This window comes from Leiobunum rupestre, chromosome 4 (genome assembly GCF_980474605.1).
Source record: "Leiobunum rupestre chromosome 4, qqLeiRupe1.1.hap1, whole genome shotgun sequence".
Taxonomy (NCBI): domain Eukaryota; kingdom Metazoa; phylum Arthropoda; class Arachnida; order Opiliones; family Sclerosomatidae; genus Leiobunum; species Leiobunum rupestre.
Window position 1 is genome coordinate 22,088,307 of NC_143387.1, and position 144,179 is coordinate 22,232,485.

General features: G+C 35.3%; 5 protein-coding genes and 2 long non-coding RNA genes across 10 annotated transcripts; 3 read left to right on the forward strand and 4 right to left on the reverse strand.

Annotated features, from left to right (window-relative positions):
- Nucleotides 1-48,511: 48,511 nt before the first annotated feature.
- Nucleotides 48,512-73,725, forward strand: Vha100-1 (V-type ATPase subunit a family protein Vha100-1). 4 transcript variants are annotated; one of them, XM_090171240.1, is made up of 19 exons: nt 48,512-48,596; nt 48,658-48,794; nt 50,050-50,128; nt 50,299-50,396; nt 50,511-50,639; nt 55,468-55,574; nt 63,447-63,573; nt 64,084-64,166; nt 64,560-64,653; nt 64,716-64,928; nt 65,035-65,185; nt 66,751-66,890; nt 67,726-67,947; nt 68,011-68,129; nt 68,403-68,625; nt 71,178-71,285; nt 71,363-71,576; nt 71,761-71,932; nt 73,470-73,725. In XM_090171240.1, the coding sequence occupies exons 2-19, from the start codon at nt 48,678-48,680 to the stop codon at nt 73,567-73,569; spliced, it is 2,496 nt and encodes an 831-aa protein (XP_090027366.1). In that variant the 5' UTR covers nt 48,512-48,596; nt 48,658-48,677; the 3' UTR covers nt 73,570-73,725. The 4 variants fall into 4 exon arrangements, with proteins under 4 accessions (XP_090027366.1, XP_090027367.1, XP_090027368.1 ...); XM_090171241.1 differs by having other exon boundaries at nt 55,489-55,574; XM_090171242.1 differs by lacking the exon at nt 55,468-55,574 and adding an exon at nt 61,994-62,076.
- Nucleotides 73,726-78,876: 5,151 nt separating this feature from the next.
- On the reverse strand, nt 78,877-85,025 carry LOC149947146 (uncharacterized). Its single transcript, XM_090172029.1, has 5 exons — nt 84,940-85,025; nt 84,077-84,263; nt 82,356-82,658; nt 81,539-81,910; nt 78,877-81,083 (listed from the first exon to the last, which is right to left on the reverse strand). Exons 2-5 carry the CDS (start codon nt 84,256-84,258, stop codon nt 80,837-80,839), a joined length of 1,104 nt encoding a protein of 367 aa, XP_090028155.1. The 5' UTR covers nt 84,259-84,263; nt 84,940-85,025; the 3' UTR covers nt 78,877-80,836.
- A 3,520-nt stretch (nt 85,026-88,545) lies between these two features.
- On the forward strand, nt 88,546-106,795 carry LOC149947147 (uncharacterized). The gene is made up of 2 exons (XM_090171590.1): nt 88,546-88,641; nt 102,956-106,795. The coding sequence occupies exon 2, from the start codon at nt 102,977-102,979 to the stop codon at nt 106,697-106,699; it is 3,723 nt and encodes a 1,240-aa protein (XP_090027716.1). The 5' UTR covers nt 88,546-88,641; nt 102,956-102,976; the 3' UTR covers nt 106,700-106,795.
- LOC149947148 (uncharacterized) lies at nt 90,233-90,877 on the reverse strand. The gene is made up of 3 exons (XR_016480637.1): nt 90,691-90,877; nt 90,476-90,573; nt 90,233-90,422 (listed from the first exon to the last, which is right to left on the reverse strand). It is a non-coding gene; the product is annotated as an uncharacterized LOC149947148 (long non-coding RNA).
- Nucleotides 106,796-108,759: 1,964 nt separating the features above from the next.
- Nucleotides 108,760-111,054, reverse strand: LOC149947149 (uncharacterized). The gene is made up of 2 exons (XR_016480278.1): nt 110,966-111,054; nt 108,760-109,033 (listed from the first exon to the last, which is right to left on the reverse strand). It is a non-coding gene; the product is annotated as an uncharacterized LOC149947149 (long non-coding RNA).
- Nucleotides 110,456-111,519, forward strand: LOC149947150 (uncharacterized). Its single transcript, XM_090171323.1, has 2 exons — nt 110,456-110,831; nt 110,979-111,519. The coding sequence occupies exons 1-2, from the start codon at nt 110,823-110,825 to the stop codon at nt 111,465-111,467; spliced, it is 498 nt and encodes a 165-aa protein (XP_090027449.1). The 5' UTR covers nt 110,456-110,822; the 3' UTR covers nt 111,468-111,519.
- Nucleotides 111,520-115,854: 4,335 nt separating this feature from the next.
- Nucleotides 115,855-135,924, reverse strand: LOC149947151 (uncharacterized). The gene is made up of 2 exons (XM_090171322.1): nt 135,774-135,924; nt 115,855-120,444 (listed from the first exon to the last, which is right to left on the reverse strand). Exon 2 carries the CDS (start codon nt 120,414-120,416, stop codon nt 115,947-115,949), a length of 4,470 nt encoding a protein of 1,489 aa, XP_090027448.1. The 5' UTR covers nt 120,417-120,444; nt 135,774-135,924; the 3' UTR covers nt 115,855-115,946.
- Between the last annotated feature and the right edge of the window lie 8,255 nt (nt 135,925-144,179).

The window sequence follows — 144,179 nt, forward strand, 5'->3', positions numbered from 1 at the left end:
TATTCGGTAAAATTAATAATGTTGAACTATATAATTTAGAGTAAAGATAGGTAATTTTTGTGATAATATATTTTTACAAATTAAAACTAAGTCAGTTTTAGAAATATCCTATTTTAAAAGTAATTTTTGTAAAAATTAAAGTTTAAATAAAGACCTCATTTTTTATTAAAATGGTCCCTATTTGGTTCCTACTTTTCAAATTTGGTTCCTATTTCACCCTATTTCTAGCCTGAAAATTCCCCTATTTCCCTATTTTTTCTAAAATATCCTTAATTGAAAAATAAGGGCGGAAAGGAATTTTGTCTAAATGTCTATTTAGTCCTAATGGGTTATTGGAACCTTTTTGGTGTAGGAATACAATGTGAATAAAAATTAGTGCGATTAGAATAAAAGGGAGTAGAAAATGTAAGGTAAAGAATCGAGTTAAGGTGGCGTTGTCAATAGAAAATCCTACTCAAATTCAAATTACTAGATTAGGCCCAATATAAGGGATTGCTGAGAATAGGTTAGTAATAACTGTTGCTCCCCAAAAAGATATTTGTCCCAATGGTAATACGTAACCGAGGAATGCTGCTATTAGTAAAAGAAGAATTACAACTCCTGTAATTCATGTAGTTCAGTTTTTATAGGAAGCATAGTAGATCCCTCGTGCAATATGTATATAAATACATACAAAAAATAGTCTCGCGCCGTTGGCGTGTGAAAAACGGAAAAGTCATCTATAATTAACATCCCGTATAATGTGAGAGATAGAATTGAAAGCTATATTAGTATCAGGAGTATAATGTATTGTAAGGAAAATACCTGTGGTTACTTGAATGATTAGGCAAAGGATAAGGAGTGACCCAAAATTTCTTCAATAAGAAATGTTAGAGGGAGCTGGTAAATCAATCAATGCGGAATTTAAAATTTTTAGAATAGGGTGTGTTTTTCGTATTGGTGATGTATCTAAAATTAGTGAAGAATCTAGGATTATGTCTGCCTTATCAAAGCAGCCCTTTAAGTTTTAAGGTACTTCCCTTTAAAATTTTGCATACGGGTTAATAATTCTTTAGTAGGTTGAGAGTAGGGGACCTTGCGTTTGTGGGCTATAGTTATTTGTATTATATTAATTGTAATTTTGATTTAATTATATTTCCTTTAATTTTCTTTGCTTTTTTAGTCAAATTACCTGCGTATATGGTGCATTTGTGGCTTCCAAAGGCTCATGTGGAAGTACCTGTTTTTGGGTCTATAGTATTATACTGAAATTAGGGGGTTATGGTCTTATTCGATTTTTACCTTTTTTGTGAATGTCCTTAAAAGTTGATTAGATTTAGTAGTAAGTTTCTCTGTTTTGGGGGGTGTCTTGGCTAGAGTTATTTGTTTGTCACAGGGAGATTTAAAGTCTCTTGTAGGATATTCTTCTGTTGGTCATACAATAATGTTTTTAGGGGGAATTTTTAGTTTGAGAGCATACGGCTATAATGGGGGAGTGATTATGATATCGCCCACGGGTTTATGAACGGCTTCACTCGCGTAGCCTTATATTAATTCGGGGGATGTTATTGGTGAATCCCTTTATGGGGCTATTTTGGTTTCTTTTAAGTGCAAGAAATATAGCTGCCCCTCCATTTTTGAATTTGGCAGGGGAGTTGATTTTGTACTTTGGAATTTTGGGTTTTGAAAGATTATATATGGTTCCTTTGGGGTTAATGTTTTTTTTAGGGCCGGCATATTCTTTATATTTTTTTTCTTTGGTCCAGCATGGACCTTTATTGTGTAGTTATAGTTTTATTAACTGTCTTAATTTGCGAGAAAGCTTTATTATTTTATTACATATTATTCCTCTTTTATACTTAATTTTGAAGTTAGATGTTTTTTAGCCTTAAATAGTTTAAGAAAAATATCAATTTGTGGTATTGGAGATAATATGTAGTTTTTAGGGAGTGAATATTTTTAAATTTTGATTTATGTTATTGATAGTGTGTTGTTTGGGTGCTTTGTTTTTTAGCCTTAAATAGTTTAAGAAAAATATCAATTTGTGGTATTGGAGATAATATGTAGTTTTTAGGGAGTGAATATTTTTAAATTTTGATTTATGTTATTGAAAGTGTGTTGTTTGGGTGCTTTGTTTTTTGGACTAAATTTATTAATAAGCGGTCAAAGTTTCGTTTTAGAGTATCCTCTATATGAGGGTAGTGTTGGGGTGAGTTTTATGCTCCTGTTTGATTGATTAGGTTTATTTTTCTTTCTGTCGTGCTGATTATTAGAAGATTTGTGCTTCTTTATAGAAGAAGATATATAGAGGCTGACTTAAATTTTAGGCGATTTTCTTATTTGGTAATTCTATTTGTTTTGAGAATGGGTCTGTTTGTTCTAAGCCCTAACTTAGTGTCTTTGTTGCTAGGGTGGGATGGGCTTGGTTTGATTTCTTATTGCTTAGTAATTTTCTACCCAAACATGAAATCTTATAATTCCGGGATAATTACGGTTCTAATGAACCGTATTGGGGATGTATGTATTTTATTAGGTATTTCTTTTTTGGCCTCAAGAGGGAGATGGATTTTTATTTGGCTTTTCAAGGGGGATTTGGGGAGCAATTTAAATGTTGTGGGGGCTCTAATTATTTTAGGCGCGATAACTAAGAGAGCGTAGCTACCTTTTTCTTGTTGGTTGCTCGCAGCTATAGCTGCTCCCACGCCTGTTTCTGCTTTAGTACATTCTTCTACTTTAGTACATTCTTCTACTTTAGTGACTGCGGGTGTATTTGTATTAATTCGTTCTGAGGGGGTCCTCAGTTTGGAGCTAAGGGAGTTTTTAATGGTGATTTCTTTATTAACTCTTATTATAGGGGGTGTGGGTACTTGTGTGGAAATAGATTTTAGGAAAGTAATTGCTTTGTCTACTTTGAGCCAGTTGGGGTTGATAGTATTTACGCTCTCTTTAGGCCTTTGAGAAATAGCTTATTTTCATCTTTTGAATCATGCTATTTTTAAGGCTTTATTATTTTTGTGTGCAGGCTTTGTTATCCATAGTATATTCGGTTATCAGGATATTCGACTTTTGTGAGGGTTGATACAGAGCCCCCCTCTTGTCGGTCTAGGGTTATTAGTAAGCTTTTTAAGATTATGTGGGATTCCTTTTTCGTGTGGGTTTTACTCTAAAGATTTAATTATTGAGTTGTATCTTATAGGGTCTAAAAATGTTTTAATTGTTTTTGGGTTTTTTTCGGTGTTTTTATAACTATTATTTACAGATTGCGTTTGGTTTATTATTTATGTATAAGAGCTTACCAAGGGGGATGTTTAATTAGCTATAAGGAGGATGGGGCTATAAATTTCTCAATTGGGAGTATAAGAATAGTAGGTGTGATTTTGGGGGGGGGGGCAGTTTAATGACTTACATTAGATTATGCCCCCAGTGTTTATTTATCTTTTTGAGGGAAGATTTTTACTCTTACTTGTGTTTTCTTGGTGCTATCTTTAGTAGTATTAAATTTATTTTATAGGAGGTTTTTAATAAAATTTGTTAATTTGGCCATAATGTTTTTTGGGTATATGATTCTTAAGTTGGGCTAGTTCTTACCCTATAATGCTTATAGGGGATAAAATTGGGGGATTAATGGTTAGAGGGGATTTAGGTTGAAATGAATTAATAGGGGGTGTAGGCATATTTAGGGTATTAGGTGAAATAAGAGTAAAGATGCAAAATTACCAGTATAATTTTTTAGGGTCACAGCTAAATCTCATTTTATTAGTTATAGTTTGTTGTCTTTTCTATTACTTGTATAGTTTAATTAGAATATAGTTTTGAAGCAACTAGGGTAAGAATTTTGCAAGTATTTTTAACCGATGGTAGTTTGGGTCTGAAAATCCCACGTGTTTCTTACACTATAAAAATAAAGACTATGTTATTGGTTAACATTTCTAAAGTTAGCGGCTTTATTCATTTAGTCTCTTTAATAGGAGTGTTTTCAATTTTTTTATTAACAATAAGATACCTCTATTTGGTTTCTATTAAATTAATAGGGGTTGTCCTTTTTTCAGGCCGAAACTGAATGTAAGGGTTAAGGCTAGGTAGACTTACAATTTTTAATTGCAAATTAAATTTTATTTTTTAAATACTAACCTTAAGTTCAATTAAGTTCCCCTTGGTTTCATTCGTGTAATAGCCCCAGTATTAAGATAACTGTCAGAATAATAACAGATGTAACTATTGTTGTTGATAGAAAGTCTCTAATAGGAATAGGGATTATAATGACAATTTCGATGTCAAATACGATGAAAATTAATGCAATCAAAAAGAATTGGAGAGAGAACGGGACTCGGTTCTTATATAAGGGGTTGAATCCGCATTCAAAGGGAGAAATGTTCTCTAGTGCATTGTGGGGGAAAAAGCTAAATTAGAGGTGATAAATATAAATAAGATTCTAATTATTAAAACTAGTGTAATAATGATTATCTAATTTATTTAAACCTTTTAGTTGGAAGCTAATTGTACTTTGATTATACTAAGTAGATAGCTGCCTCACCAGTAGATTATTGAGTATAGTAGCAATCAAACTACATCTACGAAATGTCAGTATCAAGCTGAAGCTTCAAATATGAAGTGATGAAGGCTTGAAAAATGAAAGCTGTTATGCCGTAGCAAAGAGACTAGTAAGAGGGTGGACCCAACGATTACATGTAACCCATGAAAACCTGTTGAGACAAAAAATGTGGTACCATAAATTGAATCCGTGATGGTAAAAGGGGCTTCAATATACTCTCAGGCTTGTAGAAGTATGAAGTATACTCCCAGTGCTAGAGTGATTGCTGATTTAGCTTGTGAAAAATTATTATGTAGTAGTCTATGATGTGCCCATGTAATTGAGATGCCTGAAGATAGAAGGATTGTTGTATTAAGTAGGGGGATTCGGAGGGGGTTAAAAGGTTCGATTCTTTGTGGGGGCCAGACTATCCCTACTTCGATGTAAAGAAAGAGATAAAGAAAAAAAATACCTCTGAGATAATAAATAGGATTATATCTCATTGGAGCCCCGTTACAACTTTGTTGGAATGTATTCCTTGAAATGTAGCCTCTCGAGTGATATCACGTCATCATTGGTAGGCTGATAGAGATAATATTATTAGTCTAATTAATAGTAAAAAGTTAACCTTTAGGTATATCCATCTAATAATACCTGAGGTTATAAAGAGGATACTAAATGATGTCGTTAAGGGCCATGGGCTTTGATCTACAATATGGTAGGGGTGAAAATTCTTCATAGTGAACTTCTGTCGAGTATAAAGAGATTAAAACAATGAAAATGTAAGCTTGGATTATGCCTACTGCCCATTCTAGGGTCAAGAGTAAGAATTGTGTTGAAATAATTGCTCTTCTTTTAGTCAAGGAATTAATTGTTCCTTGGTTACCGAGTAGCGTTAGAAGAAGATGCCCGGCAATTATATTAGCAGATAGTCGAATGGCGAGAGTAACAGGCCGAATTGTATTGCTAATTGTTTCAATTAGAATTATGAAGATTATTAAAGCAATGGGGGTGTTGTTAGGGAGTAAGTGTGCAAATATCCTATTTGTATTATTTAGTCATCCGAATAGTATAAATGTAATCCAGATTGGGAGGGCTAAGCTTAGTGTGATTACTATGTGACTTGTGGCGGTGAAGATAAATGGGAATAGTCCCATTAAATTATTAATTAGAATTATCCACATTAGAGCAATAATAATTAAAGGTATTCCTTGTGTTGAAGTTCTCCCTAAGAGAGCTGTAAGTTCTTTAGTTAAGGAGTTTACTATGCTACTTATTAAAGTATTGCTTCGAGTTGGTGAGAGTCAAAATTATAAGGGTATAATGAAGATAGGGCTAAAAGCGCTAATTCAGTTTAATGAGAAATTTTGCGAAGTGGATTGGTCAAAAGTGGGGAATAAATCAATTATCATTGTCAGTTTAAGTTTTTGTTTTGTTTGTTTGGGTGGTTATTTGCAGTTCTAGCATTGAATTTTTTGTAAAAACTTAGTATAATTAAAGTTAATCTTATTAAAATGATGGGATAAAAGAAAAGGCTTGTTCATATTATAGGGGCTATTTGTGGCAATAAAAGGGGCGACTGCGATTGTATCCTGACAAAATACTGTTATTTGTTAACTACCCTCTGCATTAAGGTTGGTTTAAGAGACCAATGCTTATAATTTCAGCCACTTAATGGTATTATTTATATATTTTCCCAACCTTCCATATGAATCCAGTTGATGTAATTTTGTGTAGGCATACTTTCTAGAACGATGGGTATAAAACTGTGCTCTGCCCCACAAATTTCTGAGCACTGGCCGTAGAAGACACCATTTCGTAGGGATAAAAGAGGGAGTTGGTTGATTCGCCCCGGGACAGCATCTGCTTTAATCCCTATTGAGGGTATAGCCCATGAATGGATTACATCAGTGGCTGAAATTAAAAGGCGGGCATTAATATCAGTTGGGATAACTACTCGGTTATCTACTTCTAGTAAGCGGAAGTTATTTCTTGAAAGGTCATTTGTTTGAACTATATAGGAGTAAAAAATAATGTCTTTGAAATCTGTGTATTCGTATGATCAGTACCATTGGTGCCCTATAGTCTTGATGGTTATATTTGGGTGGTTTGTTTCATCCATTATATAGAGTAATTGTAGTGATGGGAAGGCAATAGAAATAAGTATGAAAGCGGGGATGATTGTCCAGAAAGTTTCGATTTCTTGCCCCTCCAACAGAAGCCGATTTGAGTATTTATTAATTAATGAATTAACTATCATATAAAAGACTAGGATGGTGATTAAGATTAAAATAATTAAAGTATGATCGTGGAAAAAGATTATTTGTTCCATAATAGGTGAAGATAATTTTATTTCAAGTTGCCATAATTGAATACTAAATTTAATTGAGTGTTAGTATGACTTATCGGCGGATGTTGATGCGCCCATTCTACAGAAGTTGGTATATGGGAGGAGAATATTATAACTCGTTGGGCTACTATACTTTCTCAAATGATAAAAATTAAATAAATTATTGCAATTATGGATAGAGGACAGGACATTTCATGAGGTGTAAGCATCTGGGTAGTCAGAATAGCGTCGGGGTATCCCCCCAAACCAAGAAAGTGTTGAGGGAAAAAGGTTAGATTAACCCCCAAAAATAAGGATAAAGTGTGTTTTTAATCACTTAGGGTTTATTACTAGCCCTGTAAATAGGGGCATTCAGTGAACAATTCCCCCTATAATGGCAAAGACTGCCCCCATTGATAGAACATAATGAAAATGTGCGACTACGTAGTAGGTGTCATGGAGGATAATATCTAGTGAGGAGTTTGCTAAGATTACTCCTGTAAGCCCCCCTATAGTAAATAAAAAGACAAAGCCTAGACTTCAATAAAGAGAGGGATCTAAATTTAGCTTTGATCCGTGTATTGTCGCTAATCAGCTGAAAATTTTAATTCCTGTGGGTACAGCAATGATTATTGTAGCAGCGGTGAAGTAAGCCCGTGTGTCTACATCTATTCCTACAGTAAATATGTGATGGGCCCACACAACAAAGCCTAAAATACCCTAGTGTCCCAAATGGTTCTTTTTTTCCTGTTTGGTGACTAATAATGTGGGAAACTATCCCGAATCCTGGGAGAATTAAAATACATACTTCCGGATGACCAAAAAATCAGAATAGGTGTTGGTATAAAATTGGGTCTCCCCCTCCTGCTGGGTCAAAAAAAGAAGTATTAAAATTACGGTCAGTTAGGAGTATTGTGATAGCCCCTGCGAGAACTGGTAGTGAGAGAAGAAGGAGAATTGCTGTAATTTTGATTGATCAGACGAATAAAGGTACTCGTTCAAAAATTATCCCTGGGGTTCATATATTAATAACAGTTGTGATGAAATTTACAGCCCCCAAAATTGAGGAGATACCTGCTAAATGCAAAGAAAAAATAGTCAGGTCAACAGAGGGTCCTCTATGGGCTAAATTTCTTGATAGAGGGGGGTAAACTGTCCACCCGGTGCCGGCTCCACTTTCTACTATGGTTGATCTTAAAAGTAATAGGAAAAAGGGTGGTAATAACCAAAATCTTATATTGTTTAAACAGGGGAAAGCTATATCTGGGGCTCCTAGTATTAACGGGACTAACCAGTTCCTGAAACTTCCCATTATAATAGGTATAACTATAAAGAAAATTATGACAAAAGCGTGGGATGTAACAATTACGTTGTAAATCTGTTCATTTTCTATTATTGAACCCGGTTGCCCTAACTTAATTCGAATTAGGATACTTAAGGCAGAGCCAACCATTGCGGCTCAAACTCCAAAAATTATATATAGTGTCCCAATATCCTTACGGTTAGTTGAGCATAATCATCGCGGTAAAATGTCTGAAAATAGGAGGTAAATTGTATCTAAGACGAATACCGTGAACAATTGGTGGAAACCCTGCCATTGGACGTTTAGAGGTTGCCATAACACTCAGCACTCGGTCCGTCCTTAAAGTCAATAAGAAGGTGTTGAAGAGAAAACGCCCGTACAAACACAACACAACAGACACAAACACAACAGACTGAACACGCACAACCGTAAAACCAAAACACAACAAACTCAACACCCACAAGCGTCATAACACAAAATCAACATTCACACCCTTCACATAAACAATACAATAACGAAATATCTAATCAAACTGGGTTCAAACTGTCACGACGGTGAGCGTTAACGAAAAAAAACCAGCCAAACCAAACCCAACCGCCAATTAATCCGTTAACGCTCACTGTCGCACGGTGGTTTTGCCAACCGATCGACTTCGTTCCCTAATTCCTAGCAACTGCGAACGCAGATATTTAGAGAAACTGCGTACGCAGTGATTACGCTTTGCACCGAAAATGCGAACGCGTTCGCAGGACAAACACACAGACACACACACATACACTCACACAGATAGACACACACAGACAGACAGACACGGTGATTGGAAAACCACTCCTAGGGGACAGAGTCCCCTCGGAGAGGTAAAAATAGTCTACATATTTTTTTTATTTAATGTAAAGAAATTACATCCACTTGAAAGTAAAATAGAACAACACGTACAACGGTCAGAATACACACAATCCTTCAATTGTGTTAAGTTTCTTTGAGCTATTCACAGCAGCCTGCAACGCCGGTATCACAACCAATATATATCCACTTCCACACATAATTGTATTTACACTTATTTGTTACTTCTAGTCATACTTTGAAAGCATCGAAGATTCCTTCGATCAGTGTCTTTCTTATTTTTTACTTCTGATCAAACTTATTTGTTACTTCTGGTCATACGTTGCAAGCATCGCGTACTACTCCGATAAGTGTCACTTATTTGTTACTTCAGGTCATACGTTGTAAGCATCGCGTATTACTCCGATGAGTGTCACACTTCTTTGTTACTTCAGGTCATACGTTGTAAGCATCGCGTATTACTCCGATAAGTGTCACACTTATTTGTTACTTTGGGTCAAATTAGAACGGCCTTGAAAAATGCCAGAGATAAATTCGCGTATAGAGTAATGGCACTGTGACGTCCTAGTACGTCACCCATGCTCTTTCCTATAGATAAAAAATTTGCGACCAAAATGGCGGCCATGGCCAAAGCTACAGAGTGCTACTACTCTATAGTCTCAACGCTTTTTTTTTTCAAAAAATGCAGGGCGCTGCCAAATTATTTCTACCCCCGTTTCTTCCCCATACGGCCATGCTCTGGCGGACTTTTAGGCGGCGGGGGGGGAAATAATGGGGTGCAGCTTCGTTGATGATCTTCGCCAAGTTTTCTGAAACTGCGGTCTAAAAGTAAAACACGTGCAGTAAAGGCTTATCACTTAGGCCTTGTGCTTAAAGGTTGTGATAAACATTATGGGTGGCGGAAGAGTCACAATTTATTAAAAAAAAAGAGTGTCCATGTCTGCTGCCATTTAATTTGCATGTCTTTCCAAAAGACAATCGCATGTTATCAGTTTGGATTTCGTCTTTGGGAAGAAAAGATTATGTGCCATCAAAACATTCAAGGGTAATTTTAAATTAATCTTAACGCCTTTAACTCTTTGTTTTAATTAGATATTTTCATTTAGGTTTGTAGTATTCACTTTGAAGATGGGAAACCTACTCCAACGAATCCCAACCCTACTTTAAACCTAGGATTAATGGAAAATGTATATAAATTTGAAATATCATTTGTTACTGGCATTCTTAATTATTAATTTTCTGTGTACATTGCCAAAATTTCAAGGAGCGATCAATAAATAGTAATGACCAACATGAAAGTAAAATGGATAATTTAGGTTCAGTTCTAGGAGAGAAAACTGATGTGGGCCTAATTGAAAGTATTGAACTACTGGTACCATCAAATAATTCAGAAAGGGATTTGGTTAATTTACCGCTCGTTGTAACACCAAGGATTCACAATCATAGCCATCAAAAAATCGCACAATCTTCGGACGAAGAAGTACACTTGATTGTAATAATGAAACAAATGTCAACTCCTCATTACGTATTTTGGAAAATGATTTTGTTGAAAGTAGGATAGGCTTGAAAAGGATTTGAGTGATAGGCGAAATATCGTTACCCGTACACCCGCAACTTTTAAAGACAGCCATATTTCTACATTTTGTGGTATGTTTTCCAGTATTTCTTATGATAAGAATACGAATTTTGTAGATACAGAGATTTCGAAGGTAATGGACAAACCTTCAGCTTCATCAGTAAACCATATGGAAACTTCTAATCTGCAACCTCGTAAATTAGACCAAATTAGTCCCTTAAATTATGTTCCTACTAAAATTAATATTTTAAATGTGATGTTTCAACTCAGTGTGAAAAAGCAGCTTTTCTAACGTTCGTGATGCATCAACTCAATGCTATGACATTTCTATTAAAGACCATAACTACAGTAAAATGACCCATGAAACATGGGATACCAGTGAATACACCTCATATAACCTACGAACACATGACCAATTCCGATTGTTTATTTTACACTGGCATACAATTAGAGGTATTTCTCAAGTTGTTAACTACCGCCAAATTCATGGTAGGCATAGCTCCAAATGGCCATTTTATGTTTGTGACAAAATGTTATGGTGGTAGGGCAAGTGACAAATTTATTTTTAACGATTCCAAAATCATTGATTACACTGTGCCAGGTGACGAATTGATGGCTGACAGTGGATTTACAATTACCAATGATCTGTTAATCCGTCAAGTTAAATTAAATACTCCCGCTTCTGATAGAAATAAAAAACAACTAAGTGAAAGCGAGGTTGTGAGTACATGCCGTTTGGCAAATGTTAGAATCCATTTTGAACGGGCTATCAAACGACTAAAAGAGTACCGTATTTTCAAGTTTGAAATGAACATAACCTCTCTTTCTAGTCAACTTTATAATATGGTACTAGTTTGCGTTGCTTTGTGCAATTTGAAACCCCCCTGATAAGAAACAAAAATCAAAATATGTTAATTAATCTGGTTTTATTTTTAAAGTTTTTAAAATATATTGTTACAAAATGATTTATAGTCCTCATGAATATTCAGAAAATTAGCATGAAAATCTGTGAAAATAAGCCTTTCTATAAAGTTATAACGCTTGCCGAACTTGTTTTAATGTATCGCTTTTGTCACGAGATACGTAAGAGTTCAGTTCAGTTTTGAAGGTTAGATCTTTATAAAACGAGCGACCCGTCGAATTTTAATTAATGTCTTGTTCAACTTGTTAAAATGTTCCACGCGCTCTTTAATATTTTAGCGTAAAAGGCTCGAGCATTTTTTTTTAATTTTAGGGAGCACGCGCGCAATTTCTCGAGCCCATTTACGCTAAAATATCAAGACGCGCGTGGAACTTTTCAAACAAGCTGAATAAGACACGAGTTTTTTACTAGCGTCTATTAGCTATCATAGTGAAACGTCACGAGTGACGCGCCCGATACATCGAAACAAGAAGGCCAATGTCACTTTATAGAAAGGCCTATTTAGGCAACATGTGTGTGAAATAAAATAACCGTAACCTAGTAAGTATATCGTTAACTACATTTTCATCATACTCACACCCAGTTAAAAAAGATTTTTCAGGACAGTCCGACGTATAAACATAAAAGTGAGCATATTTCCTTCCCGAGAAATGCATTGCCAGTTGTACTTGTGAGTAATATCCTCTCTCACCTTTGGGATTTAACTGTGGGGCTCCATTTACAATTTTTAGATCCATTTTTTTAATTCCAAATGGTTTTCCATCAGGAAAAGGAGATTTCACTTCGATGATTTCATCTTCTCTCACCAAACCATTTGGACTAGCTGAGAGCCAAGGGTCAGATTTTGATGTGAAAGTTCCACATGGTTGCACAGCTAAATCTAGAATTTTTTCAAACTGTTTTATGGCTATGGGTTCGAATTTTTGGCCATGAGCTGTAAATTTGTTCCCTTCAAATCTCTTATACAGGTGGTAGTGGTAACTCGTTTTTGGAAATTATTAGCAGTTGATACAGTTAGTCGTACCTTTCGGCTTTCGATCCAAAGCTATGATTGCGATTGGTTAAGGGTCAAGTTCTGTAGTCCATCAATTTGGTCATTAGAAAGGCAAATAAATTTACGATAAAATTGTGCGCAAAAACCACAAGAATCAGGTAAATTTTCAAGATGATTATGATTGTGAATTGGCTTAATAATTCCAGAATCCTTAGAACTGTGTACAGGTCCTTTACGAGGTTTTGTTGGTTGAGATGAGATAGTGTTATTTAGAATAGTTCCAGGGGCTCGCATTAAATCTCCTATGCCTTCCTTTTCCAAGTTTTGAATCATGTCTTCGTGTGAGTCATAATACTTCAGTTTGAATGTCTTCTCCTTTTTATCCACATTTTCTGTATGTAGTGTCACTTGATCACCAACACTAGGTTTTTTAAAAACGATATCCTGCATAAGGATTGGTACAATGTTTCATTTCGAACCAATATTCCATTTCATAAGCTCATCTGTGCAAGATGAGCCAACTAAGCCTAAACTGTTGGCCAAATCAATTTTCCATAAGATTGCTCCTACGTGGCTGCACATAGCACAATACCGCATCTTTTAACGCACACACACGCTTGATGGCTGTTTGAGATGGATTGTGATGGTGTTACTCTAGCCTTTAAGTACAAGAGACCCTTTACAACTTCATACACATACACCGTTTCAATCCACCCACTTCCCAAATAATTATGGGATTGAAGGCTTGTAAAACAATTCATTTTCGCCAAATCACAAGCTTTCATTTCAACCAAATAGCAAACAATTTGAGGGCCTCTTGTTAAAGGCCACAGTTTAGTATCATCAATCCACATATTATCCACCACAGTAGAGGGATGTGGTAACGAGGTTCCATCGTCTAATGAAATTAAAACTTATGTTTAATAACTTGTTTATCATATTTTCTACATTTATAAAACTTACCAAGTTAGATTACATTCATTTCAATAAATACTTAAAATCATTCAAAAGGCTTTTATCATTTAGCCTTGGTGAAAGAAAAACGAGATGACGAAGAGAGCTCAGAGCAGACGAAGTCACGATTCCCACGAAGCTGTATCCGATTATTTAAACCCCCCCCCCCCCCCGCTTAAAAGTCAGCCAGAGCATGGCGCTCATATGGGGAGGAAATGGGGGTTGACAGAAACCCGTATTAGAGTTTTTCCAATGTTGGAAGTTGAGGGGGGTACGTATACGCTGTCCAAAAAACTTTACTTAGAATTAAAGTGTCTCCAAAGTTCGGTGGCAAATGTGTGTAAACTCCGTAAAGTGCGAAATTTACGGTTGACTCTGCCCGTCTCTGCCAAGGCCGAGTGAGGGGTTGGGGGGAATGAAAAGGATGCTCAATTTTCTTTTTTTTTTGCCACCGAACTTTGGAGCCCCTTTAAACTTAACCAACGTAATTGCAATTCTAGGTTATATGGAAACCACAGCTACTAAAAAATTTAACTTTCAAGAAAGTCGGACTTAAATTAAGGAACTTTATCAAATTACCCCAAAAACTATACTTAAATTTAATATTTACTAATATAACCGAAGTTGTAGGTCCGGACTTAATTTTTTACAAAATATCTACCACACAAAGCCAAACTAACGAAAACGTAAAATTGGGCAAATGCCCAACTTCTTTAGCTTCGATTTCAAAACTATATCAAAAGGCTATCAATGGCGAGATATGCCCTAACCGTTGAAGAGTTATGCGCGACACAGCGGCATCGGCATCGGCGGCAACGGCTACACTGAACGTGAGACCATGGATTACATGATCTGAGTGGGATGCGGTGCCTGAGTGGCTAAGGCGATGTACTGGTAATCAGTGGCGCCGCCAGGGGGTAGGCTGAGTAGGCTATAGCCTACGTGTAAATTTCATGAGGGCCCCCAATTTATCTAAATTAATAGGGCCCCATCCATTTGTCCAGCACTAGTATTTTATTTTTATATTCATTTCGACTATAACGAAACGATATTATTCATAGCCTTGATATGAACACAAACATGGGGTCGGGTTTTCCAACTATTTATTTGTTACAGTCCGCTTGGGGTCAATTTCGCCAGGCCATCTTATTTATTGTCTACTCTCACCCCCGAAAGCAAGCCGTTCTAGAACTGGGCCAGTAGCATTGTGGAAGGTAAAGCCATTGATGAGGATTTCCTAGAAGTGAGAAGGGGGGAATGGAGCGCTTCCCAATTCTAGGAAACTCATCAGTCAGAGGTCGCGCATCTCGAGTACATGGTAAAATCCAAAAAAAATCCATGACGATATGGTTAATCCGTAAACGCACGACTCGGACTGAGCCCGACTTTCTTCATTATTTGCAATATGACCGGCAGACGTTACTTGTCGGGAGCGCAAAAGCGTCTCAAGAGAAAAAAAATTAAACTAGTCAATGATGGACAAGAAGGTGCAGCGAATAAAATCGGCTCGTCAATTAGTACAGGAGGAACCGAATAAATTTACGGATGTAGGGTTGGAGTCCGGAGGAACAAAACAACAAAGTAATTTTGATTCAAGCAGTTCAAATAATTGTTCAAATGAAGAAAACCGGGATTTTCCAGAAACGGAAGCAATTTTTAAAGTTCGAGAACCGGATGGCAACGAAAAAATTAATTCTTCAGATTTAGAGCTAAAGCTCTGCCAGAAAAGCAAAAAGAACTTTTAATATCTAATTTATCAGCGCAAAAAAACCAAAACCCAAGTGAGGAGCAATCAAACCATGCCATGCGATTTAAGTTTCGACAAAGATAGTCTCCCAGTACAACCAAACATGGGGTTTCCCAAAACCATTATTGGTAATCAAAATCGCAGTTTCAACCAGTCGTGGTACAAAAAATACCCTATGATTGAATATTCAGTGCAAAAGGACAAAGTGTATTGTTTTTGCTGCAGGCATTTTTCGACCTTTATACTTAGTTCTTTTATTACCGGTTTTTGTGACTGGAAAAATTGTTATAAAAAATTTCAAGAACATTTTAATTCCGAGAAATCTTCTCATCAAATAGCGTACACAAAATATACGTCGTATTTAGAAAATAAATCGAAAGGATCAATTGTTTGCCAGATTAGCCAACAGCAAAAAATGATATTTTAAGAAATAGAGCCGTTTTATCAACTCATGTAGAAGTAGTATTATTATGTGCTCAACAAGATATTGCCTATCGAAGTCATAGACAAAATAGCGAAATGTTGAACAGATGAAATTTTGTTGAAATTTTGGAACTTATTAAGAGAAAATGTCCCAATTTTAAAGGAATTTCTGAAAGTATGCCCAATAATGGAAAATACTTCCATAGTACTGTACAAAACGAATTGATTGATATTGCTGGAAACTTAGTTCGAAAAATGATCGCGAACGAGATAAATGAATCTGGTGGATATTATAGCATTATCGCTAACGAATCCAAAGACAATGGAGGAGTTGAACAGATATACATGTGATGGTAATATTCAAGAAAGGTTTCTTGGCTTTGCAGACTTGCATAGCTTTGATTCGATTTCAATTTCATCAGCTATAATTAAACTTATAAGTGATAGTGGTCTAGTCATATCGAATTGTGTTGCGCAAAGTTACGATGGCGCAAGTGTAATGTCTGGTGATATCTCAGGGGTTCACGTTCGAATACAATCCACTGTCGGGGGAAATTGCCCTTATGTTCACTGTTACGCGCACCGACTTCATTTAGTGCTAGTTGATAGCTGTACCAACATTTCTGAAATAAGGGAATTGATTGGACTTCTTCAAGCAGTATATAACTTTCAAAGTAATTCAGTACTTCGATTCGAATATTTTCTTGAAGCTCAGAAAGAATTAGGCTACAAAAATGTTTTAAAAATGCCTCAAAGCTGTCAGACCAGATGGTCTAGTAAAAAAAAGGGATACACTATTTTAGAAGTAGAGTCGATGCGGTACTTTTGGCACTTGAAAATGTTGTTGAGAATGGGAAAGCTGAAGAAGCGGCAGAGTGTAAGGGATACATATATCAATTTAAAAATTTTGGCAATATTTTAATGTTAGTCGTCTTAGACGAAGTTCTTGAAATGACTAATTCACGCTCAGAGGTTCTGCAAAATCCACAGCTTTTTTATTCTAGAGCTAATTAATTATGTCAAGGAACTATAAAATCTTTAAAGGATATGAGAAATGAAGATAAATTTAACGAAATGTGGGCTGAGGCGTCTAAAGTGGCAAATATGATAGAATTCGAAGTAGCTGATCCCGACGCTTTAGCCAAAACAACAGGAAAAATAATAAAAACTCAGAACAAAAAATTTAAAAATATTTTTGTTTATGATACAATTGGTAGTAGAGCAACTGGTGAAAGAGTTACCATAGGTCAAAGGCACCGCATCACTTTCTATTCCATACTGGATACGTTTGTCAGTGAAATGCAAACGCGATTTACGGACAACAATAGGTTACTAAAAGGGATAACAGCAGCTGAACCTCAAAACGAAAACTTTTTAAATCCTGAAGAAGTAGTTCATTTTTGTAAATAATTTGAAAGATTCTAATCCATTGGGCATTGCCCGCGTGGATAAGAATCCCATCCCGGTCAGTTAGTATCAACTACCATTTTCGGCCAATTTAATTTCACTGTAACGATAGACGTTAGTAGACAGGACGGGGTGGTTAAGGCGATGGACTGCTAATCCATTATGCATTGCCTGCGTGGGTTCGAATCTTTTCCCCGTCGATTAGTCTCAACTAACATTTTCAGTAAATTTAATTTCACTAAAACGATAGACGGGAGTGGATAGGACGGGGTGGCCGAGTGGTTAAGGTGATGGACTGCTAATCAATTAAGCATTGCCCGCGTGGGTTTGATTTCCATCCCCGTCCGTTAGTCTCAACTACCGTTTAAGGTCGATTTAAATTCTCTGACACGATAGACGGGAGCTGAAAGAAACAGGGTGGTTAAGCCGATGGACTGCTAATCCATTGATTATTGCCCGCGTGGGTTCGAATCCTATCCCTGTCGGTTAGTTTCAACTACCATTTTAGGTCGATTTAAATTCACTGACACGATAGACGGGAGCTGACAGGGACGGGGTTTGCGAGTGGTTAAGGCGATAGACTGCTAATCCACTGAGCATTGCCCGCGTGGGTTCTAATCAAATCCACGTCAGTTACTCTTAACTGCCATTTTAGGTCAATTTAGTTTCACTGAAACGATCGACAGGAGCTGACAGGGACGGGGTGGCTGAGTGACTAACGCGATAGGCTGCTAATCCCTTGGGCTCTGCACGAGTGGGTTCGAATCCCATCCCCGTCGGGTAGTCTTAACTACCATTTTAGGTAAATTTAATTTCACTTAAACGATAGACGGTTAATGACAGGACGGGATGGCCGAGTGGTTAAGGCGATGGGCTGCTAATCCATTAGGCATTGCCCACGTGGACTCGAATCCCATCTCCGTCGGTTAGTTTCATTTCATGGACGGGGTGGCCGAGTAATGCAATCGGTCTGAATGGTTACGCTACCAGAAGTATCGGATTATTTTACGATTTTAGTTGATGAACGCAGCCCATGTTTACTTGTTTTAAAGTAGGTTTTTATTTAATTTATTTTCGGTTTTGAATATTACAAAATTATCGCCAGAAATGAAGTTTTAGTTTTAGTTTCGATTATGTTCAAATAATTTAGCCAAGACGACGTTTTTGATTAGGTTTTGTAGTGTTTTAGTTAGAAAATGCACAAATAATTGGGAATAATTTAGGGTAAGTCGTAGCAAAGTTAAAAAAATCCAATGGATTAAACATATGGTTAAGCCATGAACCAGTCAAACCTGATGGGTGCTGTTAGGAACGGGGTGTTGTTTAGATAATGAATGTAAAGGTATTGATTAAAACTAATGGTGGAGACAAAAACCATGAAAATCTAAACAAGCATTTAAAGGTTTATTCATATAATTTTCTTATGTGGAAGGTATCTTGCATCGTGGTTTAAATTTCATTCGTACTTCGTTGCTGCACTTGGCGACTATATCGGGGATGATGAGTACTTTGTCTCGATGATCCAGGGACTTCACTTCGAATTTTCGCAAGATATTTCCTATTATTACTTTCGCTTTCATTATTGAATAATTTCTTCCTATCGTGGGAAAAGTTTGGTTAAAAACCAGATTTTAATTAGATCGGTTATTGCAGTAAGTTAAATATTTAAAATTCTTGTTAATTCAATTTCCAATTTAAAAAATTGCAATATTGAAAGTCAAGATCACAATTTTCAAGGTTGAAGTCGCCTTATTCATAACAGTTCAGTATATTTTAGATTTTATAAATTTTAAATTAGTAGGTTTAATTCACCGTTTTGAAAGTCAAATTTGGACTCCCGTTCTCTAATTCATTATTTCGTCTAAAACGGCCAAATATAATTCGAGAGTAAATTAGCGTTATTTGATAATATTGCAAATCTTTGATTAGTAGATTTTTGAATGTGGTTAAAATTTTAACCAAGATATTTTCAGATCAATCTACACTTAATCACTTGGGTGCTTGCTCGTAGCGTCTTAGGCATACGTCATAGCTAAGCCCCGCCTTTGAAACGGCCGCCATGACAATTATTTCACGTCACAAATCACGAGGCAAAACGCCACATGATCTTGCGAAATAATAACGTGTCCGCCATGGACGTCTTAATGCCATGGCTGTCCTATACGCGTTACCATGGCAACGAACACAAGCCACACCTACGAGCAAGCTATGAATAAAAGGTATGATCGATTACTGACGGCTTTTTTACCATTATACCAAAAAAAAAACTTTTAGGGGGACTAAACTTTATTGAGAAAACAAACGCGGAAATAAATCACATGACACTGAATAAAGGGAGTATACCCTTCCCTGCTAAAGTTATACTCTCTTTAATTACGATTTAATTATTGCAAAAATTAACAAAGCTAGTGATACAGCGACAAAGTTAAGGTATGTTTAGGTTACCGTTAGTTTTAGGTTAAGTTAGTTTAAATTAGGTGGCTATATTAACTTCAAGGTTGAAAAATTATTCCTTGTAGCTAAAGAAGTTTTGACCAAGGGAAATTGGGAACCGTTGCTAAGTTTGATTGTTTCCCCAACTTAGTTTTCACCCCAAAAAGTTATCCTTTGTTACTTTTTCCACTTTATTAATTAGTATATCTCTCGTTTATCAGCAATTAACTTCATTCCATTTTATTTTTAAGAAACTGTTTACCAATGCAATTTCTTGGTCCTGCAGAAAACGCCACATAAGCCATTGGATGTCTTCCTGACGAGAACTCAGGCAAAAATCGGTCTGGGTTGAAAATTTCGGGATTCTCAAATATTTCGGGCCTTTTGTGTAAAGCGGTCACCAGCACATAAATATCCGTTCCTTTGGGAACCGTCTGATCGCCTGCTGTTTAAAAACGGAACATTAAATAAAAGCTATGTACTGGAAAGAAAAACAAGTCCACGACTTCGGGGCGAACGTTTATGGCAAAATACATAGTTTTGCTATAAACAACAAACAAATGAGTAAATAAGAAATGTGGAATGTACGCGATTCCCTCCTTCGACACTGTCGTCTTTATGTAAAAGTTGAAGGAAGAAACTTCGAACATTTATTGTAACTTCTACAAAATACACATTCTCCTACTTTGTTCTTCTGTCTTTAATTAAACTCAATGCACATTTCTTATTTATTCATTTGTTTTTTGTTATTTATCTCAATTCCCACGCATTCGCAAATTCATCGTATCCCTGAAATCACATTTCCCTTCTGCTTGGTTTTGTGCTTGTTGCAGCCTACTTCCAGGGGCTAGAAGGCCCCACTTTGAAGCTCTCTAGCGCTCTCTTATCTCATCGTAGGAAAATGGGAAAAAAACAGGCATACTTCTCAACTCACGCCCTACAAATCCTTAAAAATTTGGTATAACCTTTTGAAACACCCTGTAGATAAAAGTCATTAGACGATAAACAGTTTCAGCAACTTATGAATATGACTTAAGCGTGAAAGTCTATGGTGAAAGAGAGACATATGGTCAGAAATTTATATACCGGTGCTCCAAGCTAATCAAAAAGCCTACTACACCGGTGGTCTCATCAGAATGCCCTACGCCGGCGTCCACAAGCCCGGACAGGTGACAAACCCAGCATGGGTAAAAGTACCCCTCTACTGATGGTCGCACCCTCGACGCAAGCCGCTCACCCAGCAGAAGGTGCAGCAATGGGACGACCAGCCCGCCACTTCGCACACAGCAGTGGGATCGAGAGCGGATGCTCTAGCAACTCCGGCCGACACCCTACCTATGGAGGTAGAGAGTCAAACCCTTTGGAGAGAGCTCCTAAAGGGGAACGACGAGCACACAGCAGCCCGCATAAACCGGCACAGCTGGCACAGGAGATCCCGGTGGGACCCCAAAAGGCCGGGAAATAGGACCGCCGTGCCCTCATACGAAGGCACGCCGCCCCACAGCAGGCTACCCAACCCACCGAGGTGGCCAAGTTGGCTGGACCCTCTCCGTTAGCCTGAGCCGAAGCCCAGTATCCAGCACCTACCTGACCGAAGCCGGAGGTGGAGATAGGACCATTTGATCAGAGCTAACATCTCCCAGTGCGCCCCCGCCCTTACGTGTTACAAGAGCCGGAACCCGACTCCCCGGTAAAGCCACCCGTTATTGCACACCCTGACCCATTAAGGGCCGTGAAAGAGAGACATCATGAGTAGTAGAAACTGTTTTTTCTTTGGCTTCGTAAACTAATAGTCTTAATCGATAATTCAAAATAACGGTCGAAGAAGCCGCCGACCAATTTAGAAAAAAATTTCGGCGGCACATTTTCGGGAAAAAAAAAACAGCGCTGCCAGATAAAGTTTTATCTGCCAGATTAAAAAAAAGCTAGCAGTGTTGCTAGATTTCGTTTACTTTGTTTGAAACACCCCGAAATTCTTGGAATTTTAATTTTCCCTCCAAATCTTGAGGGCCGATAAAATAATTTTCGCCAAGGGCCGTTGAAGGCCTAAGCACAGCACTTGATGCTCAAGTACATCAGAAGCAGGTTCCTGTTAAATAGACACTTACTTATTATTAAATCATTCTTGAGCTTCCTTCCGATGACCGGAATTGAAGGGTAAAGTCTCTGAGTCTCCTATAGTTGCCAAATGAAAACCATACATGTAGTCGTTAAAACAAGAACCCATAGACGTACTAAGAACACGTAATCATAGCTTTAGCCCGTCGTGGAGCCTCCTAATCTATATTTTCAAAATAAGCCCCGCCTTTTTATATTTTCCGCCTGTAGTAACTTAAGTAACCAAAAAAATAAGAGGTTTAAGAACTACTTAAACTAACTAAAAACCTACTTAAAAACCACTTTAAACCAACTCTAATATCGCTTAATGGAGGACACTTAAAGCCAACTTAGAGCCAACTTGAAACTTAATAACGACAACTTAAAGGCAACCTGAAACCAACTTAAAAATAATATGTAATTTTCTGTATCTGTAAGGGTTCGCGCCTTCTTCTTAGAAGTAGCAATAGTGGAAGAAGACCCAATAGCTCCGCCTCTTTAAAAAAAAATCATTTAGGATGCGATCCAGCAAAATTTCCTTTCCTATGTTCTTGGTACGTCTATGGGTTCTTGGTTAAAACTATTACTCGACGAGACGACATTAGGATGTGTTGGTGGCATGTGAGCCCCCTAAATTTTTCTAAAGCTCTTCCTAAAATTTCCCAAGAGCCCCTGCTATAGTTGTACATTCGAAAAGTCGTGCGTAAAGTGGTATGTCTAAATTCAAATTATTAAATTTTATAAATACTGTATGTATCGGGTATCTTATGGATAGTTAAACGATTTGGAAGTAAAACATGATTTCTGTTCTTAAAATGTATATAGCGTTATATATATCTTTAATTATTGGTCCATTAGAAACTCCCTTTCTAAGCTTAAGGCAGGGCCGTAGCTAGGGATGGGCGCCCGGGGTGGCCACCCCGGGCGCCGTGCGCGCGATAGGGTATAGGGGTGCCAAAATTGCAGCTCGCACCTGGCGCCATTTTCTCTAGCTACGGCCCTGGCTTAAGGACATAATTATTTTTTTTTCGAAACCGGGATGCCCTAGTGAAAGGGCTTGTGGTTTAACCTGCCCCATACTTAAAAGCATAGAGATGCTGGCCACTGACCAATGCTACACTTTCAGCTAGTGTTGCAAGATACAAAACTACTGGCGCAAAAGTGTTGCGCAAAATTACCTAAATTGGAAAACATATTGGGTCATGGCTAACCCTAGCTACTCGAAAACTGCCGGGTAAATCAACACTGACCCGTTTCTATGACGAAAATGACGATTTTCAAACGATTGATTCAGCACTTCAGAAAGTGCATTTTAACCGATTTATACCATAAAGCTTGGTTGATTAGTGAACCACTAAAGCTAAATTAGGTTCCATTTCTAATCAAATAAAGTGTGGAATACACTTTCCTATACAATGAACAGCACGACTATAGGCAATAGTTTCACTTTAAATGAAACGACATGGTTTTTTTTTAAGTTTTAAAGGCTAGCACTTTAAGGGAGTCATACCATATTAAAAGTACTTTAAAAAAATTAAGAGCTCCCTTTGTAGGAATACTCTCATAATCCACGTTTTACTACACTCTAAAATAAGTCATTTTCATTGACGCGAATGCCATATCTATTTTAGAAATTCGTATGAGCAAAAACATTATGAAACTGGCTTAAATCCAAACTAACGGGTTTTTTTTAAATTGAAATTGCTGCGAAAGGGTGAACGCAGTCAAAAATAACGAAAGTAGAATGTATTTACCTTTAACACACACTCCAGGTATTTTAAGGACTTGAGTTTTTCCATTGAAAGTTGTTGCGAATCGGAGTCTTCGTCGAACATGTGGTCGATTTCTGTTAAAACCTTTTCTTGGACCTCTGGATACAAGCCGATCAAATAGAGTGCCATTATCATTCCAATTGCTGTTGTATCGTAGCCCTGTAAATAATGTTTGGCCTATAACTTTCAAATTGATCCTTAATATAGGTCCAAAATACAATAATCAATCTTGTAAAACGACATATGCTAAGGTGTTAGAGATTAGATTAAAACTTGGGCCTAGCTACCATATTGTTACGATATCAAATATTAAAACAACATCAGTGACGTCATATGACATATTTTTAAAGGAAAAAATTGCCACGAAAAAGAACATATTTTCTAAAACTTTTGCTAGACATCTGGAGTAACTTACGGCTCCAACGAATGTTACCAACTGATCTCTGAGTTCTTTGTTGGAAAGCACATCTTTGGAGTTTTCCATCTCAACTGACACAAGGTAATCAGCGAACGTAAATTTCTTCGATTCTCTGGAGAGTTCGTCTGAAGAATTGTTATTTGATACAATACCCTTTTCTTTGAGAATTCTCAACTTTCTTATATTTTTCTATAAATACAAAAAAAAACTTTTTTAATATGTCTATGAATAAATTCGGATAAACAGAAGCCCTACTATAGTTCCAAGAGAAAATTACCAGGGTTGGCTGATTTAAATAAAATTTAATTAAATAAAGTGTTTCTTTAAATATCATTGATTAAAATCAATTAATATTTTTCAATTTCGTTAAATTAAGATAATATAACCAATAGAAGCCAATTATCGTCCCATAAGAATGGAAAATATGCATTCATTATTTAAAATAAATAAATTAAAAAACCCGATTCCTACAAATTTTTTTCTAAAAAAATGACCCCAACGAAACAGACACTTACATTAAAGACATCATTGATCGCTATGTCTGCTCTTTTGCTTTTTTTACCAATTTTCGTGTTATGGAAAATCAGAGGTACACGCAACCAGGGAAACGACGCTTTGAGCATCCAGGTACTTAAACTCCTAAAAGCAAAATAAAGTTTTAAAGTTCCCATTTCAATTTCAGTTTGAATTTTGCTGGCTTTTCCCGCGTACCGGAATGTAATTAACATCGTGGTATTCGATACCAGAGACTATTTTATAGTGGACTAGTACCAACGTAAAACTTACGTGTTAACGGCGTCAATAATTTCACTGTCTTCTTCCATTTGGGTATTCAATACAACTCCAGATGATACTTCTGCAAAAATTCCAAAAACATTTACATTTTCTATTGGTTATCTATGAAACGAAAAGCTAAAACTTTGTGGCAATTGTTTAAGGTAGTAGAAGGCAGCTTTTAGCTTCATGTTGAAATCAGTCGTGTTTAAACGGAAAAGTACAGAGATACGGTGATATATTATGATTGATATCCCAGGTACACCGGTATATACATTCTGGTCCAATATTTTAATGTACCCCTAAATCGTTAATAGAGGCACCCATAAAAATTTTCATCATTATTTCCAAAATATATTCCGCCAATTTATTAAAAATACTAAATGACTTGTATTTTGAATTTATTATATTTTTCCGAACTTCGAAATTCTACGGATGTCCGAGCATAACGATATTTAAAAAGTGCACAAGAACAGATTTTATTTAAAAAGATGAAAATGTAATAACCCGACTAGTTCAACCCCTGATGACGGAGCGATAATGCTGCCGAAACAAGTCGGGTTATAAATTTTATCTTTTTAAATAAAATCTGTTCTTGTGCACTTTTTACCTCTCCGAGGATAGTTCTCTAGGAGGGGCTATACAATCACCGGATTTATTTGCGGTTGGGTTTGAATATCTTTTGTCGTTAACGCTTACCGTCGCAACAGTTTTAACTCAATTTGATTGGACATTTCTTTATTGTAATGTCGTTATTTTCAGTTCGTGTTATGACAGTTGTGAGTGTTGGGTGTGTTCTGTTTGTGTTTGTGTGTGTACGGGCGTTTTCTCTTCATCTTCACTTTTGGGACGGACCGAGTGCTGAGTGTTATAGCAACCTTTTAACTTCCAATGGCAGGGTTTCCACCAATTGTTCACGGCATTCGTCTTATATTTAATGAAATATTTATAAATTATATTAATCTTATATTTAATGAAATATTTATAAATTATATTAATCTTATATTTAATTACATATTTATAAATTATATTAATCTCATATTTAATTACATATTTATAAATTATATTAATCTTATATTTAATTACATATTTATAAATTATATTAATATTATATTTATAAATTATATTAATATTATATTTATAAATTATATTAATATTATATTTATAAATTATATTAATATTATATTTATAAATTATATTAATATTATATTTATAAATTATATTAATATTATATTTATAAATTATATTAATATTATATTTATAAATTATATTAATATTATATTTATAAATTATATTAATATTATATTAATATTATATTTATAAATTATATTAATATTATATTTATAAATTATATTAATATTATATTTATAAATTATATTAATATTATATTTAAAATTATATTAATATTATATTTATAAATTATATTAATATTATATTTATAAATTATATTAACATTATATTTATAAATTATATTAATATTATATTTATAAATTATATTAATATTATATTTATAAATTATATTAATATTATATTTATAAATTATATTAATATTATATTTAATTAAATATCTGAGAATTTTACTTTATTTGATCGTGTTCAGGAATTGAACTCGGGTCACATCTTTACAATGCAGATAGTTTACCGCCGAGCCATTGACTTCCTTTAGGAATGTAAAAAGTAAAGAAACCATTATGATAAGGCGGGTTTTTTACCTTTTAATAACGCTTAGAAAAAGGATAATTATTCAAAACTCCCGCGGAAACTATATCAAAGTAATAATATAGCGCCACCGTGTGGAGAATTATCAATCCAACCGGGTAAAAAATATAACCTCTTAAATCTTTCGAACTTTAGTCAAACCTCGGCGGGTTAAAAACACAAAATAAACGTATATAAGGCCGTTGCGGTCAATTTATACGATATAGTCTTTCTTAGTTCTTGGCTGTCAGACGAACTGCTACAGGACGGGGTCCTGGTGTCGGTCAAAAGTTATGAGGTAACTTTGCGGTTTTAATTAGTATGTTCGGTCTTCGGTCAAGAAAAGAGTTAAATTGTGTTTCGCGTTTGGAACGTGAGTGAATGGACTTAAGTGTATGAACAGTGCGTGTTTAAGACTGAAAGTGATAAAGTAATTGTGAACCAACTCAAGTCAGCTGTAAGATAAAATTGATTGTTATTATTTTTTGTATTGGAATAACCTAATTATACCCTAGAAATTATCAACTCAACCTGTGAGGCTAATTAAGTAGATTGGAAGTAATTAGTAGCGAACAGCTCTCAGCTGTTAATTAAGACAGAGTTTATAGTTAGTAATTTTAACTAAATTCAAAGTACCTCAGTATAATTTATGATATTTACTTAAGTGTGTGTTTTGGTTTATTTTTCAATCACGATGAACTAAGACAAATCTAGTCTTAGACACTTGAGTACCAGTTCTGTACAATTACGTAGGAGGGATATATATTGTTGGGTTATTGATGAAAGTGAAATCTAGAACGTTCCATAGACTGTTCTGAATAAAAATAAACATTTATAATTTTGCATAATTCTGGTTGCCATTTTATTTTCTGATCACTCGCCCACAACATTAGAGTTCTGGCAATCCCGAATCAAATGAATTTTCAATTTAACGGCGACGGGAAATTATTCTCGTAAATTTATCGCGCGACCTTAGGGAATATTCTTTTCACCAAATTTCGATAATATATCGTTTAATTAAAATCGGCCCGATTCCGTTAAAATTATAAACTAAAAAGCGAACGGTCGTTATAATACTCTCTGTAGATATTTTTTCATTAAAATTTGCTTTGTGTTATATTCAACTGATAAGCTTGTACTGTAAAAAGGGTTTAATTCAATTGTGCATTGTTATAGTACGTCTAACTCACTGCTGTAACTACTTAACTTATGATATTCTGAATAAATTAAAATTGGTCGTTTCGTCTCAATTATTTTAATTATAATTAAAATTCTTTACCGGGCGGGATAGAACTGGGATAACATTTTTAACAAATAACTCTAAATTTCGGAGATATATCTTTAAGGGTTATCTCGAGAAATTAATACCACTAGGGACAATTCTTCCGAGGAAAGGTATATTGTGGCTTGCCAACTTGTCTTTTCTAAAAACAAATTTATCGCTGTTGTAACAGTTTTGATTAATCGTAGTCGTAGTGTTGTAAGCCGAATAAATCCACTCCGAGGGGAGGTAATATTACGGTCTTGACAGACTTGTTAAATATCGTTGTCTTTTATTCCTTATTTAAATTAGACGTTTGCTCTTATGACAAATTTTCATAGAACCTCTGCTGGAGGAAATTAACTGACCTTTATTTTTGAAATAACTTTAAAACGAACACCGACCGAGCAAAAACCATTTTTGGGAGCCTTTTAACTTGCATGCAAAATTCAGCCCGTTTGTAATTTTTCGGAACAAGCAGTTTCGAACTTTTGCTACAACGTTCCTCTATTTCAGCTTCCCTGCATCAAATTTTAGTCCAGACGATTACTTAATTACCAATTATACAATCGAATGCGCATCTGGTTATTGGTCCCCGAATATCGATGCAACCTTCTCTGGCGGATGACTCTATTACAGACACCAAAGATTTCGCCCTTCGTTCCAAGATTGGAATGTAGTCGTCAAGTCTTCGGAAGTTGAATGCTGGCTGACATATTTTACGTTGTCGTTTCCACTCGTCTCCGTCACTGCAACCATTAATTTAAAATTAGTGACAATTTTTGCTGCTATGAGTTAGTACGTTTCCCCTAAGCTCTTAGTTTTTCCCTTTACTTGCCGAGGCTAGCGGTAATAGTAAGTGTAGAGAACTGTTCGATAGCCGGACAGTAACCAGGCCACAAGGAATAATGTAATTGCGAGTCGTTCGACGACCTAGGCATTTAGTAGTGCCTTGGATATGATCTAGCTGATTATTATTATTACGTTACTCAATATATAATAATGCCGAAAGTTACGAAGAAATAGGCATATAAATCGTATAAGTAACCCATAATCCTTCTTGATCCAACATGGAAAGTAAGTGTAAGAAATTAAGAAAACCTCAACTAACATTTTAGTACAGTCGTTCTAGGGTTTGACCCGGAACTCTTTGCAACAGAAACTATATTTGGTTTTTTCGGTAGATATAGTATAGTTAGTTAACACATAAATTATTTACGTGCGTAACTTTATGCACATTTTTTTTACGCGCGAAAAACGATTCGCTGTTTTCCCTCTTTTTAGGCATATCTGGAATTGCGGTTTTTCAACTATTACGGTGAATCTACTTGCCGTATTGACGAAATATTTTGAACTGACATAGAAAACAGTATGTTGGACATGAATAACATGCAACACGCGTAAAAATATAAGGACGACGTCATAGATCCAAGATGGCGGACCACAAAACTACCAATTTCATGTTTTTCTGCTAATTTTCATGTTTATTGTTTATAGAATATAAATAAATAGAAACTAAATATATTTTTTTATAGAACAGCATAAACCGTTTTTCAAAAACCGTGGTGTTATTCCAAGTTGAATAACATCCCACCTATCGGGTTTTTAACTTGCATGATAAATTACAAAATTGTTATTCTAATTTTTTACAGTCGAAACTATTACTATTTAGGCTGTTAATTATATATTTTTAAATACTTTTATATATTATATACTTTAAAATACGAGCATTATTAAGATAACCTTACAAATGCATTGTAATTACCTTCTGCTACATTAGTACTGCTGGAGATGGACAGCTGTTGCCTTTGTTCAAACGTTTTAGAGTCAGCAAACACCTGGGTAAATTTCACAGACAAAGGCTTAAAAAAATCTTAAAGGTTAGTCATGTCCGAGGAGACAAACTATATGAGGTGCTTGGTCAACAAGCTGAAAGAAAAAAGTGCATATAATAATAATCAGCTAGGCTAATACCCAAGGCACCACCTTAGGCCTAAGTCATCATGCGACTTTTGAAGCCATTAATTCAGGTGGCCGGGTTATAATGCGTAGGAGGGTGGTGGCAAGCCTTGCATGCCACGAGATCGAGCCAACAGCTCCCTACACTAACTATTACCGTTAACCTAGACAAGTTTTTATGGAAGGGGATACCCCTTAAACCAGTGGGGAGAGAACTTGCAAACTCAACGCAGAAGGAGTTGTTCCGAGTTTTCACCCAGTGCCAGAAGCTGGGATCGAACCCGGCTCCTCTTGCTGCGAGACGAAAGTGCTAACCACTCCGCCACCCCACTTCATATTTCCTGTCGCGCTAAATACGTGAACAAAAATCGTATCAAGGAAGCTCAACTGTCTTTGGAACCACCTAGCAGCAGAACTTTAAGCTCTGAAATACCCTTGTTTAATTTCAAAGACTGTTGTTTATTCTGCGGAAATTGCATTAGCGAAATATTTTACGTGCGAACTTTAAAATATCAAGAAAATGTTCTTAAATCATGCAAAACGAGAAACGATGATTGGCCGAAAAATGTTAAGGATCGAATAACTTCAGCTGCAGACCAACAGCCAAAATAAAGTCAACGTTGAAGAGTCCGAATTAATAGAGGTCGGGGACGGTTAATCATTATCCATGATTAAATTGATTTTGTTCGGGAAAAATATGTAAACAAAGAAATTTACCGGTTAATATTTCGGAAAATGGTTAAAAAACATGTATTATTCGTAAAATTAGAGCTCTTTATCGAAAAAAACGTCGTTTTTCCGATTAATTTTACAAATTTATCAAACAACTAAGCGGATAATACAGAAATATAAATTACTTGATCAAAAGGTTTTACGAATAATTTTGATAGCTTTATCTATTGAATTAAAGTTAACCATCTCCGACCTCTACGAATTAATAGGCAAGAAAATTCAAAATGGTCTAACAGGGAAATCGTTTAAAGATGTCGTGCTATCTAAGTCCAACCAAGCTATCACAATGAAAGTTCTTAAAAAAGGAATTGTCGTAGGTGGGGTAACTCACCATGTTGACCCCCGTCTAATGACGCAACGCGTGATAGCGTGTTTGTCCGTTGACACTAAGGTTTATGAATGTAAGGAGAGCTTTAAGTTCGAATTAAGTACTTGGCCTACTTCATTATTTGACCCATCAAGTCAATTTATGCGCAAAGCCGACAAGTCTACTTAGGCAAAAACATTGGATAATATTGCTGGAACTCAAAATTCGGAGACAAATGAATGTACTAAATACATTCTGGATGGCGGTGCTCTACTTCATAAAGTACCATGGCCAAAATGCTGTCGTTTCCAAAAATTTATTTAAACTCTACGTTATTTACGTAAAAAGGTATTACGGCAATGTCACAGTAGTTTCCGATGGGTATAGTCAGTCCAATACAACATTACAGAAGATCAAAACAGTCCTCTGTTACTGTTATTTTTAACGATAATTCTCAGTTACAAATTAGTAAAGCACCCTTTTCATCCAACAAAATCAACAAAGAAAGATTTCAGTACTATCTTGGTAACCATCTGAAAAACTTGGCCATACGGTAATACACGCTCCTTCTGACGCTGATACCGTTATTGTAAAAACGGCCTTAGAAATGGCTGAAACAATGAGTGTCACTGTTGTGGCCAATGACACAGATATTTTGGTTCTCCTTCTTTACCACACCATGGAAAACATATTTTTACAATCGTTTATAAGTCATGATAACGTTCGTGATATTAAATGCATGAAAAAAGAAGTAGGGGATAAATCGTGCCAATTACTTTTATTTGCCCATGCTTTGACCGGGTGCGATACAACTAGCGCTTTATATGGAAGAATTAAATCCGCGGTTTTTAAACTACTTGCTAAATCCGACCTGTTAGACGCTATTATATATACGAAAGCAGCGGCTTGGAAATATTGAAAAACCTCGGTCTGAAAGCTTTAATTTTGATTTACGGTAGTAATCACGAAACACAAAGTTTGAATACCTTACGTTACGAAATTTACATGAAGAAAATTGCAACTGCGAAAAACGAGTTGGACATGGCTCGGTTGCCGCCCACAGAAAACGCCGCCATTTTTCATTTACTACGTGTGCAATGGCAATGTGTCACGTGGATTACGCTAACTGAAGGAGTGCTTGACCCCATTTTGTGGGGTTGGACAAAAAACCACGAAGAACTGCTTCCTTTTGCCACAGATATTGGGCCAGCTCCTGAAAAATTATTAAATATGATAAGGTGCTTGTGCAAGGTAACTGTTGAAAAACCATGTGGATTAAGATGTTCTTGTAGAAAATTTGGAGTGTAATGTTCAACAATTTGTAAAAACTGTTCTGGTGTTGATTGTTTAAACAGTACCAAATGTGACGCGGTCGAAAGTGAAAACTTTTTAATTGGTGTGTAAAAAATTTAAATAAAAATATAAAAGGTTCCAAACTAATAATCATTGTAGTTTCAAATTTTTTTGTTAAAAAATATTTAGTTTTATATACGTATCGCAGTGTAACAGTAAACATGAAAATTAGCGGGGAAAACATGAAATTGGTACTTTTGTGGTCCACCATCTTCAATCTATGACGGTCATCGTTATATTTTTACGCGTGTTTCATGTCACGCATGTCCAATATACTGTATTCTATGTAAGTTCAAAATATTTCGTCAATACGGCAAGTAGATTAACCGCAATAGTTGAAAAACCGCAATCCCAGATATGCCTAAAAAGAGGGAAAACAGCGAATCGTTTTTCGCGCGTAAAAAAAATGTGCATAAAGTTACGCACGTAAATAATTTATGTGTTAACTAACTATACTATATCTACCTAAAAATCCAAATATAGTTTCTGTTGCAAAGAGTTCAGGGTACACCCCCTTTTTTTGCTAGAACGACTGTACTATTTATCTATCTATAATTATTACGAGACGCACCAGCCTATTTGTTTTAGTGCCATTTCTTCGAAGAACTGTCCTCCCAGTTCATATTCCTATAAATGATCTCACCTTGTTAGTAGTCCTGCTCCTAACAGAGAATCCGCGTAAATGTAATCAGAGGACTTGCCTATTTCCTTGCTGCTGAGCAATACCTAGATAAGCACATTCAACATTAGGTAACTATTCAGAATTTGATTAAAAGACTATTAAATAATAAAGGATGATAAAATTAGCAGATAAGTAGATTAGTCCTTAGACCAAGAAACACAGGGACGTCGCATGGTAGATATTTCGCGCCCGAAGCTTCGTTCCGGCTGCCAATTTCCTATTTATCTCCCGCGGTGTCGCTAATAGCGAAGGTGAGTCAATTTTTATTGGCTATTTGAGTCACGTGCACAGCCCTACAATCTGTCAGAACGTGGCCTGCAACAGCATGGCTCCAAAAAATGAAATTTCTTGTATGTTTTTTAATATTTGCGTCCCTAAAATATTAAAAATATATAAAATAATTTAAAAATATGTAACTCTAAGCTGATTATTTTTTTCAAGTTCTTTAAAAAACGTTTATTTTTATCTCTCATGGATGGCGCCTATTGACTATCTGTATCACCTAACCCCCCTCTCCCTACCGCAGCCGCAACAAAGCCCCGCCGAAAAATAAAGCGTTAGGTATGCTATGAGCGAGACATCCCTGTGTTTCTTGGTCTAAGATTAGTCCATTATGTAAATGGATAATAAAGCTATACCCTAAACAAATTTGAAGAAATTTAAAAACTTACTAATAGCTCGTACCGATAGATCTTCGAGCAAACAAAAAGACGCGAAACTCGGACCAAATAGATCTTCGAGTGAAAAACTAAATTAAATTAAATTAAATAGCCAGAAACTCTAACGGTAGACCGGTTTCGTCCTATTTGGGACTCTTCAGTACCTAGCGTGAAATCTGGCTTGCGACTATGACACCGAAAAGAGAAACTAATAGCGTTTTTCATTTGATTGCTCGAGATTCGCTCCGAATCTGTCTCTGATGTCGTTGATCTCGACCCAATCGACTAGAGTAAAACAGCAAATGGAACATAACATTAACATATTCCCGCGCTTTGTTGTTTTTCATATGCTAGTAATATTAATTTTCACGTCTTGGTCTGCCATTTTGCCAACAAAACTAAAAGGAACACGCAAAAATTTGCTCCGATCTCGATCTCGATCCGTTGATCTGTCGAAATCCGCAGATCGGTTTTGGGCGATCTCGGAGCACCCGAGAGCGGGAAATGGAACAAGCGAAACTTGATCGCAGCAGATCCGAGCACGCAAATGGAACATAAAATGTTGATCAGATCGATCTAGAGTGCTCGAGAGCAGTCAAATGGAAAACGCCATAAGCCTTAACATAAAAATTTCAAAACGAGTTGCATAGCAACGGAAGGCCGAATAGGAGGAGAGTGGGGGAGATAAGTATATACGCATAATAAGCTTTTACAGGTATTGTTATTTTAGCTTAAAGCTTCAAATGATATAATAATTATTATGAATTTTTGAACAGGTTAGGAAAACGTATAACGTTCCTATTGAATCCGTTCAGTAAAAAAAGGACAGATTAAATACGACAATGTTATAAGAAATAAAATAGAAAACTCAAAGTCGTGACAACCATATTCTAAATTGTGCAAATTTAATACCTCGGAAATCGATTTAAAAGCATATAGGTTAGCAAAATCGGAATTTCCTGCTAAAGTGAAAGTAAGTCAAAAATCCGCCTTGAACGCTATACTATTTGTGAAACCTCAAAATCTACGCGTTCAGGTACCTATGAATATGGGAGTATAACATTGGCAGTAACGTACAAACCTCTAGGTAGCACAAAAAGTCTCTACAAAAGTGTGCCACGAAACATCGAAAGCAGACGAACTTTATCTACAAAGTATGCGGGGACATCTGGGGTTTCAAATCTATCTTACCATTCTTAGGTACATTAATGCATTCTTGGTATATATTTAACTAGCCAAATCTTCTTGCTATAATTGTATAATTTTTAATTTAATTAATTTAGCTAGAAATATTGTATCATTATTGTTAATTAGGAAAATTTACTTTATTTGCATGTGCTACGAGTGTTAAAACCGAAAAGGATAATTTCACAGAGTTCCCAAGCGTAGGGGTGTATAACTGCTACAACACTGGTACTTACAAGGAGACTACCCGAGGTGCAACTCACCGATTTTGTTCAAACTCGGGGGTTAAGTAGGCCTTAATGAATCATGAAAATTCCCAAAGGAAAAAGTTTCGACGGGCATTAGTTTTGCCATGGCAACCAAAAATGTTTTCGACAACACAATTTCGAAAATTCCTTACCGAAAATAACATGGGATTTTGAAAAATTCTAAAAAAATCTTGAAAAAATTAAAAATTTTTAAAATGCCCAAAAGAGTAAATAAAACTAAATATTGATCAAAATTGACGAAAAAAATTAAAATTGGTCAAGTTTTGATCAATTTTGATCAAAATGGGAAAAAGTGGAAAGATGTCATGTAAAACTAATGTAAATCACTTGTATGGATAAAAAACTCAAATTTGATGGCAAATCAATCGGTCTATTTATCAAATTACTAGAACAAGATAAATTTGACCAAATTTGATTCTAATGTGAAATATTGCTTAATTTTGATCAAATTTAATAAAAATTAATAAAATATGAAATATTTATCAAAATAAATTATAAATTTAATGAAATAGATAAATTTTAACAATGTCTGATCAAACAAGATAAATTTGACCAAATTTGACCAACATCATAAATATTAATTAATTTTCATAAAATTTAATAAAAATTTAAAAAAAATTGAAATAATTAACAAAATTAAGGTATAGGTTTGATGAAATCGATATATTTGAATATTTTTTTAACAATATTGGTCAATTTGATCATGGAAATCTAATGAATATCGCTTTTACGGATTAAAACTAAAATTTTATAGCAATCATTTGGTGTAATTATAAAAGTAATAGATCAACATACATTTGACCAAATTTGATCAACATTTGAAATATTGCTTAATTTTGATCAAATTCAATTAAAATTAATAAAATAAAACATATTTTAAAAAATAAGGCATACATTTGATGAAATTGATATATTTCAACAATTTCCGATGAAACAAGATCAAGTTATAAATATTAATTTAGATAAATATATCAATTTCATCAAATGTATGCCTTATTTTTTAAAATATGTTTTATTTTATTAATTTTAATTGAATTTGATCAAAATTAAGCAATATTTCAAATGTTGATCAAATTTGGTCAAATTTATGTTGATCTATTACTTTTATAATTACACCAAATGATTGCTATAAAATTTGAGTTTTTATCCGTAAAAGTGATTTTCATTAGATTTCCATGACATCTTTGTTTTTTTTATCTATGTTGATCAAATTTACCAATATTGTTAAAAACATATTCAAATATATCGATTTCATCAAACCTATACCTTAATTTTGTTAATTATTTCAAAATTTTTTAAATTTTTATTAAATTTCATGAAAACCAATTAATATTTATGATGTTGGTCAAATTTGGTCAAATTTATCTTGTTTGATCAGACATTGTTAAAATTTATCTATTTCATTAAATTTATAAATTATTTTGATAAATATTTCATATTTTATTAATTTTTATTAAAATTGATCAAAATTAAGCAATATTTCACATTAGAATCAAATTTGGTCAAATTTATCTTGTTCTAGTAATTTTATAAATAGACCGTTTGATTTGCCACCAAATTTGAGTTTTTTATCCATACAAGTGATTTCCATTAGTTTTACATGACATCTTTCCACTTTTACCCATTTTGATCAAAATTGATCAAAACTTGACCAATTTTAATTTATTTTCGTCAATTTTGATCAATATTTACTCTTTTAGGCATTTTCGGTAAGGAATTTTCGAAATTGTGTTGTCGAAAACATTTTTGGTTGCCATAGCAAAACTTATGCCCGTCGAAACTTTTCCCTTTGGGAATTTTCATGATTCATTAAGGCCTACTTAACCCCCGAGTTTGAACAAAATCGGTGAGTTGCACCTCGGGTAGTCTCCTTGTTAGTGAATCTATTAAAATTTTATGTATCTGTTATTTATTTACCTCTACTGTTTCTGGAGAAAACACAAACAGCCTTTTATGCATTCCAAACTGAATCCAAAACATTCCTTGCTTCGAGTAAAATTGTGCTATGGCATTCAGTAGGTTAAAGTAATCTGAAAAATATTTATTTACATTGGCCAACGTTAACATATCCGATTTCCAAAACCGTTTCATAATCCTTGGTTTCTTGCCTTACTAAAGAGACCATTTCCTCCCATAAAAAAAATTGTTTTAAATGTTTTTTCCAATATCTAAATGAAGGATAGCATTTAAGTAAGTTGATTTTTAGCGTGGTTATTATTAATTATATTATAATGAATCGATTCTAACTAGTTTTCAATGTTCCGAACACTGAGTTTTATGAACATATAAATAAAAAATACACTGACTTGAAAACGTAAGAGGAACTCTTACAACAGTAAGTATGAACGAAAAGGTAAAACATGTCTAATTGGAGGCACTATTTCAATCCACTTGTTTAGATCTAGCTATGAAACAAAGTAAACGAGCGTGGGGTGTAGAATATCTGACCACATATAGTCTCCATATTCCTGGCACCTGATTTCATTATTGGTACGAAATGTACTGAAAAACCAGTTATTGAAAATTTGTGCATATAGTACGATCCTTATATGAACATTCAATATAGATTATATTTTTTAAATATCCAGCGGATACGTTTCTATGTTTAAATTTACTAATCTTAACAACCGCACTCCGAGTTCTTCGGTTTCTCCTTTTCTCTTTGCGGTTAGCGGTAATAGTGAGTGTAGGGAGCGCTTGGCTCGGGTGACATGAAGGGGTGGGTACCACGCTTCGACGCATCGTAACTAATTTAAAGACATTTAATGTCGTTAGCTGACTTGGGCCTAAGGTGGTGCCTTGGATATTAGTCTAGCTGATTTTTATTGTTATTGTTATACGAAAATTTTAGGTAAGAAATAAAATGAAAAAATATTTGGGAATTTCTGCAAACTTTATGCATTTGTATTAACAGAAAATATTTAATTTTTATATATTTATATCGACTAGTAGATCGTGGGTGAATATTATCTAAGGGGGTACAAATTTGAGATTTCAGAAGTGCGACTTTTTGATCTTTTTAAAAATTACCAATTTTCTATGAATGACCGATATGTGTATTTAGGGATGAGTTATTGAGTTTTGGAAATCGCTTTATGGAATTAAGAGGCACTTACAGTATACCAATGATGGGACGTTCGGAGATTTGATCTTCAAAAGATGAATGTGGCCTAAACTATTGATATATTTAGCTGGTCCAATGTTTTGGTAGTTGTTGCCCAAAAACCAGTCTACTGGGTAGAACACCAAAATCAATAAAAATCTGAACACCGAGTTTATAGCTATCGCTAAATATGACAAAACAATTTCTATGTTATTCATATCGGATAAATATATTTAACAAAGATGTAAATATTTTGGAGCTCTGACCAATACGTCTATTCACTTATCAATCTTAGAACTTAAAACACCCTCAAAGATAAAAAACCTTCCGTCTGTATATCGTTAACAATATGCTTATTAAAGTTTTAAAACATTTCCCCCTTTGCAAATATATATTGAGTTTAAGCTAAAAACTTTTTATCCGTATCGCCACTATTTTAAAATATCTAAAGGGCTCAATAGCGGTGGACCTAATTCATTTATTTTTCATGAAATTAAAATAATTATTACATTATGTCATCACAATTTATAGTATTAAAGATAATTCATAAATTATCTTCGGTTTGTTAAGTCCTAATAACGATATTGAGGGTCATTATGGCAAATCTGAGCATTATGAATGATTTTACGGTATTAGTAATTCATCTTACAGTACATGGTTAAAATAGTATTATATATATTTAACCTTGGTGAATTCACGCGTAACAAAACTTTAAACTTTAACCTCCGGACAATGAAGATATACCTATTAAATGTCTTTATGAAAAATTAACAATGATTCAATTTTTGTTCGGAGGAAGCTACAATCTTTCCTCAAGAGAGATTAAAATTAAATCGTTTCACAATTATAATAATTCGAGAAGGGAGTACAATTTCAATCAGCAAAGCGTTTTCGGTACTGTACCAAACCAGAGGTCACAGACAATTGCATACGCACATTCCCTGGCCTCAGTCGATTTTTAGCGTTGCTCTCAACCCGACTTTAATGATCGAGGATCGTCTCAATATTTTGGTGACCCTGATGATTCTCATAGAATCGGCCGTGGGCTACAGCGGACAACATTAAGCCTTGTCCCGAATAGAGGGCTCTTTTTTAACCATCGAAACTAGAATTTGAAAAATATGTTTATATTTAATTCTGTTAGTTGAGAATAAAGAAAGGAAGGGTTTATAAAGGATAAATCCAACAGCACCGTAGCCCAATTATGAGGGGCCCAAAGTCGGTGATTTCAAATAATGGTTAACTTAAATTTTGTAGTATGTTTAGAAGATTATTAAACTTAAACATTTAATCAAATAATTTTAAATAAAAATCTTTCAAGATAACATCGGATGAGCTATTAGCAAAATATAAATGTAGACAACACTATATAAAATTCCTGTAAAAAATACTGTCTCTTTTGCCAGGGTTTAAAGAAAAACTTTTTTTTTAAATACCCAGCCCAGTGGATTTTTTAGGGTTTGTTCGGGTTTTATTGGGTATTTATGGGTTTTATTGGGTTTTTTATTTTAAAAATATTAAATATATTATGTTTATTAAATTATTATTGTTTATTAAATATATTATGTTTATTAAATTATTATTGTTTATTAAATATATTATGTTTATTAAATTATTATTGTTTATTAAATATATTATGTTTATTAAATTATTATTGTTTATTAAATTTTTATTGTTTATTAAATTATTTTTGTTTATTAAATTATTATTATTTATTAAATATATTATGTTTATTATGTTGATTAAATATATTATGTTTATTATGTTGATTAAATATATTATGTTGATTAAATATATTATGTTGATTAAATATATTATTTTTATTAAATATATTATGTTTATTAAATATATTATGTTTATTAAATATATTATGTTTATTAAATTATTATTGTTTATTAAATATATTATGTTTATTAAATTATTATTGTTTATTAAATATATTATGTTTATTAAATATATTATGTTTATTAAATTATTATTGTTTATTAAATATATTATGTTTATTAAATATATTATGTTTATTAAATTATTATTGTTTATTAAATATATTATGTTTATTAAATTATTATTGTTTATTAAATATATTATGTTTATTAAATTATTATTGTTTATTAAATATATTATGTTTATTAAATTATTATTGTTTATTAAATTATTATTGTTTATTAAATATATTATGCTTATTAAATATATTGTTTCTTGAAAATATTATATTTTCAAGAAACAATTTACTTTTTCAATTTTACATGTGAAAAGGCAATGAAACTTGTGAAAGTCTATTGATATTTCCGCGCTGAACCAAAACACTGGTAATAGGCTAATAGTCTAATAGAGAAGTAGCACTCTGTAGCTTTGGCCATGGTCGCCATTTTGGTCGCAAATTTTTTATCTATAGGAAAGAGCATGGGTGACGTACTAGGACGTCACAGTGCCATTACTCTATAAAGATTTAGATATGAGGTTGTTTAAATGAAAAGAGACTTAAAACGGTTTTAATAAGGTTGTTAATAAGGTTGTTTAGATAATAAAAGTAATAATAAGCTTACTCTTAGTAAGTTAGTCTTTTTAAGTTCTTAACAAGTTGTAAGAATATTTTTAAATTTCTAAAATAATAAACATCTAAAAATTTTTCACTCGTGTTTTTTAAAATTAAAAACTTTGAATGTGGGTTTTTTAAGTGGGTTTTTAAGTGGTTTTTTTTAAGTGGGTAATACCCAAAAAAACCCATCCCTAGATAAATTACTATTAATCTATTAAATTATAGGTAATGCATTGAAAACCTTTTCGCGATTGTGATAAAACCGAGGATAAAACAGTTCAGAGAGAAAACTGAGATGCATACTCAAAAAGTTAAAAATACGAAAGATTGGTTGAAAAAACACTTTTTTTTACCAAGATAGAAAATAATTTGGTACTAGCATGAATCTATTTAACCCAGAATATCCAACACTATCATAAAACACGGTATACTCCAAGATAATGTGGGGCGGAACTTATTTTCACGCCATACGAGTGATTCTCTTTTTTAAGCCAATAAGAACGAATTCGGAAATGATGTCATTTTAGCGCAAGTTAGTTTACGAGAGCAGAGTAACCACGAAATGACTTCTCGCGGACGGGTCATTTTAAATATACTTTTATTCAAAAAGGAGACAACTAGTTCAGTGCTGCCAAATCGTGGGAAAATCCCATATCGTGGGATTTTTTAGAGCTATTTTTGAGAAATGGGATAAAGGGATTTTTTTTACAAATTCAAAGGTTTTCATGGGATTTTCCAGTTTTTGAGGAATTTTCGAAGGTCAATTGAACTTTTTCGACTTTAAACAACAGCCTCGGCATTTTCAATACCTCGAAAATAATGTTCAATAAAAAAATATTTTTAAAGGGGCTCCAAAGTTCGGTGGCAAAAAAAAAGAAAATTGAGCATGCTTTTCATTGCCCCCAACCCCTCACTCGGCCTTGGCAAAGGCGGGCAAAGTCAACCGTAAATTTCGCACTTTACTGACTTTACACACATTTAGCTACCGAACTTTGGAGCCCCTTTAAGTAAAATCTATATAAAAAAAATATTATTTCATTGGTCTCAAATCTTTGTGCCTATTTTCCGCGGAGTTTTCACGAAAGGAAGGGGTTGTGGCCGAGTTGTGGCTATTGGGCGGTTTTTGCCGGGAGCTGTGGGATTTTCTAGTCTTGAACATTGGCATTTGGCAACACTGAACTAGTTACGCCGTTCAGTTCGGGGGCATCATCACTGTGGAGTAACAGTGAGCATCAGATTATATGTATGTATATCGTATCCGCTAGGGTGCATCCCGGACGACCCTCACTGGACTGAAGTGAAGGTCGGTCGGGCACTGGTATCAGATATTAGAACGTACGGTCATGTCGCCTTCAAACTCTCATTTAATCTAATTGCATTGTCATTATTTTTAACTATATAACACATCGTTTGCTGCCTTTCCCTGGTTCATCTGCGTCGGTCCACCCCATATTTGTTGAGAGGAAATATAACGGTGATGTCCGTTAGGGTGGTCCAAAAAAGAGGCAAAAAATGATTTTCCTAAATTTATTTCTTACTCAAGCTTGACTTTGTTCCTATGACTGATGCCAAAAAAATCAACTGAAACTGAACATATTTTAGGGTCGCAACCCCATTCGAAATTTACTAGTACGTTTCAGTCGTTCACAGAACTAGTGTGGAAGCGTTTTTGAAATGGCGAACACCACGCGTCGTAGTTCCGCCAGTGTCTGGCTCATTGGGAAGCCTGATAGGTATTTATGTAGCTCACGGCTTCCATCATGCAAAAGGAGATGCATTGTCCAATTTTTTGTTCCACCACATGGAGGAGAAGCTTCCCATCAGCGAAAGCCTGAAGTTGTCCGTCTCAGCCATTATCGAGTTTTCGAACAAGGCGCGGATCCCAACACAGCGTCTTGACGATGCAGAGCAGAAGCGCCAGAAACTATTTGGGTTTAAACGAAACCACACACGTAAGTTCTCTTTTATTTCAACTAACGGCTTAGTATGTTGATTGCCGTGTCGGTTTTGTTTCGCTTGTCGAACTTTCAACTCCTCTGCCGCTTCTTTAGTGTTAAAATTCGGTTCCAGTCGAGCAGGGTGAGACGGTAGCAACGAGCGTAACCTTCGGCCCATTAATAGTTCAGCGGGAGATGCTAATCCATGTGTAGGAGTGATTCTATAGTCCAACAATCAGGGGCGGATTAACCATTTCGGCGCCCTTAGGCACAGAATAAATTTCGGCCCCTTTGCATTGTCTAACGGGTTGGTCAGCTAAGTAGGGGCAACCCACGTACTTCGACCGTGGGGCTTTATCACAGTTTTAGCGCCCCTAGAAAAATGGCGCCCTAGGCACGTGCCTATTAGGCCTAATGGTTAATACGCCCCTGCCAACAATACTAACAAGGAGACGACCCGAGGTGTTACGCACCGATTTTGTTCAAACTCGGGGGATTGGTAGACCTTCATGTAATTTGAAAAATCCTAAAGGGAATTTATTCAATGAGCAACGGATTTGCCATGGCAACGAAAAATGTTATTGACAACATAAAATTTAAATTTTCTCATTGAAAATAACATGGGATTTTTACCGATTCCTGTGAAAAATTTTAAAAAATTTAAAAACTTTAAAATACCAAAATTATAAAAAAATTATAAAAATTGACGAGAAAATCAAAATTGATCACATTTTGATCAATTTGAACCAAATGGGTGACAATGAACCGATATGGCTAAAATTGGAAAAAATGTGAGAAAAAAATACAAACATTGAAAAAATATTTCAAAATTGATTAAATTATTTTTTTTTTCAAAATTGAAAAAAATATATAAAATTGAAAAAATATTGATCAAAAACAGTAGTTTCGATCAAAATTCATAGGAATTGACGGAAATTTATAAGTTGTATAAAATTGGATTAATGTATAGGTAAATTGCGATTTTTTTTAAAAACAAAGTATTTATTTTGGTCATTTTGATCAAACATGACCAAAATATAAAATAATAGATCTAAATTAGCCCAATTTTAAAGTTTTGTAAAAAATATATAAAAATAAACTAAATTCGACCAACTATCTCAAAATTGTTTGAAATATTTTTTTTCAAAATTGAAAAATGTTAATAACACTAAAAAATTTATCAAAATCAATAGTTTCGATCCAAAACGATCAAAATTCATAGGAATTGACGGAAATTTATAATTTGTATAAAATTGGATTAATGTATAGGTAAATTGCGTTTTTTTAAAAACAAAGTATATATTTTGGTCATTTTGATCAAACTTGACCAAAATATAAAATAATAGATCTAAATTAGCCCAATTTTAAAGTTTTGTAAAAATTACATAAAAATAAACTAAATTCGACCAACTTTCTCAAAATTGTTCAAAAATTTTTTTTTTCAAAATTGGAAAATGTTACTAACACTAAAAAATTTATCAAAATCATTAGTTTCGATCCAAAACGATCAAAATTGATAGGAATTGATGGAAGTTTATCTATATAGATAAATTGCTTTTTTTTAATTATTTTCCAAATTTGGAAAATAATAGATCAAAACAAGCAAAGTCTTTAAATTTTGTAAAAAAAAAAGCATTAATTTACAATCTATATCCGTAGTTGTTTTGGTTCTAAAAGTTCGAAAATATTATTTACTTGATAAATAATAAATAAAAAAATAAATGAAATTCATTAAAAATTATTTATATCAAATAAAATTGGGAAAAAACCTTTTAAAAATTAAATATTTGGATTAAATTGGGTAAACCTTTGAAAATAAGTTATTTGTAATAAAATTGGGTGAAATTCATTAAAAATGAATTATATCAAATCAAATTGGGTTAAATTCATTAAATTGGGTGAAATAAAGAAATTACGCTAAAATTGATCCAAATTGGGAAAAAATACTTAAGAAAATTCACTAAAATTAGAGGTCGGTAACGGTTAATCATTATCCATGTTTAAATTGATTTTTTCGGGAAAAAAATGTAAACAAAGAAATTTACCGGTTAATATTTCGGAAAATGATGAAAAAACATGTATTATTCGTAAAAGTTTAGCTTTTTATCGAAAAAAACGTCATTTTTCCGATTAATTTTACAAATTTATCAAAAAATTTATCGGATAATACAGAAATATAGATTACTTGATCAAAACATTTTACGAATAATTTTGAGAGCTTTATCTATTGAATAAAAGTTAACCATCCCCGACCTCTAACTAAAATTTAACCAAATTGGGAGAAAAATAAAAAAAATACTAAAATTGGGTAAAATTAAGAGATTTCGCTAAAAATGACCCAAACTGGGTAAAATAAAGAATAGTCGCCAAATGACAGCGATTTCGACGATTTTTGGCTTTTATAGATAATTTTGCATGCCTACAATTAAATACGGATGAAAGCGAACAAATTTGGGTAAAACCAATAAATATTAATTATTTCAAATAAAATTGGGTAAACGCGTAAATATTTCCATTATACTTGAGTAAACCACCGAAAAAGTTACTTTTAATTAAATTCACAATTGTTAGTAAAAAAGCATGTTGGAACGGAAATGACGAACTAATTTCTTTCTTCCTATAGTACTGTATATAAATATGTTTGTGTAAATATAACGTACTTAAAAAGGTAAATATGAGAAAAAAATGATTAGAAAAACCGAGAAACGATTAATAACAACGAATAAAACAATTTTGTATTACACTTTTTCTTAAAATAATCAATAATAATAATAATAATTTAAAAAATTGACTAATTTTGATCTATTATTTTCCAAATTTAAAAAATAATAAATAAAAAAAGCAATTTATCTATATAAATAAATTTCCATCAATTCCTATCAATTTTGATCGTTTTGGATCCAAACTATTGATTTTGATAATTTTTTCAGTGTTATTAACATTTTTCAATTTTGGAAAAAAATATATTTAAAACAATTTGGAGATAGTTGGTCGAATTTAGTTTATTTTTATATAATTTTTACAAAACTTTAAAATTGGGCTAATTTAGATCTATTATTTTCCAATTTTGGTCAAGTTTGATCAAATTTTGTTCCTGTTTTTGATCAATATTTAACCATTTTTTTATATTTTTTTTTCAATTTTGAAAAAAAATTATTTTAATCAATTTTGAAATATTTTTTTCAATGTTTGTATTTTTTTCTCACATTTTTTTCAATTTTAGCCATATCGGTTCATTTTCACCCATTGGGTTCAAATTGATCAAAATGTGATCAATTTTGATTTTTTTCGTAAATTTTTTTAATGTTTTATAATTTTGGTATTTTAAAATTTTTTCAATTTTTAAAATCCCATGTTATTTTCAATGAGAAAATTTAAATTTTATGTTGTCAAAAACATTTTTCGTTGCCATGGCAAAACCGTTGCCCATTGAATAAAATCCCTTTAAGATTTTTCAAGTTACATGAAGGTCTACCAATCCCCCGAGTTTAAACTAATTAAAGGACTATAAAATAACGACACAAGCTCATACATGACTTGAACTAGAACTATCTTTATTAAGTTTATTTAGAAAGATCACAACTAAAGGATTGACAACTCGACCAGAGGGCCTTACATAAGATATACATAACAAGTATGTCCAACTGAAGAAAGTAAGGACAGTTCCAAAAGACAGCTGTCGAATGAAGGTGGACATGTTCAAAGGGGAACTAACAGAGCTCTTTTACATTGCTGCCGCGAACGCTTAGGAGACGATGGAATCTGAAAAGGACAAACGTTTTCTTGCTATGCAGAGAGAGGATTTATCCAGCGCTAGCTTTGGCAGCAAGGAAAAGAATTTATCTGAACAAGAGGCAAGAAAGAGGAAACGATCTATGGCAGAAGATATCAGAAAGAATAAATCAGAAGTAGAAAATCAACAATGATTTAAAGTTGCCTCATCGTAATGATTATTACTGGGAAGTTCCCAGCAAACATTTCGGCTATGATGAGCAAAGCTCTCATCTCTGTGGAATGCTGGTGTAGGGAGGTTTTTCCTACTGTCAGTCCTGACAAGATGAGCCTGATACCTTTCACTCGGAGGAAGGTACAGGACTTGTTTAACGATTTTTCTTTCTTTGGGACGATCTTGGTCAAGTCAACTGATGTAAAATACCTCGGAGTCATTCTCGACCGTAAGCTAACATGGAAGCCTTTTCTTCATATACGTATCAGGAAGGCTAACATGTTATTCTGGAAATAAGGGGTACCATAAGCAAGTCTTGGGGTATTAGCCCAAAGGTTGTATATTGGATCTATACCATGATAATCAGGCCTATTCTGACGTATGCAGCAGTAGTTTGGTGACCGAGGGTAGTCCTTAAATCAGTTCAGGCTGAAATACGCACTGTGCAAAGGCTGGCCTATTTCAGCATTACAGGAGCTATGAGAACAGCCCCAAGCGTTTCTCTGGAGGTGCTCGTGAATATTATACCGCTCCATTTTTATATAGCGGAGGTTGCAATTATGAGTGTCTATCGGTTACTACATAATGGTGTTGGTCTGCTAATTGGGAATGCAGCCACACCAAATTGTTTCGGCAATATTCTGGTCATTTACCAATCTTATTGATGGGTTCTGACAACACTTTGAAAAGCAGTTTAGTGTTTACTTTCCAAGTCACCTAGACTGGACTGGCGACACAGTTTTTGGAACCAAGGGTGAAATAGTTTGGTTCATGGATGGCTCCAAGACTCACTCAGGAGTGGGAGCTGGAGTTTACTGTCAGACTTAAGAAGTTTGGCTTCTATGAGAGCCTCGGCGTTTTTGCTACGGATTTTCAGGCTGAGATTTCGGCCATCTGCTTCTGTGTAGACTTCTATCTTAAGAAGAAGTATTGGGGCAAGACTGTTCAGTTTAGTATCACTTCTAAGCTAGTTCTTAGCTGTCTGTATCTCCTTTCAGAACTGGGCTCATGACTAATCCCCTCTCGCCCTTGACTCGGGATTTCTTCATACTGTCCTAGCCGGTCATTACACACAGCATGGATCTTGCTCTGTCTTCTCCTGCCTGTGTCGTCGGCGACGTCACGCACTGCCCGGTCTCGGGGATCACGAATTCCTTCTGTTTGACCTGCCGGACGTCCCCCCTCCGCCTCACCCTCCCCCCGCACCTGTTTGGCTATTGGGAAGGCGGACGTGGAGGCTATCGCCTCTGAAGTCGGCGTGATGGGTCTCAGTGCGCTCACTGCTATGATAGACAAGTGGGATGTCTTCAAGTCTACCCTTGCGGCGGCTGTCTCTCGCAATACGCCGTTGCGAACTATCTCGTCGCGGTTCAATGTTCCGTGGATGACCTCGGCGCTAAAGCACCTAATCCGCAAAGCCCAGCGTCGCTATGGGCGCAGAAAACGCTACCCGTCTCCGGCCAACACCGCTGCTTTCCGTAGTCACCGTGATTCGGTCCAATTTGCGCTTAGCGCGGGTCGCACGCGCGATCTCGACGCCGCTGCTCTTAACTCTGTGGATAATAAGAGTGCTTTTTATCATGCCATCAGCCGCAAAACCAAACACTCGCAAAGTACGTCCAATTCTATACACGAACAACAGGGTAGTTACCAAAAATCACGAGTTTTTTCCGCAATAGAGAAGTAACCATAGTAACCATGGAGTAAGAAAATTCGATAATATACAAATTAATAAAAAATGGTGTCAGCCAAAGACTATAGACACCAAAACAAAATAAGACTAAAACACACCATAAATCATGTCGAAATTCCAGTAAATTGTTTTACGATTCTGAAATGAATTTATGATTTCCATGCGATTCGGTAACTCATTTCATATTGGCGTGCGATTCTGAAATGGATTTCTGATTGCCGTGCAATTCTAAACGGTCTATAATTAAACATAGAATTAATCTAGATACCTTACGCAGTTAATCGACAAGCTAAGGACTGAGGGTCGTGTTATCTAAATTACCTGGCTCATGACTAATATAACCGAGTAGAAATCAACGTCGCACTACTTAGCATCGTCAAATGAGTTGAAAACAAGGATGAACTTTCCGTAACGGTGTTCCCAAAGTTCCAGCAGACTCAGAGAGCTTGTTAGACAAACCACTCTAGCCGTGTGAACTCAATCACGATTGCCTCATGGAAATCATAAATTCGTTTCAGAATCGTACAACAATTTACTGGAATTTGGACATGATTTATGGATTTATGGTGTTTTTTAGTCTTATTTGGTTTTGGTGTCTATGGTCTTTGGCAGACACCATTTTGTATTAATTAGTATATATCGAATTTTCTTACTCCATGGTTACTATGGTTACTTCTCTGTTGCGGAAAAAACTCGTGATTTTTGGTAACTGCCCTCTTGTTCGTGTATAGAATTGGACGTACTTTGAGGGGTGTAGAAGTCTAACTACCGGTATTAATTATTTAACTTTAATTTTATTTTATTATTAACAGTTATTTCGAATTTATTTCAGTCACCCAAAGATTAGTAGCTATGGGGTCGTTGTTCCGGAGTGAAGAAATGACTCTCAGTCAATTATTTTTGCAGTCAGAAGCTGCATATGCCTGTGTTTCAGAATTGGGTGAGCTGGGCCTTGTGCAATTCAGAGATGTAAGTAGTATACGGTACTCTTATTTTCATTACTGATAAGTTTTCCAAGATATATTCGACATTTTGTCTCTAGTTAATGTAGAAAACATTGGACTAATTTGTGCAGGGGCCATAGCATTACATAACTGTAAATACCAGGCTTCTGTCTGGAGCCCAATATTGAAAATGACTCAGTTAAAAAAATAAAGTTGAGTTTCAATGAAAATACCATTAAAAGAGTCAACTACATTTTGAGCCCTTTTTGGTTTATGAAATTTGTACTGTTTCCGACTTTTAGGTGGCTTCTGAATATTAGACGTTTCTCACAGTAGCTTTTTTTGTGGTTTTTAAATGTTTTTCTCTTACAGGCTAAGTTACATTTAAGTGATGAATGTACAATAGGATGAGCTATTGGTAGAAAATTATATCAACAATACAATAACTGCTCGCAGCCTTTTTAGGGGAAGGGAATACGGTAATCGCTGGCAGCCATTGACCCTTTCCAGAGCCCCCTTTTGTCTTGATTTAGAACCAAAATAGACAAAAGGTTTTCAGGACAGCTATATTGTCTAAAACGAGTCTTCTCAACGTATAACTTAATAGCACCACCTTTTAAAGAAAGAAATTCCAAACTCAAAATTGGTCAGTTTGGGTATAACTTAAGTCAGTCTTCTAAAGAATGTTTTACTGACAAATACCAACTGGAAAAACAAGCCGGGTATCATATAGGCAAGTTGGTAGTAATTCTACTGCAGGGTTGCCACACGTCAGGGAAATGTCAGGGATTTTTAAGAATTTGTAAAAATCCGGGGAAAAGTCAGGGAATTCAATTTTATTTGGGCACTTTTTAAAGGTAATGTAACTCTAGATGTATGACAAATTCCACGATTATAATTTATTTCCTTGAAAGTTTTCCTAATTTTTTCAACATTGCAATAACCTTTTTACTGAAATATAAGTCCATCTAAATTTATTAACTTCTGATAAAAGTAAAATATAAAAGAAAAATTTTGGCCTTAATAAGTCAGGGAAAATCTCTTAAAATGGTCAGGGAATAGTCAGGGAATTTGAATGAGAAAATTTTGGGGCAACCCTGTATTGCCAATGAAATAGTTGAGATATATTTTCTGTCTAATGCACATTAAAAAATATTTTTATGACAATTTTTATAAATACATTAAATTTTCACGTATATTTCAAGAATTGGGTACTAATTAATACAGGTTTTCATAAAATAACTAAACTCTTTCATTGTTGAATTCATGTTTATTTTTAGTTAAATCCGGATGTGAATGCATTCCAGAGGAAATTTGTAAATGAAGTTCGTAGATGCGATGAAATGGAAAGGAAATTACGTAAGTGGGATTGTGACTAGATTATAACGTAACGGTTGTTTCGCTAAAATAGAACTTTCAATACATTTTTATTATATATTTTGCCCAAATGTGTCAGAAAACATAAACAGCTACATGAAAATCATTATCTAATTTTAAATAGCAGTAATAATGTGTTTATTTCATATCAGGATACTTGGAGAAAGAAATTAAAAAGGATGCTATACCCATGTTTGATATTGGAGATAATCCAGAAGCTCCACAACCACGAGAAATGATAGACCTTGAGGTATGTGCATTAATTTTTATATAACCTGCGAATATCATGTCATCATTACTTAATGTATCCTACTTTAGTGTTTTTTTCTAGCACACTTTTATAATAAATATTTTTTGAGCTTAGGCCACATTTGAAAAACTTGAAAACGAGCTGAAAGAAGTCAATACTAATGCTGAAGCTTTAAAGAAGACCTTTTTGGAGTTGACAGAATTGAAGCATATTTTGCGAAAAACTCAAGCATTTTTCGATGAGGTAAGGATTTTTTTCATTTGGCATTTAATTTTTAAGTTCATGAGAGAGAATATGTTAAATAGTTGTTAGTAACAATTCTGTATATTTTTTTATTTATACTTTCAAATATTCCTTTTTGGGAGAATATCAACACACCAACTGATGCATGTCCGATTTTTTTATTTTTTATTTTTGGATACTTTAGACGAAACTGAACATTTTTGAGTCAAAATTATTTTGCGGAAATTTGTGGAGATATTAATTTTTGAAAATTAACCAAAATTAATGTTTTCTAGCGTTACTTCTCTGTTTGTGGTATAGTAAGGTACACAAAAAATTTCTATTTTTTCTTGGTAATATGTCCTATAGGTTGCTATGCCATCAGGCTCCAACACTTCGTTTATTATTTAATTTTTGTTTTTTTCCACGATACTATTTTACACTCGTATTGTGTTTGGAGATAGGTGCTTTACTATAATTTGCAGAGGGTATGCGGGCAGTTTAACAAAATTTTGCAGAAGAGCGTGGCCATGTAAAAAGTTTTACTAATATTTAATTTACGCTAGTTTATCCATTTCCACAAATAAAAATTGGACAATGCTTTACTTTTATTGCATATTTATTCCTGTTAAGCCCATCGCGCATCCTAGTTCACCTACAACAATGAAGCGGGCCAAACTTTGGCGAAAGGTAACTCTAAGAAACGTTAATTTTACAAAATTAATGTTTCCACAAATTTAAATTTCCGCAAAATAATTTTAACACAGAAATGTTCAGGATCGTTTAAAGTATCCAAAAAAATTAATAAAAATAATCAGACATGCGTTGGTGTGTTGATATTTTGCCTCCTTAATTTTTAATCAGCACAGTTTTAGAATTCCGCATTACATACATACTTGGTACTGGTGCAAAATTACAAAATAGCTGTTTATTTTAATAAGCTCTACTATTTTTTAAATGAATTTTAAGTCGGAAAAACATATATCTGTAAATGACAACGAATAATGGGTTTTTCAGTTAATGTTTGCCGGTATGTTGGTCTTATGGTTAAAATTGGTGTATATTAGTTGGAAATGTTAATTTTTTTGTTACTTAATGATTAATTGAACCAGTACCATATAGCTTTTAGTCTTAGGGTTTTTTAAAGGATTTTTGTGTATTTTATTCTAAGGAGTACACATGGAGGAAGAGTTTTGGTCAAAAATTATCTTTGACCTCTAAAGTTCTTCATAGACATAATAATTTAAACGAAACCTCCATTTAAACTTCCTTAAAAGTAATATACACATGATCAGAAGTTTATAATATATCCCTTACGAGAGAAGTGATAAATATGAAACGTACCTTCACAGATAATATATCCTTATGGGAGAAGTATCCATCTAGGTCATAAATATGAAATGTACCATCACAGGCTCGATGCGTATTTAATTGGGCATGAATTTCCCACCAACTGCATCACGACTCGAAATTTACAGCGCATATTACTTTTCTTAAGAGCCATTCCACGGCAGTTACCATGGGTCAAGCGATTTTTTTAAAATTTTGAACACTGTTTGGTCAGTATTAGGAATGACTAAGTCTGAGTTTTTAGCTAAAAATTCTTGGTAGTTATTGAAATACGCCCTTACATCCATTAGCCCCGGTTTTTCATGTGGCGCGTTTACGTAATTCGCCCCCCTTGAATAAAAGTTGAATATCTTTCTGTCTAACCATTAGAAATCAATGCGAAATCAGTTTCTAGGGTAAATTGGGGTACAGAACGCAGTAATCGTGTTAATATTTTTGTAGATAGAAAAGGTTATTAGTTAAAGTTGAAAAAGTAGAAAATATTGTGGTTTTCAGGGGTAACGTACAAAACACTATAAGCAAGCACGTAGATATAGAAAGTCTAAGGGGTGGGACGGGTTATAAGACAACCAGATTAAATCGCGAGCGCGAAATTTTTCGTTAGCAATAACGCATATTTAAAGTACTGGCTAGACTCGGGACGAGTGACAATGACATTTCCGAACGTGTATCAAACGAAGTTTTTTTAATACATTTAATGTTGCGCTCCTTTCGTAAGAAAGGAATCGACTCCTAAGGGGGGGGTTTGAACCCCCTAAACCCCCCCTTATATACGTGCTTGACTATAAGATGATGTGGAAATGTGATAAGTTAACATTTTAAGAAATACCTAGAGAGATTACGTGCGGAGCTTTCCATTGATACCCCTGAAAACCACAATATTGTCTACTTTTTCGCCTTTAACTCATAACCTTTTCTATCTACAAAACTATTAACACGATTACTGCGTTCTGTACCCCAATTTACCCTAGAAACTGAATTCGCATTGATTTCTAATGGTTAGACAGAAAGGTATTCAACTTTTATTCAAGGGGGGTGAATTACGTAAACGCGCCACATGAAAAACCGGGGCTAATGGTTGTAATGGCGTTTTTCAATAACTACTAAGAACTTTTAGCTAAAAACTCAGACTTAGTCATTCCTAAAACTGACCAAACAGTGTTCAAAATTTAAAAAAAATCGCTTGACCCATGGTTGTCATTGGGTGAATTGCCGTGAAATTGTTCTTAACCATGTAAAATGTTAAAATTACACTGCATAGGCATACATAATAATTAGTTAATAAATTCCTGATGTAATTGTTTTAAAAACTTGCTGTATGATGTTTTTGCCGTATTTCTTTGCAAAAAGCATTTCAAAAAATCATTAAGAGCTTGCGAAGGTACAGGTTTCAAGCGAATAACATTTGCAGGACGGTGAAATAATTACTTTACTCAATTAAAATATATTATACACTTCTGCCATCAGTATTTTATTTGTACTTAATTTCGTAATTAATGTTGATAAATGTTAGGCCTCTTATTTGCTTTACCATATTTCTCTCTCTAGTGTGTGAGATAAATGTTTTATTGTACATGTATGTATAATTGGCCCTTTTTATTTTTGAATTTTCAAGTTATAAGTTTTTTTGAAAATGTTGGTGTTTAACATTATTTTGAATTGAAAATTTTCCAGCTTTAAGTTTTGTAATTTCATCACTGTGTTTAACATAAACTATATGAGAAGAGGCATTTTATATAATATTTATAGATCTTTTTTCAAAAGACTGTTCATAAAAGCATGCTACATCATTTGGGCCATGTATATTCTCACTAGTATTGAGAAAGCCTATTCTGAGTGATCCCTTTGACCAGCAAAATGTTTCTAGAATGTGTGTGCATAAACAGAATTTGTTATATTATATTGGTATGGTTTTTCCCCTTAATTTCCTAAAAACAATGTTTTTTTTTAGCTCTAAGCTATAGCCTTAATTAGATTTAATTAGATATTTCAAAGGCAGTATAACCCCTCTTGTTTGGTAGGGTGCGCTTAGAGTATACTGAGTAGCTTCCACAAGCCTTCCTAGCAAGGGGCGGCAAGGACTAAGTTTAGTTAGGTTGTATAACCTTTTTTGGAATTTGGGGGTAAAACCTGATAAAACTAACTCCTTGCCACCCCTCGCTAGGAAGGCTGAGTGCCATTTGTCCACCCATGGTAAGATAGAATCGGTGCTGACTGGAGCCATTGTCAGCGCCCACTGAGAATGTTCCTACCCGTGAGTTTCTCTGTACACGTAATTTGCTAGGCCAGCGGTTCCCAATTTTTTTTTTTTTTTTGCTATGGAACCCTAAATTATCCACCTAATTCTGGCGGAACCCCAACTCATTTTTTTACTTATCTTAAAAGACTTGACAAAAACAAAGATGGCTGCGCTGCGAATTCTCGGAACCCCTGTGACCCTTCCATGGAACCCCAGGGGGGGGGAATATGAGACACTGAAATTCAGTGGGATGAATAGTTAAAATCCTGCAAAGCATTATGGTTAATACTATTCAAAAACATCGGTACATTAACCTATGTAAATTAAGTGTTCTTTATATGTATTGTGATTGGAGACCACAAATTGTGGTAAAAAGCAGGTTCTAAAATCTAAATTACTTTGAAAAATCGTCCCTAATTTCTAAAATGCCAAGCAGAATCATACCCTAAAATCATTAGTCCTCACAAAACCCTCCAAGTATCTTTGAATCGGTATCATATTTCAAAACTAAGAAAAATCAGACATACTACCATATTATATTTAAAGTAAATGTGGTTATTAATGGAAATTTAAGAGTAGTTGGGTTAAAAAATTATAATATAAACTATTATTTTATTTGTCTGCCTGTTAAAAAAAATACAGCTAAAAAAATTAACTGATGTTTGGCCCAAATTATTACCGTTTGCTAGCTACCAAAATATCCACGCTATGTAAGCTATTGTTGAAAATTAATTTATTCGTCCATTCTTGGGTACAGTGCTTAATGTTCATTTTATGTGTATACCTGCAAATATAATTAAATTGCTTATCCCCTGTGTTAATCCAACCATCTACAAATATTTCTACCAATATTCTTGTAGCCAAATATAGCTTAAATACTAAAAATAATCTCTTTTGTTAAAAAATACATTTGCAAGCCAAATCATTTTAGAAGAAATAATTTACTATTTTTTTCTTATGCGGTTAAAAATCTACTATAGTATTAATAGTACTAATATTAATAAATTATTAGTTCTTAATATTACAATTTAGAATTGTCAATTTCACGTTAATTAGTTTTAACGCCAAAATCTGATTAGCTGAAATCTTTATGAAATTGCTGTAGTGATTTTGAATTAGAGAGAGGTACTAGTACATATGCATAGTCTCTAGCACTAGATTTAGTTTTAGCATGCAATTATGTTCTGCCTGATGTTTTGCTATGAATCATTTTGGGCCTGCATGCTTTTTCTTTTTACGATGAGAAAATTTGTTTATCAGGCGGATTCTAATCGTGTTCAGATGCACGATCCGAGCGTTCAAGAAGAAAACATAACTCTGTTGGGAGAAGAAGGGCTTAAAGCCGGTGGACAAGCTCTCAAATTAGGGTGAGACTTTTATCCTTCCCTTTGTTACCTTAATTTCCTTTTGTCTTTTTCTCTAACGTTTGACTTCGGTCACTTTTACTACTTGCTTCAAACTTTCAGCGATACATTTTAACAGTATTTATAATTTTAGAAAAAGTACACATTATTGTAGTACTGTTTAGCAAGTGTTTAGAGAAATCACGCTTAAGCACTGCTGGTACTTGGTGTGTTTGCATTTTTGGTACTTATATTGGCATTTAGGTAAAATGTGTTACTCTTAAATTGGTTTGGTTTTTTCATCTGAAATTTCACATTTAGTTCTCATCCGTAATACTATTTTTTCTCTTTTGAAGCTGTTTGATTTAAACTTTATGAAATTAAAAAAAAAAATAATTTACCAGATGTCACTATAGTGATATTATAATTATAATAATCAGCTAGACATGTTCTTTTGCAAAATTATTTTGAGCCTTTTTAGGCCTTTTCATATCCACGAAAATATCAAAAATATGTTACAATAAAAATGTTGTGAAGGTGAAGGTCACTAATTTGTATTATTAATAGTTGGTCTTTTTAAACCATTGAGTTTCTGGTCGTAGTTAGATATTTCTTTGCCCAAAAGGGATTATTAGGAGTTAATGGTTGTAATAGTCATTCCCAGAGCCGGTGAACTGATTGTGAAAGTACCTAGTGTAACAGAGAATCAATAGCAAGATAATATTTCATTTCAGAGATCTGCTATTAGTTGTTGAGTTAAATTTCCTAGTGTACTTCAAATTATTCTTCCAAAACATTAGCTAGGTAGCCAATAAATTTAAAAATACATTGTAATGTCTTGTAATGTCTTACAATCAACCCCTGCTCATTTCTACGGAGCCTTAGTTTATCCATATATAACTTCTTGGTGCGTACCAATTGCGCAACTGATGAAGATTAATGCAAAGTATTGAATACAAAAGTTTTGTAAGCTCTGATAGGATGACCATTTTGGCGACAACACACACTTAGCTACACCACTACTGGTGGATAACCATATTTAAAAAATCCAAACTAAAGAATGAAGCATACCGAAGTTGTGTAATTGATTTCTCTTTGTGTACCACTAAACAATATTATATACTATGTACGCTTATGTGATCTGTGGAATTTTGTCTTTTCAAAATGTTCCTATTACCAGCAAAAGTAGTATGAGCTATTTGTTTTGTAATCAAGATTGTAAAGTTTTCCTTTGTCTGTTATAGCTAGCAGTAACTTTGCTTCATAAATATTGCAACCAAGCCAAATTTTTTCATAGACTTTCATTTTTTCCCAACACATTGTGTCCAAAATCCTCATAATTGGATTGTCTATGCATACTTTTGTATGGCAGGAAAAAGGAGCTAAAATATTTCGGTTAAAGGCCAGGCGTTTCCCTCAAAGTCCCATGACAAATTGTCATGAAATAATTATTAGTTTAATGAGGCGGAACATGTACATAAAATAAGTTAAAAACTAACTGAAACCGACTTATTCCGCAAAAAAACATTTTATTGTAGAAAAAGTGGTTTTTACTTAGTTTATCTTATACAAGCAATCTCAGTTTCAATATTTCACTTCTGAGAGCACTTGCTGTATTTTTGTTATTTCAAGTATAAACTATATGGCTAAAAAATAATTGCTTGTATGATAATTTTTCATATGACCTTTTTCATAGCAAATTGCTTGTCCCTTATTTTTGGAAAGATATTTAGCTCTAAATTTAATGCATTTAATACAAACTTATTTATTTGCATAAACAATTTAGTCCTTTATTTCTTGCCATAAAGATGTATGCTCTCAACCAAAGGGTGAGGACTTTTGACATTTACGTGTTAAGCTTAAAAAAATTTAATTAAAAAATTCATCGTTGTTGCAATTGTTCACAAGTTTGCAAATGTGTCTAAAGTTACTGGACTAACAAAGAAATATTGACATTCCATTATTGTAGATGTCACTCTGAATGTGGGCGATAGACCTCTTATACGTAGCGCTGGTAATTTGTTAGTTTCTAGTCCAAAATATTAAATGGAAGCAAGTGCTTTTCCTGATACCCATTTATTACTATAGTCTGAGGCAACTAAAGATTTTTGAAAAGACAAATCATCCCATTTTTTCATTTTAATCATGGCAGCACTAACTATAAATAACAGCACTTAACTTGTAGCATAGTATTTGCTTTCTTTTAAAAGAAAAATGTATTCTAGTTTGTAGTACTTTTTCCGAAACTAAGACAATCTCACCACCACACCGAAATTAGAATGTAAAAATATTAAAACAATAAGCGTGCTATTTTTTTTAACATTTCCGTAGATTTAAAGTATTGAGTGAAAATATGGCAGTTCTACCTGTGAACTGAGTTTCATATCCCTTACCAAAAAATAAGTTGGCTAAAAACCACTTACGACAACTTATTTTTCAACTTGGTTTTCAGTTTGTATTTGGGACAAATGCCTACTTAAAAATAACTTAAATCCTCTTAAATAATCAACTTATTTCCAACTAAACCAGAATCAACTTTTACATTTAACTACTTAAAAGCAACTTAAATCCTACTTGGGAAACATCTAAAATCCAACTTAAAAATATTATGTAACTTCCTGACTACTAAAAACCAATTAATTATAAACTTAGCAAAAGCAGTATTTTCCTACCAACTGAATAACAACTTATTACCCCTTTAATAGTAACTTGAAATATGCTGACAACTTGAGCCTACTTAATACCAACTCAATATCAACTAATAATGTGTATACAAACTAAATACAAACTGAAATCCAACTTATTTTTTGGTAAGGGATTTTACTTGGTTATGATATTTTCACTGCCCCAGTGGTATGGAACCTGAAGGTAGTATGTGCACTAGCCTAAAATGTCACCCGTCTGCCTTTTCTGAAATTCCGTATTACTGGTCATAATATTGCAAGATATCTTGCAGGATGCAAATTCAATATAAAAATTTCAGCTTTTCACAAAGCAAAGTACATATAATTCTATCTGATCAAAAATTTATATTGTTCATATGGGGACCCTAACTAGTAGAGTAGTAATTTGGGACTAGGAGGGGCGGGGGTGTGCCGGAACTGGTGGCAGTTTTCTGTATTTTGAAAGATTTGGCAAAACTTAACCCTTTGTTTCATTTGGAGTGAGTTTTTTTTAGGGTACATATTTTATCAACAGTTTACCCCTTTGCCTTGGTTAAGAATGCCTTTGTTAAAGAGTAAAAACAATGACGTGAGTATAGCATTTCTCGCATTGGAAGTGCTATGTGGTTGAGGCTAATGAGGCAAGAATGAAGTTGAGTATCTAGATATAAAATTGTAGCTTACTTGTTATTTTTTTAAATCTCTAAAAAATTAAAGTATGTAAATTGTAATTTGAAACTGGCAAAGGTATAAAATCTAAATGCTGTAAAAATATGAAATAATGTAGTAAACAAAATTTAGAAACCAAAAATTCCACACAATCTCTTAATCAAGGATAAATTCTGGCCTACTGGTGAGCCTACCTAAGAGATTGGAGCAAGAGTATAAAAGACTCTGCTACCACCATTACATCCTTCATAGTGAAAGTTTATCAGATTTTTAATAACAAAATGTAAACAAGGTTTAATTCTTATCAGTGTCATGATAAATAAAAAGCAGATGATGTATGATATATTGGTACCAGAGACTATATGCCATTTGCCTTGTATTCTTAGGTACCTGAAATTACTGAATATATTCTTGATTGAGAAGTTTCTGTGGCACACACCTGCTTATGAACAAAAAAAGGCTATTGCTTAAAAATTCTGTAAATGGATGCCCATTAGCGCTTTTACAAGAGTGTTTTTTTAAAAATGCTTGTGAGGCTGAGAAAAACTTTCTTATACTTAGACATTTTTCTTATTTTAATTTATGAAAACGCCTAATAAATCGATCTTTTAATTAGTCTACGAGGTTCAATGCAGGCGTGGTTCTAGAAAATTTTTCTTAGGTGGGCCCAAACTTCAGAAAAAAAATAGGGGGAGAGGGAGGGAATTGAATGGTAGTTTATATAAATCAGAAATTTTTGGGTGAGCACCTGCCCATTGGTCCACCCCCTATAACCATGCCTGGTTTAATGAGTCATAAAAAATTTTAAATCTTGGTATGATTTCAACATCCAGGACAACTGTATATTAGTAATTTTTGTGGAGCTTTTCAACCCTTATCTTTGAATTACCTTTGTTACATCTAAATGGGATAATTAATTTAGCTAATAATTTTTGATGAGTCACTTTTTCTTGCTGCTTAGTTTCTTTCACATTCTCAGTGAAACTTTCCAGAGTACAGGCTTGTAGGTTGCATACTCTATGCTACTTAATGTTGGAAAAACATTGTATTTAATCTAAAAATTGTTTTGAATCTGTAGAATCTAAAATCTTCAGAGATTGTCAATGTTTTTGTCTCTTCTAAGATCGCTATTAATTTACCAAGCTTTTTGATAGTTTGACCCTCTAATCAAAATCATTTTACCGTGAAACCTGCTTTATTAAATATTCTGAATACGATCTGTAACAGGAGCCGATGACCAGGTGTCCTCAAGCGGGTGCTTTTAAAAGGTCGCGTCAGCGACGATCTACGTGCCTTTTCTCTTTAAAAGTGTGCCCCCCCCCCCCCCCCAATTGCTGCCTCCGATTTTTGAGCCGAGCCAGATATAAAATATTTTGGTAGGGAACTAACGCAGAAAAGAAAACCAGTTTTTGAATGAGTTTCTTGGACTCTCTCCTGGCCCTATTCATGTAGAGCCCTACCTAGTAAGACCGGATATTGGTTGGAATGCCGGGTTTTTTCTATTTTTCTTTTTTATTGTCACTCGTTTGCTCCTGACCACACACGTGTATTTACTAACAGATCACGATAAATGTGCCTCTGAAAGTTTAAGATCTCGAATCTATAGTACAAAATTAATTGCATATTTTAATAATCCTAGCCATCTAGCTTGTCATAAATTTGTAATGAAAAGCTACGAGTTATTAAAAATATCGATTAAGTTAAACAAATCGCTTCCACCCGCGGCCGCCAGAGGGCGAAATCGGGAAACCAAGAGAACGACAGAGATAATTTTGAGGGGAAGGGAGGAGAAGTGAGAGCCGAGGGAAACAGGTTTTTACGTTGCTGATGCCGGGGACCATTCAACTCGGCAACTGCTTAGGACTCCTGGTCATTGGCTCCTGACTGTAGCTAGTTGCCTTGACCAGGACATGAAATAGTTGATGTCAACAGTGTATAATGTTTTTTATAGCTTTTGATATAATTATAATAATAATAATAAAAATAGTAATAATTACCTAGGCTAATGCCTGAGGCACCACGTTTGGCCCAAGTCAGCTAGCAACTTTAAATTCAGGTTTGTATAGGGTGGTAGCACCAAAGTGAAAATAACTGTGTTGAAGTATTTCAAGGAATGTCTGATTTTTTTTTTTTAAACTTCATTGATTTAAATCACCTATTCTACTTAACTGTATTTATGAAAACCTGCAAAACTAGGTTGTGTCGTATTGTCAATGAAGAGCAAACTAAATATTTTTAAATAGTATTTAAAATCCCTTACCAAAAAATAAGTTGTCTAGGAACTACTTAAAGTTGATTTTAAGTTTGTATTTGAGACAAATACCAACTAAATATTAACTAAAAACCAACTTAAAGAAAAAAGTATTTTCCCACCAACTTAATTACAAATTATTACCCCTTTAACTTGTTTATTGAAATATGCTGACAACTTGAGCCTACTAAAAACCAACTTAATATCAACTAAAATGGGTATACCAACTAAATACAAACTAAAAATCCAACTTATTTTTTGGTAAGGGATTAATTTTTATTTTTAATTTACATTACCGATCCACTCAAATTATTTATCAATTTATCAAGAAACTGGCATAGAACATCAATAAAATCAATGAATCTGAGTATTGCTAATTTGGGAAAAAATTTAACTAAACTTTGTTATGATGTGCCTATTTTTTCTTGTAGGGGTGTTACTCCAGTTATAAATTATAATATGCCATATATAAACATAATATATATTTTTTTAATATTTGTAATTACATAAAATGTTTACGAAGTTGTTATAAGTTTCCCTTTATGGGGAAACCATGGTTCTGCTCACAGCGCCATTTGTAATTTTATTTACATAATTGTCTCGCACTTAAAGTTAATAGTTCCAAAGACTAGAACTAGATGTAGCTATAGCATATTCCCTTTTTTCTTTGAAGTAGGTTGTATTCCATTTAATTTAGCTTAAATAAAACAGTAAAGGTTTTAAACAATGTTCTACTTCTGCGAAGAAATAAAAATAATAAGTTTATTTACTGCATACCAAACATACATGTACAATAAAAATCTGGAAATTAATCTGTGGGAAAATTAGTGCTGCCATGATTATTTGTTTATATTGTTTAGCAAGAGCATTCAGCAATGGAGACTGAGAATATCCAAAAGTCTTTGGTTGCTCATGAACTTCATTCAACTCCGGCTCAACTTGGGTAGGTTTTTAATGGTAGTGCTTTCAGTAAACTGAAATCACGGTGTAAAAGTTTATTTCTTACTATCATTTTAAATGTACGAAAAATAAGAAAATATTTGTATTGGAACAGTAATATGAATTATTTCTTTTATGGTACATATTTACGATCTTTCGTTTCTTTTTTATTATATTAGTCTAAAAAATAAAGCAATATGGTTCACAATGACCTTTTATTTGAGTTTTAAAAAAGAATTAGCATCTTTTTGCCCATGTTTTATTGAACAATTAAACTTTTCTGTCAATTTATTTCAGCCTATCACTACAAACTAAATTTGTTGCAAGTGCTTTATTCAGGGTCAAGAGTTTGATGTACGAATAAGCAGATTACAGACCCATATCAGCAATGTGAAAATCCATAATAACCCCTTTTCCATGAACAAGAGTTTTGCCAAATACTAGAGAATCAAAGCTCTGAAGATAGTGTTAGCATTCGAATACATACATAATAATACTTTAATAAGATTTAAAATTTTAAATCTTATTAAAGTTTTTACTGTGTAATTAAAGTTGTTTTTACTATTCTTTATTTAATTATTCGAATACATAGTCTTTTTAAAGCAGTGCTGGGCCTTCAGCGTAGTGGTCATAGCGTAGGTTATTCTCTAATGAAATGGCTCAAATCTTGATGAATATTTTTTACTATAGAAAGAGAATTTGTAAATCGAGAACAAAAAATTAAATAATTTATAAAAATAACCATGGTTTTGTCACAAAAATGTTATAGAACTTTTAAATATTTAAATACATTTTTAGCCTAGTTACAGCTGGGATTTGAACCAGTGACCTTCCCGCTCTACAAAATCTACACGATAGACTGTCACGCAAAATTATAGTTCATAAAAAAGCAATACTCGCCATCCACAGTTTTACGGATGGGGCTATTTTACTTTTGTCTGAAAGTAATTTTTCCATACAAAATAATTTTAGTTTCGCTTGGAAAATAAGAACAATAGCAAAGTTTTTATTTTTAGGAAACAAACTTTACAGTATCTGGAATTTTTTCTAGCATGAGCTATAGAATTCATGAATACCTAGACTCTCCCTCAAAATGGCGACAAATTGAAAAGTGTAGTGAAAGAAATTAAATCTTCATTTACTCAATTTACTGCTCTTTATTGCTTAGAGCTGCTCCTATACTTATTTTTTTGCATGCTTTATTACAGGTGTGGCTGCTGGGCAGCTTGGGTATACAAAAAGTAATATCTCATTGAAATTAAGTAATTTGTGAAAAACATGGACTAAAAGGGAATATAATGACCTATATTGTAGACAGTTTAATAAGGAAACTTAATTCTTTAAATTTATAAATTAATTAATTTATTTTTTTAGATTTGTATCTGGTGTTATCCTTCGTGAAAGACTCCCAGCGTTTGAGAGAATGCTGTGGCGTGTTTGTAGGGGTAATGCCTTTCTTCGTCAAGCGGAAATAGATGCACCATTGGAAGATCCAGTTACTGTAAGTTCAAAAATTTATAAAAATCCCTTTAGAAAAAAAATATGAATGATAAATCAATTAATTTAAATAGCACTGTAATAATTGAAGCATGAGAAATAATTTCAGTCATTGGATTCCACTGCACATGATTTCAGTACTCACAGAGATGCTGAAAAATTGCCCTCTTGGGCGTGAATTGGATTGGATTATCTAATCTTATTTAATTTTTGTTTATATCTTTCTAATTTCCCTTGGGCATAGCTTTATCCACTGGCATCTGTCATAATTAAATTACTTTAGTTAATAATTATATATTTAAATTTGAAATATTTTTAAATATTTAAAACACTACTGTTGATTTTTTTATTATCAAGATTCCTTGGCTTAAAAAATTATCCTCTTTAATTATTTGTGTTATGTAAATATCGCTCTTGTATACAGTCTTTTAAAAGACTCGTTCAAATCTAGTTGTCTTCAAAATGCAACGGCTTGTTCTTCAATTCCTATTAATTTTAAGTTATCTCTATTTAGGGAGATCAAGTTTTTAAGTCTGTGTTTATCATCTTTTTCCAAGGGGAGCAACTTAAGACTCGAGTAAAGAAAATTTGTGAGGGGTAAGTTATTGCGGGTTGAACATATCCAACTTTTAAAATTAGTATAGGAAAATGCTTGGCATACAATCACAACAATTAATATTTTATACTTTTTGGTGGGATGTTGGGAACACTTTGGTAAAGATCCCCCGATGCTGTGATTTCTGGCATGGAATATCTTTTATTTCCTCTGAATAAGTTATGGATATAGTAGTCCTTTTGACCAAGTTTAGTTTTATAGCTCTACTAGAAAATGAAACTAATAATGTTTTTATTATAAGTGAAATCACCAGTTGTTACTTTTTATTGAGAGGTAGAAGGGAGTAAAAAAAAATTGTTACGCAAGGAGATATTTAAGGAACGTCATTAGACAAAATATGACACAGGTGATTTAATAATTGAATAATTATTCAGATTCAGAGCTACACTGTACCCATGTCCAGAAACACCTGCAGACCGTCGAGAGATGTCTAATGGTGTCATGACTCGTATTGAAGATTTAAACATAGTAAGTTATTTGTTAGAGAAAGCAGACAGTTTTAATGTTTACCCATATTTATTTAATCATAGGTGTTGAAACAAACACAAGATCATCGCCATCGTGTATTAGTTGCAGCCGCAAAGAATATTAAAAACTGGTTTGTTAAAGTTAGGAAAATAAAGGCTATCTATCACACTCTGAACTTCTTCAATTTGGATGTTACTCAAAAATGTCTTATTGCTGAATGCTGGTGTGCTGTCTCTGATTTGGATAAAATACAACTTGCTTTACGTAGAGGAACTGTAAGCTCTAAAATGTTTTGTTTTAGATTAAGGATTTGAAAGCTGCTCTTGCACCTTCGTACATAAAGACTGGAAAACCATTTTAAAGCACAGTAATTAATTTTAGGAGAGAAGTGGAAGTAGTGTACCCTCTATTCTTAATCGCATGGATACTAAGGAAACTCCTCCTACTTATAATCGTACAAACAAGTTCACGCGAGGTTTCCAAAACATTGTTGATGCTTATGGAGTTGCTGCTTATCGTGAAGTGAATCCAGGTATGTTTTTTTTATTTAATATACAGGGTGTTTCGAAAAGGGTGGTATGAGCGAAGACCGGCTCTACATGTAATTTTGAGTCGAAAATGTTCTATGGCATTTTTTCGATTTTGGCCGCCGTTAAGAAGTTATGAAACACTTGATGTACGGATGACCCCTAATTTTACGATATTTTTAATAAAATAATCAACGTAAATAACACATTTAATTTATGGCTTTCAGCACGCGCTCAAAATAATATTTCGCTGTGAGTAGCGCGTAAACGTAAAGTTTTGAAAATGAATGTAAAATTCATGTGCTTCGAAAACTTTTGATGAGCGTGGGTCTCGGACTCTCGGCTGGCCAAGATGATAGAATTAAACACGTGCCAACTTTACTTTCACCGCAAAGTTATGTTGACTATGATTATTGAAACTGGTATATTGTTTTACTTTCTACTATCTTCTCCCGAAAACCACTAGTGCAATTGAAAGTTTGAAATAATTATGAAAAATCGTACAATTGTATTTTATACATTTAATGGTTTTTTGATTCTCAAAGCCAGATTTTGCAGAAAAATCGTATTAAATGAACAACGACATCACACAGTTTTTTTTCATCAACAAACACCTTTTAGCGAAATACTATTTTGGGCGCGTGCGGAGAGTCATGAATGAAACGATTTGATTACGTTGATTTTTTTATTAAAAATATCGTAAAATTAGGGGTCATCCGTACATCAAGTGTTTCGTAACTTCTAAACGGCAACCCAAATCAAAAAAATGTCATGTAATTTTGTGTAGAACCCGTAGGTCTTCGCTCATACCACCCTGTTCGAAACACCCTGTATATTCAGTTGGCTTACAATAATCAGCTAGGGTAATACCCAAGGCATGATCCTAGGCCCAATTCCTATGGCTACTTTTATTGCCTTTAATTTAGGTAGCCGGTTTGTACGGTGTAGGTGGAAACTAATTTATGCCATAAACCTCAAGTTTTTATGGAAAGGGAAACCGAAGAGGGTGGGGATTTCGTTCAACCAGTGGGAAGAGTATTTGCAAACTCTTCACAGGAGTTGTTCCATGTTTTATTCCAGTTCCGCAAGCTGGAATCGAACCTAGCTCCTCTTGCTGGGAGGCGAAAGTGCTAACCACTCCACCACCCCAACTTGCTTGCTTATAAATATGGGGATTTTATAGTCTGCTGAAGTTAAGTACCTTTCTTAACTGTCCCTCCATGATGTAATTAGGGCTTTTGTGGTCCACCTGCGAAACTAGTTTGGGGTCATTTTTTATGATTTCTTCCAGAATCCTGACTTTCTTGGGGGGGTAATGGCCTAGCTGGGAGGCTGTTTTTTACACCACTGTTAAAGGGGCTGATAGGTATTTCTGCAATTTATTCTTACCAGGGACTCACTGCATTAGACACCTTACTTAGTGTGCCCCTTTCACAAATCCAACCAGGCCTTACGCATCTTTCTTCGTTTTACTATTTCTTTTAATTAAATATTGAAGCCCAATTCTCACTTTTTTCTGTGGTAAAATACATTAATGTTATAAAATATATACTTTGGTTTTCAATTATAGCTCCTTACACGGTCATTACATTCCCATTTTTATTTGCTGTGATGTTTGGAGACTGCGGTCATGGACTTCTCATGGCTCTGTTTGCACTGTGGATGGTTTTAAAGGAAAAAGGACTTGCATCACAAAAAACTGACAATGAAGTAAAGTATCTCATTACAATACATGAAAATTAGCATTAGGGCTCAGCCATCCGCCATGACAGGTGAACTGTCAATAGCGTGAGTAAAAAAGTGGGCTCATTTTCTAATTTTGCGTTGCGGCCCAATTTTTCTAACTGCACCAGTTGACTTGATACAGGCCCATAATATACATTGACACCTTTTCTATTCGGTTTTAATTTTTTTTTCTTATTTAAGTAATAATTTGTTAGCTATTTTTGTTTGTACGTACTTGTGCTCTGTGAGGAGATGCCAAATAGTGCATAGACAGGGCCGTGCAGAGGTATCCTGGGGCCCGGGGCAAACTTACCCGTGGGCCCCTTCGATTTTCACCCCCCGCCTTGAGCCCTGAAAACTTCTACCAAGTTATCTTGATTTGCACCCCCCCCTTGAGCTTCTTCGATGGGCCCTACAGCTTTGGGCCCCCCTCGTGGGCCCTTTTCAAACGGGCCCCGGGGATTTTGCCACTCCTGCTCCCCCCCCCCCCCCTCTGCACAGCCCTGTGCATAGACAATAGTACCTTGGACCAACTACTTAACCCTCCCTTTGCCTTCCACAGTTGAGAAGTTTTTTTGAAAGTTGTTGGTGCACTAATCTTGCCACTTTGGCACCTTGAATTAACACAAATAAGACAATGCTAATAACATAGTGGGAATAAAGTTTAATTCTTCTCTTCATACACGAGAGATACATGACCAAAAACCCAGCAGTGTTGCATAGAATAAAGATTTAAATTTTTGGTGGCAAAACACCTCTATCCTCTTTAGCAATGCCGACCTTTTTCTTGGAATATTTCATAATATATACCTCTTTTTAGATCTGGAACACATTTTTTAATGGAAGATATATCATCTTGTTAATGGGAACATTTTCTATATATACTGGATTGATCTATAATGATATTTTCTCAAAATCTTTCAATGTATTTGGATCATCGTGGCAAATTAAATTTAAAGAAGGTGAAAAAATTGAAAAACTGATGTTACTTGATCCAAACGGTACTTACTACGGAAATCCATATCCTTTTGGAATTGACCCTGTAAGATTTTATAATGCGATGTTGGATTTTAGAATTATTTATATTTTGCTTATTTTTCTTAAGGTATGGCAACTAGCAGCTAACAAAATTTTATTTTTAAATTCCTACAAAATGAAAGTTTCCATTGTACTTGGTGTCACACAGATGCTCTTTGGAGTATCTTTAAGCTTTTGGAATCACACGTACGTTACTTTTTCTAAATATTTTGATTTTATTACACTGCCATGTTAGATGTTGCCTCGCTCAAAATGTGGTTTGCATTTTAGTGAGGCACTTAAAAGCTTATGCCTCTGCATTCTCTGCACAATTTAAAGTTGAAACTGTAAGGTTCCATGTAAAATAAATTTTTAATAGGGGATTTCCTTATTAAAAATTTATTTAATAAATAATAATAATTTAGTTTTTATTTTAAAAACATTCATTGATATTCATAAGACTAAATTAAATTATTTTAGATACTTTCGAAGACCTCTTAATATTTTCTGCGAGTTCATTCCACAAGTTATCTTTCTGGTTTTCATTTTTGGATATTTGGTGCTATTGATTTTCGCCAAATGGGTTCATACTGATGCCAGCGATGCAGGTTGTGCTAGAAGTCTACTGATTTTGCTCATAAACATGTTTCTCTTCAGCTATCCTGAAAAACCTTGCTATCTTGCTCCAATGTACTCCGGACAGGTATTAAATGCATTTACTGATTTCATGTGTAACACAAATACTCAATTATTCCCAGTGGTGTAGCTAGCATCCCTTACCAAAAAATTAGAGGTGTGCAAATACCATTTTTTGGGGATCAAATCTAATATCAAATATTTTTTTCAAAGCACGGCAAATACCAAATCGAATATTTATAACGTCAAATAATTTGGTCGAATATTTTTAGGGCAAAAATTTTGACCAGTTAACTGATCAAATACCAAATAGTATTTCGAATATCAAATTATTCGACGTATTTGGTTTTCAAATAGCCAAATAGTTTGCATATTTGTCAAAAAAAAGTAATTGAAATCACTTTGTTTTACTTGAAAATAGTAAAATATTAAAACAAATACAGTATAGCCTAAAACAAAGTTCCCTGGGCGAACTTGGTAAATCAGTGGTTTAAAGACGGGCCCGTCCTAATAGATGGTCTTTTAAATTTTTAATTTTACTTAGCTTTCTCTAAGGCTCTTAATAAAAAACACTGAAGGGGTCCATTGTCTCCGGCTGCAGGCGGGCCCAGAATTTTATATTACGCCACTGTGGTAAACTCTAACTTACCATTCAAATTAATTCTAATTGTTGTACAAAATGTCTTTATTTTCAACCTTCCTTCGAACAATTTTTTCGATTTGATCAAAATGAGTTAATCGTAACCTACAAAAATATAGTGCATATCAACTTATCAATTACCATACATATTTTAATGGGGTACCATGGCAAAATAATAATAATAGTTAACTAGGCTAATACCCTAGGTACCACTCTAGCGACTTTTAACCTTTAGTAACTACTAACTACAATTAAAATCAAAGGACAGGCCACATACTTCATAGTTTGTAAACACTTAATTAAAGTTTCAAGTTTTTAAATATATGTAAAACGCGAGGGAGCAAATCTTTTGTTACAAATTAAAAAATTGCATTTATATTAATTTTAATCAATAATTATTAATTTAGTTAACTCAAAAATTCTAAACAGAAAAATCACCCATAAAGTTACTTACTTCAACTTTCCTCCCGGTTTTTAGTTTTGTTTTGGATTTGGTTTACGTTTTAGACTCAATTTTAATTTTACTTTGCTCTTCTAGAAAATTCCATAACAAAAGAGAACACGCGAGTTATCTCTTTATATGGTCCTTGGCGCTGCGGCCTAAAGAGAGGTGCCAGAAATAAGGACTAGTTCGGAAATTTCACTACGCTCTCCTGGGAAGGCCTTGAACTTACACAAATTAGAAAAAAAACCCGCGGTTATTCGACCAGTTTGCAAACTATTTGAAAATACCAAATACTTTTTCCCTATCTTTTCGAATATTCGACTATTTGATCAAAAAATTCGATTATTCGCGAACTTTTCCAAGCGCTATTCGATTCAACGAATCGAATATTCGATTTGGTATTCGATCGAATTATTTGGTCTGACCAAATATTTTGCACACCCCTACAAAAAATAAATTGGCTTTTAGTTTGTATTTAGTTGGCATACACATTTAAGTTGGCATTAAGTTGGTTTTAAGTTGTCAGCATTTTTCAATAAACTAGTTAAAGGGGTAATAAGTTGATATTAAGTTGGCAGTATGGTTTTGTTGGTAATAAGTGGTTTTTAAGTATGCTTATAGTTAGTATTTAGTTAGTATTTGTCTCAAATACAAACTTAAAACCAAGTTCTTAGACCACTTAATTTTTGGTAAGGGATGGGTGACACCTGGGGCGGATATCATGGTGTGCTACTTACTAATCTCTAGTTTGTAAGTTTTTATTGTTTTCACGGTAGGGTGTCACCCCCAAATCACACCTAAAGGGTGGCATCCGGGGCGGACCGCCCCCCTAGCTACGCCACTGATTATTCCTCTATCTTTGCTTCATGTCAAACTCTATACTTTAAAGGTCTGCTTCACTAACTAACTAAAAAACATGTAATATATAAATCAAAAACTAAATTAGATTTTTAAAATGGCATATATTAATAAATAATTCTAAAACGGAACTAAAATGTTTTACACTTTATAATCATAAATAAATAAACAATTTTATAGCCATTTAATTAAATTAATTAAATTTTATTAAATATTGTTGAAATTTATTTTATCAGTATTTTCACCTTTTTATGGTTAAGTAGGTGTCTCAGGGGTAAATTACAGTGGGCATCCTGACTAAAGTCCAAAATATGTACTTATCGCTCTTTAAAACTTTTTCGGGCTTATAAGGTAGTCAGTTTCAGGTCCATGATCAAAAGCCTGTTTGAACACAGTCCGCCTCTAAAAGACACAAGTGTGGTACAGGGTTTGGATTTTAGTTTTAACTGAGATAGACTTTGTCATGCTGTGGGACATGCTTAATTCTCAAAACTCCTAGTAAATAGTGTATTTTATTTAAGTGCTTTCCTGCTTACTTACAACGCGATCTCAATGTCACCTGTTAATTGGAACTTGACATTGTATCACATGCCATTATGACCTAGTGTTGTGTGGTGCCATTTTCAACTTAGTGTAAAAATCATTTTCAATAATTTGTGGTTTTTTGTTTAAATAGAAAGGCCTCCAAGCCATTTTAGTAATCGGAGCAGTATTATGCATTCCTTGGATGTTATTTGTTAAGCCATTCATCCTCCGTCGACAGTGGTTGGCCCGCCCTACAATGGTTAGAATCAATTTGGATAAATTTTCTTTTCTATCAGCCTTATTAGTTTTGATAATTACTCGTGTATCCCTTTTTAGATGAATGCCAATGAAACCAACGCTGAAGAAGGAGAAGTTGTTCACAATCAAGATGGTGCTGCTTCTAAAGGCACGCATGGAGATGAACATGAAGAATTTGATTTTGGCGATATTTTTATCCACCAATCCATTCATACAATTGAATATTGCCTGGGTTCAATCTCTCACACTGCATCTTATTTGCGACTGTGGGCTCTCAGCTTAGCACATGCCCGTAAGTCTGACACCATTTCCACTACTAAAAGAGTAGCCAAGGTCCATTTAATTTCTACTGCCACAGAACTGTGCCAGACCTTTGTTTATGTGAACCTTATTATAGGCTTTTATGTTTCTTACTAAATTCATTATTTAAATAAGCTATTTGTCATTGATAAGTTTGATTATATTAATGTTTATAGAACTATCTGAAGTACTGTGGACAATGGTAATGGAAATTGGCCTGAAAAGCCAGGGATGGACTGGAGGCATTATTCTATTCATAATATTTTCTGCGTGGGCTGTCCTTACAATTGGAGTTTTGCTAATCATGGAAGGCTTGTCTGCTTTTCTCCATGCCTTACGTCTACATTGGTGAGTTTATTTATTTTTTGTTTAAAGGGACTTTCAAGGCAGATGTGTTGGTAGTCAATTCTAAAAACGTCACTGAAACTTCATCAGAGTGGAACTTTGAAAAAGTGACTGAATAACTTATTTTAAATGGACTTACACCCCCCCACAGCTCTCCGTTTGAAGTCCTTTGAAGTCTTTTCCATTTGACTGCTCTTGAGTACTCAAGATCGCCTTGATCAACTATTCAAGTTGCATTGGCATGCTTGAATCTACTCTTGATTAATTTTCACATGTTCTATTTATTCTCGAGCTCTCTAACTAGAAACCAATCTGCCAATTTCGACAGTTAAATGGTTCAAGATTGCTCTCGAAGCAGGCTTTATCATGTTCTAACAAGTTTGGTCCACTTGAAGCAATTATTTTTGGCATTCGGTTTTCAGCTCAAGAATAAAATAGCTTTATTTATTTATCATGTCAACTGCTTAAAGGGAATATAACCTCAGGTATTTGGTGTGGAACACCAACGTTTGCAGCTCTGGCCACTCTTGCCTTTGGTTTTAGAAATATTTGGCGCCACGGTAGAGGGTAATTTGAATATTGCTTTGCAGGTTATATTCCCTTTAAGAAACCTATAAGGCTTGTACATAAGCATCCAGAACATAGTACAAAAATAATGTCCAATAATACAATAACCAAAAAGAAAAAACATAAAAATAAAAACAATTAGGTTAAGAATTACAAAAGAAATATATACAGTGGGCCAGAAAGGATAATATAAGACACCCATGGGGTGACAGCGAGTAAAAAAGGAAGAGTGACTAGATAACTGCACGACATCTGAGGGAAGGGCATTCCAGTCGTTAATATCACTAAATGAAAACGAATGCTGACAAGTAGTGGTGTTAACACGCGGTTTGGCTAACATATAATTGTGACCTTGAGTTGTACTGGTATAGTTAATCGTAAAAATTCAAGAGAAGTTTACTTGAAGGCTGTTGGTAAAGAAGTGACGTAAAAGGCAAAATTTCTTGACCCAGTGCCTGCATGGTTTCAACATTATCAATATGGAGGGCTTTTAAACGGGAGGGAGCAAACAATGAATTGAAATTATGGGGTAGCTTCGAAAATGTATTTTGAACCTTCTGTAAGACTAATTAATCAGATTCAAGATGGGGGGGGTCCATATTTGGGAACAATAATCAATTAATGGGAGAACCTAGGTGTTATACAAGACAAATAAGACCAGCAGTATTTGATTTTTTAGCAACCTTATGGGAGTGACCCGAGAACTTGAGCGCTAGATCAATTATATCTTCCAAATCTGAAAACGTGGTGCGCAAGTTAGTACCTTTAATGTAAAAAGTTGAGTTAGAATTATGTCTACCCAAATGCAAAACAGCACATTTGTCTGTGTTTGGATCTAATCTCAGGTAGTCAAATGGAAAAAGCTATGAATGACTAAGCCAAAATTATCTATTTAAAAAGTTTTGCGGCTGCTTGGCAATATGTCAATTAGGTGTTCATGAGGAAGTATTAATAAATTTTTCTTGCTTTTCAGGGTGGAATTTCAAAGTAAATTTTACTCTGGCACTGGGTACATTTTCAGTCCATTTGCTTTTGAAACAATTCTTGAGGCTGCAGTTGCCGAATCTGATTAACTATTTGAATTTTAAACTAAGCAGGCAGTTTTTACTGCAATACTTAAAATCCAGAAATTGAGTGTCACAACCATGTAATTGTAGTTTGTAACGTGTTATATATATAGATAAAATATTATCATGGAAACACTAATAAAGTCTGAGTAATATATTGAATTACCCTTTTGTTTATTAAAAGAGGTTGTTACATATGGTGTGACTATACATGGGTCATTCCATGACAAATGGTCACAGGTTGTCAACCCTACCGCCTCAGATTTCTTTTGGAATTCGTCCTTGGGGTTCTTGTTTGCGAAAATTAGATTTCCAAAATATTTTTGTCATCCGATGAACAGTGTTTCTAAAATTATTTATGGAACGCGCAGAAAAATGTCTTTCAATCGGATAATCTTTTGGCAAAATTGAACTACAGCGGCCTCATGTTTTTTTTGTTTTTTTTTTGGCAGAGAATGTAGCACTTGACGCGTAGATTACGAAGTTATTTTTTTTTTTGGGCCGCAAATGATATTTTTTTTAATTTACTAATTTTAAAAAAGTAGTAATTTTAAGGGATTAGTGACGTTTTTCTTAAAAATAGTTCCGTCGTGTATCCGCCGACACCACTTTTTAGGCGCGCGCCAGCCCCATTCTGAGCATTGACGGTGTGCCTTCTGTAATCGTACCTAGTGGCATCGTAATTAGTGAAATCGTATCAACTTAAATAGTAACATAAATTAGAACAGGTTTGAAGCATTTAATATACAGGAAAGTAACACGGCCTCAAAACTAAGTCGAGTAACACTAACACGTGCGATAATTGAAACAAAGAGTGAAAACCGAAACAAACTGTTAGTAACAAGCCGCGGTGTAGGCGACAACCCGACGAAGATAATTACATCCAAAACACGTAAAAGACTTTACTAAATTCGAAGAATTTCCAAAACTTTAAAATTCCCCGTATTGGCGCCTGACGCACTTTAAAATTCCCCGTATTGGCGTCTGACGGCGCCGCGCACTCACTTCGCTCAAGCGCTGGGGGCGCGCGGCGCCTCGCCAACCCCATACTAAAAGAAGCAGACAGTACCCAAGGTTCGTCTAGAAAAATACACCATAAGGTTGGAGCATTCCCGCTTCGCTAAAATCGTCGAAAGACAGTTTTTGTAGCCGGGGGGAGAGAGACTTTGTGCCCTGATTTTGACGTCATACGTGGGCGATAAACGGGAGTCGCGGTTTTTTTCCGACGCTCGAAATTCGCAGTTCGCATCAGAGAGAATTCATATGAATTCTCTCTGCTCGCATCCTTCCTGAGATTTCTCGGAGTTGTTTTTGAAGTTGAACAACATTTAACTTTTCTTCTACATTCGTCAATAGTCCGTACATACATCTGGCCATTTATTTATATTTTTGGCTATTTTTTACGGTTTATATCTTAGTATAGTATATTGTAAGGTTTACATGATGTTTTAGTGCCTCTCTTAAGCCTTTACCCGGCATGAAAATGTTTATATCAGCTCAGCTGTTACCTAATAGTGTTGATAATTTTTCCTATCACTTTTCTTAAATTCACAAAGTAGATTTATTTATAACGTTAATTAATATATTTATTTTATTTCATTTCATTTAATATAATATTTGTATTTCTTTTAATGATTCTGTGATATAACTACAACATGCCCGGAATGTGTTGGGGTGTAAAAATGGTGTTGGGAAATCCAAAAATAAAGTCATATTACTGTTTTTGCAAGGATAAAAATTTAAAATCTCTTTGGCTTACAAGAACTTCAGCTTCAATTAGAAATGTGAAAACCGCAAGAATCTGTTCAGCTCATTTCACAGCTGATGAATACGAAAATAATCTAAAATCAGAACTACTCAACACAAAAAACCCGCAATTATTTGAAAAAAAAACATCAGTTCCTATTCTGAATCTGTTAGGTTGTGAAACGTTATTAGAAAATAATTCAGACAACAGGCTATCACGCGGGAAATTTAAAACAATAACGAATTATCTTAAAAATACAAAAAATGCCACGAAACTAAGAAATCTTCAATCAAATCCTACCAGATTTTTGAGAATTTTAAATTCTAGTTATATTACTGTAACTTAAGACGTTCCTGATATTGTGAATCTTATCAAAGTTCCTAGAATTTCAGAAACCAACAATGTTACATATGAAGTTCCTAGTATCACAGTTATCAGTCGGAAACATGCAAAGTTTCTAGTACTACTGAAAACAACCCGAATAATCGAACTTCCTCCAAGTTAAATAGTTAAACTTCTGCCGCTAGTTTTTTTTCCAATTTAAACAGTTCAAATATTGACTAGTTTTTCATTCAGTCAAAATAACTCGTCTAGCTTTTATCCAACCTGAGTGTTTCAACTATTGAATTCAACGGGTGATGGAGATAGTGAAAGATGGAAACAAATGAATGTTTTTACAAAAGCATCTCTGTAAAAACAAAGTTCTGATGCTTGGCAAAAAGTATGAAAACTATTACAGCAACGTAAGAAAACCACTAAATAAGTTAAAAAACAAAATTTTAATGACACGGCTATCACTCGAAAGAATCTCTAGTTCCAAATTAATAAAAGATGTGATACGACTTGGCCTAGGAAAAACTAAATTTGAGAAGCTGTATTATGGAAGCCGTTTTACACAAAGTTTTTTTGCCAAATAAAGCAGCTTATGGGGAAAAAGAAGGTTTACTGGAATAATACTTATGAGAAAAATGTACCTTAAAGTCAAGTATTATTAAAAATGACTGATAACTCAATCAAATGTTCTCAACTTTATCACATGTATTTTTAATTAAGAACTGTAATTGCGTAAATGATTGTAATTGGAAATTAGTACATTTTTAATCCTATAGGAAATGTTTTGTTAAGTCATTTTACCATCTTCTTTGATTGAAACGTACGCTTAAATTAGCAGTATTTTTAAAATTGTTAAAGATTTAATATTATGATTATTGTGATGAGCACAACCATTATGTTTTTATATTAAAATGTACTCTTGAAAAGTCTTGATTAAAAGGATATTAAACCAAAATATATTGAACTCAAGCTTCATATGTAAGTATGTAACCATACCATAAACTATCTAATAAAAACCATTAAATATTTTAAAATTATTTTGGACGGTATAGGAAAAATTAAACATAAAAATAAATAGTATATAATATATAATAAAAAGTAAATAATAAACATAAATAGTACATAGTATATAATATATAATAAAAAGTAAATAATATACATAAATAGTACATAGTATATAATATATAATAAAAAGTAAATAATATACATAAATAGTACATAGTATATATATAATTGTTTCGTGTGATTATGTTACATATGCTATTACAGATTTATATTAAATAATAATATAAATGCTAAGAATAACTATAATACATTTCATATTATATATTAGGTTAAAAATAAAAACGTAGTTATAATTTACAATAAATATAACAGTTGTTCCTAATAATAATGTGCTTGATCCTCTACCTTATTATTTGGCTTTTGACAGACTCTTATAAAAAAAATAGGCTACCCCATAAATGTGAGTCTCCCACGTGTGACGTCACTATCTCTCTCTCTGAGCCGTTTCGGAAAATCGTCCAAAACGCGTATATTGAATGCGCCCCCCTTCAATACCAACCCTTACGCATCAAGTATATAATTTTAAATTATCAACAACAACCAAAAACGTGAAAAAGCCCAAAAAAGTGCAAGCTTTTAAATTAAATTAAAACTTGAAATAAGCGTTTGTGGACCAATAATTCAAAACACCTCGAAAATGAACAAAAACTAATTGATTTTATAAACTACCGGAATATCAAGTGGAAATTATTAGGACACCGAAACAGACTGTGGTGTCGGCGAACACACGACGGAAATAAGTACAACGAAACATGTGAAAATGCCCAAAAATGTGAATTTTTTTAAATTAAACTAAAAAAATATTTAATCATTTGCGGCCAAAATAAATAATACCCTCAGCATCTACGTGAAAAGGTCTATCAGGCGCGAGCAAAATGAATATAAAATTCAATGAGGCCGCTGTAGTTCACTTCACCCAATCTGGCTACTTGCCTATTTCAGGGGTCAAGGCCATTTTGGCAATTGTGCAATGTCTAATATTTCAAACTATTCATCGGATGCCAAAAATATTCAGGAAATCAACTTTTTCGCAACATAGAACCCCCAAGGACAAATATTTTTTTAAATCTGAGGGGGTAGGGAATGACCCCATATATAGTCATGGTCCCCAATTTTCACTGGTTAAAAAGCCATCACAACCCACAAGTTTTTTTAAGAAAAGGACAGGTATATGATTTAAATTAAAACACCACAAAAAATGAGGCCTATCAATCTATTCCCAAATTTCAAAAAACAAGCAAAGCCAATGTGTATGTACGTGCTGCTGATGAAAGCATAAAAACTTGGATGAAACAAAATAACGGGCGAGGGACAGAGCACAATGGTAAGGAGGTGAACAGATTCAACAGAAGTTATAGTTACAAGGAAGGTTTTAATGGAATAGCTTATGACCTTTTTTACAGAAAGAACTGCATTGTTGTGGGGGAAATGCATTGGTAAAGGACCAGGTACTTTAGGAGCAAGTGTTTAAACAGAACCAGTGACAACAATTTTTTTACATTTAAAATCTCATAAAGTTAATTTCTTTATTACAGGTTTAGTATCTCTAAACATAATTCAAGACCATTGAATGCTTTTGCAAAATAAATAACTTTCGTGGTTAAATGGTTAATTAGTTATTAAAACTTAAAGTAAAAATAATGGATATGAAGCTGTTCTAACCCTGATTTCAGGGTATACAAAGCTTATCATTGGTTCGCAATATCACAAAATGAATCAAATGAAACCTACACGCATTAAAGGGAATATCACCTAAAGTATTTTCTATGCTGCTTAGTGATTTCTTGCAAAGGTAATCTCTTAAACGGTTGTAGTCTTAAAATATAAATTTCATAAATTTTTTGTGAAATCAACGTATTAAGTAGTAAAATAATTTTCCTATTATTGTGTATGTAAATAAGATAGTCAGATAATGAACACCAGGGGGCGCGACTATCAAAAGAAGGAGCTAGGCGAGGAAATGATAGGACGGCATTCGGTTGGTGGACATTACGTGGCTAGGCATATAGCTTAATTTAGAGTTTCATTATGCATATAACATATAATCAATAAATGTATAGGTGTTCTAAATGTGTATTTAATTATACAAGAAATATAACACCTATTATCAATGAAGATTTGTAAACTTCTTTATGGATAAATACTGTCTACGATTTCTTCAAGGAGAGGAAAAAAATATTTTTTTATTGAAAATACAGGCTAAGATAGATACAGAGAAAAGGGTTGTTTCCTCCACAAGCCTGTCCGATTAACATACAAAGGAATTATCGGTAGAACAATATTTTAATAATGTCAGCACTGCCATAATATAAAAGTTAACTAAATAATCTTTGAAGAGTTCAATTAAAAATAATAATAAGCTAGGCTAATACCGAAGACACCACCCAGATCATATAGCGACTTTTATAGCCTTGAATTGCTTAAGATGTTGTTGGAAAGCCCTTCATGCTCCTAGATGCCAGGCAAGCCAACAGCTCCCTACACCAACTATTCCCATAAGTGTATAATATTGTTACACTATAACAATATTATTGACAAATGAATGGGATGTTGGTCGGACATTAGAAATTTGTACGATGCGGTAAATGACACGGACTATTACTGTTAACCTCAAGTTTTTTGGAAGGAGAAACCGAAGAACTCGAGGGAAAACCCCTTGAACCAGTGGGGAGAGAACTTGCAAACTCAACGCAGAAGGAGTTGTTCTGAGTTTTCACCCAGTGCCACAATCTGGGATCGAATACGGCTCCTCTTGCTGCGAGGCGAAAGTGCTAACCACTCCGCCACCTCAATGCCAAGGGGCGCCAAATTTTTACGTGCCTAGACGCGTCAAAAGGGTTAATCCGCCCCTGTCGCCAGTCCATGCACGCCACACTGAGAATTACAGGAATTCTTCGCAATTTCGCGTTTTGTTTTTAGACTCCCTAAATTTTACATTAATTATGGTTTAAAAGTGCCTTTGAAATGTCCGTTTCTGCGAATATGACTAGGTAAAAAGTGAATCTTTTGAAAGCCATTCTTTCCACCACTTGTGATACTTTATAGAAGTTCATTTACGTTACTTATCGGACTTAGTCTTAGCATTATTTGAAGTAAAGCCCACCAATACGAGTGTACCAATTTCCTTCAAATTGCATGTTTGTTAGGTTGAATAATTTTTATAACTTTGGCTAAAGCTAGGAATTCTGTTTGATATACCATTTTCCATTTACTCCAATTTGATAAATATCACAGATTCACAGTTAAGATTGTGTTTCTCCTTATCTTCTGTTAACGAACCTAAACCAAAAACTAACGAACGACTGAAGAAGAGCCTCGGCTCGAAACGTCTTGTATAAAATAAGTTTTATCTTCTAATACCATGCCGTTTTCTCTGAATTAAACATAATTTCTACTAAACCAAAATGTTCTAGAAGTTTGAGCCGTTGAGGTTTTAAAATTCCTTCCTTCTTATATAGGGCTAGCCTAGCAAAAACCTTTCGGTTTAATTCTTCACTGGTCAATTCGCCGGACCTCATAGCCCGCGTACGCACTATTGTGATATTTGAATTTCGTACCAATTGATACAGGCGCCATCTAACTCCAAAAACATTTGCGTTTCGCTACCTTATTTCAAAAACCAGGTAACTCGAAAAATTTTGGTTTGTCTAAAAATTAATTTAAATTAAGGTGTTAGCGTTTCACTACCTTATTTCCAAAACCAGGTAACTCTAAAAATACATTTTTCGATAAAATGTATCTTAGGTTTGTTAAGTTAATGAACAAGATGATTGCCAATTTGTTCAAAATTAACTTTAAGTTTAATATTTAATACATCGGGGGGATTGTTTGTACTTAAATGTCCGTGACATCTCGTTCTTACCCATTGGCCCATTGCTCAAAATATTTATGGGTACGTAATTTATGGCAGACGACTATATCCGGGGACGCCACTGTGGGCGGGGTTTAATAGCTCAGCCTTATTTTGAAGAGATTCATGCTTAGATATTAAAGAATTCCTGTTAATATATATAAATGGTACACCCTATATTAATTTATTATTAATTCGATTACCTATATTCTTAAGTTTTATTTGGACTTTATTTAATTAGGCCCCTTATATTCTTTAGATCGGTTCACCTATATTATTCATTTTAAATTGGATCCCTTATATTCTTTCGTTTTGTGCAAAATTCCCCGTTCGATATAGCTATAAGCAGTGTCTATGAGAGTGGTCTTTAGATCCCTCGGCGCGAAGCCCAGTAGAGCGTTGCTTTTTGACCCGTCGAAGTGGAATTCTTTGTTGCACAATCGGAGCGCGTGCTTCATCTTCTTATCAAAAGCGCTTGCCAGCCAAAGAAGGGAATACGGCGCGATCGTCTGTGATATTTTATACCTTGAAAACGAAAATATAAACACTATAAGAGTGGATTCTGTAATGGCTTACTACTAGTGTTGTTAATTTTCCACAAATCGGAAAAATAAAAAATTGAAACATAAATTACTTTTTAAGGCTTATTAATGTTTTAAACTTTTTATCGATATAAAATGTCTAATATCAGTAAACATACTACAAAACATTAATAGTGTTACATTATTAATCAGTTTAAACTAGTCTAGAGGTTTAGTTTTACTTTAAGATTCGAAAAAATGAGGTGAAAATGCCGCTTTATTTCAATTTGCAAACATTATATTAGACTAATCATGGAATGAAAATTCTTTTAATTTTTTTTTCGGAAAAATGCGGAAATTTTTCCGAATAAAAAGGCCTCGGTCATTTTCCGGAAAATTTTCTGCGGAAAATCTTCCGACTTACAACACTAAAAAATACACTTGACAAGTTGACATTACCCTTGCGACGCAAACTCTTCTTGCAAAATTGCAGCGGCTTCTTTCACCCACAGTCGGCCAGAGACTATGAGTAGCCTTTCTCCGCACACTGCGTCTAGGAACAGCGACTTGATCGAGGCTTCAGCCAAGTCCCTCACGTCGCATAAGTTCAGCTGAATCTCTGGCAAAAGCGGCATCCGAAATCGATCCATAACCCTGTAGAGTATTTCCTGCGAAGTTCCTATTGTATTGTTGAATACTGGTCCCAAAGCGAACGCACCGACGACCACAGTGAAATCGAACTTCTCATCGGCCGTTAAACCCCTGACGAAATCCCAAGCCTTCCTTTCCGCCAGGGTCTTGCTTTTGGCCACCACGTCTATCAAAGGGGAGCTGAAAGAATGATAAGGTCAGTCAACTAATTCCCTGCGCTATATTTTTCGTACGCGTAGAAGGGCACCGAGGGGTAAGACAGTCTCAGACAATCTGTACACTGAGTTCGTGCATTTAGCACTGTTAAAGATACATATTTTCAAGAGTTCGCGAGTTCCATTTAGCACTGTCAAAGGTACGGCAATGTACACCGAGTTCGCAGAGTGTCTCACCCCTTGAAGGGCATTTGAGGCTTGGAAACCACCCAGAATATCACCGACCGGATCTGCTGTACCGAGGTACGAAAGGAAAGAACCTACTAGGCCTATATTTAAAAGCTGGTGTGATAATTTCATATTTTGAAGTAAAGCTTTATGAGATAAGGTGTGAAACCATAAGTAACCGCGCTGGGTGATATCAGTTTTCGAATTTAAGGCATTCTGAAAGCCTGCTTTTGAGCACTCACTTAGGGTCAGTCCAGTCGTCCTCGGTGATTTTCCGTCCATTTGTTTCGTCGGCCTCTCCGTGTATGGCGCCGATGTTGTTGATCATAACCACTCTTTTAAGAAAGCCCTTTTTGGCTTCCTTCGCGCAGGCCTTCAATACTCGAAGTGTTCCATCCACAGTAGGACGTAGAATTACGTCTTCATTCGATGGCTGGATTATAACCACAGGCGCCGCTATGTGAATGACGTACTGACAGTCAGCGACTGCCCTGTCCCAACCTTGGTCGTAAAGTAAATCCGCTTGTACCAGGTCCACTGGATTCCTGTAAGGAAGAAGTTTTGAAAAATCTTTACCGAACACGCCTAAAAAACAAATCCGGTAGTTAGTGTAGAATTAAACGGTAATAGTAAATGTAGGGAGCTGTTGGTTCGCGTAGCATAAAGGGCTTGCCACCACCCTCCTACGCATTGTAGCCCGGCCACCTGAATTCATGGCTTTAAAAGTCGCTTGATGACTTATAATTGTTAGGCCTAAGGTGGTGCCTTGGGTATTAGCCTAGCTGATTATTATTATAATTATTATTATTATTAAATACCGGCTAATAATATCAAATATCAAACCATTTTTGAACGCTTGAAAAATTTCAAAAATTATTGAAGAATACAATTGAATACATTTCTCCGGTCTCCATACATACTCTAAAAGAGGATGAAAGTACATTTCAGGCTTTAATTTTGAATTAGATTTTAACAAAATTTTACCCCAAACAAGTCAAACGTTAACATATTCGTTTGAAAAGTTCTGGTCGAATTTCGGGTTGAAAAGTCGAAATTTCAGCCAGAGATTCCAACAGTTTACCGCGGTTTCGCCCTTTTGGGGCTCATCATTACTGTGTAGGAACTATGGCTTTTCTCGGAAACTGCCGATATCAGCAAGAATGTATTGAGGTTACTAAGAATATTTGAGCATAGCATTAACCCCTGGTACCATCCTCGTAGCTTTTGTGGAGAAAGTTCGTCTGCATTTAGGGCACATTCAAGGTTATACCATATAGCAAACTTGAATGGGAAAGCAGACGAATTTAAGCTCTAAAGGCTGCGAGGATGGGAATCAGAATCCTGTAGTCCAATATTCTTAGTAACCTCAATACATTCTTGATATCAGTAAATCTAATATACATCCGGGTTGCCCTATATGTGAGCAGTCCATTGCAATTTATAGTGAATTTTTTCATCCAGTATTGCATAGCGGTCGCTATACAGCAGACATCTTTTAGACGACCGCCATGAAATAATTTTTGAAAATTTCACTATAAATTGCAATTAGTGACACTTGAATACCTTATAAATGTAAACGACTGAATTATTAATCAGGGTAATAAGTAAAACCGTAAGTCTATAATATTGTTCCATACGTTTGTCACGTAGAACTAGTAACTGAGACATCATCACCAGAAGAAAATCTCCTAGCGATTCGCTGTCAAAGGCTACGTGTGACCATGAAATTATTCATTTACCCAGGTGTGACGCAAAACGGCGACGAAGCCCGTAATGAAGTCTATCTTGTGAATAGCTCTCAGTAAAACTTTTGTATGAGAAGAATAGGAAGTGTTACACTTATGTAATAATATTACACTTATGGTAAAACAATACCACCGGGCCCCAAGACAGTCGTTGTTATTGGAGGCCTTTCACCCTCTCTTGTCCAGGCTGAAGTTAATGAATGTATGCATAGTCTTACTTGCCGTAGTCAGTGGAAAGATCTTTCAAATGAGCCAGTTTTGCCTTGTCCTTCAAGTCGCGCACCGTGCCTCGAACTTGGAATTTCTGATTCTCAAGCAGATCGTGTATCACGTGGGAAGCCACGTAACCCGTTGCCCCGGTGACTAGAACCACAGCTTTCCCCTTCAATTCGTCACTCATACTGCCTGCAAAGGCAAAATTGCAATATACCAAATAATTATTATGGTTTAAAAGATAATAGATAAAAACTATCATTGTAGATGATGTTTACAATTATCATTGGAAATATCAACCACATTGAAATTATGTACAAATACAACGAAGGCATTTTATCTATAATTACAATCAAATCATTCTGTATTAGCATAAGTTTATAATACATCTCTTACGAGATAAGGATCCATACATTTCTTTAAAATGAAATATGTACCGCCACATTCCGGTGACGGATTCCGTTGTGCCCAATTTCCCGCCAAATCGCGGATGTGTACACCGCATCACGGCTCCAAATTTACCAAGTCCATCAATTCGCTTAATGACGTAAAATGTAAAAATTACACTGCGTAGGGATATTTACCCATTAATAAACCATATTTTCCCGATTAAGTTTTATTAGAAAATCAATATATGGCGGTCTTCACTCCGCACTATTTTCCCTTCTCAAACGTGTTGTGAAAAATCAACGGGAGCCTGCGTCAGGCCAGTGGCGTAGCTGAGAGCTCATAGGCCCCCCGCAAAAATCTCAATGGTGGCCCCCCCTTTTAATTTTTTTATGGTGAGCGGGGCTCCCCAAAGCTCGCCCCCCCCCCCCACCGTCAGCTACCATACCATTAGTAAGATAGGTAGATTAATGTCACTTACCGTATAGTAATTATAAGCAATTTAGAAAAATAAATAACCAGTAAATTATCGGTTCTTCGTAAGGTGGTTAGCCCGAACTTCAGCGCCAGCAAACTAAGCGCTCGACTCGCAGAAGCAAGTGGATTATATCAGACCAGATTACGGGCGATGATAACCAAGAATAAATCCAGATTATTTTTCACTTGCTCTGAACTAGGAGGCGAAGAACAGTCCTTAGACTCGCCTTAGACATCCAATGAGAGATAAAAAAATGCATGCTTTAGAATATTGTGTTTCGTAACAAAAACGAAACCCTTAACAAAAATACTCAATTGAGAGTTGTTGCTTAGCAATTACTCCCGATTTCCTATTGAGTGTAAGGTTTCATATTTATATTGAATTAACCAATTTAACCTTTCTGCCACCAAGTTTGGTATAGACTCTTTTTTTTGGAATTTTGCTGGGCGCGTCCATGTTGAGTTTACCCCCCCCCCTTATCCATATCCTGGGACCAAAGACCCGAGCCTAGACCCCCCACCGGTGGTTCCAGGTAATGGCCGACTAGCGGGCGGCCAAAAAGAGGGGTCGAAAAGACCGCGAAAAAGAGTGTATAGCTGGCGCTAGTTACGTTGCAAACAAGTTGTTGCGCGTGTTACTAGATATCTTATAGCGATTTCCACTGGGAAGCTCCGAGAGCGCCCCGAAATGGATTTCGACGTCACAGCTCGTGTCGAGATTTCCAAGGATCGCGGTCGAGCGAGTCTCCCAGTGAAATACAACCTCGTTTTAAAAGAAAATCTTGGGGCGAGCATTTTCCAGTGAAATACACGGAAAGTAATGGCGGACAGTAATATTGTATTCGATAAACTTTATTTATCATCCATGGTTAAGCCTAAGCGTAAAGGAGAACTTACTTCATTTTCGGAGTACGAATATACCTCATCCTCTATATATCTTATTATTTTAGGACTTTATACAATTTCCGGCGTTTGCCTTAAAAGAATTGCCTCTATTTCTTCGTCGGAACTATCCGAAGACGATTCTATTAACAAATAAGCAGCCGGAATATTTATTGTCCTATCTAGTTCCGCCATTTTTAAAAATCACGAAAACCGCTCGAAATCTGTCGATCCGTCGAATTTCTCGGATCAAAATTTTCGCTCTCAGAGCGCTCGCTGTGAGAGCGAGATTGCCAGTGGAAGACACGGATCTCGTCACGAGCTGCTCTCGATTTCCCAGTGGAGGGCGAAATCTCATCACGAGCGCTCCCGGAGCGCCCGAAATCCCCCAGTGGAAATCGCTATTAAATATTTGATAAAAATTTTGTTAAAAGACGAATACTCATGGAGTTTGTTATTTCAAAATTTTAATAAAATTTTTTTTCTTAACAGGAGCTTTCGAGCTCGAGGCTCTTTATCAACAAAATTTTATTTCATATCATATTAAGCACCATGGACAATAATAAGTTTTATTTATATCTTAAATATTTACTTAAAAGCGTTTTTGGTTTTAACGCTTCAAATTGATCAAACAATTAGTCAAATATCCAGTAATTATTTTCGATAATTGTTGATTTACTTGAATTGATAAGAAAACACGTATAATAGTGGGAACTTTTGGTTGCGTGTAATATCGGTTTTTCATTAAATTGCTCATTCTGCGGTTTTGCTCCTAGGCATTCTTCAAAGATAAAATTATCACTCACCGACATTGAATAAGTTAAATAAACTTAGAGGTCGGGGATGGTTAACTTTTATTCAATAGATAAAGCTCTCAAAATTATTCGTAAAATGTTTTGATCAAGTAATTTATATTTCTGTATCATCCGATTAATTTTTTCGATAAATTTGTAAAATTAATCGGAAAAACGACGTTTTTTTCGATAAAAAGCTCAAAATTTACGAATAATACATGTTTTTTAATCATTTTCCGAAATATTAAACGGTAAATTTCTTTGTTTACATTTTTTCCCCAAAACAATCAATTTAATCATGGATAATGATTAACCGTTACCGACCTCTAAATAAACTAGATAATTCAGATTCCGATAAAAAAATTATATGACAATTCAACACGAACATCTCAAAATAATATCAAAGTTAAATAGTGTTAATTTAACACAGAAACATACGGACCGCAATTGTTATTTCCATGGGTGTGTTAAGTTAACCAGGTAGTTTTCCAGACATACCCGTTTAAAATGTGAAACGCTAAGCATATTTTTACATTATTTAATTTCATAAAAGTACAGTTATTGGCCTCGCGTGAAATTACAATGGTAACCAACTATTGATACAGTGGCGGATACAGAAAAAACTCAAGGGGGGGAGGGCAGTAGCGTAGCCAGGATTTGGTTTCGGGGAGGGCACACAATGAAAAAAAGTAAAACAAAAAATAAAAAAATTGTACATACAACCATACGTTTCGGGGGGGGGGGGCTGTCCCCCCTGGCTATGCCACTGGGTGGGGCACTAAAAGACATCTTAAGCTATTGGTGTAATAACAAATCATCAAGTCACATGCAAAGCTTAAGCGTCAAGGGGGGGGGGATTGCCCCCCATATGTATCGGCCACTGTGGACGAATAGCAACCGATTGTGGACTATTATGGGTAATCACTTCTTAGACAAAACCATCAATCGGAAAGCTCTGAATTAGAATCTACGGTACGAGGTCTAAATTATCATGGGTTTCATCTAGAAACGATTATGATCAGCAGTAACGTAAAGGTTTTAAAACCGCTGCCATCTTGAATTCTTCTTTTAAAGTACCTTCAAAACAATTTACTGTCAAAAGCTACTGCGGGAAAAGAGAGAGGCTTAGTTTGGAATTTATCTCTATCCCATTTCTACGAAACTTAAATAGTACCTGCTTCTGAAAACCTGCCGCAGATAGCACCAGATTAAATGTGGCGCATTTGCGAGACTACCACCAATCTTTTCATTTTTGCAAATCTTAACAACTTGACGGGTTTGACTATTTAAAATGTGACGTTGGTACTGTTTTACAAAATCCACACTAGCCTATAGCCTTGATTTCGAGTACAATAGGTTAAGGTAACATCGATTTCGAGTACAATAGGTTAAGGTAACATCGATTTCGAGTACAATAGGTTAAGGTAACATCGATTTCGAGTCTATAGTAAGTTAAGGTAACATTGATTTCGAGTATAGTGGGTTAAGGTAACATTGATTTCGAGTATACTCTCTGATTCTTACTATTTAAAGTCCAATTTGTGTTTTCAATTGTCTCACCATTTTATTTAAATGGCTACAACGACGCGAACAACATCCACAATTACGATAGCTTATCCGATCCTAAAAAAGGCTATGTTAAAAAATAGCGTTCTTCCGCTTTTTCGATAGAGAGAATCTCCTTTCTGGCCCACCTCGGCTCCAAAACGGCATTACTCGGTCATTGTAAATAACAGAACTGTGTTCAAGGTCACTCTGGAAAGAAGGGATCGCTGCGGTGCTGCCTCCTAGCCGCCCCTGAAATAAGGCAGTATGATATCTTTATAGCGAGAAGTCGACGACATCGGTCGAGCGCATGCGCGTTAATTCAAAACTAAAACTTTCGTCGGCTGCCGTCAGCAGTAATCTCCGAACTATAATTTCATACACATAGTAGAACTAACGCTACGAGTTTATCGGCAACTTCTTTTCAGTGTTTCATTTTATATACGAGTGTCTGCCGGTAGTACAATAACTACGATTCGTAAAAGGTAATTAAATTTTGTAATAATTTTTTCTGCTTCCGCAAAATGTATTGTTTGGGCTTAGAGTACCGCATGACCGGCGACGTTTTAGACAACTTAGACCCACGAATCCACGATAGAAAACTATTAGCGAGAAGTTCCGAGAACGTGCAAGGAAAATTGTCTGAGCACAGTAAGAATCACTAAGTTTTCCAGTTTTAGACCTTCTTACTAAGCGTTATTTTAGCGTGGGCTTATTCTATTAATACTAAATATCATGTGTAGATCAATATTTTTTTTCCAACTTTAAAATGAAAGCGTGTTAAATTGTTTAATGTTGCTCTTAACTTCATGAGAAAAAGCTTAATTATAAGGTTTTTGTCACGACCGATTTGCACATGCTCTATAAAGTGATGTTATATCGCTCTCGTTGATTGGCGGAAGTTGAGCTGTGAGTAACATGCCCCCCCCCCCCAGAAAATTAACTATTATTAAAAATATTTCATAGTTGTTTGACAAAGGCAATTAATACACGCAAGGTTAAGGGGAATCAGGGAATTTTAAGAATGTGTTGAAGGTAAGGCAATTTGAAAATAGACCTAAAAATTAAGGACATAATTTGAGCATTCTATCTATTTTGAAGCTTATAATTTATGAAGGTTATTTTACTGTAGCTATGTGTTAAATTCTGTGATTATGATAATTTTTGAAACGTTGCAATTAAATGTTTTTATTTCGTTAAAACATAACCTTTATTTTAAAATAAAAGTGGATTCTGTTATTGGTAAATAAAAAGTAAAAATATTGTCTTATTCGAGCCTTTAAAAAGGCCAGGGAAAATATCTAAAAATTATAAGGTGAAAGTAAGGAAATATTAATTTGTAAGTTAGAGACTAGTCGGGCCGCCTTTTTTTTATGCCCAACCCGACTCGACAAAAAATTAAATAAAATTTTCTCGATCCGAACCGAAAACGCGCCCTTTACTGATACCATAAGTGTTCAATATTGTTAAATAAGTGTGACACTTCCTATTCTTCACATGAAAAAGTTTTACTGAGAGTTATTCACAAGACAGACTGCATTACGGGCTTCGTCGCCGTTTTGCGTCCGCTCCAGCGTTGCCAACTCCCAAAATTGAAATTATAGTATCGAAGCCCAAAAATTATCGTACTTTCTAGAACATTACAGTACATAAGTACGGCCAACTTCGATTACAGGTTATAGCGTGGTAGCAATTGTTCATAGTTGGCCGTTATTTTGGCGCAAATTTTATATTTATATATTGCCATATTATAGGCCACATTCATGTTTTTTGTTTTTTAGAGCTATTACCAAGTTACTAGTTAGTAAAATAAGTTTTTATCTTTTGGAATATTTATTTACTCATATTTTCAGGTACATTACATATTTTTGTAAATATCACATTTGATTATTTTATCACTTTAAAGATTGAAGCTTTTTTTACACATCACCTAGCATAACTTCGCAATTGTCAACATTTTCGCCAATATTTTTAAATTTGTACATTTCAACTTTAAATTTCTGAAATTATCGCACAAATATCCGAAATATCGTTAAATTATCGCAAAAAGCGTACTATATAGTACGCGATTGAAATTATAGTACGTAAAAAATTGAAAGGAGAAATTATCGCAATGTACTATAATTATAGTACGGTTGGCAACGCTGGTCCGCTCGCTCCCGAATCACATGTAGCCTTTGACAGCGCCTCGCTAGAGGGAGATTTTCTTCTGGTGATGACGTCACTCCGTTACTAGCTCTCAGTAAAATATCCTCCAAAGTGAAAACTTATAGAATTATATTATAGATTTATGCTGATAAATCCTAAATCAAGAGTTACCATTTTTGGAAACTTTCAATGCGTAACTCAAATCTTTCTGGTCATTATCGACAATTTAAATCCACCCAAAAACCCATTCGGTTAAAAATGGCAAGGTCCTTTAAACAAAAACGTCACGTCCTATATTACTCTTGGCCATAAAAGTAGTGAAATCAAATAACGGGCAAGATCTGTAATTATTAAAGTAAACCGATAGGTTTACTGTTTATTCTTACCCTCGACTCCTGCCTTCCACTCCATCCCCGTTTAGCTGTTTATCCCGTACCCTATCGCAGAGATGGGCAAAAATTGCGAGCGCTCAAATTTGAAAATAACCTAGTAATGAACGAGCACTTAAAATTCGAAAGTCGGCTGATCTTGTTCAGAGAGAGAGATAAACTGAGCAAGCTCAGGGCGAACGCAGAATAGTTTTTTTCACTGGCTGATGAATCACGGCGCGGTGAGCGAGATCGGCCGATCAACGGGCTAATCTTTTCACTTTTGACCGATAATCCCTCTAGCGGCGCGGCAGTTTTTCAGTTGAAAGCGAATAGCGGAATTGGATGTTCAATTTTGAAAACTAGTAGAGGGCGAATCTTGATCACGCTGAGCAATGGGGTGGTTTTATCCTCGAATATCGTTCACCGGGAGGCGAACCTTCATTGAAAATATTCGGTTTTCTCATCGATTTGTCTATTATTTTTTAATAAGTGACCGTTCGAATAATTGTTTACACAACGATTTGTCTATTCTAAAATTGGAAATATCTAGGCGGTAATAGAAACATTACTGTTATACTTTAAATATTCCACACTTTATAATTATTAAACCTAGTTCACACTGTACAATTAATTGGGCCACTTAATTGTATCCAACTATTTGTAAGCCTGATAATTGGATAGTGTGAACGGAGAAAGTGGGATTGTATACAATTTTCTTCCTTACAGTTAGTTAATTAGTTTGATACAATTAAGTGGGCCAATTAATTGTATAGTGCGAACTGGGCTTAGAATACAGTGGCATTATTGGTTCTTTTTGTGATTGTTGTCATCCCCCCCCAATTCGTCCCGGAAACGTTACAATGGTTAACTTGTTCTTTATCATTGTTCGGAATGCATCGGAACCAAGCTTTAACAATGCAAAATATACGATAAAAAATTTCTGGAAACAAAAATGTAATGTACACAAAAAATAAAGTAGTCCATGGGCCGCGGACATAATTTTTAAAGTGCGTAACAACACACTAACTGCCTAACAAAATACACAAGGTTTGAAGAATTATAATACATTTGCGCAGGTCGCCTGCAAAGATGGAATTAAACTTATCCATATAAAATGTAATAATAAAGATTAAATGATATATATAACAAATATATATTAGTTGAAAAAATATATGTTTTATTATAAATATATTATTTATATTTATTATTACGCGTGTTCTAGCCATTCTTTGGACTAAACCCTCACTTGTCCAATGTTGTGTATCCCTCAACCCCTGGTAGACTCATACCCCTCATCAAAATGGTGCCACATGTTAAATTTAACGTAAGCCTAATTAAAATTAATGAGATTAACGTCGATTGGAAACGATTAATATTGATATCGCAATATATATATGCAAATTAAATTAAAACTTTCAACGCTCCAACGCTGCCACCGTTGACTCCGTTTCCTAGTTGTTGAAAGTACCCTAGGACTATGATATAGAATCGGGAACCAAGTTCATATCAATTCTTTATTCAACGAAATGAAAAAATCCGACAATTGAAGAAATAGCATTTTGCAACTAAAATTAATTAAACAACGCCAGTCTACATCTCTTAGGGAAACCACTATTTGTCCTGAAAGTTCGTGTTGTCCTAATGTGACCATGGTACCGTCACATACGGTTTTTGTTCTTTGCTATATAACTATATAATAGTACCGAAGTACTTTTATTCTGATTTTTTAGAGATGAGTGGGGTTGGCCACTCATTCAAATGATTTGTAGATAATAAAGCAAGGTTACTAGCCTTTAGAACACCATTATTCGTTAGGGTGTGCCTACAGTGCCTTGTATTGTAGTTTTTACTGTTTTATACGATTAAACGATGACACTTTTGGAAATTGGGAGGGTGGCAAATTCGTGATGCGCCCCGAGCGTCAAAGGGTCTAGGTACGCAACTGGTCGAGTGTGAGAACAGCTTTGAAAAATGCGAAAAGAAAACTCGCGTATAAACCTCTGTAAACTAGTGTTCGGAATTGTTTATTCATTATCCACAAATTTTACGATTTATTTAAAAAACGTTGGTAAAAAGAATATCATTTTAACTTATTTAATTATGTTTTTTACGCAACCAAGCATTTATTTGAATAAAAGTGGTATTTATTTAAATAATTGTTTGTTTTATTTAAATAATAGGCTTATTCACTTCCGATTATTTAAACATTTTACAATTTTTATTCAACTATTGGTTAGTTAAATAAATATTATTTAAATATAGCTGAGCTTATTTTATTCATGGACTGCCGACCTCTACTGTAAACACACGGATTAACAATGTTGGAAGTTGCGGGGGTTTGTATACTGCTCCAAAAAATTAGATTTATAATTAAGCAACGTAAATGCAAAACTAGGTTATATGGAAACCACAACTCTTCAAATATATGGGTAGCAGAACCCTACTACTGATGGTCTCACCTTTGACGCAAGCCACTCAACCCAGCAGAAGGTGCAGCAATGGGTGGACCAATCCCCACTTCGCACACAGCAGTGGGATTTAGAATGGATGCTATAGCAACTCCAGCCGACACCCTACCTACGTAGGTAAAGAGTCAAACCCATTGGAGAGAGCTCCTAAAGGGGAACGACGAGCACACAGCAGCCCGCATAACCCGGCACAGCTGGCACCGGAGATCCCGGTGGATCCGCCGTGCCCTCATACGGAGGCTCGCCGCCCCACAGCAGGCTACCCAATCCGCCGAGGCGACCAGTTTGCCTGGACCCTCTCCGTTAGCCTGAACCGAAGTTCAGTATCCAGCCCAAACCTGACCGAAGTCGGAGGTGGAGATAGGACCATTTGATCAGAGCTAACATCTCCCAGTGCGCCACCGCCCTTATGGGTTACAAGAGCCGGACCCCGACTCCCCGGTAAAGCCATCAGTTATTGCACACTCTATGCCATTTAGGGCCGGGACAAAGTAGAGTAGTGTAATTTTTTCCTCATCAAATTTTATGTCTAAATAAATTTGAAGTGACTTAATTTCATCAATTGGGAGCTTAAAAATTGAACGCCGAAAACAGGTTGGTTGGAATCTTTGTTATTTTTTAGCTTGATGACCACCCAGGTTTATTTCTTCGTTCAAAGCGTATTAGACGTAGAATGTGGTAGCGCACATTTTTCTTATTGGAACAAAATTTCAAAACACAATGGTTCTCGAGATAGAAGTGAAGAGAAGCACATTGTGAAAAACTAAATGAAAAGAGACTTAAAACGGTTTTAAAATTCACAATTTATTTATTTGAAAAATCCTACGTTTCGGAGGAACTGTTCCTCCTTCTTTTTTTTTTTTAGAAGCTCGTTATAAGCGATTGTAACGGGCGGGACAATTCAGTCCGCTCGTCCATTTGATTAATCAGGTGCGAGATATGTGTTACGGCCACGCCAACGGGGGGATACTTGGGGATAGGGTTGGGACACCCGTGGCGGAAGTATGACAACCACCCGTTGGGGGATTAGTGGTCGTCCTCACACGGCCATCCACAAACTCTGCCTCCCGGACGCCTGGGATTACAGGAGTGAGCCACTACTCCCGGCTGTTCCTCCTTCTTCAGGGATTTTTACAAGTCTCGAGATAGATTTTGAATGACCTTGAAATTATCATCGTCCAATGCCCCCTACGCCTGCTATGTGACCCGAAAAATTCAAAATCCTAGCTAAACCGATTTTGAGTTATTCGCCCTGGATCGTTTTTTAGTGGACTCCCTGTATCACTGAAACTGCTCGCGTGTACGAAGCACTTTAATTACTCTATGGTCACAATATAGAGCGATGTATACTTTGCTCATAAGAAATATATAATTCTGCTTTTGCTTATACTCCGCGCAGTAAAGCCATTTGACCACTTTGTATTTTGTACTTCCGTCTTCAGACGGTTCAAACGACACTTTATGTCTCCATATACGTCACTTCGCAGTTTAGAGGTGCCTGCCACGCTTCCGTTTGAAAATCCGTTTGTCCGGGAACTGAGTTTTCAAGTCACCTGTGAATTCTACCAAACTATGTAGCCTACCGGGTAACCGATAATCGGATAAAAAAATTAGATTAACCGATGCACTGTTCATTTGCGAAAACCTAGTATATTACGAAAACGAATGAGATAAAGGTTATGTTGTTTTTATCTGATAGAATGTCTACTTTATTTATTGGATAATTTACCCAATGAACAATTTTTTTTCAGATAGACCTACTAATTAGATAAACTTGATAATTGAATTTTGATCATACGCGACGGTTTATTTATACAGATAAGAGGGGTCAAAGGTGAAACGTATAAAATTAAATGTTCCGATTAAGCTTTCTTTATCTGAATTGGTAGATAATACGAAGGTCTATTTTCATGGATGATATCACCATTGATGACTTTTTATTGGATTATTTCTACCAATAGCGCTAAAGCCAATCATTACATCTTGGAGCGCAACTTGCTAAAGAAATGGTACAATCATTTTTTAAAACATATTACAGGTTATTAAACTCATAAGTTACATAAGTTATGATTTAAAAACGCTGTAAATATATTTTAAAAACTAATTATAGTATCGATTGTAATTAATTATATTCCACTATTTCATAAAAAAAATTGCCACACATCTTAACCGACAGAAGTGTTTACAAAGCATAATGCTTGTCCACTTCATCGGTGTGTACCACATTTTCGCAATATTGTATAATACGATACTAAAATGACGATTAGTTCCCGCCCCCTCCCGTAGATATTGAGTAACATGGAACTAAACCCTCGTAAAACTTTAAATTAAAATTGATTTTATCTATAAAATGTATGGTTGATTAGTTGGCAACGACCCTCCTACACAATTTTACACGGCTACCAGTCCTGTAAATAAGGCATTAAACGTCGCTAGCTGGCTTGGGACTATGGTGGCGCCTAGGGTTTTAGCCTAGCTAATTATTATTAAATAACCCAGCATAAAAGCATTACAAGCAGGGTCAGGGGCGGACTGGCGCCTTTTTCGTGAGGTGGGCACTGTTGACTTGCGGCCCCCAAATCGCTTTTCAAGCGGCCCCATGTCGAACAAAAAGGTAATTGTGGTCGCGGCCCCGTGGTATAGCGCCCACCTGCCTACCGGGTCAGTCCGCCCCTGAAAAGCGTACAGTTTATCCAAACGCTGAATAATCGGCGAAATGAAAAAAAAAAAACGGCTATCATTTAAGTAATGTTTGCATATTTGGAATAAAAATTAACAGAGATTAACAATTTGTCAGCTGTGCCTTCTAGCGGCAAAATTAGCTTCCTTTTGGGAGCTCGAGGTTTCCTTAGGTGGCATTTGATAGCCCGTAATGGCGTTATTAAGCACTTTCAAAATAATGTTATTTTTTGTGTACATCACATTTTTGTTTCCAGAAATTTTTTATCGTATATTTTACATTGTTAAAGCTTGGTTCCGATTCATTCCGAACAATGATAAAGAACAAGTTAACCATTGTAACGTTTCCGGGACGTATTGGGGGGGACGACGACAACAATCACAAAAAGAACCAATAATGCCACTTAATTGTATCAAACTAATTGAAAGGAAGAAAATTGTATACAATGAACAGGACAATTGTAACAATTGTTCCCACTTTCTCCGTTCACACTATACAATTATCAGGCTTACAAATAGTTGGATACAATTAAGTGGCCCAATTAATTGTACACTCTGTTCAAAAAGTCTTTGACCGTGGGAGATTTCGAACATTTTCGCCCGTCATTTCTTGTATAGTTGCATCAAGTCGAAGCGGACATCGCTAATAGATTAATAAAATGTTTAGCTACAAATTGGCCAAAATCATTTTCTGGATAGACGTATAATTTCGCCTATTTTGGCCTAAAAGAGGGGGTGTCAACTTCTTTATTTTTGATCTAAGGTCATTTTAAACCCGATTGTCATGTTCTCCGGGGTTGATTTATATTTAGAAAGTGTTGGAATTATTCAAATCGACGCATTGGTTCAAAAGATATTCACCAAAAAAGTTTTCACAGAAAATGAGAAATATCTAAACATCTCACTAAGCCATTTAAAATAATAAATGTTGACGGGTTTTGTCGTTGATTCGGGGCATTTTAAAGCCGAATCACTTACTTGAACTGCAAGGTTCGCGCTGAAATAATTTTATACCGAAAAATTACGACCAAGGTATATGCATTTAAAAGAGCTAGGATCGTGGCATATTGATTAAAGCAGGGTAAAAGTGTATTTAATTTAATTGACTTTTAAAATTACCAGTCTAACGCGATCTCAGCTTCAGCCTAGCAAATATCCATACGGTCCTATATTAGTACTAACGATAACGTATACGTATTAAACACATATGAAGTTCAGTGTTTACTAACATACGTAAATAAACTTTTGAAGTCGTCCGTAGGCCTCGTTAGGCGTAATTTTAAGATTTTGGTATTTGGTGTTTGCTAACTTTAGCTGATTTCCCGGGGCGGCACCAGGGGGGGGGGGGGAAACAATTGATATATACCACACGGAATTCTAGGTTTTTATTTCTTTACGTTTTTCAATTAAAAAACAATACGGTGCCCCCCATAAGTTAGTCTGGAGCTGCCCTGGCGATTTCTAGTTAACTTCGTGTAAATGCTCAAAGACTTATTCCAACGTGACGCCAAATCCAGTTTTCGTTAATCGGACTTACGCCTACGCGTAAAATTACTAGGGCGAAAATTGAATTCGTCACGAAACTAACAAAAGTAACCAAGTGGGAACTCGGCTCAACGAAAATGCTACCCAACTTTTATCTCGGGGCGTCGAAATTGCATAGCAGACGATACTACCTTCAATTATCTATTTCGGTTTTAACCTGTTACCTTAAGCGCCTCTCACTTTTCAGGGTGTGGCGCGGAGATTTGTTTTCGTCGTATTAAGATGCCTTCACCTGCTGCAGCGACATTACTTAAAGTTGTAAAAGTTTAAAAACCGCAACATTATAAATGTTTTTATAAAATTTCCCGACCTTTTAAATTTGTAACTTAAATAAACACTTTATTTAAAATTTATATTTTAAAGTTAGTTAACACTTGTAAAATAAATTTAAAATTTTTTCAATATATAAAAAAAAACTTATAAAAATTTAATTTGAGGAACAAGGAGCCCACTTTTAAAAAATCTTTGCCTTCACCTAAATATTTTCTGGCTTCACCCCTGTTCGTTTCTCAAATGAGCACATGAAAATATTTATGTTAACCTTCAATTTGTTACATATTTAGAATTAAACAAAAAATATTACTTCTAGGAACTATAGATGGCGACAAAAACTGTCAACATTTATTATTTTAAATGGCTTAGTGAGATGTTTAGATATTTCTCAATTTCTGTGAAAACTTCTTTGGTGAATATCTTTTGAACCAATGCGTCGATTTGAATAATTCCAACACTTTCTAAATATAAATCAACCCCGGAGAACATGAAAATCGGGTTTATAATGACCTTAGATCAAAAATAAAAAAGTTGACACCCCCTTTTTTAGGCCATAATATGCCAAATTATACGTCTATGCAGAAAATGATTTTGGCCAATTTGTAGCTAAACATTTTATTAATCTATTAGCGATGTCCGCTTCGACTTGATGCAAATATACAAGAAATGACGGACGAAAATGTTCCAAATCTCCCACGGGCAAAGACTTTTTGAACAGAGTGTACAGTGTGAACTAGGCTTAATAATTATAAAGTGTGGAATATTTAAAGTATAACAGTAATGTTTCTATTACCGCCTAGATATTTGCAATTTTAGAATAGGCAAATCGTTGTGTAAACAATTATTCGAACGGCCACTTATTAAAAAATAATAGACAAATCGATGAGAAAACCAAATATTTTCAATGAAGGTTCGCCACCCGGTGAACGATATTCGAGGAAAAAACCCCCCCATTGCTCAGCGTGATCAAGATTCGCCCTCTTCTAGTTTTCAAAATTGAACATCCAATTCCGTCAATCGAGAAGATATTTCTCGACGCCCCGCTATTCGCTTTCAACTGAAAAAATGCCGCGCCGCTAGAGGGATTATCGGTCAAAAGTGAAAAGATTAGCCCGTTGATCGGCCGATCTCGCTCACCGCGCCCTGATTTATCAGCCAGTGAAAAAAACTATTCTGCTTTCGCCCTGAACTTGCTCAGTTGAAAAATCGAGGTAAAAAATTATGAGCGTTCATGTTGGACAGCTGCTCACAATTTTTGCCCACCTCTGCCCTATCGTGTAGCATTGCGCTATATTGTAACATTTACAAGAATAAACACGATTTTTTCAGTTCAGAGAACTGTTTTTGTATATATTCCCTTAAACGTCTATTACCGCGCTGTAGGTCGACGCGGGATGAGAGGTCGGAGAGGTAATAAGGGGAAAGGAAGTAAATGGGGTAGTTGGCAGTGCATAGGAATCGTGACGAAATTCAAATAATAAAAAATACCTTTATTGACACTTTCCCTTTAAACAATGAATTAACAAAATAAAACAAGTTTTACTTACATAAATCAGGCTTTGAACCCTGCTTAATGGGAGACATTGGGATAACGAATTACTTGAATTTTAATTATTTAGGGGCTACTTGAGAGAGAGGGAGATAATATAATTTAAATTAAGAAATTTATTTTAAGGGGATAAAGGATAAAATCTTGACCGTCTGTCACTCTTATCCTAAAAGTTTGAAATATTGGGAGTTATGAGGAGTGTAGTATATCTACTTCTCGGTATGGGATCGAACGATTTATGAGCTCTATATTTCTGGAGGGTAACTTAAAATAACATTTTTTATCGGTCCAAAAAGGGGGGGGGGGGCTCTTTCTGGGATTTTCCATTTTACCGGAGCACAAATGGTAAAATACTTTTGGTCATCTACGAGGGGCTTCGAGAGAGAAAAAGAAAGGACGAGAACAGGATTTTAAGGGGTGAGGCTCAATGGCGACAGATTAGCGGGAGGATTATCGTTTTAGCTTGACGGGTGCTCCAAAGTGGGAGGAGGGAAAATAGGAAAATTTCAACGTTATGATAGATGAACGTCTTCTTTCTGGGGATAATCTTTCTTGATGTCTCGCAGTTCTGGGTGTTTGAAGATGACGAGGACGACTTTGTTTCTCGACAAAGAAGGGACGGAGCCAGGATTGTCTAATACAAACGGGTCGAACTTCGACGACGCGTGGATTGAAAGATTTCTCCTTCGGGAATTATGATTAACCGAAAATTGTTCCTACTAACTTTAAAAAGTCTCTATTTGGGGACGTTGTTGGGCTTGAAACGATATTCGTGCTAAATTTGCATCTTTGAGGGGATTTATTTGGGCATTTCGGCCTCTATTATTTTCACTTGGGGCTGTAGCGTAGAAAAAGGCCGGACTGGGGAAACTCTTCTGTCATAGCCAAACTAGTCTGGTCTCGTGATTCTTTGACATGAGCGGCGGATTCTCTCAGGACGTTTGGTGCTCTTTGGTTTTGTTGTTTTTCAGCTTGGGGAGGGTTGAAAATGTGTGGGGCCGGAAGTGTATGTTTGGGTGTGCTAATTAATTTTGGTTGTGGTTTCGAATGACGTAGAAAGACTTCCACGACTTCGATTCGTCCGGGCTGTTGCTATTACCTTTAAAATAACATCGACGCTTCATTAAGCTTATTTCTGTCCCTTCTTTTTCCCGTCTTTGGGGTGACCAGCGGAAATTTTCCAGGTTCTTGGTCGTCTAAATTGACATGTTTAATGCTACTGATTAAGTATAGTTTCCAACAGGGGGTTGCTGGGGCTCTTTTGGTGCCAAGGAGAGGAGAAGGAGGAAGGTGTGAAACGAGTAACAATGTGAAAGGATTTTAACGAAGCCAAGGCTAACGAATTGGTTTTAAAGGGATTTTAACTTAAATAATTTAATTTAATATCAAAGGGAGTAATATTTTCTTATAGCTTAGGAGAAGGGTTTTCTGGATTACCTAGGGTTTATTTTTCTCCCTCTCTCTTCTATATCGATATGAATTTAATTATTAAAATGATACCATATTTTTATGGATATCTGTTACCTTTTTCCTTGAAGTTAATGAAGGGATCCAATCTGAAACCACTACAAACAATAGTTATCAAGATGCTAACCAATTCTACAACAATGATACCTGAAAACCATATTTAAGGGATTATTTAACATTTTAAGATCTGATAATTTTACTGTTCTCATTGATTCAGGTAATGTAATAAACTTTTCGTGGGTATTTAAGTTGGAAACACATTGGTCAAGGGGAAAATAAATGTTTGCTTTATATTTTATCGTGGCTATTATTATTATATCCCTTTTATGGGGAAAACAATTTTTATTTTAGATTTTTAATAAAAAGGAGATTAACAAAAATTAAAAAAAAAAACTTTTATCAAAAGTAAATGAATATTGAATTTTTTTTTGACTTCAGAAGTATGACATCTGGGGGGTAACACGTCATAAACTGGACTTATTTATCGACAAGTGATGGGCTCTGAAGTAATATGCTAGACCTTGCGCGTCGTTAGTGTTTTACTGAGTTAAAATCCTTTGTACAACCATAAAACATTTCAAAGAGAATGGCTAATATTAGAATCGCATTTTATCAAATATATTATCTACTTTGTTTAAATTTACTCTTTTAAATTAAAACCATAATTAAATAAAGCAGACAAGTTGTTGACTGCAGTAATTACGTCACTGCAGTCAGCAACTTGTCTGCTTTCAGTAATTTGCCAGTTTCAATAGTCGCACCGCCACCTATCGATAATGTACAGAAATGTTCGAGTACCACTATTACGGACAGTTTCAGTAATTTTATGGAGTGTTTTTATTTTGTCTCGGTTGGCCAAGGTGGTACTTTGAGCGAGACAAGAATTAAACACGTGCCAACTTTTATATCACTGCCAAGTTATGTTGACTCTGATGATTGAAACTCGTTTACTATGCTTTTAAGGTAAAAGAGTAAATCTAAACAGAGTAAATAATATATTTCGATCTAAACAATATATGCGCCTATAAATAAAATAAACAAACTTACGGGTCAAAGTGGGGGCTTTCCGGAAATACGAACCACGTGACCTTCAAATCTAAACCAAACGGCGTATAAGACTAAAAAAGTAATTTTTTCTTATACATGTAAATTTGGGAGGGGCTCGAAACTATACCAGATATGAACTTCTGATTTGGAAGGACACAATGGGAGCTTAATTTGATACTGTATACTAAATTGCATTTAAATCGGTTCAGAGTTTTTGCTGTAGAGCGGTCTGCGAGGAGAATATGGAAGAAGAAGAAGAAAAATTAAGCCTAACTTTGCCCCATTACTACGAAACGTCGCCTCAACGTAGTGTTCGTACGGGGACCCCGACCCCGAAAATCCCCGACCCCGACTGCCGCAAATCAAGTCGGGGTTTTCCATTTTTCGGGGTTATGTTTTCGTAGTGTAATTTAAAATTTTCGCGCCGACGCACCCCGCTAAATCCTAAAAATATAAAATAGATATGTTCCTTCTCTCCCTTTTTTTCGTGGGCGACAATAGAATGATCCGAATGACCTTCGGCTGAGCCCGCTGACGCAGTGACGTGGTTCTCGCTTGACGCTTGATTCCGACTTGAGTCGATTTTAAGTTTTAGTTTCATAATTGCCGTTGTTTCGGGCTCTCTCAGTCTCAGCTAAAGAGTGTGGAGTTACAACGTTTGTAAATAACTTGTGAATTTATAAAACAACTTATTTAAACAATTACAATGCCTAAGCTATAGACCTCTATTTTAAAATCTACCTATCTTATCTATTTTTAGTCGATAATACAAAATAACGGTAAAAAATGCCGCCGAAAATATTTTCGGCGGGGTAATCGTCGGCCATTTTCGGTATGGAGATACAGGCCGGAAGGCAGGCAAGGCTGCCAGATTTCGATAGATCAAAAACGGCCAACTCTCTCAAATGTTTTCATTTTCAAAACGAAAATTTTGCGGCGTAGCTATCGACTAAGACTATTACTAATAGTCCCTAGGCTCAGAGGCTGGCTTACACAAGATACACTATCTAATCTTAACCAGTAAAATTGGGGTATTTTTATAATTTTTCTATTCTTAATAAATACAAAGAATTTTCAATCCCCGACCCCGACCCCGACCCCGACTGGTTTTTCGCGGGGTTAGACCCACCCCGACCCCGACCCCGTACGAACACTAGGTGGCAAGCCCTTCATGCCACGCGAGCCAACAGCTCCCTAGTCCTACACTTACTATTTGACATCCCTTTTATAAATAACAACTATTTTTCATTAGGTTGGCCACTGTCTTGGCGAAATGGTTTACCTTGAAGACAACAAGATGATTGGCCGCAAAGGAATGGGATGTCGGATGGACATTGGAGATTTGTACGACGCGGTTAATGACCGATGCGTCGAATCGTCCATTTTTAAAGACTGCAAAGAGGAATTGTTGAAACAGTACTCGAAAGAAACTAACCGAAACCAGAGGCAATTGAGATACGCGTTCGTGGAAAACTACTCCGATCTATACGACGCTTTGGACATCAACCTCGAACAGCAAGCGAGCGTTTTAACCGGGCTGATCACACCTACCGGGGCCTGCGAGATACTGAATGAGAAATTCGAAAGCGATAAAGTACTCCTGAAGTACAGCGTTAGGAATAAAATAACCGAACTCAATGTTTGTGAACCGGAAGTCGCTAGACAAATTACCGAGAACGAAATGAAAAAAGGAGCCACTCATTTGGTGGTAGGAATCGTCCACGGCTACGACGTCGTCATGTCATTCGAACCGAGGTGGGCCGACAATAAAGCCGAAAAATACCATTTGCTCACCGTTTTCGAAGAGTTTGAAGAGGCTTTGAAAGAAGGCAACGCTAGATCCTACCTCAACACCGAAATGAAGTACGTCTCTACCGTCGCCACGAAAGTATATTCCGACATCGATAACAACGATTTTCGAAAAATCGTTGCCAATACCGTTTCAGTAGATTACGTCAAATCGTCACTGTTACTACTTTGTCAACTTGACGCATCCATTATAAGTATACCACTCGTCTACCTCATGCTACCAATCTCTTCCGTATTCGAGAAGTTGGGCAAAGGATATCAATTTAGTACCGATCGATATTATATAAAGTCAAATAGTGGAAAAATTAAAGTATCTCTCACAATTTTAAAAGAGCTGGACAAGACGAAAGAAGCGTTCGAAAAGTTCTATAAATTGGTGGACGCATTGGGACATCACGTTTTCCAAGATAGTACATTCAACGAAATAGTGGCCTTCGGAAAAGAGATGGGAAGCGCATTGTCGAAGCAGAAACAACGCTTCCGAAGATGGATCATTAACGCCAGAACGAAAACTAATACGCAAAATTTCCAACTCCCCGATTCGGAATACACGCCGACGAGAATAACTCAATTTCTCGACAAATATTCCTCAGCGGCCACTAAACTGAAGTGGATTGGAGAACTGGCCGGAAAAGGCATCTTGTTTTGTAAGAGTCGTTATCAACTGACAAACGATTTGGACACCAACGACGAGGTGTATCTCTTTAAGTACGACTCCTCGATGTTTGAAACACCCGAATGGAACGAAGCGTTCTTAAAGTATCTCGAACTTTTACCAGGAAGAAACAAATTTAAATGTACTGATGAAGCGTTCGGCAACGCTCATGGCCACCGACTCTCAATGTCGGCCTGTTCGACAGTTGATTTAACATCTGGTAGTACGGCCTATATAATATTTGAAAGTGAAGAACAGTCGCAATCGCGAATGGGAAATTTATTCGAAGACAATGGTCACCAGGAAAGGGTTTGCGGTATTGAGTATTACGTGGATGGATTAATAGTTAACCAGAAGGTGCTTGACCTTTTCGTTCCTCCGACTTGCAAATGGGATGGCAGATATCAACTAGAAACCGGAAGGTCCATCTGCCAGTCGAGCGCGGTCGTCACGAGTCCTTGTCCTGGTTTCTGGATGGGCCGTTGTAACGAGAAAGAACGAATAAAGTGGATTTGCGAAAGTTGCGGTCATCATTTGCAGTTCGATTTTGGGGAGAACTTTTTCTGCGAGTGCGGACGAGGCCCGGTCGATCGTTGCACGTTCAAGTGCCACTCTTTGCTCACCGGAGTTCAATACATCAAACCCGAAAAACAACAATTTTTGACCCGTCTCAAGAGCACGTTGAAACCGAGAAAAGAGATTAATCTTCTGGTAATGGGAGAAACGGGAGTCGGAAAGACCACCTTCATTAACGCGTTCGCTAACTACTTGACTTATTCCACTTTGGAAGAGGCCGAAGTGTCAGAATTGATCGCGCTCATTCCCGCTTCGTTCGTCATAACTGGAGCTGATTTCCAGTCCAAAGAGGTGACCATTGGTCACGACGACCACGAGATTCGAGAAGTCGGAGCCTCGCAGACGCAGTTCTGTAAATGCTACACCTTTCCGTCGGACAATCAAGTGGTTCGAATCATCGACACTCCCGGAATCGGAGACACGAGAGGAGTGACCTACGACGAGGCCAATTTCGAAAATATCCTCAGCTTTCTCTCCAATTATCCCAGTATTCAGGGAATACTGCTATTACTGAAACCTAATAATTCCAGATTGTCTATTTTTTTCCGCTTTTGCATTCAACAACTTCTGTGTCACTTGCACAAAAGCGCCAGCAACAACATCGTTTTCGTGTACACCAACGCCAGAGGGACATTCTACAGACCCGGAGACACCCACCCACCGTTGAAGGAACTTTTGCTCGGAATTGAACGAAAGGAGCCCTTCGTCAAAATCCAATTGGAAAGACCCACCATTTATTGTTTGGACAACGAATCTTTTCGATTCTTAGTCGCTTTAAAAAATGGCGTTAACTTCAGCAGAGACCACAGACAAAACTTCTCGGACAGTTGGGTTCATTCAGTGTCAGAATGCAATAGGCTATTCGAGTACATTAGTCATTTAACGCCTCATAAAGTGACCGAAACTATTTCTTTGAACCAGGTGAGAAAGCTTATTCTCACTTTGGCCAAACCACTCGGTGACATCAGCCAAAATATCCAGCTCAATATCTCGAACCTACAAGACCAACAACAGAAAATTTATCTCGCCCAAAATGATATATCCAATTTGAAGAAAGTTCTCCACGTTCCTATTGTAGATCTCGAACCCGTGCCTTTCGACCATCCACGAACCGTTTGCACAGCGCCATCTTGCGTTAATATCTATAACGTTGATGGACTTCTGAAGTGTGATTACGTACAAGTTTGTCATTCACACTGCCATTTACAAAACGTCCAACCCGAAGTAATTAATAACGCCGCCTTGATGTATTGCGCGGCCATGGGCGGAAGTAAAACGAACTGCATCCGGTGTAAGCCTAAATGTCCCTACGAGAAGCACATGCACATTTATTACGAGAACAGGCACGTTAAAACCAAGAAAGTAGACGACTCGATCGCCAAAGAAATTAACGACAAAGAGAAGCGCGTACAAGCGGTTCAGGAAATAATATCGCGACTGGAAGAACGTGTCCAGCTACTGAATGCCGAACAGAAACTAATAATGAAGACCAGTGCGAAATTCGGACAGTTCTTGAGACGTAGTGCCATCACCCCTTACAACGACGCCTTGAAAGACTACATGGACTACTTGATTTCCGTCGAGGAGCAAAAAAGAGCGACTGATCCGAGCAAAAAGGCTTTAATCGATGAACTGAAAAAAATGAAACTAGAATACGAGAACGAAATTAGAATAATTCAAGGTTCTTTGGACGAGACCAAACTAATAGTCGTCGACCAGATCACCCTCGAAGATATCAAAAAAAGTGTGGAAAGTATTTACCGTTTACCAATAAACGGGCCGACTATTCAGAGAATGGTGGCCATTATGCAAGGAGGACGCCAAGAGGAACACGCGCTTGTCGCCGAAAAGGTGTATCGACCAAAGGTTTGGTACCATCCTAATAACCTTAAACGAAAAAAGGCCGGCTTCGTCAGAGGCGTCATGAATAAAGTTCAAAGTTTTATTGGTTTCTAATCTTGTTTGATATTATATTTTTGTAACTCTTAATTTACTATAATCGAAATATTTCAATAAAATAATTTTCATTTCTAGGTGATTTTATAGAAATGTAATTCAAGAGCTTACCTGTATTGTAAACCAATCGTAAACAAATACATTGCGTTAGTAGTAATGTATCACCGTTGTCAACAAATTAGATTAGTTAACGGGACAGATTAAATGAATGCTACGAAATAATTAGGTAACGTATTTTAATGAAATTTTAATAAGTAAATATTGCGAAAGAAAATTCTTAAAATTCTATGGCAGTAAGACCCCGCAAATAATAAAATATCTTTATACGCAACACGTCTAGTGATATCTTTTGATTAGGTTTTAAAAGTTTGCGTTGGTAACCCGTGTCTAAAACTTCAACTTTTTAGTTTTCATGGAAGTAACCCGGGAAAATGCTACGTACAATTGACCGCTTGAAAACACTGGTTCAGATAAATAACTACCCACGTGATTGAGGCGCCCAGTAAAATATCGTAACATATATTTTGGCGCGAAGTTTAACTGACGGAGAAGGAATAATTGTATGTGCCACCGTAGAGCGCTCCGAATGGGGCCCAAATAGTGTCACCTGAAAATTTTGGCACGGCGTTAGACCGACGGATAAAACATTGGCAGTTGTCACCTTCCAACGCTTCGAAAAAGTACGAAAAGTTATATATACTAGCAGCTAGTTGATTTCATCAAGAATGTATTTATTTATACTCAGGGAGAATGATTATGTCGAGATTATTTTTAGCGTTTCTCCAATTCCACCCGTTGGAGCCCCCGGTAAGCTCCTCCGCTTTAATAAAATCAAATAATACTGCAATCTCATTGGTTCTTAAAAATTACGTTTTTCGACGCGATTAACGCCGCTGCGAGGACGCAAAAAATAAAGTCTGCCTCCTTTTTTACTCCCCTCCCCCTTAGCGTGACGGGGTTAAGGCCTCAACGTGTCCGTCGATAGTCTCGACATATTCATTCTCCCTGAGTAAAAATAAATACATTCTTGATTTCATAAAGTGAGGTTAGTTTAACTATACCTTTACCAAATGCAATGTCTATTTCCATGAACTACTAATTACTTGAAATCAGCCTAATAACTAACGGCAGTGGCGGACTGGCCATAGAGTGAACCTGCCCGATGGCAGGTGGGCCCCACGGACCGTTCATGAAGTGGGCCCCTCAAACATGATAGCGTTATAGTTGTTAAAGCTGGGGCCCTTTGTCTTCTGGCAGCCCAAAATATTAGACCCAGTCCGCAACTGACTAACGGAATAATTTAATATAAATACAAATCCAAGTGTTTCTGGTAATTTGGAACACTAGGCCCGTCAGCCCCTTTGTTCCCCTAGTGAAATTGTAAAGAAAAGCACGAAATTTTTTTCTTATCGCATTAAAAAACAAAAGCAGCTGCAAGGCTATACGAATAATACGATCCCAATAACCCCCAAATTTCCGACGACGAGGAACCCGGGAATTCATCATCTTCACTCAAAATTTTGTTTTTGTTTTTTCTTCAATCAAACTTCCGTTTTTTAAGAAATTTCGCTAGTTTTTTCTTTGGTTTTTTAAAGCGATAAGACAGAAATTTCGTACTTTTCTTTATAATTTCAGTAGATACGATTTCCCTAGTTAAGATGTCACCACTCCCAACAAATAAAGAAAGGCTGATTATTCCCAAGCTTAATACGCCGCGACGCAATGTTCTGGTATATTTTTTAATCTCGCGGTAGGTCAAATGTTTCTACCCCCTCCAGTGGCGTAGCTAGCAGGGTTGGTACCCGGGGCGGATATCATGGTGTGCTACTTACTAGTTGAAACGTTTAAAAAAGTGTTTTCGAATTTATCTGGTTTGAGTAAGTTTTTATTTTTTTTCACGGTCGGGTGTCCCCCGGTGCGCGCCGCCCCCCTAGCTACGCCACTGCCCCCTCCCCCCGTAGCAGACGTCTGTGGACAACTCTTTCATTTTAAAATTTTAACATTTGTCCCAGCGCCACCTAAAATTATTGATTGTGATTAGAAAATAAATCTTTGATCAGGAAAGGGTAGTATTTTATTAGAAAAGATAAACATTTTATAAGAAATGGAAAAGATTTTATTAAAAAGGTTATTCCACAGAATAGGAGTCGTAAGTTGCCCGGGTCCCGGGAATATATTAATTTCGGACCTCTATAAATCCGTAACTATGAAGTATATTTCGTTTGTTCCGAATCGGGCCCCCGAGACTGCATCGATCCCGGTCATTTGTACCGGCTTCCCCCTCTCTTGTACGGCCAGATTTTACAAGCCTGGAAATTCAAGAGCCACCAATTCCTGTAAATAATTAATTCCAGTTAGAAACGGTAAATAATTATTAAATTACTGGGGTTACGTCGGTGACAAACAATGATACGACACCTTCATAAAGAAGTTCCTTCAAAATATGGAAAAATAAATAAATTACTCAAATTTACATTTTTAAAATTCATGAAATTTCCCGGTCCTTTTTTTAGTAACGTCTATTACAGATATTAGTAGGTAATTACTAGGTCTCCCAAATTAGCGCGAATTTCAAACTTCTGATATAACTCAAAAGTATTCAACAAACAGAAACACTAAAAAATAATTTTCAAAGTGTAAATACAATAATTTGAATTTAAATCAAAAGTAAATTGAACGTCAGTGACAAAGGCATTTACCCAAATCATCTGTCTAAAACAAAATATCTATCATCATTTATGATTACTTTTCGAGGGTTAAAACTGAATAAATTGGCTTAGTTTTGGAAGAAATATAATAATTTTAAGGTTTATGATGCTAATATAATTGAGGCGGGGTTGAGTATTTGTTACTTATTTTGGAGGGTTGGATTTTTCCAAATTGTTACTTTTCTTTATGAGAAGGAGGTGTCGATAAAAGTCAATTTTTACATAACGTTATGTTTGAACCGTCCCTGTGGTAAAAGAATGGCACGCAATATGCTTGAATATTTTTTCCATTTGTGGTAGTTTTTACAGGAAGTATAAACTAAAAACAAATTGTCAATTTACAAGCACCAAGACTGGTTTTTAACCTAACTAGCGCCAATCATCCCTAACTTTTGTTAGACCTGGTTGTAGAAATGGAAAATTGGTTGATCCACAACAAAGATGGAAGCTCACGCGAGCCCTTCATGTCACGCGAGCTAACAGCTCCCTACACTCACTATTATACCGTTACCCCCCGCAAGTTTTTTACTAGTTTCAAATAGTTTAATTCCTTTATGATAATTAAGCTTAAAATAGAGGGTGACGTGATATGGCGTCGCAATATAGTTATTAATAATAACATTTCGAGAACTTGTAGTCTTAGAAAATGGAATTTAATCCGAAGTTAAGTGGTTCGCCTTATCTAATAAAGGCACTTCAGATTTTCATTTTATTGTTTTTGTGTAAACTCATCGAAAAATCGCTAACCCGCTCTTTGTCTTGCTCCTAACGTAACTAGCGCCAACCACTCTTTTGTTAAACCTGGTTGCCAAAATGTGAATTGATTCACCATAAATATGAAAATTTATACTCCCTAACCAAAAAAGGTTTCTTATATGTTGCATATCCTTCGGAAAAACAGAAATGTGTTTTTATATATTAATTTTAGGTTCAAATATATTCAGGTATCAAGCTGTGTTGTTACACTATTAAAAACGTTAAAAGTGTAATTAAGCAATGGTCTTGAATGTGTTTTGGTTATAAAGTAAGCTACTTTTAGGGTGTTAAAATCCCATTAGCGGTAATTTCAAGACCAAACGATTAGAACTATAATTAGTATTTGAAAAAATTAACATATTTTCCATTGATCCGTAATTTCAACAGATGGTCTACTCTAGAATTTTGAACTACAGTTATTTAGCCTTAAATAAAACACTTAAACCGCGGTAAAACGAAGGGAATGCAGTTCCAATTATTGGTATTTCGGTGAGAAGACACTGAGAAGCGCGCGAAGGTGAACGAGAAAATAACTTAATTACGGAGCGCTCGTAGGTGTCAACCAGCGACTATATAAGCGAAAGCGATCCCGCCAAAAGACACTCCAGCTCTCTCGCTCCAATCTAAAGGCAGGCAAGGAATTCAGTCTTCCGACGGATATGTCTCGAGTAAGGCTTTCCTATTGATAAACCACGTGAAATCTTTTTCGTTTGGATTATAACAAATGTTCGCAAATAGTTTTAAAACGCGTGAAAATAACAATTTTAGAAATTAGGTCTGGGGTTAATTTTGTATTATTCACCTTTCGTTTTCAGTTATCAGCTTTCGTTGCTTTGTGCGTCGCTGTCGGAGTAGCGAATTCCGCCGTAGTCGGACTCAACCCGTACAGCCTTCCCGCCGCCCACCTTCTGGGAGCTCCTCTAGTGTATCACTATGGCGTACCCTCTCTGAGTGCCCCTGGTCTCCTCGCCGCCCCAGCCTTGGTCGCGTACGGACCCGCTGGATCCACCGACTCCGTCGTCTCCAACCCGGGTGGTCTCGCCGCCTCCGAAGTACCCGGCGTCAACGCGGGCTCAGACGGAAGAGGCCCGGCCACCGCGTCCGACCTCGTGGGCCCAAGCGTCGTTCTGCAGGGATCCTCCGCCACCCTCGTCGCCTCCACCGGCGTCGTCAAGGGACACGCCAACTCCGGCGCCAACCTCGCTTCTTCCAGGAGCGCCGTAGCCCCCACCTCTGGCGGCGCCAACGTGCCACCTTCCTTCCAAGCCATTCCTAAGCCCGGCCCAGTTGCCCGTTGGGCTTGAGCCTCAGTGTCCCCGGTGCCAAGATAGAGATTTCACGACTGCAATTTGAGATACTGACGACTATGTTCTTATCTGGTATTTCATTGTAAATAAATAATATTTTTAAAACATTTATATTCGTTTTTAATTTATTCAATTCGCATACACGTTCAAAGGCGTATCCATGATTTAATTTCCTCCTACTTACGTTTATCCCCCAAACCCTATAAATATGCCCATGTGTATAAGTCCTCTACCATTTTCGAAACCGATTAACTTAACAGTATCGAAATTAGTTTAAAATCTGGGCAAAAATTTTGAAATAATGTATAAAATATTTAACTTAAAGATGACGACGACATATTTCTGTCGAGCGAAAGTGACACGTAGATTAATATCTATGGCGTTTAAATAAAAATACTGAATCTTAAAATTTTCCTGCTCAACCAATCGAGAGATAATTATTGGGAGTTGTTTCTTACTGGTTTAAATTGAAATTAATTGTATATGAGATACGTTTAAAATAAACAGGGTACACGAAAACAAAGGTTTGTGTTTAGACAATGCTCACAGCCATGCATAGTATGGTTTTAGTATTGGCTAAACACGTTTTTATTTTCGTCTAGTGTCTGGGTTTAGAAAATATTTCTCACATGTGTTAAATTTATATTGTTAATGTTTTCTTTAGTAGTCAAAGTGAAAGCACGCTCAACTAATTTTAAAGAATTTAATTTCACGAAAGTCTAGATACTCCCGACGTTGTGGTTCAAACTTCTAGAGCGTCCCGCTTAACCTCTATTACTAGATAAAATGTATCGAGATGGAGTCTCGATTTCAATCATACATTTTCCTTTCAAATAACCCTCATTTGGGGCCTAGTTTAACCCCCGTTACTCGACGAAGGGAGTTTTCTTCCCCCTCGTAACACCTCTCTCGATACAATGAAGAAACTTGACCACTTGACCAGGCCCAGGTTATAGCAGGGAGTAAGTAAGGTTTCCTCTTATGTTAAAGAAAAGCTCCTCTCCAATACAATGGGGGAAGAAAAGCGGGGTATCTACTAGTTCAAAGCCAGCTAACGCACACGCTCGAATAATAATAGTTTTCCCTAAAGAGGGAAATTTTTAAATTTGGCGCATGCGCGCGGAGAAAACTTGACCAAACGAACTTCACTCCCCCATTTCAAGGGAGAGGGTATAAGCCCCCTATTTCGTCGGCTTCTCCCTTTATCCTTACTCCCTGGTTATAGTAAGGAAACGCGCTGTCGGGGGAAATTATGTTTCAACAGCTAAGGGCGAGCTAGCGTGGTCAACCTTTTTAGAAAGGGAGGCGAAAAGGAAACTGATGCAGGCTAAGTACACGAAGGACACCCGTATAGCCAAGAAGGTATCTCTATCTCAGGGCCATGGGCTATGACACCCAATGGACAAAACGCCTGGAATATAGCACGGAAGTTTGAAGTGCTGGTGTGGAGAATGAGCGAGTGTGGCGGTCAGATGTGGAGAGGTCAGTCTACCTAGCTTTGGAAAATAGTTGGTACCAAGAAATAGAACTACATCAAAGTATGGACTACTACCATCTGAAACATAAACCATCCCTACAATAACGACCGAACGAGTCACTTGCTCTTTAAGACGCGCACTGGAGCTCTACCAACGGCTTTTTCGCCCTCTTTGGCGATGATCCAGGATCTCCCAACAGTGGTGGCGAAGCTTTTGAGGACATTGAGCGTATTTTGGAATCGTGTCCCGCGTTCGACCACCTTCGGGTATTTCCTGCCGCTGCGGATGAGCCCAGTCTCGTTATCCAATCCTTCTTTGGATTACAAACACGACTATGACATCGATTGGACACTAGTCGACAACGCCAAAGACATTCTCCTTTCGCGGAGTAATTTGAGAACTAACTTTCCTCCTCTTACGGGCGGATTTATTCAAACTATATATGGAATGGTTTCAATGTTTTTTTTTAGTATGTAACTGAACCAAAAAGGGAAAATGTAATAAATTTTAATTCGTTCATTCGTTGATAGCGACGTAAAATTGACGTCATACCAAGAAAAAGATAAGCGTCTCAAGTGTGATAAATAGCCTACCAAAATGTGTGGTTATTAGAAATGGCTCTCAGTAAACAATTATTCGAAAAATAATTACAATCCGACATTGTAATTTGTAAGCGCTGAAAAATAGGCATTTCCATAAAATAAAGTAGTCCTCTTGTTTACTGTTTTTTCCCACTTCTAGAATGCCCCCCCCCCAGCTCTCCCACTAAAGAGAGGGTCATCGAACTCGTTGGTGCAGGCGAGGGCAGTATTTGGATCGGACTTACGGAGTTGGCTCAGTGCAGCGAGGTCGAACCACTACGGCCAAAGATTGGACTAAAATTATTGAAAAAACCGTTAAGGAGAATTCGTTTGTAAATTGGAGACAGGAGATTGGCCGCCATCAAAGTTTATCTTTGTACAGCAGAAAGGAAGCAGTGGGCCTTGAGCCGTTTTGCAACAATGATCGACCAAGCCACCTCTTGTTTCAAGCCCACACTGGAGCCCTCCCGACCGCAGCAAGACTGGCTGAGATTTTTGGGGATTCCTCGGTGTGCCCTTTGTGTGGCGAAGTAAGGGAAGATGTTTCGCATATTCTCATAGTGTGCCCGAATTTTCAACAAGTCCGACAGGATTATGTATACGCCGAAGAACTAGATAATTCTGACGATTGTTTGGCCTATTTATTGGGCTTTGGACCTCACTCTGTGAATTGGTCTGACTTGAATGTCACGAAACGTATCCTTAGTAGGTGGGGTGCATTGAGGACAAATTGGAAAAGCTGAATCGTTCGCCTTGGATTAATCATCATTAATCATCATAAATGTTTTGTATCTAGTATATTTTAATATTATCGTAAACATGTTCTAATTCGTGTTTAAAGAAAAATGTACTCGCGGATTCATTTAAAAGTGAATTCCTCCCTGATTTAAAAGGGATTTGTTATTGCAAAGAGTCAATAAATATTCATTCATTCATTCGAGCGAAATAAAACGTCCATAGGCTAGACTTCTTAATCTCAAGTACAATTTGGGCAATCATAGCAAATTTATGGAAAGGCCTATTATCAGCAGTTTGATACTGCAGAAGAACTTCAGTGAAACTGGGCCTTAAAGTAAAATCACAATAAAATCATGCTTGAGGTGAAATTCACCCGCTGTCAGGGGCGTAGCAACATTTCGGCGGCCAGGGGAGGGGGGGGGGGTCAATTGGATTTTTTGAAGGATTGCCTTTTAGTAATTGAGGAATAAATTTTTCAGCCCTGTTCAGTAATAGTGGGATAGAGTAATGGCACTGTGACGTCCTAGTACGTAACCCATGCTCTTTCCTATCGATAAAAAATTGCGCTAAAAATACGGAGTGCTACTACTCTTTAGGCTAATTTTTTAAACTTCGCAAATATCGTTATTTTTATCGATAAAAAATAATATTTTCGCATATTAAAATTGGATATTCCGTTTATCTTATTTTTTCGGAACGTGGCTCATTAAATTACTTAATTCTGAGCTGAAATAAGCATTGTTCAGGAGAGTGAAATGGTATAGGTTGTCCCCCAGTCTAAATATCAGGAGGATACCCTGTTCCCATGTCCCACCAGTAGCTACGCCTATGCCCGCTGTACGCGTTTACTCAACAATAACTTCACGCCACCTGTAGTAACATTTCTTAAGGTTTCATACGGTTACAGCTAGGAGCAACAAAAACAAGGAGAACGCAGCTAGCTTTTAAACACGCTAACGGAGTGTTGTGTACAAATTTCATTGGACGAACCTTTACGCTGAACATTTTACGGGCGGGGGAATACATTTTCCGAATATTCCCCTTCCGACGGCAGCAGGCGCTAAAGCGTCTAACCAATGAAAAATGTACACAAGAAAATGCACGACTTTTGACGGGTTGCGTTCTCCTTGAGTGGGGTACTGTGTTTGACTGTTTGTTGCCAATAGGTTACAGTATGTCCGTTCTAGGGTTTAGCTTGGGCTTTGTAACAGATTGTAACAAAATTGTTTCAGGTTATAAGCCCCTCAATTTCATTGACGGCACCAGGGGTAGGCAAGGTATGTCATGGCTTACCTAGAAATTCTAAAAGTGGGCCCAAACATTTAAAATTAATACTACTGTAATTTATTTTAAAGTAAAATTTTTGTATGATTTTGCTAGCTTTAAGAATTAAGAAAGTGACCCCAAAATCCGTCTGAGAGCCTAAAAAATATAAATATGGGCCCCCACTTATACTTGGCCAACCTTATTTAAATTTCCTCAAAACTGCCTTATTTTGGCTAAAATTACCGTAATAAAACTGTAAAATACCATAATAAAAATTCGATGAAAACGTTTTATTGCAACTAAGTACGTACAAAACGCGCAATCACGAGACTTAACATTTTATTAATTAATAGCTTTATATTTAAAGTAGTATTCATATCTACAATTTAAGCGCTTAGTTATCGATAAAATGTTCAGAAATTGAATTTTGGTTGACGATAAACCTTTTCATTCGTTAGGTTAGTTTCGCTGCTGTTGGCCTGCTTCAGATGTACGACGGATTTCAAAATATCTCCAAATTTCGGAATTTCGAATAAGCTGCTGATTGTAACTGACAACTCGTTAGTATCGATTTCCCTGTTCTCTCGCTCGCATTTCTTCAGCTGCTCTACGTACATATTCACCAATTCCAACAAATGATGGAGACTTTCGATCAAACCTGGTCTGTAGCTACATTTGAATCGTATACAAAAATCGTAAATCGAAGAGAGTCTTCTCAACCAATCTTCCATTTTATCTTGGTTATTGAGAATTGAATGTGACTTAATAAAGAACTGCATTTTGGCGAGTGTTGAAATTACGAAGGATTGGTCTTTGGTAATTTGGTCTAAGCGCTCAAATAATTGTGAAATAATGAATTTGACTTGACTCTCTTTCTTTAATTGCAGAAACATGTCGCTTCCGATGTCGATTACCGACGAACCTAAAATATTGTAGCCTATTAAGTAATTTGTATGAATGTGCGTTGGCCATGGGCATCGACAATGCGGACAATAATTGTTTTCCATCATTACAGGGCATCTCGTTTCTAAATCTTCACTGGGGGTTGTGAAACCACATTTTATGTGACAAATAGACGACACAGTGAAACTGCGGGTGGTCATACAGCTACACGAAGGCGATTCGCATATGGAAAATACGTAACCCACAGATCGAAAGTGCAATTTCAAATACGGAATTTCGTAGTTGCGGACTTGATCTATCGGAGTAGAGTTGTCCCAACGGTTTACTTCTTCGAATTTTCGCTTAATTTCTGAAATATATTCAGCCATAATTTTCAATATCTCACATAACGGTTGCCTGATGATCCGTATTACGTCTAGGGCGTGATTGAGAGATAGGCTTTCCTGGACAGCGTGTGGTTTCAGGACTTTAACGTGTTCGAGTAATCTTTGGCATTCGGTAACCGACACATTCCAGCTTTTCGAAAAGTCCTTGATTTCTCTAGAGTTAAATTTTATCCCTCGAGCAGAGGCGATCAAATATCGGAAGGCTTCGTTATCCAAACAATACACGTTTTCTCGACTAAGTGTTATTTGAACGGCCTCCAAACTATTGAGCATCTCGGTTAATACGGGCAAAGTGTCACCAGGAAGGTAAAACGTGCTTTTGGCGTTAGTGAACACGAAGGAAATGTTTTTACTAGCGCTGCTACTTAAGTGCTTCAAAAGTTCTTGAATGCAAAATCTGAAAAACGTAGATAGACGAGAATCGTTCGGTTTCAGTAAAAGTAGAATTCCGTGAATTTCGGGATAATTAGTTATGAACTTTAAGATGTTCAGAAAGTTCTGATTGTCTTTCTCGACACCGGAAGTGTCTCCGACTCCGGGAGTATCGATTAAGCGAATTGACCTTCCTTCGCTCTCGAAAACGTAACTTTTGCAACGCCTCGTTTTGGATGAACCAACAACGTCCACTTCGTTTTCATCCTTTTCGCCGAACTCGATCACTTTGGACTCGTAATTGTCATCCATCAACGTGAAGGAAGTGTGAATCAGACTGACGAGATCGGCGTTTCTAGCGGCTTCTAAAGTCTCGCTAGTCAGATAATTTGCAAAAGCATTGACGAACGTGGACTTTCCAACGCCAGATTCCCCGAGAATTAAAATGTTTATTTCTTCGCGAGGAGGAGAGCCATTACGAATATTTGAGCTAGCGAAACTTGCCCCATCAGTTTCTGGAAAACGGTGTTCCGTTTCAACTTTCATCTGGGGTTCGTTGTTTCGTGTTACATTTTCTGACGAAATATCAAGAATTGGTTCATATTTGGTTGGGTTATTACCTTTTGCATTCGAAAACGAATTATGATTTTTATTTATAGTGTTCGTTTGGTGGTCGTTTTCCAGCGTAGCGTTTGGAGGCTGACAATTTACCTCAGTTTCACTTAAAGAGGTATTTTGTTTAAGTTTTATAAAAATTTTGGTTATACGATCAGCAACCGATTCTATTTTGATTCGGTTACTTTGGCTAGAACAACTGGACTGAATGTTATTGACCTTTTCTACTTTCGTGCTCCTTTCGGAATTATCTTTAGTATTATTTAGTTGGCCACTTTCAATCGATTCGAGTTTATTGTCGGGGGTCGGATCATCTTGAGGAGTTTCCTGAGCGCTTCTCTCTGTTTCGATAGGTATGTCATCATTGGATACTAAATTTCCATTCGAATTATCAATAGTTTCTCCGGATAATTGAAGATATTTTAAACTATTCACAATTTCCTCTATTTCGCAAACATCCAATTTTGCATCGGGTTGAGTTTTTTGATTAGAGAAGTCCTCATTGGCATCGGAATTTAATTTTTGATCAGCTGATAAGCCGCCATTTCCCGGTTCCATTTCCATAAATTCCACAGCACCATCAGCATTTTCAGCTGTTCTACATACAGGTCCAAATTGAACATTATTTCGGTATATTTCTTTCCCATTTTTTCGCCTGTTTTCAAGATCCGAAAATGCATCATTGGAAATGGCCAAATTTGGGGGATTACAGTTTTTCGTATTGGTGGTTTCTATTTTTTCATAGAAAAATTCTTCATTGTTTGAAGGTACTATATTGTCCATAGTCTTTAGCGTTGTTACCTCGAAATTTGGATTATTTCGTGGATTGACACAATTATTTATTGGCGTTTTCTGACGTTCATTATCTTGAATGGCGAAATCTTGCGATGCGCGATCTAATTTTGCAAACGTCGTCGGCCGCGACCGATTTGGTACTTCTGGCACAGTTTCCGTTGCATCATTAAAGGAAGGCAAATTTCCCCTTTCTGGGATCAAATCGGACAGCGGTGAGGAACTCATTTTCGTTTGACTTTCTTCTAGCGATCTTAGATCTTCATTGCTAGAAGTAGTTTCCTTATTCATTGACTTAGGTTTAAGGCATACGGTTATCGCTACGGGACCTGGTTTCATTAAGCAATCTTCTAATTTACAAATTAATTGCTTTGAGAATGGACGATTCGTGCCTTGATCACACGTAACGTCCGCTAGTGTCTTTCCATTTTTCATGTGATAAATAAGAACCGGCGGGCTTCTAGAGAGGATCTTGGAATATACGTCACACCGACCGCAACATTCAAGAACGTAAAAGAAAACCATGTCCTGGTTTTCGTCGAAAAGCCGAATAAATTTTCTTGAATTATTCTTAAATTCCATAGAATCAAACAGATTAAAATTTCCAGAAAAATGGTAAAATAAAACGTAAACTTCTTTCTCATCCAACAATTCAGAAACGTCGACGGTTTTGCACGAAGTTATTCGTAATTTTTTATTAATATGTCTTTGAAAACGTGTATACCAGGTACGTTTTATCAAAACATATCGCTTTATTTCAGAAAGGACCATTATGCTTTTATTTTCATTTTCGCATAAGTCTGCTGATTCTCCGAGTTTCAAACTGTCACCGTAATGTCGGTAATCGACGATATTCCGGCGAAGTAGGTTTAAACTCTTCTCCTTTCGTTCCGCTAGATTATGTCTAATCTCGATAATATAAGGACTGAACGAGCACAAAAATGCCAAGGTTGGATCGAAAATTAGTTTATTCACAGAATCGAGTTGATCCTCGATTAAATTATAATTATTCGTCAATTTAACTACGGTGTTTAAAAAATAATCGTCTACGCTATTAAATGGTGCACGCACGTGACATTTAGTGGGAATCTCGCTTAGAGGTGATAAATTCATAAAAAGTGGGTGCAATGTTTTTCCATAAATAGCGCTTTGAAGTGTGGGAATTAAAGTTTCCTCTATTTCAACCGAATCTGTTGAAAGGACCCTTTTTCCTTCGAAATATATTTCCAATCGGCATTCATTTAGAAACTCCGCCACGTCTTGAGAATTTCGGATATCCTGGGTGGAAAGGAGATCCGTCCCGATCCTTCCTTTTAGAGACTCTAAAAATGTACGCATATTTTCCTTTTGGGCTTTCAACGCGCGAAACTGTAATATTAGTAGTTTTCCTGAAATAATATCTTTCACGAAAAAGTCACCTTTTACATTGTCAGGGAGAAATGTAAGACTAGTTATTTGAAATGAATGTTTTTCTTCTGAAACGTAAATAACTAACAATCCCACCGAATCATCAGAAGGTTGTTTCAGAGTTTTAAATATCTGGCTACACGGACACGAGTCTTGAAGTTCCAACAGCACGCTTAGCATTTGGTCCGGTGGAATTCCAAAAAGAGACTTACAGTTCTCTTCGCTTTCGACAATGGCATACCGTACCTCGATTTGAAATTTAGGGAAGAAACACGTTTCGAGGTTATCGATGAGCAAACCAGCATCGTCGGATAGATTGTCAGTGGAGGAGTCGTACATCTGTCCCAATCGACAATCTCTCCATAAGGATGCCCGGCTTATGGATCCCGTTGAGTTGTTCTCGTCCATTTTAAAAGATTGACAACGAATAATTGAACTGCAACGAAAACACTTCATTTAATAAAGGAAACGCTAATTTTTGGAAAAGTATAAAATAATAATAGTTATGGGGGAAACGTAAGGAGTCGAGTTGTAAAAAACTATTTACATCAAGATACAGGCGGGAGACTGGGGCAAAAAAAAAACAAGGATAAACCAAAGACTATATATACGCTTAGCTTACTAGACAGGCGTCTTCATTCCCAAAACCTGTGAACACTTTCGAAACACGGGAGAAGCCTTTGACCAGCCGATAGAGGCGCCACTAGTAGCACTGCTGAAGCGCGGGGAAAATTTTGACCAGCGTCTGCTATCGTATGCAAGTTGAGCCATCGAACACGCCAGTCTATTTAGCGAAGCGTATATACAGCGTGATGACATCAAAGATAGAGGCAGCACAAAACAGATAGCGCTAGTAGGATTAATATGCTCTTTTGACGCCAACACTTCTACGTGCCGAAATGGTAACCGGTGTCATCCCCCTTTCGTCAGCCCCAGCATCTCACTGGCATCACTATGGCTTACAACACCATTATTAATCATGTTCAAATTATCTGCAGAAAAAATACTGTAGAAATTTTGGATGCTAGGGAGATTTATAGAAGAACACGACTTATAGTATGGCTCTAAAGAATACGACAATGGTCGCTAGCGACAATTTATCATGCTTAAAATGGTAAACAGCAGCTCTTTTCTCTTGATTTATCAATTTTATATCTCTAACATCACTTCACTACTAATGACGTTTACTTCGTGCTTTCACAATGAACATGTTGATCATTGACAACTAATTTTTCACAGAATGAATGACCGAGTAATTGGGATCGTTCTTAATGCACTACGTTGTTGAGAAAGCGCTGCTTTTGATAAAAATTCGTCTTGGGTTGTTATAGTGTGCTTTTCAAGTTAATGTACTGGGTGATACATTTTTTGTTTCTAATTTACAGGGTAGTTGAATTATTCTAATAAAGCGTTGTAATTAATTTTTATTTGTGGTAAAATTACTCTTAGGTTGTTAATGTTAAGTGCGCGAAGTGCGTTAAAGGACAGGTGACTAAGATAGTGTTCTTAATATACAGGATGATTGAGGTTTTGTTCAGCTTTACATTTAATATGGGAAATATACTTGGGTTCCCAAATGTTCGTGATTTCTTGTTTTATGCACTATTACAATATTAGATATCGAGTTACTACCAGAAATATATATGACAAAGTAGACATCTGAAGCAATCTCCCTGATGTTACTTTTGTCACGATTTTTAAAAGGGTGAAAAAAAAAGAGCATTAATTTCTAAAACAGTGTCGAAACAAATTAGACAGCTAAAAGATATTTTTGTTATTCTTTTTAAAATTCAATTTTTAAGAATAGTTGTTATTATTAGAAGAAAGTTTAACGTCACTTCGGTTAACAGGTCGCGATGAAATATTTATATTAACATTCATTATTGATAAATCTTCAATCCGTTTGGTCCCCGAGCGAATAGATTGAAAGTGCACCATAAATAGTTTCTTTGATTAAATATGATAAAATAAAACTAACGATATTGGTTAAATTGGGTATTTTATTACATTTTTAAACAAAAGAAAGAATACAACGGCATTTACAGATCGGAATATTATTGATTTTTAAAGCCGAAAAACCTCTGAACTCTATTAGTCAAATTCTTAACAAAACCATTATTCTTCGTACTGTACGGCTGTGCTTTGGGTTTTGACTTAGTAATTGGTTGATACACATTTTCGGCAGCATTGGTGTGTTCGCCCGCGCGGTTAGTCCGCATGATGTCGACCATTCTTTGGATAATTTGGCCGTTGACCGATAGTTGGAAAAGGTCATCCAACGTATTTTGAATATCTTTCAGGGTGAGCTGGTTGATAACTGGCAGATGGCCATTTGAGGCGCCTCCGATAGAATTATCAATTATTTTTATCTCGTGTTCGTAATCCAACTTCATTTGATTTAACTCGGCAACCAGAGCCTTTTTGCTCGGATCAGCCGAGCTTTTCTGCTCCTCGACGGAAATCAAGTAGTCCATTTAGTCTTTCAACGCGTCGTTGTACGGAGTGTGGCGCTTCTTCTCAAGAACTGTCCGTTTTTGGCGCTGGTCTTCATTATTTGCTTCTGTTCGCTTTTCAGTAGTTCAATTCGATCTTGTAATTGAGACACGAATTCCTGAACCTTTTGAAGCCTTTCACATTTATTATTGATCTCTTTTCTGATAGAAAGATCAATTTTATGTTTGGTAACCAATTTGTTCTGGTAGTAGATGTGCGTGTGTTTTTCGTAACAACATTTACAAATGACGCAATTCCTATTCGTAACATCCATGGCGCTGCAATGTATCAAATCGCAGTTGTTTATCAGCTCGGGACGAACCCCCATTAGGTAACAGCGATTGTGACAAATTTGTACGCAATCAATCTTTTGCAATCCGTCTACGTTGTAAACGTTTACGCATTTAGGTGCGGTACAAACCGTACGTGGATGATCGAAAGCCTCTGGTTGAAGATCAAAAATTGGAACGTGCAAGTATTTTGCTAATTGATGTTGTCATTCGTCGCCAGTTGGACGTTTGCTGGTTGATCTTGAAGGTACGAGATATTGAGCTGAATGTTTTGACTAATGTCGCCAATGGGTTTCGCTAAGGTGAGAATCAGCTTTCTCACCTGGTTCAGCGAAATAGTTTCGGAAACAATGCGAGGTTTTAACTCACTGATGTACTCGAAAAGTCGGTTACACTCCGAAACGGATTGAAGCCAACTGTCCGAGAAGTTTTGCCTATGCTCGCTGGTGAAGTTGAGTCCGTTTTTCATAGCGACCAAGAATCGAAAAGATTCGTGGTCCAAACAATAAATGGTGGGTCTTTCCAATTGTATTTTGACGAAGGGCTCCTTTCGTTTAATTCCGAGCAAAAGTTCCTTCAACGGTGGGTGGGTGTCTCCGGGTCTGTATGTCCCTCTGGCGTTGGTGTACACGAAAACGATGTTGTTGCTGGCGCTTTTGGGCAAGTGACACAGAAGTTGTTGAATGCAAAAGCGGGAAAAATAGACAATCTGGAATTATTAGGTTTCAGTAATAGCAGTATTCCCTGAATACTGGAATAATTGGAAATGAAGCTGAGGATATTTTCGAAATTGGCCTCGTCGTACGAAACGCCTCTCGTGTCTCCGATTCCGGGAGTGTCGATGATTCGAACCACTTTATTGTCCGACGGAAAGGTGTAGCATTTACAGAACTGCGTCTGCGAGGCTCCGACTTCTCGAATCTCGTTGTCATCGTGGCCAAGTGACTCGTTTGGTCTGGAAATCTGCTCCGCTGACGGTGAACGAAGCTGGAATAAGCGCGATAAATTCCGACGCTTCGGCCTCTTCCAGCGTCGAGTAAGTCGAGTAATTGCTGAAAGCGTTCACGAAGGTGCTTTTTCCGACCCCGGTTTCGTAAGAGATAACAATCTCGACCCCGGAGACAATTCCAACCAATAAATAAGTAGCCCCAATATTAGTATCCTGGTTAATTTTATCTCCGATGGTCTTCAAGACGTCTGGTTGGTACGCATTTAATTTACTAATTTTGTTCCTAACGCCGTATTTCAGAAATATTTGATCGAAGTTAAATTCGTCGTTTAAGATTTTGTAAGCGCCAACCGGTTGGATCATTCCCGCGAAGAAACTAGCTCGTTGATCCAAATTGATATCCAGAAAGTCTAAGAGGTCGGAGTAGTTCTCGAGACTAGCGTATTTTAGTTTATTACGACTGCAGTTTTGTACGCTCAGGTTATTTTTAATCACCTGGTCTTTCGCATTTAAAAAAATTGTTGATCCGACGCAGCAGTCCTTTTTGGCGTCGTACAAACTTCCAATGTCCATTTGACATCCCATCGCCTTTCGTGAAATCATCCCGTTACCATTCACGTGTACCATTATGCCGAATCTAACAAAATAAATACCATTATGACTACTACCGTAGTTATGAAACTAATTATCGCTCATAATTTTATATTTTAATTTTAAGTCTAAATTAACTTGTCCAACTTGTTAAATTGAAAAATGATATGGTTTTTGAAAAAGGTTGATTCGGTACTTAAAAATCGGCAAATTTCAGTCGGAAAAATTCGCTATTAATCATTTTTAAGAATAAATGAAATCGTTTACTTCTCTGGAAATCTTATATTCTTAGAAAAAGCGATGGAATAACCATTTACTAGTATTTTTAAAACATCTTTACTATACATGAAAATCAGCTTTCCAAGACGTAATAATTTTTACATCATTTTACATAACAAAATTCGAACTCAATTCGGATAATTTAATAAGTCTATTTTTGGCGGGCTCTGTGCGCACCATATCATTTGAGGCATCTTAGTTCTGTAAATATGATTCCTTTTTGAAATGAATAGCTAGTCGCTTCGAGTATAAACATTGTAGATGTTGCAAATCACCCTATCGTTCTTTACATCAAAAGATGTTTGACAAAATTGTTCTGCAATGGCTGGAGAGAAGGGTTTCCGTAAAACGTTTAGTGTTAAATAAATAAATTAGACCAAAATATGCATAGAAAACCTGTTCAAATATCATCTGCTTCTCGAATTCTAATCCGCCACTTGGAGGAAATTTGAATAAATACATAAATAAAGATATCCAAGGAACAATTGACCCAGCAAACGTAATATCTATTGAATTTTAAATATTATTTGAATGGTAAGTCAAGAATTTATTAAAATCATGATTTAAAGTTTTACAAAAGATACTAAAATGTACTATATTATTGTAGGTTTCGGTTAAGAAACCCATATTTTTAACCCAAGGCCAAATTAAATTATTTTCTTATTTTACTATTTGCAAGTAAAACGTCCCGTGATTTCATTTTTTTTATAAATATGCAAATACTCTAGTGATTTCAATTATTTATTTTTTTTTGGATAAATATGCAAATACTCCAGTGATTTCAATTATTTTTTTTGATAAATATGCAAATACTCCAGTGATTTCAATTATTTTTTTTTTTGGATAAATATGCAAATACTCCAGTGATTTCAATTATTTATTTATTTTGGATAAATATGCAGATACTCCAGTGATTTCAATTATTTATTTATTTTGGATAAATATGCAGATACTCCAGTGATTTCAATTATTTATTTCTTTTGGATAAATATGCAGATACTCCAGTGATTTCAATTATTTATTTATTTTGGATAAATATGCAGATACTCCAGTGATTTCAATTATTTATTTCTTTTGGATAAATATGCAGATACTCCAGTGATTTCAATTATTTATTTCTTTTGGATAAATATGCAAATACTCCAGTGATTTCAATTATTTTTTATTTTTTTTTGGATAAATATGCAAATACTCCAGTGATTTAAATTATTTTTTTATTTCTTTTGGATAAATATGCAAATACTCCCGTGATTTTAATTTTTTTTTAATTATTTGATATTCTAAATTCTGTTTGGTATTTCATCAGTTAAATGACTTAGATTTTTGACCTAAAAATATTCGACCAAACTATTTGACGTTTTAAATATTCGATTTGGTATTTGACGTGCCTCGAAAAAATATTTGATATTCGTTTCCCAAAAAATGATATTTGCACACCTCTAATAAAAAGGTTGTCTGGGCTTGCTGAATTCCAATAAAATAAAGATATCCAAGAACAATTGACCCAGCAAACAATCTCTTCACAAATTAAATCAAAATAAAATGTATATCACCTTACTCTCAAAATAATTTCAATATTTCTAACTCTTTAACAATACACGTATTCATTAATAGCTATACAGGGTCTTTTAATTTTAAATTTATCGATCCAAGCGATTTCTCTATTGTACGATAGAAAAATATCAGAAGTATTGCTTAAAATCCTTAAATTTTATTTCAATATTCCTCTGCGTGTGCAAATTTAAAGTGAATGTAATCAGTACTCTATAACCCGACTCGCATACTCGATGAAAAAAACATGGCTCCTAATGGCGTGGCGGAGTAGCTAGCACTTTCGCCTCGCAACAAGAGGAGCCGGGTTCGATCCCAGCTCGTGGTAATGGGTGAAAACTCTGAACCACGCCTTCCGCGTTGAGTTTGCAAGTTCTCTCCCCACGGATTAACGGGGTTTTCCCCCGAGTTTTCGGTTTCACCTTCCATAAAAACTTGTTGAAGTTAACGGTAATAGTTAGTCTAGGGAGCTGCTAGCTCGCGTGGTTTGCATTGTAACCCGTCCACCAGAATTAATGGCTTCAAAAGTCGCTCGATGACTTGGGCCTAAGGTGGTGCCTTGGGTATTAGCCTAGCTGATGATTATGATTATGAACGAAAACTCATTGGAAGCGCGTGCTGGTGACGTATTTCTTTCCCCTTTCTCGTGCCGGAAGATAAAACGTCACCAGCACGCGCTTCAATTATGATGCCAGCGGATAATTTTGATACAGTCATTATCCCTATATTAGTTTCAATCTAATCAAGAATGAATAATTTAAACATAGATAAATTCATTCTTTATTGTATTGAAACTGATAATGGAAAGATAAAATATTAGCGTTCACCCACAAAAGCCCTAGGGCCAAAGCGGGCGCCCTAGTCGGCTCCAAATCAAGGTTGTTGATTTTTTTAATTTTAAATAAAAATCGATTTATTTTATTTCAATCAGGTTTTATTGATTTTATTTTTAAGGTTTTATGCCTGTTTTCTTCACAAATGCTTTAATAATTTTAGTGCAGCGTTAATTTAATTATTTATTAAAAATGAAATTTAATTAAGTTTGCCCTGAATTGACCTTGCTACAGCACATAAGTTTGTGAATTTACAAAAATACATTAAAGTATCAAAGGTGATTTAAATTAATTATTTAAAAAATAACTTGTTTTAAATCAGAAAACTCGGCTTGAAATCATCCCTGGATAGATCCTTACAAAGAACGAACTTTGTGCGGTTGAAAATAGATCAATGACCTAAAATATTTATAGGGATACAGCGATATGGGTACAGCGGTAATATCGACCGAAATTAACAAAGTTATCTATCCTAACATTAGTGTATATGATAAAATCATTATAAAAGACGGTTCAGTACACTGTCCTACCATTTTATAATAATTTTTCATTAAAAACAGTTGTTTTTGATTTGTTTACACTCGTAACCCTCTGTCTAAAAAAAGAATTGTCTAGCTTCTGAAATCTGGCGAAAATAGGGGTGTGCAAAATATTTGGTTAAACCAAGAATGTATTTATTTATACTCAGGGAGAATGAATATGTCGAGATTATTTTTAGCGTTTCTCCAATTCCACCTGTTGGGCCCCCCGGTATGCTCCTCCGCTTTAATAAAATCAAACAATACTGCAATCTCATTGGTTCTTAAAAATTACGTTTTTCGACGCGATTAACGCTGCTGCGAGGACGCAAAAAATAAGACCGCCTCCTTTTTGACTCCCCCCCCCCCCCTAGCGTGACGGGGTTAGGGCCTCAACGTGTCCGTCGATAGTCTCGACATATTCATTCTCCCTGAGTATAAATAAATACATTCTTGGTTAAACCACATAATTCGATCGAATACCAAATCGAATATCTCGAATCGAATAGCACTTTCGCGAATATTCGTTTTTCTCGATTAAATAGTTGAATATTCGAAAATATAGGAAAAAAGTATTTGCTATTTTCAAATAGTTTGCAAACCTGTCGAATAACCGCGGGTATTCTTTTAATTGGTTGAGTTTCAAGGCCATCAGAGGAGAACGCTGGGAAATTTCCGAACTAGTGCTTATTTCTGGCACCTCTCTTTAGGCCACAGCGGAAAGGACCATATAAAGAGTAACTTGCACGCAAGGATCGGACCGAGCCTCGGCCTCGGTCCGAGGGTCGTCTAAATATAGCCGAGGAACCGAGGATTTTTTCGCTGTTATTAAAAACATGAATAACTGAAATTTTGGCCCATTTTCTACCGTCAAATTTATATCTAAGGAGAATGAATATGTGGAGACGATCGTCCGGCTACCGGCACCTTGAACGCTTTTTCCCCTGTCCAGGGTGACCAGGGAAAGGCTTGGGAAATTTTATAGGAAAAATAGGAATTTTAGAGGCGAATTATAGGAAACTATAGGAATATAAATAAGCGAATTATAGGAAAATATAGGAATAGAAATAAGCGAATTATAGGAAAATATAGGTAACTAAATTGGAAAATAATAATGAAATTACTGCATTTCGGTATACTTTGACTCAATCACCTAAAATATTGATAATTTTTTGTACACTGCTTTCTTGAATTATTTTATCACTTAGCAGATTTCAAGATTTTGTTCGAAAGTGGCAGTTTTTTCACTACATGCTCTATGACACGTACTTAAAAAATTCTCATTTTCAAAAGATCGTGAAATTATAGGAAAATAGGTGAAAATAAAGGAATTTATAGGAAGGCATTAAAAATATAGGAAATATAGGAAGTCTGGTCACCCTGCCTGTCTTGCGCGGAGGAGGAGTCAATACTCGAAATTTTAGTTTTAGTTTTGTAACTTTTGTTTTAGGTTCTTTTCGTGGGAACCGTCGAAAAGCGAAACGTGAGCGGGCGGGGCTGCTTGGAGGGACGAAACATCTACAATATTTGATATTAAAACTTTTATTTGGAAGCTTTATTTATCCAGTTGACCATTTAACCGTTTCCTCGGCCTCGGCCTCGGCCCGAGGCAGTTTATCGACCCTTGTTCGATCCTTGCTTGCACGTTCATTATTCATACCGTGTGTATTTAAACTTCTTAGCGAAAGGCAGAAGCTGTTTATTCTAGCGCCTATTGGCTAGATTATTCGCGTGTTCTTTGTTATGGAATTTTCTAGAATAGCAAAGTAAAACTAAAACGTAAACCAAGTTCAAAATAAAACTAATAACTGGGAGAAAGGTTGAAGTAAGTAACTTTTTGGATTTTTCGGTCTTGAATTTTTGAGTTCACTAAATTATTGGTTTAAAATTATTATCAATTAAATTAAATATTTTGTATTTGTAATAAAAGATCTGCTCCTTCATGTTTTACATATATTTAAAAACTCGAGATTTTAATGAAGTGTTTGCAAAGCATGAAAAATATAGCAGATCCTTTGATTTTAATTGTAGTTAGTAGTTAGTAAAAATTAAAAGTCGCTAAACTTTAAAAATGTGTATTTTAAATTTTGTTTGTAAAAGTTTTCTTTGAAAAAGTTTAGTATTATAGTTTAAATTTATAAAAAAAAAATACAAATTATACATTTGGTTTAGTATTTTACTATTGCAAGTAAAATTAACAGTGAATTCAATTACTTGGTTATTTCAAAACCAAATACGTCGAATTATTTGGTATTCGAAATACTATTTGGTATTTGATCAGTTAACTGGCTTAAAATTTGGCTATAAAAATATTCGACCAAATTATTTGACGTTATAAATATTCGATTTGGTATTTGACGTGCCTTGAAAAAAATATTTTATATTCGATTCGATCCCCAAAAAATGGTATTTGCACACCTCTAGGTGCGGCCAATCAAATATTATCATTAGTTAGTTAATCGACAATTTTCTTATTTTTAAATGAAGAGTACTCGTCGATTACCGAGTACCAAATAATTGCATATCCGGGTACCCGATTACTCGTATCACCATAAACAATTTATAACTTTACCACCTTTACCACCCGAGCTACACATTTTCCTTATAGAGAAAAAGGAAAAATCGTAAAAAACGTCAAGTAAAAAATATCTCGATGTGGTTCCAAATCACGTTTTATGCAGTTCTATGACATGTATCACCGTAAAAAAAATTTACTTTACCACCTTTACCACCCAAGCTACATGCAATTTACCATTTTTACATATAGAGAAAAAGGTAAAATCGTACAAAACGTCAAGTAAAAAATATCTCGATGTGGTTCCATGCGCTCTCACTATAAGGTAAAACTATAAAAATAGATTTAATTTTGAAAGAAATTTAATTAATTTAAGGTGTCTAATATAATATTATTATTTATTAATATAATATATACTATTATATAATATAATACTATTATTTTTATAATACATAATATAATATTTATAATACATAATATAATTATTTATAATACATAATATAATTATTTTTATAATACATAATATAATATTATTATTATAATACATAATATAATATTTATAATACATAATATAATATTTATAATACATAATATAATATTTATAATACATAATATAATATTTATAATACATAATATAATATTTATAATACATAATATAATATTTATAATACATAATATAATATTTATAATACACAATATAATTATTTTTATAATACATAATATAATTATTTTTATAATACATAATATAATTATTTTTATAATACATAATATAATTATTTTTATAATACATAATATAATATTATTATTATATTAAAGAGGCAATTACCGAATTAAAACTAACTTTCTCAACTGGGAGCGATAATATTCCTGCTTTTATAATTGAGGGTTGCGGTGACCTTCTACTGCCATTATTAGAGCATTTATTCAATCTGTCCATAAAAACTAATAAATTCCCAAATTCATGGAAAACATCAATAGTGTGTCCAATTTTTAAAAGCGGCTACGCGGGTGATTCTAAAAACTATCAACCTATATCTCTGCTATGTGTGTTCGCGAAAATATTCGACCGAATTATGCACAAATATTTTTCAAATTGGTTTAATACATTTCCTAACTCTGCCCAACATGGTTTCCTTAAAGGCAAAAGCGTTGAGACGAATCATGTTCATTTTTTAAACAAATTAACTGAAAGTGTAGAAAATCAGAAACAAACTGATGTAGTATTTATCGATCTCGCGAAAGCTTTTGACCGAGTATCTCACCCGACTCTATTGCAAAAAATAGCAATATTTGGTGTTCATGGCGATTTATTGCGCTGGTTGGGCAGTTATCTGAATAACCGGAACAATTTGTTAAAATGTAACGGTGTTGTTACCGCGGTTAGCTATGGAGTAAACTGTGGAGTACCCCGATGATAATAAAATATGCAGAACCATTTTTAATTTAACTGACTGTTTAAAACTACAAGAAGACCTGAATAATGTTGCTAAGTGGTGCTCCAAAAATAATTTACCAATCAATCCCCTTAAATCTGTGTTAATCTCTTTTAGTAGGAAAACGGAAATAATTCGGTACTTTTACAAAATTAACGGTGACACCGTCCCACGCTAGGACTCGGTTAAAGATCTCGGAGTGTACCTCGACCAAGGACTATACTTTAGAAAACATATTCAATACACTGTCAATAGCCTCAGAAGACTACTCGGCGTTATTCTAAAACTCTCGAAAAAAATTAATTCTAAATTCCACTATATTTTACTGTATAAAAGTCTAATCTTCTCGAAGGTCATGTACGGCTCTTTGGCCTGGGGAGGCTGTAGCACTTATCTTTTATTAAGTATCGAAGCTATTCAAAAGAAGTTTATCGAATATCTGCATACTAACTTCACTAAAAGTCATATTTACAATTATAATCTATTATTAGAAGACCTAAACATGGAAAAACTCAATGTAACTCGAGAGAAATCCGAGATTATCTTCCTATATAAATTGTTCCATAACTCAATCCCAAGTGAAGACTTACTGTATAATATCAATTTTACCGTCCCAAATTATTCTATTAGAAACGTAAATCTATTTAAAACTATTAAAAGCCCCTTAAATCCTATCTCTAGAATCTTAAAAACTTCGAACAAATACGGTAGAGATATTGATCTGTTCAGCTGTACAATAAGAGACAAAAAATCTCCAACCTCACTAGCTTTAAGACACTCTCTAAACATTTGTAACTATTGTATATATTTTCATTCTAATTGTGTTTATATAATCTTTTAACCTTCTCGTTTTTTCTTTATTTATTTTTCTTACATTGTGTATCAACTTGCTGATGCTGTAACTAGTATTGTTTTGGTGCACATTAAATTTCATTTCATTTCATAATATAATATTTATAATACATAATATAATTATTTTTATAATACATAATATAATATAAACGAGAAATTATATTTATTTGGCGCCTATTGAAATACTCTTAACTTCCGACGCTACGGTCTTCCTTAAATTTCCATGTCCCGACCCACGCCACTCGACTCAGATTAACATTTTGTAATAAATGCAAAATACTTGTAACATGTATAGTACTGAAATTGATATATTCTCTTGTACATATTCATCTATTTTAAAAATTGTATAACTTCTTCACAATGCCATTGGCATAGCCATATTAATTTGTAACTATCCCTTTTCCAGTGTATAACCATGTTGGTACTATTTGTACTGTTGTTATGCACGTTAAATAAACCATTTCATTTCATTTCATAATACATAATATAATATTATTTTTTATAATACATAATATAATATTATTTTTATAATACATAATATAATATTATTTTTTATAATACATAATATAATATTATTTTTATAATACATAATATAATATTATTTTTATAATACATAATATAATATTATTTTTATAATACATAATATAATATTATTTTTATAATACATAATATAATATTATTTTTATAATACATAATATAATATTATTTTTATAATACATAATATAATATTATTTTTATAATACATAATATAATATTATTTTTATAATACATAATATAATATTATTTTTATAATACACAATATAATATTATTTTTATAATACATAATATAATATTATTTTTATAATACATAATATAATATTATTTTTATAATACACAATATAATATTATTTTTATAATACATATAATATTATTATTATTTATTTTATAATATTATTATTATTATTATTTATTTTATAATATTATTATTTATTTTATAATATTATTATTAATTTTATAATATTATTATTTATTTTACAATATTATTATTTATTTTACAATATTATTATTTATTTTACAATATTATTATTTATTTTACAATATTATTATTTATTTTATAATATAATATTTATTTTATAATATAATATTTATTTTTTAATATAATATTTATTTTTTAATATAATATTTATTTTATTATATAATATTTATTTTATAATATAATATTTATTTTATAATATAATATTTATTTTATAATATAATATAATATTACATTACATATTATTACTATTTATTATATTATATAGAATTTTAAGATTTATAATATAGCTATAAGGTTTATAATTAGTCGACGAGAGGGTGACAATTTAGCGCAGTCCAACACAACCCCCCCCCCCCCTCTTGTATGCCACTAACAATCGGAGTAACATAAGAAATTCGATTTACACAGCGACGTTTTAGAGAGGTTAAGCGAAGTCCTGTAGCACTTTGAACGAGCACCTCTCGCTGACAAGTTAACTTGACTAAATGTCAGAAGAGCACAGTGGAACATTTTACGTTTCCGTTGATAACGTAGGATGCTTAATCTCATTACTTATAAGTAGAAAGTTGGTTTTCACAAGTCTTTTTAATGATGTCTAATATTCAGTTTAGATTTAATTATAGCGAATTAGGGCAAAAGTGAAGAACAGCCCCCCCTCCTTTTATGGTTTTTTTATTTTCTTAGATGAAAGCCCAGTGTGTAAGGAGTACGAAGGTATTTTTTTTAGTAACCGCAAATGATAATTAGTTAAGTTAACGCGTTTTGAAAACCGTCAATTTTAATGCATTTTCGACAATAGTTTAATGTGAGTTCTATACTTTTTCTCCCGAGATAGAGCAGGACACGTGAAATCAAACTTTATGTTTGGTGTGTACTAAGGAGTAATACTGAAAATGAAATTTGTAGTGGTAGTGTAGTCTATACTTAACTCTTACAAATAAGGGATTTGGGAGGGAACTGAATATGTTAATGATATGTACCTCAAAGAACGGGATTTTTTAACAATGCAAAACGTTTTAATCGCAATTTATTGTTTAAAAAGATATGATCAATGTAAAATTGTTACTTGCCAGCAATTTTTACAACGGGAAATACGACATATTTCGAGATTTGTTTGTTTATTTGATGACGTAGGACTGATGAGGAGGACGATTCTTTAAATGTCTAGATTTTAATACGTTTTGGAGACCGTAGGACTGATGACGAAAAAGGAAAAGGCTGAAATGCAGAACAGTACTAACTTTTAAGGGTTGGGAATTTTTCTCGTATTGCAACGCATTTTAGGTTTTTTTTAACCATACTATGACTTCTGTGTGATGTTGACTTATACAACGTCGAATGTACTCTAAGTATTGGCGCCTAACGGCGCCGCGCACTCACTTCGCTCGAGCGCTGGGGGCGCGCAGCGCCTCCCCAACCCCATACTAAAAAAAGCTATGGGCCAACTATAACGCAACCTAGAGGACAGCACCAAGCCTGACGCATCAAGTATCGTAAACCCGAAAACAATAAACAAAACCAAAAAAAAACCAAAGTACCTATTGTTAAAAATAGCCCAAAGGACTTCGTTAACACGTGTGAAAAATCTACAATTTCAAAGCATTTGCGAGGGTAAGAAAAGTTCTTATCGACTGAATTTCAACTTGTGCAATTGAAAACAGACTATTGGCGCCACCCCAACCCCATTCTTGCTATCACGATGGGCCGCCTATAACGCGACCTAGAGGACATTACCTAGCCATAACGCATCAAGTATGGTCCAAATACGCGGAAAACTAAAATAGTTAATTGGTGTTCAATGCTTCACATTGGCCCAAATAATTAATTGATGTTCAACGCATCAAGTATTGTCCAAATACGCGGAAAAGTAAAATAGTTAATTGATGTTCAATTCTTCACATTGGCCCAAATCATTTATTGATATTCAATTAGTATAGACCAAAATGAAAGTTTGTTTTCATGTGTCCTACTCTATCTCGGGGTAGAACAGACAGTGAAATCTCCTGATAATACCAGTGAAAATTGAAAAATCCCATTCCCGATAACTTTTAATTTATATGTTTGCGGATAATAATTAATACACCATTAAATTCAGCGTAAAAAATGCTACCAATAAATCGAATAAAAATCGAAATATAATAGGGGGGGCTATTCTTCACATTGGCCGGTATAAGGATAATGTGTACTCGCGTAGTCTATTTGGGCTGTACATGGATTAAACACTAATCCATGGGCTGTATGATCTATTGAAATTTCGGTGCATAGGCCTACAAATTATTCAGTCTTGGCGTCTAAGCCTAGTAGTCGTTTTACCTACTGTCCTACACGTCTTTTTTTACTAAGGTTACCTCTCCCATTCTGCTTCCAAAGTTCACCGATAAATAAACTTTCTAGCCTTTCTAGGTTTACAGAAACATAAATTACACAACGTAATTTTTAGTCTTACCATTAAATATTTCAACGAGCCGGTCTGTTCCTTCGAAGTTGAATGTAATATATCACTGACAGCAAAAATATAAAACAATTGACGTCTGCATTTACATAAACTTCTAACAAAGTTTTAGTTTTACTTTTGTCGCCCAATCGAGTTGGCCTACGAAACGTCTGCTGATGTTATAAAAGAAATATTTGTGGAGAGGCGACGGTAACCTCCTAGGGGAATCTTACCTCGAAGCGACGATATCGCCATCTGTTAGCGTTTAATCATTTTCAACCTTGAAATAAATAATGCTACCTGAGAGAAAAATTAAAGCAAGTTGATATAAGTTACTTTTGACCAAACAAAATCCAGATATATTAGTCAGTGTTTTTTAAATTAAGGTGGCTCATTACTTAATTTTTATTTTTTTTTGTACTATTTTATACTGTATTCCAAGTTCATTATTAGATTTTAATTTTTATTATGCTATTTTATAAATAAAAACTTATTTTTATCAAATAGTATTTTTCGACTAGTTTCAAAGTAAAAGACAATACTACTGGTTTGACTTTTGACCACACAATCATGACTCCTTTTTGCATACAAAGACTTTTTTTATTATAAAAAAATTTAAATCTATTCGAATTTTAATTGAAATAAAAAATAAAACATCTCTCTTTACACGAATTAAAAAAGTTTTCAAATTTTTTAAATTCACTTATCATTATGAAATTGCAAATTTCATATTGTTAGATGTCAGCACTCGCCGATTTGCACTGTTAGATAACCACGTGATTAACAATATTCTTGAAAAATAAATATGTTTAGGAAATCACTGAAATTTAAGTATTTCTCTAATTACTCGTAAATATTACAAAATTTAGTAAAGGAGAAGATGAAATTAAAGTCCTAATTATTTATTAACAAAGTTAGCCTAGTATTGAATACTTAAAACATCTTTTCTTGTTTTTTACAATGTAAACATTGCTTTCACCTTTCTCAAAACAAGCAGAAATTGCGCTTCACATACTATCAACTAACATTGAAATTACAGATGAGTATGGTAATAGTTGGGCATGAATGTCATTGAAATGATACGTGGTTACTTGGAACGGGCCTGCCTAAAAAGAATGATCATGGGTCATTCCATGTGAAATCGACCAACGTCCCCACGGCACCATCTCCGATTTTATTGAAACTCCATACACAATTAAAATGAACATATTTAGGAAGAAATCCAAAGTTTTAGGTCCAAACTCTTATAACTTTTGGAGAAATGGTCTTTTGAAATTTGTTAGTGCACGTAACTTTTTTTTGCGCCGTTTTAAAGTGCGATGTTTGAGCCTTTATAATTAATTAATATAAAGGAGTACATTTATGAAAAAAATTGTAACATTTAAAGACTTGTTGGAAATTCGCTTAAAAATATAAGTTTTGTACTGTGGGATATATATAATTTTTAAAAAAATGTCAAAGTCGGCGTAATTTTCACCGAAACTGCAAAATGAGATAAGCTAAAAGGTCAAGATTTTCAAATTTTTTCTTTACGGTTACTATAAAACTTTGAATATTTTTGCTAAAGGATGCCTTTCACCGGAAAATACATTAATATTCAGGATCTCAGTAAAACTTTTCCAATTTAACCTCCTTCAATATAGACGTTTTTACCAAAAACGTGAAAACATGGTAATACGTTTAGTGTTATATAGACTGTTGGGAAACTAAAAATCACATAAAATCTTATACCAATAAAAAGGCAAGATTTCTATCTTCAACATGTAAAAATAAAAATGTTGACTATTAAGGTTTTTCTGGTCCAAATTTAAACGTCAACTTTGACCGTTTCTCAGATATTTATTTGTTGCTTTTGTACAAAGATACTATTTTGTCATAGTCTAATTTTTTTAGAACGTATTTTTTACAGTCTGAAGTCGTTTGCGGAGCAAGAATTGCTAATATGTTCTGTGACGGTATCCAACATACATCCATTCTGCGTGGAAAGCCCTTTCTGTTTCATGCAGTTTACCGAGACATCTTTCTGCTCTTCTGATCGTTCGATAACGTTTCCTACGTAACGTACCACTCTTCATCATAGGTACAAGCAATGAAAACCCCTGGTATGCAATCTTCCCATGATGTTAGTTGAAAGACGACTGGACGAAATAATACAAATTTTGTACAAAAATTATCGGCAGATACTCTTTTGATATTAATCTCGTTCTCAGACTGTGGTATAAAAGCGTTATGTGATCGCGTTAAATAATACTAATAATAATAAATAATCAGCTAGGCTAATACCCAAGGCACCACCTTAGGCCTAAGTCATCGAGCGACTTTTAAAGCCTTTTTTAATTTAGGTGGCCGGGTTACAATGCGTAGGAGGGTGGTGGCAAGCCCTGCAAGCCACGCGGAATAGACTTAATACCAATGTGGAAAGGTACCCAAAATCAATGATTTTTATGTTCAAACAACACCAAAGGAACATTTCTTCACGTGTTTGAATTTGAGACTTGTTTAACACCGCTCGTAAACTGGCTTTAGCTATTAATCGTTTTACTGTACCACCGATACCGTCACAAGGGCTTTTACCGTGTGAGGTGGCGAAGAACTCTGATACGAGGCTTTTGAATCATTTCAATTTGTGTATAATATCTAACTGCTTGACACATGATGCTAATACCGTTCACACATTTTTGGGGAAAATGTTAGAAAAGGTACAAATTAATTTTCCGAATATCACGAAAATATTTTACTTCAGTGATGGCGCCGCGATCCAGTATAAGAATTATAAGAACTTAGCTAATTTAAGCGCTCACGAAAATGACTTCAATATAAAGGCAGAGTGTCATTTCTTCGCCACCTCACACGGTAAAAGCCCTTGTGACGGAATCGATAGTACAGTAAAACGATTAATAGCTAAAGCCAGTTTACGAGCGGTGTTAAACAAGTCTCAAATTCAAACACGTGAAGAAATGTTCTTTTGGTGTTGTTTGAACATAAAAATCATTGATTTTGGGTACCTTTCCACATTGGTATTAAGTCTATTCCGCGTGGCTTGCAGGGCTTGCCACCACCCTCCTACGCATTGTAAAACGGCCACCTAAATTAAAAAAGGCTTTAAAAGTCGCTCGATGACTTAGGCCTAAGGTGGTGCCTTGGGTATTAGCCTAGCTGATTATTTATTATTATTAGTATTATTTAACGCGATCACATAACGCTTTTATACCACAGTCTGAGAACGAGATTAATATCAAAAGAGTATCTGCCGATAATTTTTGTACAAAATTTGTATTATTTCGTCCAGTCGTCTTTCAACTAACATCATGGGAAGATTGCATACCAGGGGTTTTCATTGCTTGTACCTATGATGAAGAGTGGTACGTTACGTAGGAAACGTTATCGAACGATCAGAAGAGCAGAAAGATGTCTCGGTAAACTGCATGAAACAGAAAGGGCTTTCCACGCAGAATGGATGTATGTTGGATACCGTCACAGAACATATTAGCAATTCTTGCTCCGCAAACGACTTCAGACTGTAAAAAATACGTTCTAAAAAAATTAGACTATGACAAAATAGTATCTTTGTACAAAAGCAACAAATAAATATCTGAGAAACGGTCAAAGTTGACGTTTAAATTTGGACCAGAAAAACCTTAATAGTCAACATTTTTATTTTTACATGTTGAAGATAGAAATCTTGCCTTTTTATTGGTATAAGATTTTATGTGATTTTTAGTTTCCCAACAGTCTATATAACACTAAACGTATTACCATGTTTTCACGTTTTTGGTAAAAACGTCTATATTGAAGGAGGTTAAATTGGAAAAGTTTTACTGAGATCCTGAATATTAATGTATTTTCCGGTGAAAGGCATCCTTTAGCAAAAATATTCAAAGTTTTATAGTAACCGTAAAGAAAAAATTTGAAAATCTTGACCTTTTAGCTTATCTCATTTTGCAGTTTCGGTGAAAATTACGCCGACTTTGACATTTTTTTAAAAATTATATATATCCCACAGTACAAAACTTATATTTTTAAGCGAATTTCCAACAAGTCTTTAAATGTTACAATTTTTTTCATAAATGTACTCCTTTATATTAATTAATTATAAAGGCTCAAACATCGCACTTTAAAACGGCGCAAAAAAAAGTTACGTGCACTAACAAATTTCAAAAGACCATTTCTCCAAAAGTTATAAGAGTTTGGTTCTAAAACTTTGGATTTCTTCCTAAATATGTTCATTTAAATTGTGTATGGAGTTTCAATAAAATCGGAGATGGTGCCGTGGGGACGTTGGTCGATTTCACATGGAATGACCCTTGATGAGAATAAATAGAATAAATCCGATATGCTGGAGACGCCGAGTGGGCCAGGTAGGACGATACTTATTCTAAATGCGTGAATGATCATTCTTTTTGCCTGCTAGCTACGAAATTAATAATTAAACCATGATTATGATTAAACTAAAACCTAAAATGTACTTCCATAAAGGTAAATAAAATGTATATATGCGATTTTGTCGTTTATTATAATCTAGGCCATTTCTTTGTGTTTATATCGCGGGAATCTAGACTAATTTATTTTTATTTAAACCTATAATAATGATAATAATTCTGATAATGATGATAACTATAATAAAAACTAAATTTATTTATTCTAGAGTGTAAAAAATGTCAAAAATAAATAAACCAACGCCGTTCGAAAAACGCGTCAGAATAATTAACGAAATGCGATTGAAACTTATTTATTTCCTTGCTTCCGTTTCGAATACCGGAATTATTTTTACGCCATCACGAAGACCGTGAAGAGGGGTATATTTCTTGGTAGTTTCGTTAATTTCCACGCCACCGTTTTTAAATATATCGCGTATTTATTATATTTATTCTAAATCCTTTTGGCTAGGAAATATGGCGTCTCCGCGTTTTTTCGTGCTTCAAATTTATTCTATCGCTTTTTCGCTACTTCCGTTTCGAATATCGGAATTTTTTCACCACGTCACGAAGAGCGTGAAGAGGGGTATATTTCATGGTAGTTTCGTTAATTTCGACTGAACGGTTGCAAAAATATAGCGAATTTATTCTATTTATTCTAAATCCTTTTGGGTAGGAAATATAGCGTCTCCGCGTTTTTTCGTGCTTCACATTTATTCTATCGATTTTCACTACTTCTTTTTCGAATACCGGAATTAATTTTACGCCATCACGAAGAGCGTGAAGAGTGGTATATTTCGTGGTAGTTTCGTTAAATTGCACCGACTGGTTTTAGAAATATAGCGAAATTATAACGCGTTTTTCGGATGGCTTTTCATTGTGCATGTTTTACGCCATCCACTAGATGGCGACACAGTCTCCAAGAGCGGATAAATTATTCTGTACCCGTGGCGGTTTATTCGAATTATTCTTCAATTACTGGAACGTTATTCGAACTTTATAGTAAGAAACCTAGACTTCATATTTAAACGAAAAATAATAAATATGATATTTTTACGGTTATTATTAAGTGATTTGCAGCATTTTAGTTACGTAAGAAATAGACGATAATAGTGCGGTGGTGTTTTTGACAATCAAGTATTTTTTAAACATTTTGCTGTGAAAAACCCAAAAGGCTTGTTTAAACCGAAGATAAAGTACAATTTTCACCCACATCTTTCTTTGAAACTTATTCTATCGCACTTTCCTCACTTCCGGTTCGAACACCGGAATTATTTTTACGCCATCACGACGAGCGTGAAGAGGGGTTTTAGAAATATTGTGAAATTTTCGTTACTTTCGTTTCCAATACCGGAATTATTCTATTCATTCTAACGCGTTTTCTTTGGGACAGGCGTATCTTCGTAATTCAAAATTAAACTTTTTTAAAAATAAACATGGAATTACCTAAAACCATTATCAAAAATTAAGAAATGGGCTTTCCTCACCCCAATAAATGTTAATTGATCCATGCGTGTCTCTCTTAAATTTTGAAGAATTTTTTTATTTCGTGATTCAAATTTATTCTATCGCTTTTGGGCTTATTTTCTTTCCCGTTTTATTCTACCGGTTAATCTCGTTTATTCTACCCTCTTTCTCATTATTAATTATAATTTTCTATTTATAAATCCCTTTCCAAAACTAACTTTTCTTCAAAATGCTAATAAATAATGAATTAAAAGTCTAATTTTTTATTTTACACATTAAATTAGTTCAAACATGTATTTATTTTAAACTAATAAAAACTAAAAACAACAGATTTAATATGGATTAAATGTCCACCCCGATCCGGGACCTCGTTTTTGGCCGCCCCGACCACCGCGTGCGCTGCGCCCACCCCGGCGACCTCCTCGGTTTCCTCTTGGTCCACCTCTCTGAACCAAGTGTTGTGTCTGTAATAATGAAGATTTAGATTAGACGAGCCCTCAGTGTGTCAGAATTTATAGCCCGGTGTAACTAGTAACAAAGACCATACCACCGGAGGTCTATCATCATAGTGCCCTACGCCAGCGTCCACCTAGCCCGGACAGGTGACAAATCCAGCATGGGTAGCAGAACCCTACTACTGATGGTCGCACCTTTGACGCAAGCCACCCAACCCAGCAGAAGGTGCAGCAATGGGGGAACCATTTCCCACTTCGCACACAGCAGTGGGAGTAAGAGTGGATGCTGTAGCAACTCCAGCCGACACCCTACCTACGTAGGTAAGGAGTCAAACCCTTTGGAGAGAGCTCCTAATGGGGAACGACGGGCACACAGCAGCCCAAGTAACCCGGCACAGCTGGCACTGGAGATCCCGGTGTGGCTCCAAAAGGCCGGGGAACAGGACCGCCGTGCCCTCATACGGAGGCCCGCCGCCCCTCAGCAGGCTACCCAATCCGCCGAGGCCTCAGTCAATTTTAAATAGAAGCGGGAGTCTATACTTATTCTTACTAACAACTGTACTCTAAAAACGTTGGTTGCCATTTGTTGGAGAGCCACATACAACGATGGTCCAAAGAGGTGGACGTCCATTGGAGGATATTCGGCCACTAATAGGGCCTGTCGTGCCGTTTGGGACAACGGCTGACCTCCAATACTCAAATTCATTATAATATTTCGGCGCCTTTGCACCACTAAGGCGCTTTGTTTCTTTTTTAGATCCCGATACATCTCAACGACGGTCCGCTTTTAATCAGCCATTTGTAACTAAAAAAAAGATTTGTATCTTAATTCCTTAAAAACAATAGAAAATAACAGTTTGTGAATCTTCGGGGATGGGGCTCCGTAATCGGGTATTTGGGAAAGATACGCCCCAGATACGCGCAAAGAAAAGAAAAGTCAAATAGGGACAGAAGCCTACAACAAGCCACCCTCCTATTTAAGTACGAAAATTTAGGCTATTATTGGTTGGAAAATGTCAGGCGCCTGGGCTCACGAGTTCGACCAGATTAACTTCGTAAAATAAAAACAACACCCGATCCAAAATGAGTCCCAGCCGATTATTTTCAGAAAAAAATGACCGACCCTTAAAAAGATAAATCTTTTGAGGACTGGCAAGGTGGGGGAGGAGGGGGAAAATCCCCCTTGGGGCCGCGACGGAACTTTGCTTTGGGGCCGGTGGTTTCAATCAGTCTCGCACAAGGGGCACGTGTCCCAATTAAACACGTGGTTGTTTCGTAAGTTTATTGTACTTTGGAATTTTTCTCGTAAATAGTATCCAGTCCACCACCTCCAAATCATGGCTACGCCACTGGTTTATTGAGTGTGTTGGAGTCGCTAGTGTATTATTAGCCCTTGAATAAAATGACAGCAGTCCGCCCCTGGATGACATCGCTTGAAAGCAAAAACCAAGTAACGTTTTGGCGGCATCTTGAAAAATATCCATTTAAATATTTCAAAGAGTAAATGATAGTTAAGACGCGTGCGTATTGAAAAATTGATATATAATGTGGGATTAAATCACTCTTTAAAGCGCAGTCCACGTAACTCGAGTTCCTTGGTTTTTGCTTTAAGGGGACATTATACTTCTTTCTAACGGAAAGGAAGGAAATCCAGGAAAAGCCGGCGAAAAGTCTTAAAACGATTCTATGGATCTAGTATCTCTATTCGTCGGCAATTAAGTAATATATTGGGCACGTGACCTGACGATCATCCTTCATATTGAAAAACTGCACCCAAAGTGAAAAGCTACGGAGCAATAATTATTACTTAAACAAATTATTTAATTAATAAACATACTTGTGGGTACGTCGCTTTAACGTAGGTCATGCTCCTTTTTAAAGTAAGCTGGAGCTCGTAATGAAAGGACTACCTTTTTTGGCTTCGACATCCGCCGGTTGCGTCAACCAGTCCGTAACGTTTATTACAAACGCATCTAATTGCGGTACCATGTATTCCGGGTCATTTATCTGTACCAGAAAAGTGGAAAAGTTAAGCGTTAATTTCTTAAATGAAAGCGTAAAAACCACTGTGGTTCAGTAAT

What these genes read in the sequence shown, in the direction of transcription:
- Vha100-1 (XM_090171240.1), top strand. Translation starts at nt 48,678, where the DNA reads ATGGGGTCGTTGTTCCGGAGTGAAGAAATGACTCTCAGTCAATTATTT. An exon ending in GGACAAGCTCTCAAATTAGG is followed by an intron (nt 55,575 to 63,446) that starts GTGAGACTTTTA and finishes TTATTTTTTTAG; the next exon opens with ATTTGTATCTGGTGTTATCC. An exon ending in CATTGGAAGATCCAGTTACT is followed by an intron (nt 63,574 to 64,083) that starts GTAAGTTCAAAA and finishes ATCTCTATTTAG; the next exon opens with GGAGATCAAGTTTTTAAGTC.
- LOC149947146 (XM_090172029.1), bottom strand. Translation starts at nt 84,258, where the DNA reads ATGAGTGACGAATTGAAGGGGAAAGCTGTGGTTCTAGTCACCGGGGCA. An exon ending in CTTTCCACTGACTACGGCAA is followed by an intron (nt 82,659 to 84,076) that starts GTAAGACTATGC and finishes TCTTCCTTACAG; the next exon opens with GAATCCAGTGGACCTGGTAC. An exon ending in GAAGAGTTTGCGTCGCAAGG is followed by an intron (nt 81,084 to 81,538) that starts GTAATGTCAACT and finishes TTCGTTTTCAAG; the next exon opens with GTATAAAATATCACAGACGA.
- LOC149947147 (XM_090171590.1), top strand. Translation starts at nt 102,977, where the DNA reads ATGGTTTACCTTGAAGACAACAAGATGATTGGCCGCAAAGGAATGGGA.
- LOC149947151 (XM_090171322.1), bottom strand. Translation starts at nt 120,416, where the DNA reads ATGGACGAGAACAACTCAACGGGATCCATAAGCCGGGCATCCTTATGG.